This window comes from Netta rufina, assembly GCF_964035555.1.
Source record: "Netta rufina genome assembly, chromosome: Z".
NCBI classification, from domain to species: Eukaryota; Metazoa; Chordata; class Aves; order Anseriformes; family Anatidae; genus Netta; species Netta rufina.
In genome coordinates, this window is record NC_140126.1 from 51,390,298 (window position 1) to 51,534,476 (window position 144,179).

General features: G+C 42.7%; 1 protein-coding gene across 1 annotated transcript; it reads right to left on the reverse strand.

The window, feature by feature from the left end:
* Positions 1-45,242: 45,242 nt before the first annotated feature.
* LOC311220969 (SH2 domain-containing adapter protein B-like) lies at positions 45,243-120,517 on the reverse strand. The gene is given in 8 exon segments (XM_084304670.1): positions 45,243-48,127; positions 65,010-65,129; positions 69,403-69,574; positions 79,152-79,367; positions 98,420-98,537; positions 119,803-120,171; positions 120,173-120,298; positions 120,301-120,517. Coding segments are annotated over 8 exon segments (1,398 nt in total). The 5' UTR covers positions 120,394-120,517; the 3' UTR covers positions 45,243-47,943.
* Between the last annotated feature and the right edge of the window lie 23,662 nt (positions 120,518-144,179).

Sequence of the window (144,179 nt, forward strand, 5' to 3'; positions counted from 1 at the left end):
CAGGTGTTTGCCAGGTGCATGCAGAGAGGGAAAGTGAGTTGCATATGCACTCAGTTGTTCTGCTGTGTCTCAAGCTGTTTCTAAAACAAAGAGCATAATGAGGGCCTCTGAAGGCTTAGGAAGTTATTTAAAGACATGCCAGCTGTTCTTGTAATGCTACAACCCAGTAGTATTACTTGGCTCCCTCTGAACTGCAGAGCTGCTGTTACTAGACAGAAACTCATGTTGGGGAGGTGCTTGTAGCAAGGAGATGGTTTCAGGCATGCTTACAGACCTCCCACTGATGCTGTAAAGCATAAGAGGTCATATCCTCAGCTGCTAATAGCCAAAGAAGCTCCACTGAAGCTACTGAGTTTGTGCACATTTGCACAGATTTTTATGTTTATAAATGTTTTGTTCCTTATTACACAGTAAGTGTGTAGGACATTAGGCAGAGAGACCCACCAGGACGCGCTCCTTGTCTTCAGCATCACCTACTCAAAATACAGAAACCTTTCACTTGAGTAGGAAACTAAATTCCGCTTAGGAAAGTGGACAAGCTTTCAACATGTTTGTCATAATTTGGCTTTATTTGCAAGCACCACATAAAGGTCTTTTTATGTTTTGTTTTAAGGCAGTGTATATATACATTTACAGTGAGTTTAAAAATTACGTAGCTTAGCTGAGTCATCTCTAAACCTTTAACTGTCATTCACACCTTTTCTCTAACGAATTACACTACATTTTTGTTCTTTTATCCTAAGCAAACTGTGCATGAAACTGCACCCCAACAAATTATCTTTGTATTTACAAGTTCACATTCAAGTTCTGCTCACTCAAATGAGGAGGTGAGGGGCAGAACAATGAAAATGAAAGATACTGGATTAAGTTCCACTATGAAAACTTGGATAAATCCAAGTTTTTATTTATTGGATAAATCTAATATATATACATATATATTTTTAAATGGATAAATCCAATAACCAGCACTGTCACATTCATCTACAGTGAATGTAGAAGCAATTATCTTTGAACATGCAGAATTAAGATGTAAACTGAAGACTCACTTCCCAACATAACATTTTCTGCCTTGCAGAAAATTCTGTAAAAATACGGTGACTGCATCTGGGCAAGCAGAACCAGGACGCTGAAGAAGGTTTGTCTGTGATGTTGAAATATTCCTTCCTTGCTAATAAATGAGAGGCAAATAAAATTGAAAACAGCCATTTCACTGGAACTGCCAGTTCATGACACATCCACTGTGTTGCTTCCTTCCACCATGACTGCTATCTGTGAACATTTCATTGTCATTTGCATATTCACTTCCTCTACCTATTTTTTTAACATGTTTTCATAATAGAATATGAATTAAGGCATTTTTGTTTAGCTTCTTTTATATTTATAGTTGCTAAACTACCATTCACAATGGTACTTGAGGACACATCACCTTGAGATGCAATCAAACAGCTGTTTTTAAGTGCTTGTGGTAGTTACACATGCTTTTGACTGGTGTCAGGTTTCTCACAAATGTATTTTCCTAATTTTAATTGTTTTTTCTGTTGATGGATGTGGAAAAGATTTATACCAGTAAGAGGGAAACAGAAAAGTATTTTGAATAGGTGGCGAGATCAGTGGAATTAATCCTCATTAATGAGGGATGCCAGAAATACTTACCTAAGAAAACAAAAGAGATTCACATTCTTTAATATTTTCTAATCCTGCTTTACTTTCTTTACTAAGGTACCATTTAAGTTCACATCAGGAGAAAGATTAGGGAATTAAAAAAGAAAAAGAAAGAGGAAGAGAAAGAGAAAGAGAAAGAGAAAGAGAAAGAGAAAGAGAAAGAGAAAGAGAAAGAGAAAGAGAAAGAGAAAGAGAAAGAGAAAAAAGTAAGAGAAAAAGAAAAAGAAAAAAATAAAAGAAAAAGAAAAAGAAAAAGAAAAAGAAAAAGAAAAAAGGAAAATCAGTGTTATACAGAGTCATTTTTAAACTGAAGTTTCTTTTAAGTCATTTAAATACCATCTTTTCAGTATTTAGAGAATGTTTGGATGAAAAATCTGGAGATTACTCTGTCAGAATTACAGAATCACAGAATCACAGAATTTTCTAGGTTGGAAGAGACCTCAAGATCATCGAATCCAACCTCTGACGATTTAATAATTAATTCATGGAAACATTTCTTGCTTCTGCACCTTTATTTTTTATTTTACTTTATTTTCTTTATTTTCTTTATTTTACTTATTTCTGATGAAGTAACCTAAACCACCATTGTAATTTGTCAACTGACTGTTCTGCACAGTCTGGATGATGCACAAATACTGGGATTTCTGTGTGTTGCTCAGACCATATTCAAATAACCTACCATATTATCCCAGTATTAGCAATGTGCTATGATGTCTTGTTATGATGATGATGTTCCCACCTTTCTTACATTGTTTTACATTTTGCAGTAGAGGATGTCATTTATTTATTCATTTATTTAAACTTTAACTGTGCTAACTAACAATGATATTTTTCTAATAAACGTCTTCAAAAATTCTTCAGCTCATCATCTCAATGACTTTTGCAGTAATACTCTCCCCACAGTAATTAGACATAATTGATGGAAGCATTTATTTTTATCCATTTATTGTATTTCTTTCAATTTCATCATTTATGCTGAACATCACCAAAATGGTGACCAAAAGACTTAAGAAAAGTTATCTCTCTGCATTTCTTTTAAACGAAGGAGCCCATAATTCTTAATAAGTAAACAAACTAATGATCATTTGCTTTTTTTTTTTTTTTTTTTTTTTTTTTAGTGGGAAAGTAATTCTAGGACTGAAATCCTTGTCCTGCATTAATTGAATATTTTTCAACTAATGAGGTTAAATTTTTAAAATTAGTTTTATTTTTTCCTATTTATTCATATATTTTCCTCTTGAAAGGTCACTTGAGAAGGGGCAATCATTTTTCTTCAGTTCACTGTTTATTTGCCTGTCTCTGTGAGTTGCAGCAAGGGGCATAACGTTCTATACTCTTCATCATTTTATGGGTTTTTGTGATACATCTCGTACACTGTTCCTCTGGATTAAACATTCTTGTGCTTTTTTGATCTCTCCTAAAGAAATATTTTCCTAGATTCTAGGTCACTTTCACCTCCCTTCCCCTGATTTGTTCCCATTCTGCAGAATTTATTGAACTGGAGTGACTAAAATGGAAGATGATAGGTAAAGCTTTATCTGAGTGAGTGTATTCTTGCTCCTAATCTCATATTTGCTCCCTTAACAGCGTCTGCCGTGTGAGAAGCTCTGTCTGCTTGTCTGCCTGCCGTAACACCCACAACCTTTTCTCTATTCAGCTTTTCCTCCCAGGTCATATTACTTTTTCATTGACAACATTTAGCTGCCTTTGGCATCTTGTTGCCCAGGCTGGCTGAGTTATTATAATTCCTTGCAGCCTCCTCTGGGACCAAGTGGGATTGATGGCTCCTCACAGCCTATTCCTCCATGACAGAGGGTAGGGAAGACACTTCTCTGATTGCACCCAATTCTTATATAGAGTAGATGTTGACTCAAAAGGTAGTTCCTTTAAGGTCTCATTATGCCCCAGGGAGAAACACTCATCTCTGCAGTGCAATCCAATTGACTGCCTTTTACATCTGTCTCAGAATATGCTGATTCATGTCCATGGCTATTTTCCCTCACAGACAGGTCACAGAAGTGCAGGTGATAGGTGACTGGACAAATAATTCTGGCAATGAACTCTGTGAGGGCAAGCTGTTTGCTGTTCTAGCAGTGACATGGTCCCTGCTGAAAACGATTTTGTGAGGCCACACATGAAGACACAACTGATCCTTTGAAGTACATGATACACTAAGTTTGTGAGCTTGACCTCACGCTTATTATTCAGGTCATAGTGCAGAACAGAAGTGACAAGAGAACTTGTGCAACTGTAATTCTTCTGCTTTGGTTGAGTATCTTAGTGGCATCAGAAGGTAAGAGGGAGATGGATTCAATTTCTGTATTAGTTGTTTACTGAAATCCCTAGGGAGATGTCAGCAAAATTTTGAGAAACATTTCCTTGAAATATCAGCAATGCTCACCAAGATGCCATTAGATTTCTCCAGAAAATCTCCAGAAATTTCTCCAGAAGACTGACTATCAGAGACTGATAAACCAGTCTCTGTTTCTTCTTTATGACAGTATTCCTAGTGCAATGTCCTTTCAATCTTTCTGTCCCAGTCTTGCTGCAACATTCCCTAGCAGCTGGTTGCTGCCAGTAAATTAGGTAGAGATACCAGTAAATACGGTGGTTTATAGAAAAGTGTTACAGTGGTGTTGCTCACCAAAATTCTGTCCCTGACAGAGCATTGACATATATGGCTAGCTCGTTTCCCAGTATCTATGGGAAATATCATGGTTTTGGTTTTGGTTTGTTTTCGGTATGTGGAGGCTGACAGGATGCATTTTGATATAAAGTGTTCCCAAACATAAGAAGAAACTTCAGTTGCAAACTTTCATGTCATGCCAACATAACTGCGCACAAGCTGCAAGCTGCGGACAAAAAATGCTTTCCAGATCCTGTGTCAGGTTTCTTGCCTTGTGCAATCACTCACACTTTTGCAGAGAGGGTGTGGAAGCACAGCCAGTTAGAGGTGGTGGTGTTCAACCCCTGGCAAGCAAATGGCTCCCCAGCTGGGAGGCAGTGAGAAACTGGGCTCACCAATGAGTAGGTAAATTGGGTTCATGTGGATAAACTGCTTAAAAGAACCAGTATTGAATAACTACAGGGAAAATAAAAAAGAATGTACATTAGAGTGCTGTGGGAATTTAACAGGGAGATTGCTTTTTGTCCTTAGTAGAGGATGACTTTTTGCACCAGAGCATAAATAGGGTGTATAAATGCTACAACTGCTGCTGGCCTCCTCTCCCACAGACTGCACTGTTTATGCGAGGTTCGTAATTGGCAGTCTCTCTCTTCTGGAGGAAAACTACACAGTATCCTTGGGGTGTCCAGTGCACTTCATGTAAACGTGATCAGGCCAGCCCTCACCTTTGTAAGAGACAATTCTCCCTGCTCCCTCAGGCAGGAAAGATGTGACAGAGGTGCATTGCCTGGGAGAAGGGGAGAGAAGAATTGGTTAAGGACAAGGAGAAGAGGTGAATAGTGCCTAAATGGGGTAATATGAAGAGTTTCTTGTGAGAGCAGTTTAAATAGTGTTGAAAGAGGAAAAGAGCATCCGGACGTCTGTGTTAAAAGAAACACATGAGAAAACGTTTATTTCAGAAAGCCTATTAATTCTGAATGTGTTACACTTACTGGTAGATGTTATTTGATAGGAAGTGGAGACCTCTACAGACTCCTCATGAAAATGAGCTGCTGCTGAGATGTGCTGACATACTACTAATGCTTCACCTCACCAAGGGCACCCAAACATTCATTTTGTTCTGAACAGTCTGTTCCATGAGGTTAGGAGAATGTTCTGTGCTGAACCCAAATCTTCCTTTTAATTCAAGTCAGCAAGTAAAGGGAAGATTTTATTTTGTAAAGATGGGATGCACCATGCATTTATAAAGGGACGGGGAAGGGAAAAGGAAAAAATGTAATGGATTTGCTATCAATATTATATAGACCACTTATTAGTTTTTTGTTTATTTGTTTGTTTTTTGTTTTGTTTTTTAAATGCAGTGCATGTGGGGGTACTGGAATAGAGTCATCAGCATTTTTGTTGCTCCTACCCTTACTACTGTACTTATCTATAGGGCCAGTGCTGTAACATTGATCACACAGGTGTAGACTGGAGACATAGAGGAGGAACTCTGTTAAAAAGATCAATAACAAGAAAGTCACTTTGCATCACTTCCTATCACTGCAATTTCCTTATGGTCCACTTTCCCAATGTCCACGTGCAGATGTAAACTGCAGCCCACTTCATCACCAGGTTTTGATGCTCAATACACTTGTATCACAGAACTTAACTGGCTCAAGCACTGAAATAGTATTTTAAGAGGCTTGTGGTGATAGGTATTCAGCTACCTAATGATGTAGACAGAGTGACCCCATGTCAAGAATGAGTGACACCAAAATCCTTTAATTTCCAAAGAGTCAGGTCCTGATTATCTCCTTTACATATAGATAAATTCTAATCTCAAAATTGCTATCTATCCCCTTCTTTTTATATTCCTTTTCCCATTTTTGTGGTTAAAGAGTGTCTTAGACTTATTTTAACACATTTTTTTCAGGTTTTAGCTGAGCCCGACTTTGGTAGTACTTCCTTTATTCCTGTGTTTGGCTTCTAAGAAGTAGCTACATTGCTGTTATGTCCTAGTCCCATTTCAAATAACATTCCCGGCTTAGGCCTTCTATTTTTGTGAACACTTTAACTCACTCAGTTGATTATGAAGTCCTGTCTTGCAATTAGGATAAGCTTGCTTTTTGTTGTAAAGAAATTCTGGAGTTTTTAATTTTCAAGTCCCTGACTCCCCTGCAGTCTGGGTTACCTGATAAAACTGTAGCAGCACAAAAATTTTGGAACTAAAAACTTTGTTTTTCCATCATAGCTCTTCAAACAGCTCCTTTGATGACTTATTTTCTATGGCTTGCTGTTCCATAAGAAGCTTCTTGTTCACACTACTCTCTCAGAAAACATTTGGTGACTATGCAGGGGAGACATTTGCTATCTCAGACTCAGAACTCTCCCAGCCTCCTTTATTAATTCTTTGCTTTCCAGTTTCCTCCCTGCTTATTCTTACTGGTTACAGTGTATTAGCCTGTCTCTTTCTGTGCAGACTTTACAAGCTCCTGTCATCCTGCTTATCTAATAAGATAGCTGAAGCCTGCTTTGTCATTTTCACTCATACTATTACCAAAATAAGATTAATGGTAGATGGTTGTACGTGAGAGGCATGGAGTCATTCTTTTGCTTATCATCAACTCCCTCCTGTATTGAAGTCTCATCTCATTTGTTCAAAGTTACAAGGGTAAATAAGAGAGGATCAGTTCAGAAGTGTTTCTCTCACTGTTCTTGAAAAATTGCAGATGCTCTGAGTCTCTGAGTAACTCATACTACCTACACTTGGTGAATGATGTCATGCTCTGCTTGAGTCTGTACTCCAACCCGCCATATGCTTCTTCTGTTGAAATCAGTTTTGGTGCACTGCCATACTCCACAATTTGTCATTCATTATAGAAAACTGAGACAGCTGTGTACTCCTCACACACTGCTTAACTTCCCCTTTCCTGCTTCATGGTTGTTGTTGTTGTTTTTCCAGTTCAATGAACATTAATGTTGCTCATATCCTCCTGATTTCTACCCAGATGCTGTAGAGATGAGGAATACCATTAGGTATCTTACCATTCTTCTGGTACTGTGACATGTGGGAAGTCTTCCAGTTGTCTTGCTGAGGCACTGGATGTGGATGAGAAGGCTGCTGTGCTGGGGTACTGGGCATTGTATAAGCACAGAATGAAGCCAAGGAGTTGTGCTTTGGACCAAAGGGTAAGCAGCATTAAAGATATGACAAGATAGAGAGGTAAGACACTCTGACAATGTTGTCTCTAATACATTTGTGCTGCTTAGGCAGTAAAAGGCTAAATGTTGACGGTGGCAATGTTGGGAGGTGGATTTCAGGCTGTGCAGTGAGAGATGAGCAAATGTCAACAGACATTTCTGCTTGCCCATGCAGAAAAAAAATAATGTAGAAAACAAGGACAAAGATGAACATACAGTTATTTGAACTTGACGCTTGTGGGCTCTGTCATTCACACACTAAAAACCCACCCTCTTGCAGCAAAGGAACTGCTCTGGGTTGATAGTCTTTTTACGGTCTAACAGAGGACCCGTAGACAGGAAAAACACTCTAGAAATCAAAGACTGTCAAGGGTCGCTGACATGCTAGTGATGTCAAATTAGACTAGAGCATGGTCTGTAGGATGATAATCTAGTAAGAAGCATGGGCAGAATGGAGAAACAGCATGCCTCAAGCCCTGGCCACGGCAAGGAGTTGGGCAGATACTCATATGCTCTCAAGAGGGAGCAGCATCCTTATGCTAGTGAAGAAAAAAACATCTTTTTGCATTCCCTTGTTGTCACCCTTCCTTTTCCCAAGAAGGGAAACAATCTGTGGGAATATTTCTTCTAAACTCAGATCTGTCATTAGTCAGTCCTGGGCAAAGTTAACCATCTGAACAGATAGGATTCTATTTTTGCTATCGTGAAACCTCCGCTTCAAAACATATACTACCAAATGTGTAGCTTTGCTTCTGGAACCAAGGCATCTGTAGCACATAAATAGGTGTGGTGAGTAGCTGAACTCCACTACAACTGCTCTCTCACTCCCCCTCCTCCTCACAAGAGGGGGAGAAGAAAGTATGCTGGAAAGAAAAACAAACAAACAAACAAAAAACAAAAAACAAAAAACAAAACCAAAACCAGCTCACAGGTTGAGAGAAGGGTAATTTAATTAAAAAGAAAAGGAAGAGAGAAAAAACAAGCAAAGGCTGCATGGAAGCATGGAGAGAAAAAAAATTATTCTCTACTTCCCATCAGCAAGTGATGTTTGGCCACATCCTGGGAAGCAGGCCCTCAATACACACATTGCAGCATTTAGGAGGACAGACATCTTCATAAGGTGAGCCCCCCCTCTCCTTCCCCTTCCCCACCTCTTATTGCTGAATGTGACACCACACTGTATGGAATATCCCTTTGGTCGGTTTAGGTCAGCTGCCCTGGTGATGTCCCCTCCCCACCTCTTGCCCATCCCCAGCCTGTTGGCTCTGGGGGTGTTGGAGGGAGTCCTGGTGCTGTGCCAGCACTGCTCAGTGATAGACAGCACACTGGTGTGATACCACTGCTGTTCTAGCTACAGGTGCAGAGCACAGCTCTGTATGGGCTGCTGCAGGGAAAGGTAACTCCATCCCAGCCAGACCCCCTACAATAAGTTACAACAAGCTGTCCCTACTTGCATAATTTTCAGCCATGTGAAGTGAGCAAAATGAATGCAATCATTTTTGTTATACATCTACTCAGAACATGCCATAAATATGTGGTCATAAAAAGAAACAGAAATGCAGCTTTTTTGACTATAGCATGGTGTCTTCTCTCAAAAGGTACGCAAACCTTCAAAATAATACAGGAAGCTAGGAGGAAAATCGAGTGGTCAGTGCTGAGATTACAATAAGACAGAAGAATTGTAGGAGTTTGATAGGTGGATGGACAGAACAGCAGAACATTTTAGATAGGTGGCCATCTGCTAAATCACAGTTGCTACTGACAACCAGCCTCAGCATGCTCTCCTACACAAGTACAACTATCTTCACAAGGAATTCACAATTCTTGGATGTGCCATAGAGATCAGGTAACTTTCAGGGACACCATGGTCCTCTGCAGAGAGTTTTGGTCTCTTCAGCCCTGCAGCAGGCATATATACTGTTCACTAGCTTGCACGTCATCCTTTTGGACTAGACAGAAGGTGAGACAGAACGGGTTTGACTGAATTCTTCATTCACCAAATGTTTTCCAATTTTTCTCCCTTTATCTATCATTCTGCAGCCTTCTGTCACATTTGGAAGGATTTCCATAGGATTCCAAGGATCAATAGGATAATAAGAAGAACAGGATTCTAGAGATTGGGCTTGCCACTTCCTTTCAGGAAATGATTTCCTGCCTGTCAGTTAGACAAGGAAGAAATATAGACCATACATTCGCTTCTGTCTTTAATAGGACTTGGAGTACCACCTATAAGATTAGTAGTTACATCCTTGCTTCAGACAAGGTATCAGAGAAAGAGGTTATAAAGTAGGCAAATATCTAAATACCTATGTATATGTGATACAGGTAAAGAAGGCAAATGCCATACATGTATATAGGTTACTGGATGTATACTGGAATGTTCCTAAACCCAGTGTAAAGAGGACAACACTAAATCACCGAGTCATTGGAGATAAAACAAAGAGCAATATGTTCCCTCTAAAAGGATGAATACACCAGAGCTTTCATGAGACGCCAGTGCTGAATTCAGTCTGCCAGGGAGACTGTGTGTCTAATGAAGTAGCTACAAAAGAGCCATCAGGTATCTCTAACCTAGAGGAGCAGGCTTGAAGCAGACATCCCAGAAATGTTCTTTTTCATTTCTGTAAGGTCCGGTTCTCTGAACTGTTAGAAGCCAGCTGTAAAGTTTGCTCTCTCTCTAGGGAAAAAAAAATAAAATAAAATAAAAAAATCACCTCTTTAACCCAATAGGTTTTCCATAATGAAGACTTCTGGCTTAGATTTGAAAAAATAGCACATTTCTTGGAACTAGACCTTGCTTCCACTCAGTTTGCACACTCCATCCCCACTGTTTAAAAGCAAGTCCTTATACCACAGCAGTAGTGAAAACAGACTGGGTCTGTTTAGTAGGGAAAAGATTGGGTCCCAGCACTCACTTTTTTCCTGCTGCCCAGCTGATGCAACTCAACGTCTTCCATTCTGTAACCAGTGTCCCTTGTGCTTTTCTAAAATTTAATCCTGCATGGTTTTGGTAAAACGCAGGAGCTAGACTCTTTCAAAGCGGTATGTTTATTCCCATTGTGATGCAATATCATTTGAAATGGAATTTGTCATCATAGTGTATCTGTGCCTCTGGGGACAAGCATTTCTTGGAGATCACACATGTATAGAGGATCAGGGAGAGAAGGAATGTGTTCAGGAATAAATGAGAAAGAGGGCTGACAGTGAATTATACAGGAGCTAAATTTTGTCTTGCAGGAAATGAATGTTTGTAAACTAAAATCAAAATTCAGTTAAAACAAATTTTTGCTATTATCTTCATAGATGTTGAGGATAATTCATCCTTGTCTGATGGGCTTCCTTCAAGAGAATAGGAAAAAAACAATTCAACTGGTTGAACAGAGGCTCTAAGCAGGGCTAAGTCACTAGTCACACTGAACCGAACAACATTCAACACAACACAAAACAGCTCTGAAATGTCGGCTAGTGTCTCAGGTACATACAGCCAACCTTGGAGAATGAAAACAACGCACAGTTTATGGCTATCTGTTTCATCAGAAAATTATCTACAAAACACAGGCTTCTAAAAATATTTTAAGCTACACTGGTCTGATGTGAAAAACCCTGATAAAGGAGGAGGCTCTTGAGGTTTGTTTGTTAGGAGAACTTTTCTGTTGCCTCTCATGTTTCTTCTCTTCATGTTTATCAGCACAAAGTATCCCAGAAGAGTATCTAAGATGCATTTTCATCTCAGTTCACTGATAATCATATCATTACCATATATATACTTATCTCTTCATTCTGGTGTTTTGCTGCTTATCCTGTGAATAAGTTTTCTTAGCAAACCTTCCAAATTCCAGTGAATTGGACTTTGTGAATCATGCTTTTAAAATAAACATTAATGAATCCCTTACTCGTGACTAAGATTAATGACTTTCAGCCTCTAATAAATAGCGGCAACTGCAGATTCGTCCAAACCAAAGGAAAACAAGTGAAGCATGCATTAGTATGGTATCCCTTGTTTAGTCCAGGTTTTAAAAGCACATGGAGCACTTTGTGAACCAGTTCTCCAAAATGTCTAGTCTGCTTGATTTGATGAAGATCCTGCACTATTTGGGGGTCCATTGAAAACCGGACATTTGCTCTTTATCTTGGATTCCATTTACTGTGGTTGCTGAAACATACGGTGCCAGTGGTTGCTGGAATGCAAAAACAAGCCTCTTTGATTTTCCACACACCACATTTCTGTAAATTGTTTGGACTTTATCCATTTAATCTTATTGTTATTATCTGTAATTTACTTATGAGACTGTAAGAGCAATTAATGACCCAAAGATCTGATCTTATTTCTCGGTACTAGCCTGTATCTTAGTCAAATAAATATCCATGTTTTCATCCCAGAACTTACTTGGTTTTGAATCAAACAGTTCAATCATAGGTCAATGTTGTTACATCTGGAATCACACAACCTAACTTGACATACATAATTCAAATGCTCAAATTAAAATCCTATTTTAAAACTACAATGCAGTTTCTCTATGTACTTAGTGGAGACAGTCATGTCAAGGGAAGTATTTAACAGGATAAGTAATTCTCCTGATGGTGCCTGGTCCTCCATATAGAAATACAGACAGGTTTCTATGTACAAAGTTTAGAATAAGGTCCCTAGGTTCTTTTGCTGAATGCCTAAAGCTGGATAAGGGTTCCCCATGTCTTTGACTTTCTATGGTACAAAGCTCTGTCTATAACACACAAGTGTCAGTACTGCCTCCTCCTGTATGTATCTAAAAGTTCATTTTTCTAGGGTAAGGACTGTGTCATGCTACGAATTATACACAGCACATGATACAAGAAACTTCCAACTCTTACTGAATTTTCTAGTTACTACTGCAAGTAAATAAGAGCAAGTTAGGAAAATATACAGATCCTTTGACAAAAAGAAGTCTTGCATGTGAGTATGTGATTGTGTTAATAAGAATTTGGGCTCATCTGTGTGGAACAGAACTGGAAAATTAAATGCTGATAATAAAGATTAACTAGGAGGAGGGTTTCCGGATGACCTTGGGGAAGAAATGGAAGCTTGAATTCTAATGTTCCCCTTCTTGTTCTTACACTCCCCCCTAAAGTGCTTGGAGTTACACAAATGCTGAACATGGTCAATAAGATTTTGCCTCAAGGAATGGCCTTGACACAAAGTGCCTGGAATCTATGGTAATCTTTCTGCCAAGCTCAATCTGCTCTGATTTGCGCAGATAGTTTCAATTTTCCTTCCCTGATGGGAATTTACCCTCTTCTAAGATGAACATATGCTTAAAGGGCATGGCAGGAGAATTATGTGGGTTCTGAGCTGGCAACAGTTGGCACCATCTTTTCATTGGTAACAGGAAGGAATCACAATGCACAGGCATTTTGCACTGTACTTAGGTTACTTAAAAGGTGAGTGACAAGTAAACTGTCCTTATGTCCATATGCTTTCTTCCAGAGTTTTCACCTATCAATAACAGGTACACCCACAGTGATTCAAAAATGTAAATATCATTAACTGATGGGGACATTTTTGGGAAGAATGTCTTTAGCTTCCTCTCAAGTGTTCCAGACTCAAGTGAGTTTTTGTGAGCCAGAGAAATGAAACAGTTTTTAAAGAAAAGAAATGAAACCTGTTATCTCCTCTGGCATGCACACAGATGCATCTGTTATAAGTGCCTACCTGAGTGCTGGAAGCAGACTATAAGCAATACGCTTTAGTCCTGCACTGAATTATTCACACACCCCCAATATTCCCCCAAGTCCTAAGTAAATCCTATCTACACTGAACTGGAATGGATTGGATTCTGCCATTGTGTATTTCATTACACAGAGAAACCTGGCATTCTTCTTCTGAACTTTTTTTTTTTTCTTTTTTTTTTTTCTGCAATGTCCTTTCTATTGTTATTTCTATTTTCTATTGTTATTACATGTAATAACAACCTGACTAAAAGTTTTGAAACTGTTATGCTTATAATGCATATCTTGAGTTACATAGCTCTGTACTCAGCATCTGATTCAGCAACTAAAAAGTGGTAGAAAATACCAGTCTCAATAGCAATAAAAATGCAAAGACTGGAACAAGAGAACCTGTGATATCCTTGTCAGACCTGCAGTGTACAGGTTTGTTATTCCTGTGTAAAACACAAAACTCTAACTGTGCCAGAATAGATATTTTCACATGAGACGTCCAATTCTGATTTGAAAGCTTAAATGACAGAAAATCTCAAATATATCCTAATAAGGTCATCAGCTGCTATTTAGCTACTGTGTAATTTGTTATAAACTTACATTTTTTCTCCAGCCTGATTTTGTCTGCATCTTTGGTGTAATCATCTTCTAGATTAATGAGTCATTTAATCTCTGAAACCCCTTCCTATAATGGTTTTAGTAAGCCACAACCATGCCATTACCTCTTACCATCTCTTAAATAAGAGGTTTTGCATCTGTTTTTTGCTCTCTTCCTGCCAGGGAAGATTTCCAAAACAAAAATTATTTCTCCAGTTCTCATAAACTTTTCCAATATTCACCATACCTTGAGTACATATGCAAGAACCAAATATGCTCCCTAATGTGGTATAGAGTGCTGCTGGAATACTTGAATGAGTAGTTCCCTGGTCCACACTTTGAATTGTATTAGTTCTCTGTGTCAGCGCATTGCTCTGCTCTCTATCCAAAGCACAGTTGCACACTTTGTAAGAGGAACTGATTCTGAGATATGATACTTATATTCACCTGAATTAATATTTATGCCATTCACAAGAACATATTTTTCTATGGAGGACAGGTCTGACTGACACATTTATCATCAGTGCTTATGAGTTGATGGTAGCAAATAAGTTTAATAATAAACTTAATGAAGGTGGGGCAAGCTTGGAAGTTTCTTCAAGATTATGCTGAAAGACAAAAACAATGTCAGTTATCTTGCCTACCTTTGAGAAAACCGAATTTATTTCAATTTTATTTATTTAATCAAATACCTTTTATAAATTTATTTTTTAAAATAAATTCAATTTATTTCCCCTCGGTGTTTGGATACCTCTTCAGTACTTCATGACTCTTTAAAAATAAATTGAATTGGCAGCTTCAGTTCAGCATGCCAGACAGCAAATTCCTATCAAACACTTGGATGCAAGTTATTCATAACCACAAATTTACAAATGCATAGCTTCAGGAGTTGCACTCCAACTGTTTATTTACAGCTGGTGTAGAAATTCCTTTATTGTCCTCATAGTAGAATACTACTGCATCATCTAGCTAATTTCCATACACGAAAAATAATTTTTTATGGGAAGTTTCTGCCATTTTAACCTTGATGTATTCCTGATAGCTTTAATATGTCTACTTAGAAAAAAGTCTTCACAATTCATATTTTTTATTATTTTTTTTTAAATTTATGGCAAATCTGGTTATATTTTCTTAGACTTTATAGTAATGTTATTTCATAATACTTGTATCTGTTATTAGTTGTCTGAACATAGAAACAAATGATTTATAGTCATTTCTATTAATTCTCCCCCCCCCTTCCCCCCCCCCCCCCCCCCCCCCTTTTTTTTAATTGAATGTTCCAGGATTTGTTTTTTTAAAAAGAATGTAAATATCACATCTCATTCCCCGCCCCCTCTCAATTCTGCTTTCAAGCAGTTTTTCTTTTACTTGGTATGAGATCATTAGACTGACTTGCCAGGGCTGTATATGTTACTGATTAGGTTTGCAGTCTCTATGTACATAACAAAAGTAACGTGTTAGAATCACTTGTACAGATCAGGGATTTACTCATCAATAGTTGTCAAAATAATGTCTAACATAGAAATACTACACACTGAGGAAACTATTATCCAATTTATAGAATCACCGGGGAGGTATTACAGTAATATGGTACTTCCAGCTTAGCCCAGAGTGGCTGAAATTCCCTATGACTTCACGTTTTTCCCCTAAGCCATGCCTAATCCAGGCTAAAAGAGCCATTTTATCACATTGCAACTTGTGTCAGCGTCCATATTAGATCACAGCTGAACTAGAGCAGTGAACTGACAGGAGCTCTGACACAGGTCACGCATGACATTTCCAAAGTAAACAGCCACACAGTCTCATACCTTCCCTCCTGCTCTAGCCTTCCTAAAGAGGAAGAAAGGCCAACCTGCAAGACATTTGAATCCTGCTGACAGAATCATTAATTGGCTGGAGAAACAGAATCTACCTAGCTGTAGCTAAATATGTGCTTGCTGATTTTCAAATATTACCTGCCAAAAGTTCCTATGTATTCTTCAGTGATTCATTACAGAAGCAATCCTCAGCATCATTTATATAAGTATTTGTTAATAGTATTAGTCCACAGGCAGACATAACCAACCCTCCCTCCTCACATGGTCCACTGCCACTAACAAGACCAAGACACACAGCTGAATCCAGCAATGTGCCATGAATATTAGCATCATGGATGATTTCTGCCATAAGGTGTACAACCAATTACAGATGTTCCTTGAACAGAAGTGGCCTGCCACCCTTCACATAGTAGTAAGGGATTTCTGCAATAAACTACAGCTAAGATGGGGAGGCTCAAGTTCTCCTTGTGGACTGGTAGAGTAAAATCATGCAGGATTTTTATCCATTCGCATCCTATGAGGAAGTGAACAAAATACAAAACTCACTGGGCTTAAAATAAGTGGTTTCTTTGCACTGTGGTAGGAAATCACAGTCCTTGGAACAAATCATTGAAAATCACTGGTGTGTTGCTCTTTTTCTTTCACAGCATGATGACAAATAATCCCTACATTAACCACTGCTATCTACAGCACTTTGGAAAAAGAGGTAGTATTTTGCCTGCACAATATTTTTTTTTGTTATAGTCACATACTTTGAAAAGTTTATTTTCTAAATTATACTCCATCTTTTCTCCATTGTCCCATTACAGGTTTTTTTTTTTTTTTTTTTTTTTTTTTTACTGAAAAAGAAGTAATTTTTCAAACTAAATGGCATTCCAAAACTTGCAAGAAATGAATATAGTCAGCAATTTCATCTATGGATAGAGATCTTATCCATGAGAAAAAATATTTTAAAGATTTAATTACCTGTGAATGCAAGTTTGTCATTTCAAGTGCAGACACTGACCTGGAAGATTTTGAAAACTCTTGTATTGTACTTACATATACATATGCTTATTATATAACTATAATAAATATGTAATTATTATAGAATGATAATTATAGTGTATAATATACATGCCATATGTCATGCAATATACTAATGCATCATATAACACAAGCTATATAGTATATTCTATATAATATACTATATTCTATATATTCTATATACTATATATTCTATAGTATATAGAATATACTATATATATTCTATAGTATATTCTATATACTATATAGCACATACATCTATCTATCTATATCTATCATCTATATATAAACTGATAATACTGTTATAAAATAATATACGATGCATTATATATAATATTCAATTATCTGATTATATATTTTTCTGTTAGTTATGTTATAATAAATTATAAGATATAGTATAAATGTCACTGAAACACCGTTTCTGCAAATGCTTATCAAATATATTACTACATATAGAATGCATACAGGTATAATTAATAGAAAGTTAATGGTCAGTAGCTGTTGTTTTGGAATATGAGAAATATGTTAAATATGTTCAATATATTTGGTGTTGCTGCCTAAGGTAGGGCAGTTGAACTAGATCTTTAAGGGTCCCTTCCAACCCAAACCATTCTTTGATTCTTTGAATATATTATTTGATTAAATAATGAATTTCAGAAAGAAAACTGGAACAAATACAGAGATCAGCTCCATGGCTCCTAGTACAGAGGACAGTGTCTCTTCACCTAATCTTTCTCTACTGATCTGAACCAGCATAAAGCCAGAATATTGTCCAACGTATTTATTAATTACTGAATTACTGTATCATAGCTTACAAAAAACAAACAAACAAAAACACTGAAAGAAAACAAACAAAAACAAAACAATAACAACTACAACAATAAAAAAAACACAACACAGTTCTCATGTACTAGGATGGAGGGTGCAGCCAAACTTTTACATATCTAGATATGCAGTGATACTGGCTGAGCCATTTGGAAGAAATCTATCCCACATCTACTTTGCTGTGTCCAACACTTGGACATTATTGGTATGAAAATAAAACTGAACCTTAGTTGCATGCGTATCTAAATTATTATTTAGGATTTTGCTTTTAATCCATAATAAAACAGTCAACAAACAGATTTTCTATCAGTTTAAGTATGCTAGGGGGTTATGCTTTGCACCTTATTAAACCATTGTAGCTATTGCATTTGTATTTATATCAATCAAAGTGCACTATAGTTCTACTCTTAGTTAGATACAGGAATGACAGATTGCAAATAATTTGTAAATCTTTCATCTGTAGCAAGTGTTTGAACCTTTTGACCTGTAGTAGTTAGGGCTATCACTAAGACATTTAGTCTTCATGTTGAAGAGGTTAAATGTTACTGAAGCTTATGTTTGATTTCTCCCATGACTGGAAGTTCAGGTTCAGATTTTCTGTTTAGCTTGTGATAGCTTCTGCAGTGCTTTTAGTAGATATTAATTCCTCAAGTTCCTACTGTTAAGTAAAATCTTTGATGAGGTTTTAAAGATGATAGCAGTGCAGATTAAGTTTGAATATAAAATTTTATAACACATTTCTATATTTCAATTTCCCATGCCTCCTGAAATACAGCATGAGTTTCCTTTGCTCTGCGACCTTCCTGATTAATTTTCTCTCTTGATGTTTTTCTTTTTAAAGAAAAAGGATGTTCAACTACTTCTTTTTCTCTGAGATCAGATTCATCTTCCAAGAAGAAAGCACAAAATGTTCCTGGATAACTCTTCCTTAATATCTGGGCTATGGAGAATCATCACTTGATCATGATAAGGTATAAAGATGTCACTGTGCTTTTACCTCCACAGTATGAAAAAGAGCAGAAAAGGATAAAAGAAAATGCTTTTCAAAAATGAAATAAAATATATTGTAGTTTTAAACTATGCTGTGACAAATAAATTTTACTGCAACTAAAAAAAAGCAATGGGTTGTAGCCTTGTTTGTTTAAATAAGACATTCATAACTTCTACTTCCTTTTTTAATAATTTGTAAATTGACCCTGTACCCATCTGAAATGACAGAGATGTGTCTGAAAACTGCTGCCTTTCCAAGTAAATTGGACTTCTAGGTAGAATTTTTTTAGCACTGGTCTTTAGGCATTTGTGATGGAGAATTGCTCATGGAGGTACAACCAAGTCTACATGATTCCAGCAGTTGATTGCTGCAGAGGATAGGACTGAGGCTCTTTAATTAAATTGGTTAGTTTTGTTATGGTCCAGGGGATCTACACAACAACTTGGCTCAGATATAGAAGCATACAGATCTGGCAAAAACAGACATGTACATACGTGTAAAGACAGGTCACTGTATTTGCATGAAAATCAAATTAATCCCTAATTGTATGGATGCCTAGACTATTCGTTAGGTCTCTGCCTTGAAAGTATAATACAACTCAGTCAACAGCCAGATTTTATACCAGTTTAACTAGTGCTTTCTACCTTAATGTTTTACACAATTGCAGCTATTGCGTTTGTGTTTACAGTGAGAAAAATACATTATAGTGTTATGTCTTACATATGGGGATATATATTTAACTAATGTTGATTTCCATTGCCCCTAATTTTATACCTTGGCTGAAGTATACTTGTATATATTTATTGAGAGCAATAAGTCTGGGACTACATTTCCACTTCTACTGAACACTGAGGAGAGCACTGCTGTGTCTTGTGCTACTTTTCTCCTTCTGATCTTACACTGTGAATGCCTACACTTTTTTTTTTTTTTTTAATTAGCCTGTAACAGTTATTATATTGTGTAGTGAGTTATAAATGTGAAGGAACTGTTCATCGTGACACATAAATATAACACACCAGAACATCATGATACATAAATATAACACACCAGCACACCAACCCATCTGAATTTATACATATAAAGTAGACTAACCTTAATTAATGCAAAATGTAACATAATTAGTCTGAAATTATCCCTTGCTAAGTAGATGGTGTATTTGTAACCTGTAATATGGATTTCAATCAGCTAAATCAAGTTTTAAAACTCCCAATTATTATATATTTGCTATAAATGTCACTATGAATAGGTAGCTGCATCTTTTCATTACATGAAAGGGACTCTTCTATTTCTGACTTACTGTCTACTGCAAATTTTCCAAGCATGCTTCAATGTTAATCAATAAAAAAAAAATTCTTAACTTTTATTGGAATGTTCAATCAATTCCCAGAACAACTTCATGTGAATAGCAAAGAAAACATTTTTAAGAGGCTTAATGTTCTTCTAGAACATATAGTGATACCTCTTAAAGGTAGAGACAACTCTCATACATATTAATAGTGATATGAACAATTTTTATTTTTTTTTTTCCCCCAGTTTTGTGTTATTTGGCATGTCACTTTTGAAGAAATTTATGTATTTTATTAAGGTGCATCTGAACGTGAGAGAGACAAGGTACAAAAAATGAACAACAGATGATACTTCCATTAAGAATGGATTCTGGGATTTAAGAGCTTTCACCTTATCAGAAGTCTGCCACAGTCAGATTGTGTAATACCAGGAGAAGACCTTTACACTTATGATGTCACATTTCCCTCCACATATATCATGGTTGTGAATGGGGTTCTGACCTGAAAAAGAAACTGGAAGTCCCTAAAATAATGATTCCAAACTGTTGAGATACTATGCTGGTGGTATACACAAAAGATCTGGAAATACAAAATCGTGTGTTCCCTCTAATCACGGCAACGAGTAGCACCGACTGATTAGAACTAGAGTAAGCTTGAGATTTATTTTTTCCCCAAAACAACAACAACAACAAATAATTTAATATAAGCCTTGGTGATGTCATGAACACTGGATTTCATCTAACTTCAAGCTGGATTGAAACTGACTGATCTGGAGCAACACATATAATCTTCATTTTATCAGGAAGGAAGAATAACAACAAAAATTTCTGTCTTCTGAAGAATAGCTTCTTGAGTACATCATTTATAAAGAACAGAACCTCCAATTTCTCTTGAAAATAAGACATAAAAATGTAGATACTACTTAAGCATATTTTTCCATTTATAAAGAAAGGCAGGTTTCATCACCTAAGATAAATTACAGTCCTTCAATTTGGAATATTTTCTTCTTCATCCTATGTTCTTCAAGTCAACTTACAACAGCATAAAAAGTCCATAATATTGTGATGACAATCTCTCATTTATTTTCTTGTATCTTATTACATTTGTATATAAAAATATACTGCATATCATGAAAAGTGTTTTATGAAGAACTTCTTTACCGAAAGGGTTGTTAGACATTGGAACAGGCTGCCCAGGGAAGTGGTGGAGTCACCATCCCTGGAAGTCTTTAAAAGACGTTTAGATGTAGAGCTTAGGGAAATGGTTTAGTGGGGACTGTTAGTGTTAGGTCAGAGGTTGGGCTCGATGATCTTGAGGTCTCTTCCAACCTAGAAATTCTGTGATTCTGTGATTCTGTGATAATGACAAATAATATATGTTCTGTTTTACCTGCAACAGATGTCAAAAATTAAAATATCACTATAACCCTTTCAGAGATTAAAAACCTGTCACTAACTGAGGTATATCCATTACTCAGGTTTCTGGACATGCTTCTCCTATGCTTCAAAGAACAATATGAGATTTTTAAAACTTGGATTTTTCAAAGGAAGCTAGAGAACTGAATTTCAATGAAATTAATAGGAATTCCAAACCCACCAAATAAAGTAGGATTTTTTTCCTACTACATATGATTACACTATCATTCAAGTCAATAAAATATAAAATTTTGGAAAGGATTTGATATTTTTTATGGGAAATAAGAAAAACCAGGGTCAACATAGTTCATGAAAATAAACATTGTTCTCAGTGTTCATCTGCTTTTCAAGTTCTAAGTCCAGAAGAAGGTTCCTGTAGGATGCTAACATGTTGGTCTTGATATAGCTGGTACCAACCGCTACTGCAGTTCTGCAGGGGAACGGGGAATGGCGGCTGCAGTCAGTCCCTGACACTTTGTCTCTGAAGCTTCAAGCACCGCTCCCACACGGCTCTGTCCCACGGGGTCCATCCATCCATCCATCCATCCATCCATCCCCCAGGAGCAAACTGCTCCAGCACAGGTCCCCCACGGGTGGGCGGCAGCTCCCCCCAGACCCCCTGCTCCTGCGTGGGCTCCTCTCCACGGGCTGCAGCTCAAGTGATTGATCAGCTAATTTGATGAGATAATTAAGACTGATTAGCTATAGCTACTGGGTCCTTGTGGAGAAGTTGGGTCCTTGTGGAGAATATCATGGAGATGAAGGAGTGTTCAAATGATGATGTACAGGTTTTGAAGTCTACAAGGATATTCTACCAAACTTGTTAAGAACAAATTCCATGCTAGGCCAATTGCAATGAAGTTTTTCTATTATTTCTACAAAGCTGTCTCAGTTTGAACACATGAGACAGTTCAGTGTTGGGTAGTCATCCGTCTTAAAATGCTGAGAAGATGGGGCTGCATTCATTTCCAAACTGGCTGTCATAAAGGCCTTCACCTTTGCATTGCATTGAGGCAGTGGTGATCTCAGCCTTATTGTATTTCTCTGCGTAATGTAGCTCCCAAAAGAGATCCCAAGGTCCAGAACAGACATGGAAATAACTGGTGGGTTGTAAGGAAAAAAATCGTATTCCATCCTACAGCAACACCAGAGCTGTCTGGAGAGTTTAGGAGTCATCTGAGGTTATTTATGTTTGACCTGAAAAGACCAGTTAATATAAAAGAATGCATGCCTGACAATCATGCAACCAGACGGGAGGCTGTTTTATCTGGGTCTGTGGGTTTTGTATCTGTATGCTGTTGAGGAGATTGTTGGAATTCTGATTACAGAATAAAGAACCTCCAGAAACTGCAGTACGCCAGTGCTGGAGAGCACGGGTCACAGTTTTACGCTTCCTGGGACTGCCTAGCACATTAACAGGTCTCGGCCAAAAATGGCTGTGGTTCAAAAAGGTTTCCCTCTCTCAAGCATTTGCTGCTCTGCACTTCCTTTTCTTTCACTGGAGAGTCAGATAAATTGGTTGCTTTGCACTCATACATGTTCCTTGGAAAGCCGATTAAACTCTCTTCAGACCCTGGACTACCTGGGAATCGACTGCTTCCTCTAACTGGCACTGATGCTGTAGCTGGATCCTCTAAATCCCATTTTACTGCTTCTGCTTACTGAGCAGGCGACAGAAACTTTCATAACCAGAGAGCAGAGAAGAGGGAGTTGTAGTTCTGCATAGGGGAAATATTTGGAAGTTTTGAAGATGTTTCCCCTGCTCAGCTGCCAACCCTACGTTAATCAATCACCTGATGTTTTGCATTCCAGTGTGAGGAATGTTTTAGCAATTCATGTCAATAGAGAGCTTGAAGGGAAATGTATTCCTTTAATACATTGTAAACTTTGATTCTAGTCCTATTTTGAAGACTGGGCCATTTATAACACCAGCAAAAGTCTCGAATCAGTTATGAAGGAAAGTTATTTCTGAAAATACTCAGTCACCTCTGTGCATGCCAAACCCTTAATGGCACTGTGTAATACGCAGACTGCAGTGATAAATCGCGTTGTGGAATGAATGGCAACATACATATCTGGCTCCAGATCCAAAATGTCATTTATTTGGCCATTTTACTTAGGGTAGCACTCCCCTCCCCTCCCATTCCCTCCCTGGCCCATTCCTTACTTCCCACCAATACCCACCCCCTCCCTCTTCTCCACTCCCCTTCCCTCCACTCCCCTAAACTCCCCTACACTCCACTCCACTCCCCTATGCTCCCCTACACTTCCCTCCTCTACACTCCCCTACACTCCCCTCCTCTATGCTCACCTCCCCTGCACTCCCCTCCCCTGCACTCCCCTCCCTACACTATCCTCCGCTACACTCCACTCCCCTACACTCCCCTCCTCTATGCTCCCCTCCCCTATACTCCCCTCCCCTGCACTCCCCTCCCTACACTTCCCTCCTCTACACTCCCCTACACTCCCCTCCTCTATGCTCACCTCCCCTATACTCCCCTCCCCTGCACTCCCCTCCCTACGCTATCCTCCGCTACACTCCACTCCCCTACGCTCCCCTACACTCCCCTCCCCAACACTATCCTACACTAGCCTACTCTCCCCTACAATGCCCTACATGCCCCTGCCCTGCCCTCCCCTGCCCTGCCCTGCCCTCCCCTCCCCTCCCCTCCCCTGCCTTCCCCTCCCCTCCCCTCCCCTCCCCTCCCCTCCCCTCCCCTCCCCTCCCCTCCCCTCCCCTCCCCTCCCCTCCCCTCCCCTCCCCTCCCCTCCCCTCCCCTCCCCTCCCCTCCCCTTCCACTCCCCTCCCCTCCCCTGCCCTTCTCTTCCCTCCCCTCCCCTCCCCTCCCCTTCCCTCCCCTGCCCTCCCGTCCCCTCTTGTCCTCTTCTCTCCCCCTCTCTTCTCCTCTTCTTTCTTCTTCTCCCCTCTTCTCCTTCCTTTCACGGATCTGAACGTAGAAGGGGGAGAAGCGTAACTCCAGATCGCTTCAGTCGCTCTCGCAGCTTGTGTCACTGGCTGATCCATGGGAACCCATCAGCAGCAATCGGAAGCGTTCCAGCTGCTGTGGTACCAGCCAGGGAACAGTCTCAAACTGGGAGGCGCTGACTTCCTTCTGTGGCTCAGACAGGTGACTTCCAATTTCGCCCTGGCTGGGATGTGTCCCCTTGCTATGTCCCCACCTACACTGCAGTTTGGCACGGTTTTGAAGTAGTTCCACTACTTCCATTTTCAGTGATTTGGCTTGGCTCGCCAAGTGGTTTCTGTCAACAGAACACAATAAGGAGATTTTGGTTAGAAACAACTAAATGAGGAGCTCCTTTCCACACGGGCAATGAATATTTATCCTTTCCTAATGGAGACTACAGTGTAAGAGATAATGACAGATCATTCAGAGAGCTTTGAATTGTCCCTTGGGGGTGCTTAGTCCAGAGGAGCAGAGTAAATCTGTCGAAAGTACACCATGGAATCACTCTGAATTACTTCTAAACAGAAGCATGGCCTTACCATGTCTGATACAGCTTCAGCTGGTTTCAGTGTTCTTCTTCACTTAATAAATACCTAAATTAAGTACGGTCCTATCAAGAAAATACCTTATTCTCTTGATATCTCTGGGTTGATTGAAGACCCAAGACACTTGGCTCTTCACATCATTGGAAGAACCAAGTGTACTTCCAATATTCACAGCTTCTGAGTAAGTGGAGATGAGGTTGAGAGTGGATGAAAAACACCAAGTGTACTTCCCATCTTCACAGCTTCTAAGCACGTGGAGATGAGGCTGTGGAAGAACCAAACAAACTGCTGATCTAGAAGCAGCCTAAAGACTGTCTTTAACCAGGGCCTTGCATTCTTCATCTTTATACCATTACTTGCCTTCAAGGGCATGATCATCATCTTATTGACTTCCTACCACTACAGAAATGCACCTGATTCTCTCACAAAACTTACGGGTGGGAATTGGAAATATTCACCAGCATTCTGTATTTCACTCCTCATCTCAATTCTCTTTTGGCCTGCAAAGCTTTTCAGATCAGAGATGAAGATCAGCTGTAATATGGAGTTGCTTTGCTTTGTTCAGAATCTGAGTCTTGGGTCACAATCAGGGAGCAGCATTGTGCAGAAATGCCAAAGCTCCCCAAACTTGTTATATCTTCATCAACAAGGACTTTGATACTGCTGCCTCCTCAGCAACATCGGCAATTTACTAGGAAAGTTGGTGTCCACTAGGTCAAATTAGGACTAGGAAATCCCTCTTGCCACAACTGCACACTAGCACCAGAGTTGACAGGACAGACTGATGGACAGAGAAGTATCTAGAAGAGTGTTAGAAAACAGACTTTAGAACAGATTTCCATCAACCCAGGAACAATTACTTGCTCATCCCTAGGTGATCCCAAGCTGCATTCCTGACATCTATGCTGCAAAGTCGTCAAATGTGACATGTTACTATACCAGCCTGCTATGAACCTAAACAAGAGTTTGAGTTTAGGATGTTGGTTTAGAATTAAGCTCAAAGTGTTAGTCCTTTGATATGTTTTTGTCTGCAAGTGTTTTCACTGTCTCCCAGACAATGTCTCCAGCAAGCGAGCTGCTTGTTTCATTTGTTCTGTTCTGTTCTGTTTTGTTCTGTTCTGTTTTGTTTTCTCAGTAAGGTTTCTTAGAGAAATAAGATTTAAGTGATTATATTGTATGCCCATCCATCCCTCCCCTTTGCTTGTCCAGAGCTTTTACCTTGTCCACCAGGATGCATGAACTTGGTCATAGGCACAGTTGTTTCAAAGACATTCTGCTGCTAGACCTGTTGTGAAAACAGAGAGCTAAGTATTTGGACGAGAACATGCTTCCACCTGCAGTATGACCTCCACAACTAGATATGGAGCCACATCAGCCAGAAGGAAGTTTCCTTCACAGTTGCTGCTTCTTACAGTATCTGGACTCTTACTTTTACTCTTACTTGCCTTTCCTGCATTAGCACAAAAAAAAAAATAAAATTTGGAGATTACCTTTGCCATCTGATGTCTTCGTTTCCAGAAACTACCCTGAATGACCTTTATGAGAACTGTCCCACACTGCGAGCATGTGTGTTGCAGTCAGGCCAGATATGTCCCTTCTACGTCAATAACCAAATCTGTCAAGTTAAGAACATGGAATTAATGAAAAGGAAATCCTTCTATTTTGATCTGAGTTCACCTTTTTTTTTTTTTTTTTTTTTTTTTTTTTTTCCTAGACCGAGAAGAACCAGCAAAAGTCAGGTGAAAAATGAAATGAAAATGTTAAGGCCAGGCAGCTTGCTCACTGGAAGTGCTAATCTGAAAGCAGATGGAGTGCATCTTCATACACTACATCCTGAGACACTCTACTCAACAGGCCAGCCCAGCTGATGAAGTGCATTGCTGTCCTGAAGTTTAATGTGATGGGGTACTTTTAAGTCTCTTGTTTATGCTGTAGTACTTGAGGTCTATGGCAGGACCACAGCACACTCTTATTTGTCTGCCCTTCTTTCTTGATCGTGTGTGGGAAAGAGAGAACGTGCAGAGGCCCTCACCCACATGTTGCATCTGTTACTCTGTGCAGCTACATCACTGAGCCAAAGTACCAAACTTAATGCTTGTGAAAGGACTTTACACAAACTGCAGAATACTAAAATGAAGCATCAAAACACTTACAGAAGGGCTGGGCCCTCTCGATGCACCTCAATGTGGGATCCACAAATCCTCACGTGGTTTCATCACATCCAGCACACTTCTCTGTCCCTCCTCCCTAAACTTGCTCAGAGGCAGCTGTTACCAAAGTGTCACTGTGACATAGTTCAATTCTGTTTCTGAAGTCATCACCGTAGGCCCCTGGCAGTGGCCACGCAACACTCTCTGTTGCTAATGCGAATGTCTCAGAAACAATCAGAGAAGTACCACTCTCCCCAAACTGAGTTTAATTAGTACTATAAAATTCAAAAATTATTCTCTGCCACCCTACATCTGTGGAAGGTGTGTGATAAATCTTTTCCTTAAGAAAGGATTAAAAGCAAAAAAAAGCTTGATTCTGATACATTCCCCTTACTTTTAGAGCTGTTCACCTTTTATTTCCAAGTAAGAAAAAAGAAGGTGTAATCAACAATTCTCCTCCTCCAAGTTGGGAATAAGAAATAACCCCAATTATTCAGGAAGCCTGAAAAAGGAAACTATATATTTCCTTGTTAAACACCTTGTTGCTTCTGAAAAATTTTCCAGTACGTTGCAGCTGCAATGCTTTTAGGTGGGTGGGCAGCTGAGCTCCACCACGGCCACTCTCTCACTCCCCCTCCTCAAAGAGAAAGGGAGAGAAAATACGATGCAAAGGGCTCGAGGGTTGAGACAAGGACAGGGAGATTGCTCAACAAGGATCGTGATGGGCAAAGCAGACTCAGCATAGGGAGACAGTAAGATTTACTGCCTATTGCTAACAGGCTAGACAAGTGAGAACCAAAGGAAAGAAACCAAAAACGCCTTCCCCCCATCTGACCTCTTCCACCTCCTCCCCCCATGCAGCGCAGGGGAACAGGGGAATGGGGGCTGTGGTCAGTCTGTAGCACTTCGTCTCCACCACTCGTTCTCGGTCCCTCTCTGCCCCTGCTCCACGTGGGCTCCTCTCCACGGGCTGCAGCTCCGGCCCGGGGCCTGCTCCTGCAGGGGCTCTCCATGGGCCGCAGCCTCCTCCAGGCCACATCCACCTGCTCCACCGGGGGCTCCTCCACCCATGGGGGGGCTGCAGCGTGGAGATCTGCTCCATGTGGGACCCATGGGCTGCAGGGGGACAGCCTGCTCCACCAGGGGCCTCTCCCTGCAGAGGCCACAGGGGAACTGCTGCTGCCTGCCTGCAGCACCTCCTGCCCTCCTGCGGCACTCACCCAGGGGCTGCAGGGCTGCTTCTCTCACGCTTTCACAATCCTCTCTCCCAGTTGCTGTAGCACAGCAGTATTTCCCCCCCTTCCTTAAATCTGCTCCCCAGAGGCCCAACCAGCATCACTCCCTGGCTCAGCTCTGGCCAGCAGCAAGTCCTTTTTGGAGCCGTCTGGAGCTGGCTCTGCTCTGACACGGGGCAGCTGCTGGGCTCTGCTCACAGAGGCCACCCCTGCAGCCCTGGGCTAGCAAAACCATGCAATGTAAACCCAGAGCACTACTTGAGGTAAGATATATTTCCTTACTTGAGTGATTCATTTATTTTAACTTCACAGTGCACATAGAAAAGTAGTCTCATTCACATAATTTGGTAATTTTACATTGTTTTGTTGACTCTGTGATGTTGAGAACTCTCATTTTCCTTGCCTCACTAAGGGTGTGTGTAGGATTTTCTACATTCCTCATGCAAATACATTGCAAAAAAATACTAAAGGCTGTACTACCGTGAGTATGGAGGTATGTGAAACCACCAAGTCTCTATTTTTAATCTCAGAGGAAATAATTGCTTCATAATACTTTCTTCATTTTCAACACTGTATGCAGTGTACTTTTCAATGTACAAAATCTTTTGTGTAAGCACTTGGTATCTGTGTCCTGCGTAATATTTCTGATTCTGATTCTGTACCTTAAAACTGACACAAATATTCTACATCTGTTTTGATGGTTAAGGACTACACCTAATTGAGTGAACATCGTTTTCCTAAACTGTTTCCTAAACAGTGTCTCCAGCAGGGCTAGGGAAGTGATTGTCCTCCTGTACTCGGCTCTGGTGAGGCCGCACCTCGAGTACTGTGTTCAGCTTTGGGCCCCTCGCTACAAGAAGGACATCGAGGTGCTGAGCGGGTGCAGAGAAGGGCGACGAAGCTGGTGAGGGGCCTGGAGAACAAGTCCTACGAGGAGTGGCTGAGGGAGCTGGGCTTGTTCAGCCTGGAGAAGAGGAGGCTCAGGGGCGACCTTATTGCTTTCTACAGGTACCTCAAGGGAGGCTGTAGCGAGGTGGGGGTTGGCCTGTTCTCCCACATGCCTGGTGACAGGATGAGGGGGAATGGGCTTAAGTTGTGCCAGGGGTGTTTTAGGTTGGATATTAGGAAGAACTTCTTTTCCGAAAGAGTTGTGAGGCATTGGAATGGATTGCCCAGGGGAGCGGTGGAGTCACCATCCCTGGAGGTCTTTAAAAGATGTTTAGATGTAGAGCTTAGACATATGGTTTAGTGGAGGACTTGTTAGTGTTAGGTCAGAGGTTGGACTAGGTGGTCTTGGAGGTCTCTTCCAACCTGGATGATTCTGTGATAACATATTTCTAATACTATGTTACTTTTCGTATTGCTGAAGATGTTATTGCCAAGTGGTGAGCTGCTCTTACCTAAAAGTCCACAAGTCACTCACTCAGCCCTTGGAGGAAGCCAGTGATGGTGGAGACGTCCCAGACCAGTGAAGGATCAGAGGTTTTGCCACCCAGCAGCAGTTCTAGTCGAAGTCCCACCTGGGACCTGCAGCTGCTTGGTCTCACAGGCAGGGCTCCCTGTGCTGTCATGCTTCCCTGTGCCCCAGGTCACTGCGCCCCGGCTGGCTTGGCCCAAAGCCCGGGACCTCACAGTGCTGGCAGGGAAAGGGGTTGATACATGACCAGCTTGCTTACAGATCATGGCCACTTTCTTTTCAAATGGTGTTGATTACGACAACTGTAAAACCAGAGGTCAGGAGCAGGGGACACTAGTCACAATGACTCAACTGAAAAAGTCATCATCTTTATGCTGTGGCCATAGTGCAGAAACGCATATCAAACTTGCTGCTCCCAGAGATAAGCTGGAAGAAGAAGAAAATTCAGAAAATTCCTGGGAAGTGTATTTTGGAAGCAATCTTTTTGGACTGTCAGCGTGGAGGGAAGATCTTATCCAGTTGTTCTTAACCAGATTTTTTTTTTTCTACTGAACTATAGGTTGTTTTCAAACCAAAATCTGGGTTCACTTTGGGGCATAAACTATAAATCAGGCCCAATCCAAAAAACTGTGTTAAATATATGAATGTGATCATTCTTCAGAATGTTTGAAACCGTGCCAGAAAAATAGATTTTTTTTTAAGCTATTTTATTTTATTTTATTTTATTTTATTTTATTTTATTTTATTTTATTTTATTTTATTTTATTTTAATTTTTGTTGGAATGTGTACTTATATAGAAATGACTTAAATTCATACAACAAAAAACAAAAACAAAAACAAAAACAAAAAAAAAAACAAACAAACAAAAAAAAACAAGTATGGCAATTTTGTCAAGTTTTGATTGAACAAAGTCTAATCTGGCAGCAAAGAAAGTTTACATTCTCTGCAGAAAAAGAAAGCATTTCCCATTGCTAGCTGGGTCCTTAGATGGTTAATGGGGAAAGTAGAGCACAGAGAGGATGCAGGTCAAAAATCACCTCTGCAGTTCAAAGGAGCCCCTAAAGAGAACATTTTTTCTGGCTAGGTAGGCTGTCGCAGAACTTAAGTGTTTCTCCAAAATAAAAAATAACAAAAAATGTAGAATACAAAATGTAATAAATAACAAAAAGATGTATCAGCAAATATGAGCAAATCATACTGATCTAAAAAAAATAAATAAATCTTGCTTTGATAACTGCTTTGATAGCTGATTTTCTAAACAGAAAATATGAAAGCTCTTCCCTGGAATACAGAAAAAAAAAAAAAAAAAAAAGTGATAGAATACACAACAGTTGTTAAACTGGAGATTGCCACTGCAGTTCTTCAAATATTATGTTTGGGGTTATCTTTTTCCAAGATTTCCTTTACTGACAGCACAAGATACATGCATTCTCATCATCTTTGCTAAAGACATCAAGACAGAGAACATCTTCACTTAGGAGATGGGATAGAATATTTTATGGATTATACTGAATAGGTTTCACAGCTCACCTGGTGAGAAAGAAAATTTCAGATCATAAAGCATATAGCTACCCCATATTTTTGTTCCCAGGTGGAAGCTGTTTGGTTGAATTATTTGTTATTATTCCCCATGATACCCACTGCCAGTACAAAGAAACTGTGAATGAAACAGTGATTCTAGAATCCCTTGGGTAGGGTAATTCCATCAGAGATGAGGAATTAGTAAAGTCATTATGCAGGCACTGGTAGATTTAGTACTGCATCCAGCTTTGGAAATTTTTACAATTTTAAATAGAAATTCAAACAAAGGGAAAGCTGGATGATCAGATTCAAGAAACAGGAGAAGCATAAAAGTTTATTTTATTAAAAAGAGAAAATTGTAATATTGTGACATTCTTTAAATGATAACTGCAATCAATAGCGGTATGTGATCTTCAGTGCTACATGAAAACTTTCCTTATAAAGATATTTTCAGTGGATATCTGAGATTTAAAAAAAGTCTTTTTTTTTTTTTTTCTCTTTCTAACTGTTTCATATGACAACTATAATCTGAGAATTCTCAATAAAATGACAAAAACAAACAACAAAAAATGATTTTTTCCTCAAAACTTTAAAAACAACAACAACAAAAGCAAAAACTTGGAGGTTACGAGAAGAATTTGATATCCTCTCTGAATAAAAAGCAGATTTTTCCAGTCATCTGAAATGATTAGATAAGTCTAAATGGGAGGGAAGAACATTAAGATTGAATATGCTACCTTTAAGACTTCTCCCACTGGAAAGATAAAAAAAATGTATTTTGTGTATGTGAGATTGCTATACCACTTATATATGTACATTAGATAACATTCCACCAGAAGCTAAGTCAATGAAATTAGAAATTTAACACTAGGCCCGCAAGGGCAACAAATATCAAGTAAGTGAAAGGAAGGTTTAAGCTTAAGGGTTGAGCCTCAGATTTTGCTTTCAGAAGCAAGTGCTTTCATTACTTGAACATAAAAAGTTTAAAAGGGAAGAGCAGATTCTGAAACCTCACAAAAGACCAAACCATTATAGAAGGGAAAAGTTTATAATCTCTTCATTCACTGCAGACTGAAGAGCTAAATTAAAGAATGTAGAACTCTGTGAATTGGTGAATTATGCCTGAACATTGAAACTTGTGGAAATTTAAAGTTTAGACAATTCCTATGACAATTAATATTTTTACTTCGTCACACTCAGAAGAAAGTTCAACATCAAGTAGCCTAAAGTGTTCTATCCTGCCCTATTAGTCTACTCACCTCTGTTTTGGGTGAATTTTAGGTAAGATCTTTCATCAAATGACCTGAACAAGATTCAGTAGAGCCATGCAGAGACTTCACCATTTGTGAGCATTAACTTTTATTTTCTCTCCTTATAAAAGGCAGAAATACAGAACACAGGTAACAAAGTAAAGGCCCTAACAGAGAATGACAGATGGCTGTGGTAAGGGTCCTTCTTCAGACAGGCTCTGCAGTAATTGTCAAATGTACCTGTAAACTCAAGCACAGATAAATAGGGCTTAGACAAAACAAGGGCATGGATTCAGTATGGGCCTTAACCAGTGTTCAATTTTATATGTAACATTTTGCTCCTACATAGATCTTCAGTAAACAAGGTTGCTAAAGAGCCCCTGGAATGGCGTAAGGATTAAAAATATTAAGGGGAGTTGGAATTAGATGGTCTCTAAGGCCCCTTCCAACCCAACCCATTCTGTGAGTCTGTGTTTGCTTTTCATAGTGCAGTTGACTACCTTGAGTGCTTTCCAGCTGTAGAAAATCTATTAAATACCTTTGATAACCCACGTCATCCTCCTTTGTACCTCTTATGTCTGCATTATAACTTTCTTGAGAATGTTCAAGAATGAATAATCAGAATTGCACATAATATTAAGTATGTGGCCTTCCCACTAATGCATTTGCTTTATCTTACATTTTCTGCCATTGATTTTCATCTGCTGTTTTCTGCTGGCCCGTCAGCACTGTGAAATCCTTTCAATGGCTAGCTTTAGCCGTGACTGTACCGAATACTTCTGTGTTTTCAGCAGAGTTTTTTATCTCACTACTCTCCAGAGATTTATAGAAATATGAGCACCTCACATTTGCCCTTTGGTGAGCCCTCTCTGTTGTGATGCCTAGAGACAGCATGCTCAAGTTGTTCCCTGCAAGTGGTTCAGAGTGTCCAGCACCTGAGTGACACCATGAAAAAAGAACAGTGTGACTTGCTGCCCAAGTTGTTGTGAATATCTGGAGTGCATTAAAAGCTCAAGCATCAAAAGCTCTCAAGCTACTTCTCAGCCTCACACCAGGCCTGCTTATTCAAGTACCATTTCAGTTAAGGTATAGATTTCTGCATATGAGTGGAAATCATTAAGGTAAAACTTAGATATAATTTTACCTGACATGACAGTGAAAACAAGCAGCAGGTGAAGCTCTTGTCACTGGGAGAAGATGCATAGAACAGCTACTGGTATTTTGTATCACATCTTAAGAGCTTTATTTTTCCTTAGCTAGACTGCTTACAGGTAAACTATATAAAACTGATAATCCACTCTACTAGCCTTCACTTCTCTGCGAATAACATAGTAGTGTCTCTACACGTCCTACTCATATTCCAATCCTTCAAGAACTTTTCTATTCAATCCAGAGGCCTAAAAATTAGTTTGTTGGTTACTTTTTTCATGCCACAAGGGCTTCAAAATGCATCTCTAATCAATATGTATTTCTTTCAGCACCTTTCTATGCATCCCCAGGCATTTCAAGTGCCTTTCTGTGTCCTGTAGTCCTTGGAACACTCTTCTGTGTGGCTCAGGTGCCTCTAGGTTCCTAAGGTGGTAGGGCATCTACTTGCCTCCACTATTTGACCACAGGTGCCTTCAGGCTCTTTTCTGTTCAGTGCAGGGATCTCCAAGTGTTTTTCTGTGTTGCCCAGGGGCTTCTATTTTCTTTTTGGTTAGACTCAGGGTACTCTAAGTCCCTTTCTGTATAGGCAAGGGACCTTTGATTGCGTTTCTCTTTGACCCAGTAGCCTCATTTTACCTTCACCTGTGTGGCACAGGCACCTTTGTGCAAACATTAAGGCCCTGCAAGTGCCTCTCTGTGTTGTCCATTGATGGTTTGACCCAGGGTCCTCTGAAGGCCCTTCTCTGTGGCCCAGGGGCCTCCAAGTGCCTCTCCATGCATCACAGGGTCCTCTGAGTGCCCATCTGTGTGCAGCAGGGGCCCCAGTTGCTATTTTATACATGGCAGGGGCTTCCAGGAGCCATTTTGTTTGAACCAGGACTGTCTGAATTCCTTTCTGTTCAACCCGGGGCCTCTGAGTGCCTTCTGTTTGGCCTGGGGGCCTGCAAGTACCTTTCAGTGCTGGGCACAAGGGCAGTTCAAAGGCATGCTGAGGCACTCTGGCTGTGCAGAAAGTCACGTTGAGGCAGTAGGGCTGTGAGAAGGGCACACCCAGGCAGCTGAGTCCTCTACAAAGGCACACTGACAGAGATAGGCCATGTGGAATAGGCACACCCAGGGACATGAGCCATGCAGAAAGGCATGCAGAGGCAATGGAGCTGCACCACATGGGCTGCTGATGCCATACAGAGAACATCAGGGGTTGCTCTGTGTTTGCTGCTTCCCTCACCTCCTAGGTCGTGGGCAGCCTGTACTTGCTGGGGACACTGGCCAGACTGGGGCTGGGGGAATCTCCCTTCTGTCCTGCACACCCTGACCAGGGCTGTCATCTCTCCACAGCTCCCAGTTGTGCCCGTGGACATTTGGGCAGAGAACAGAAGGACACAAGGCTGGGTTTACAGCCTTTACAGTCACAGGGGACAGCAGACTGCCTGGGCAGGGACTCCACACCTGCAGCAGTATCTTCATGCCCTGCTCCAGGCAGGGGTCTACCATGGGCCAAGTTGGGAGAATTCAGTCCTCACCAGGATGGCAAAGACTGGATTCTCTCCAGCCCTTTCTCCTGCAGCCCAGTGCCCTGGCTTGTCCTAGCTTAGAAAGCATCAGCATTTCCAGGCAGAGCATGCAGCCTGGTCCTAAACTTCCAGAGAGCTAGGAGGGACCTTATTGAGGGGGATGCATGGTCAGGCTCACCCCACCAAGACCAGGTGAGCTGGGTGAGACCATGCCAGGATGGCCTGAAGAAGATGAAATAACTTAAAATCCAACATTCTCATTCTCCCATCAAAACATGTATATGTTTCATTTTCCAAAGCAGAAACCAAATGATTTGTTATTTATATTTGAGCTTTTCCAGTCATTGGCAAAAGGAGGAGGAATGGGAAATTAATATAAAGGAAGGAAAGGAGAAATGCAGCCAAGAAACAAATGACAAAAACTGGAATGACCACAAGCAGGCTAAACATGGTTTCTGTTTTCTTTGTTGCTGTTGTTGAAATAAGCAAAAAGCTAGGATTCAGTAATGAGAAAACGCAGCGTGAAGACATACTGGAACATGATAAATATTGTTAACATTAAGCTTAAATAAAAGAATAATAATAATAACAATAATAAATCCCAGTAGTCCCTGCTATAACTCCTCTGGGCTTGGTTACTGTGGTGTTTCTCTAAAAGCAGGAAAGCTTCGGTCTGCACATGCACCAGCCGCTGGGTGGCTGCATAGCTGTAAATTGAGGAATGCGAACTGCGTGCAGGAAGAATGCACACGGCAGCTCCACACAGCAGCTCTGCAGCTTCTGTGAGCCCTGAACAATGCCACAAAGTGCATTTTCAGGAAAGGGTTTGGACTTTGCAGAATCTTGAGGAAATGAAGGTGACAAGAGCTGTGTCCAGGAATGCCATGAACCAACTCGCAGCACAGCTGATGGTGTGGAAGTTCTCTGAATTGCAGCTGAGAAGGTGATTGATGCTGTGCTTGTTGTTCCTGTGTGTTTCTGCTCTCTGACAACACATTCAGTGCAACTTAGGTCTGGAAACAACAAACAAACAAACAAAAAAATACAGAAGAAACAAGTAAAACAAAAATAAAACAAAACAAAACAAAAAAAGGGAGTTGACCAATTTGTATGATTTCAATTCAGTCTGGCACTTTTCAAAATAACCAAAGGTATGTTTGCACTCTCATTTACACAGAGTTGAAACAGGAGAAATTGTAGCTAACACGGTGAAATTAAAAAGGACAAGCACAACTAGAGAGAGACTCAACTGACACAAAACGAGCCAAAGTTCATTTCAAGGTCAACAGTCCTGAGCTGATCTTCTTATGTACTGAATGGTTTCTTTGGCTTGTGGAACTTGACCTGAAACAATCTCCATGTAAAGATAAGCTCTGAATGTAAACAAAATATAGTTAGCCATTGTAATGATTGGACAGGGAAGTTCCCTCTAGAACAAATAAACAGAAAACTTTCATCACTGCAATTTTACTGTCTCTATCCCATAAAAATAAACTCAGGAATTATTATAATAGGAAACATGATGCTACATATAGTCACTCTCTAGCGGAACTTGTCCCTGCTCAGTTTCCTGCCTCCTCTAAGTCAGGGAAGTACAAAAAGGAGTATAACAGGTAAAAGATAACAGATTACTAGAATTGTTCTAGACAAACTGAGAACACACAAGAACACTGTTTCTGGTGCCATCAGTAAAACAGAAAAATTACAGTAATTTTTATAATGTTTTATCAAGTAAACAGGAAGGAAGAACAAGGAGAAGCTGGAAGGATGTTGTTTGAGCTTCCAGAATACCTTTAGCACACTGTTCTTCAGCATTTCACAGACATAACATTAAGATAGCTAAACTTTTAACCTGTCATAGAATTTCATAGACTATTTCTTCACCTCAGCTGTATCAAGAGTTGCAGGAACTTCAAAAAGGTAAAGCTCACACTCATCTTCAAGAAAGCGTGGAGTCTGGTCAGGGACCAACAGACCAGTCAGTTTCACCTCATTCCTCAAGAAGGTTTTGGGGGAAAGCTTCCTTGGAAGTCACTCTAAGATGAGATGGTTCAGGCTCACTGGGCAGGGGGAAAGAAATGAATGGTCATTGTACACTTTAGCAAGGCCTTTGGCATTGTCTCCCTCCTATCCTTATAGCCTAATTGGTGATGCAGGAATTGACAAGTTAGCTGTAAGATGGATGGAAAACTAGCTGGACCACTGGGTGCAAAAAGCTGCAATCTGTGGTACAAAGTCCTACTGGTATCTGGGCATGAGTGGCACGAGGAATAGACCAAGCCCTCAGGGATTAGTATTTAGGCCAGCACAATTTAGTGTCTGTATTAACTACGTGGATGGTAGGACACATTGCCTTTGCATACATTTCACTGAAAAAAATAATATTGTAAGGAGCAGTAAAAATGGAGGGCAGGGTTGCTGTTCAGGCAGAACCTAGACAGGTTGGAGGAATGGGCCAAGCATTAACCACTTGAAATTTGACAAAGGCAGTTTTGAAGTCATGCACATGCAAGGGATTGAGGCCACACACTGGTAGAGGGATGGCACTGAATGAAGATAAAGTAGTTTTGCAGAAAAGAACCTGGGAGTCCTGGTGGACAACCAATTGTACATGTCAGCAATGAACCCTGGGCATCAGTGAAAGCCAACCATGCAGTTGTTGATCTCTCTTGGCACGACTGTAGCCAGCAGATTAATTCCAGAATAAATTTCCAGAATTAAGTGGTTCCTCCTCTGTGTCTGGCCATTGTTACACCATATGTGAACACTGGTTTTGGGTTTTGGGCTCCTTACCACAAGAAAGACGTGACTATTTGCAGAGTAAGTCCAGTGGAGGCTGAGATGGGGGACAGGGTCCTGGAGCACTGGTTGGGATACTGTTGATTTTCTTCACAGTAGCTGATGTGGTGCTGTGGTTTGGATTTAGGATGCGAATCATGCTGATAACACAGGGTTGTTTCAGTTGCTGTAGAGCAGTGCTCGCACAGAGCCCAGGACTGTGCAGCTCCTGGTTCTGCCCTGCCAGAGGGCCGGCTGGGGGTGCACCAGGAGCTGGGAGGGGACATGGCCAGGACAGCTGGCCTGGGCAGGCCAAAGGGATGTCCCATGCCATGGGGTGTCATGGTCAGCAAACCAGCTGGAGGGAGTTGGCTGGGGGACTGCTGTTCCTTGGAGACCGGATGGGTATTGGTCAGCTGCTGGCGAACTATTGCATGGTGCATCACTTTTTATTTATTTTTATTATTTATTTATTTATTAGTAAACTACCCCTATCACATCCTGTGAGTTCTTGCACTTCTACCTTTTTTTCAGTGCTCTCCCCATCCCAGGTCAGGGTGGGGAGCACGCGAATGGCTGTGTGGTGCTTGGCTGCCTGCCAGGTTAAACAACACTAGGTGAAAAATGGAAATCAAGTTATTGCTAGCCCTGAAGGCCCACGGGTACCAGGGAAGCCCAACAGCCTTATAAGAAAGATCCCGAGCGTATGTCCTGCTGGGGTAAAGCCAGAGCCTCTGCCTGGGACATGAGATGGAGAATACTCAAAGCCAGAGCTTCTTACATGTTAGTTCTTACCTGTGACACTGTCACCCCACTCCAGGACAGCAGGGGCTTTCAGCAGGTGCCTCTGGGCTGTGCAGCTCTTCCCCAAGAAGCAGCCAAGCTCAGGCACAGGCTGCCTGAGCGCCAGATCCACTCCTCAATGCAAGCAGCTGCCAGGAGCGGGGCAAAGTGGACTCTGCCCTGCTTCTGTTGAATCACAGAATTGTCTAAGTTGGAAGAGACCTCAAGATCATGGAGTCCAACCTCTGACCTAACACTAACAAGTCCTCCACTAAACCATATCGCTAAGTTAAAGTTGAAGCAGCAGGAAGCGGTCCTGTCTGCCCGTGGGCATGCCACTCCTTCCAGCAGGGCCCAGGGCAGAGGTAACTTTGCCAATTACTCCCTGATATGGCAGGTGTCGAGACAGGCGCTGCTGAGATGGGGCCAACCCATGCTCTTGAACCCTTGCTCCAGCCTGGGGTAACCGATAGTCCTTTGCTTCTTCCCTCTCTCCTCAGGGGATTATTTTCTCTTTTTTTGGTGCCAAAGACATGGTGCCAAGCACACTGGGTAGTGCCAGAAACATGCTTTACAATGCAGCCATGAAGCGGTCACTGTGCCCAGAGTGACAAGCATGCTTAGGGCCACCTTTTACGTGAAGTACAGAAGACACCAGAGCAGTGGTGAGCAGCAGTGTCTAGTAGAAAGCAGCTCTGTTGTCCTCTCCCAGGGCATGAGAATGGCTTCCTGCGGCAGGGCCTGGCTGTTTTTTGGGAGGGCAACAGGGCTGGCTGGAGTCCCAGGAGGCCCAGGATCTGGGGAGAAGTTTGATGACCACGTGTGGGGGGAAGCTTGGCTCTAGCACAGCGAGGTGCAAATAGAAAGGTCTCTGCATGAAATCCTGTGGGTCAGCCATACTGTTCCTGGAGCTAACTGTGAAGAGCCCAGGTTGTTCAACCAGCTTGTCAAAAAGCTTAATGGCAAGTAGCTGGGTACCAGGAGGGGAAGGAGGTTTGTGAGGGAATGCAGAGTCAAGCCAGGCTTCTGGCCTCCTCTCTCTGCCTGCAGAGCTGGTTGTGTTGCAAAGCTCTGTAGTGCTGTCCCTGAAACTATTATGGACAGCCAGAGGAGTCTGCATGCTAGCCAGAGAGGTAGGCCACGTAGCTGAGGCCTGCTCTGCTGCCTCGATTCACAGGGCTACGTAGCAGTGAAGCAAACTATGCCTTCGCATTTGAGCTGATAGTTCAACTTCTCAGGAGCCTGAAAGGCAGTGTGACCAGTGACTGGTTTCTGCAGCATTGTCCTGGGTGGCAGACAGTGATAGCCAAATTCCTCTTAGGCCTGCTGCTGTCTGCAGGAGGTGAGAGAAGTGCTGAAGCTTGTGGTGGTTTTACTCAGGTGGGCAGCCGAGCTCCACCACAACCGCTCTCTCACTCCCCCTCTCCTCAAAGAGGAAGGGGGAGAAAATACAACACAGAGAACTCGAGGTTTGAGATGAGAAAGGTTTAATTAAAGGGAAAGGAAATGGGGAGGAAAAACAGAGACAAAAGAAACCATCAGTCCGTGCGGAAGCACAGAGAGAGAAAAAATTATTCTCTACTTCCCATCAGCAAGCGGTGTTCGGCCAAGTCCTGGGAAGCAGGGCCTCAAACGCATAGTGGTTGTTCAGGAGGAACAGCCCCCTCCCCCACGAGAGCCCCCCCTTTTATTGCTGAGTGTGACATCAGGTGTTATGGAATATCCCTTAGGTTGGTTTAGGTCAGCTGCCCCGGCAATGTCCCCTCCCCGTCACTTGCCCACCCCCAGCCTGCTGGCTCTTGGGGGCTTGGAGGGAGTCCTGATGCTGTGCCAGCACTACACAGCAATAGACACAACACTGGAGTGATAGCGGTGCTGTTCCAGCTACGAGTGCAGAGTACAGCACTGTGTGGGCTGCTGCAGGGAAAAGGTGACTCCAGCTCAGACAGACCCAACACAAGCCTCATGGTGCTGCTCGCCAGGAAGGGCAGGAGTAGAGCTCTGGTGTCATTTACTGGGGAAAGCTCCCATGTGATGGTGTGTGTTCTGCCTGCTAGGACTGCCTCTGCTTCTAGGAATGTCCTCACATCGGTGCTGCCTGCGTCCCCACAGTCATGCTGTAGCCTGTTTGCTGAGTTATGGGATTTTGATCTAGTTTACCAGAAAAGAAAGAGAAGCAAGAGCTGCCTGGGATGTTCCTCTTTCATGGTGGTGCTTGCAAAAGTAAAGGATCTCTTAGCTCCCATCCCTTCCCCAGCACATTGCATGGCATTGCTGGAGTGGGTGACAGCTTTCCTGAATGGGTGAGTGGGAAGGAAACTGTTCTCGCCCCTCCGGATAATTGTTTGCTGGAGGTGGGTGGCTCTGAAGTCCATGTTATGGGGAATTTGCAGGCTGTTTCATTCTGTTGGTGCTGAAGGTTTCTGGTATCCCAGCTATGTGAACTATGGAGATTACTGAGGAACTCGGTGTGTTTGTGTATGGGAGTGGTTCCTGGGTGACTTTTCAGTGAAATCCTTGACTTGGCCACACAAATAGCTGAGCCAGGTGTCAGGGAGCAGCAAGGGAAGGCAATACAAGAAAGTGAACTGGGAGCTGAGAGTGACAGCAAGACATGCTGCAAGGAGCAAGGATGCTGAGCCAGCAAGCAGGGTCTGTCTCAGTCCACTGCTAAAGCAGCAGGTCCATGGGGACACAGCAGGCCTGAGGTTAAGCCAGGAAGCCAAGGCAGCGGGTCAGGATCAGAATGACGGAGGTACAAGACTAGCCATTAATGTAGATGCTACCCAGCTGTGATGTGGCACAGGTGGAGCCAGCAGCTTAAAAGCAGTTTTGAAGGGAAGGTGCTCCTAGCTTTCCTCACAACAGATCCCATATGGGGAAGAGCTAACCCTGGGCTTTGCACCAGGGTCTCTTGCAGGCAAGTCAAATTCTTTAACTCAGCCTGTGCACAGTGGCCTGAGCCCAGAAGAATTCAGGCGGTGTGATGACTGCCCCAGGGACATGAAGTAAGAAAAGGGGCTGCCCAAGCTGTTGGTTTAGGAGGGTGAAAAATGGCCTTAACAGCAGCAGAACAAGGACATTCCCTATGTGTGGATGTAACAGGCAGATGGTAAAAGCTTACAGGCCATTCTTTCCATTAAAGCTGATTTCATAGGGAAGCTGACTTCTCTTGTGCTGAAAGAAGGCTATGAATGAACAGAAAATTCAAAGATGTTGTTTAAATGGATTTTAATCTCACAGAGCTGATCATATATGGATTGAACAGATGGAGGCAGCAGAATAGATAGCTTCTTCCAGGGCTTCAGCTGAGTCCATCCTGGACATTTGAAGTCACTGTTCAGAATTGTCCTTATTATACTGATGTGGTTATCAATTGCAATCATTTATTAAAATTATACCACATATATTTGTATCTGGAATTACTTAACCACAACTAATAGCAATAATTAATAGGGAACAGAGGACTCAAGGTTGGTTGTTGCAGTTTTAAGACCAAACTGACAGTGTGGGGACTAAATGGAGTCAGACACCAAAACCCTCATGTCATGGATATGTTTGATGTTAATGATGTGACTCCTCTGTTCTGCAGGGAAGTCTGTGTAATCCAGGAGAGAAGTTGGGTTGGTCACTGTAGCAGTTCCTGAGACAACTTTCTTTCCCTGTGTGGAAAACCACATGGGAGAGAAGTCAGGTGTCAGCAAAGCAGTTCCAGCCATGCTGTGGGTAGTCTGAGTGCAGGTCCCTATATGAGGTCCCCTTCGTTTCTCCCCAAGCATTCCTGAAATCTCCCCATTTTCTCCCCAGGGTTTTTCTTGAGGTCCCTTTGGGTCTCCCTGGAGTCTCCTGATGTTGCTCTAGTCTCTCCCCAAATCCTCTCTCTCTGGGCTCTCTGTTGGAAGTCTCTTCCAGGTCTCCCGAGTGACACTGGACAAAACCAGTTACAGATCTGTGTAGAGAGTGCCTGATTCCAGTTTGGTGCATCCACATTCTCTCAGCATCTAACACTTGGCTCCTACCTCACTGGCATTCAGTATGCCTTTTTTAAAGGTCCTCCACATCTTCCCCATGATACATTTCCAACTTTCATAGCGTTCAAATGTTGTTTACTCTTAAATTACTCCCTTTTTCTTTTCCATGCCTTTGTAGCTAAATTTCAGCCAGGCCCAACCCCTGCCACCTCCCACTGACTCTGTCTTTTATTCTGTACACAATCCTGCAACTCTTCATGCAGATTCATTCCATGTAATCACCAGGCCCAACACCAAATACCACGTTGGCCTTTATGGCCTGCCATCTCATGGGCCTGTTGGACCATTGATAATTCTTTGTGTTGCCAGTCCAGGTTCATAATTGCAACCAGGGTTATACTTTGTTTGGCTTTAGTGTTGTGGTGTTCTTCTGTGGCTCGGTTGTTTGGCATACATTCACTCACGTAATGTATGAATACATACCTTTCCTGGATCTGGCAGGCTATTTGTTGCCATACCCTGGTGGTCAGTGCATCCTGGTGTGGGACTGCCTTTGTTGAACTCCAGGAGGTTCACGCTGGCCCGTTCCTCATGCCCATCAAGCTCCCTGTGGGTTTCCTTTCAGTTTATCAACTGCTACAGTCCTTTCCAACATGTGGACTGGCAGAAGGAGGCAGTCCAGGATGCCTGAGACAGATCTAGGATAATCATTGGGTTTATTCTTCAATAAGAATACAGGCCCTGTGCACTTGGACCTTTAGCTGGCAGGTTAACAGCCCCTTTCTGGTGGCAAAACTGCTTGACCAACGAGAGGGAAGGTGCTGGTATCAGTCCTGCAAATTTGCTTCTCTGAGTGGTGTGGATAGCAGTAGGAGCCCTCAGATTTTTCTGAGGCTTGATAGCGTTGTACGTCTATGCTGTGGGAGTGTTTTGTGTTTGGACAGCCGCCTGAAATAGAAGTCATTGACAAAAACATCACATCAGTTTCATGTAATAGGTAGGCACCGTGAGCTGCTCTGGGCTGAGGAAGGCACCGACAGTATGGCACTGATGCAACATTTCATTTTCCTGTACTACTGCAGGTATCAGCACCTAACTGTTACCTGTGCCCCTCCAGTAATAACATTCTCTGTATTAAGCTTAGAAAGAAAACGGAGCTCTGCAAAGCTGCAGTTAAGCTACTGTGTTTGTATCCTGGAACCGGCAGCATCCATAAGTGAAACCCAGGGACTCTGAAAGACACGTGACAAAACCCAGGCAGTGCTTGGATTGATCCTCTCACTGAACTAACCGCAAGGTCCAGAGCACTGAGAGATCATTACAGCGACTTTGAATTGGGGGTACATGGTTCTCAGAGTTAACTCAATGCCTAAGACCAGCAATAACATACTGCAGAAAATGGGATTTCACATGGCTGTTTCATGCAACCTGCCAGCATCTTTTTCAGTAGGACTTCTACTTGCTTCATTTCAGACACCCAACTTTGTTCAGCTGCTGCAATTTCCTTCTTACAAGGGACTCCAGCTAGAAGAAATAAAAAAGAAGCAATTTGCAGTGTTTTATGTGTGATCAGTTCAGATGATTAAAAGGGAAAGACTGTACAAAAACCAGGAGACTCTCTACTGTTTGTTCCCTTCCCTCTTTGCTGAGACCAGGAGTGCAGAAAGGTCTGCTTCATTTCTGTTTTGTTTCACAGCCATGAAATAACCCCTCTCCAGGAGTTAGTGCAGCGGTGTGTTGAGTGTTTTTAGTTTGTGTTGTTTTTACACAAGCCCCAAGACGTTGCTTGTTCTGCTCCAGCACCGCAGCCAGGTACAACCCAAGGACAGCATGAATTACCAGCAGCAGCAGAGGAGGAGAAGGGCAGACCCCTGTCTCCCCAGCCACTGAGGACCAATTGATTACCCCAGAGCGTAGCTTAGCATTGCAGAGGGGTGAATATGGAATCTGAGCTTGGAGGAAAGACGGCTTTTGCAGCCACTACCAGCATGACCACATTTGTGTTGACACATTTGTGTTGACAGCCTGAGCCATGAGAGCAAGAGAACGGGCAAACCCTGAGCCTCACGGGGATAGGGAGGAACCGTACATAAATGTGTCATTCCAAAAATGTTTTTCCTCAGAGCGCAGACTCAGGCCAAGTCCTTTGAGAAGCTACAAGTGTGTGTTTTGTACTTCAGACAGTCCTGCCCCTCACAGTGCATCCTGGCTCCACAGACTTCATTTCACAGTCAGATGATAAGCTATTAGCAAGTACAGAACCCATGGTGATGGCTGTACCTCTACAAACCTTAAAGATTTTTCCAATTATGAAACAAGCTGTGAGGTGTAATCATGCCTACTGTAACAGCTCAGGACCTTTTACCATGCTGAAGATACTCACCAAAATAGAAGCCTAATTAGCATCTCTTTTAAAATCTGCAGAAGGTAATTCAGCTGCGTTATGCTGTAAACAGCAGTAATGTCATCCCTGAGCATCTCGAGCAACAGGACAGCGATGTCATTCATACATGCACCTGTGCTGCTTTGGCACAGCCCTTGCAGAGCTGCAATTATCCAGAGAATTACTCAGGGCAGAACTGAGCCACCTGATTTCCCAGACTCCAAAACAGACTATAGCCTAACAGCTACTTGCACTACGTAGTTAAGACACAAGCGTAAGTTGTTCTGAAAAGCCACTTCAACTGTTCCCTGTTCAAGACAATCTGAGAACACATTAATAATTAGAGGAAGAAAAGGGAGATGTTCATGTTTTTTTAAAATAAATTTTTAATGTGCTATATAGGCATGATCACTACGAGATCTTCCACCTATATGCAATACTACACACTGCAACACACCGCATTTTCAATGTACATTAAAAAGTCTAGGAAGAATATTCCTTCACTGGAAAAATATCATACAATCACTTAAATAAACAAAGACAACATTACAGTGCAAACAAAATCCTGGTTTTATTTATTCTGCAATTACTGAGTACTTTCTTTCTAAAAGTTTTTTTAAAAAATAATTAAAAAACCTACCCACAGACAACCAACATTTTCTGAGATGATTTCCATTTGCTGAATCATGGTCTGATCCTTGAAACCGTAGTAAACTGTATACATATTTGTATGATGCATATTGACCTGATTTGTGTCAGGTATGGGATCCCAACCCCAAACCTGCAGACGGCAATAAAGTGGCACTGCTGGCTTCAACTGACTTTTGATCAGCCTGTGTCAAGAAAGATTCGGTACAACAGTCCTCTCCACAAACTAAAAAAAGTGTACTTAAGGAAGCCGGGCAAGGTCTCGGTTTACAATGATTTTGGTTTCTGCTGCCAATTGCTGTTAGAGAGAGCAATTATGCCTACTTCTCCACCACAGAAGCCCAGTCTGTAGAACAGCAACAATGGCAGATTCTCAAAAACGCACTTCAACACGTGAGAAAGGCAAAGTGATATCCTTCTGTCCCAGGAGGCAGGAGGGGGTTGCCAGAGCCACACAGGTAGAGGAACAGACTGCAGCAGATACAATCTGACTCCTAACGTGCGTGAGCCCTGCCACCTTCATGAACTCCTGCTCCGACACATGAGCTTTAAAGTGCCTGTACGCTCTTGCCAATTGGGTGATGTTAATGGGAGAGTGAGAGTCTTGTGAAGACATGAGGGAAACACAAAGTGCATGTAGGTGAGTACATAAAAAAAAGAAAGGGGGGGATGTTTGGTTTCTCTTGGAGAGGAATGTTGTCTCTTTGTAAACTTCATTGTACCACCCTTCTCTCAAAAAAAACACAGTAAGAACCTCTGCCTTTAAGTTATGGGTGAGATAGGGGCAGCAAGACCCACTACCGTTGTGGCACAGAGTGACACTGGGCTCCTCAGGCATGTGTGATCCGCTCCTGTTCAAACTGTGTTGGATGCCATAAACAGAGCAAGGCAGGCTTAAAAGACAGGCAGCAGAACATTCACCACTGATGACATTACGTGTGACATCCTTCAGGTTCTTATCAGATTAGACAATACAGTGAAGCACTACTTTTACAGGCAGTAAGTGATTACTCCATTACATTTTTCAGATTTGCACTCCTATGCATACATAAAAGAAAAGAGTAGGAAAGAAAGCTGAATTAAATAACACACAATTTCACAGTCCTTTTGCAGTCCGTAGAATACCTAAACTGCATGAAACCAGTTTGCTACTATAACAGCCGATAGGTTAATGCACAACACTCTAGATATAGGTGGGAGATGGCACAAAAGTGATGACTAGCAGGCTATTGAATCCCCAGTTCCAATTTTTGCACAATTACAGTTTTTCACTTATCGCATTCAACGAGCACACAGAGCATGTACCAAACATCTCTCAAGTGGATGGGCACCGAGTTGGCAGGACTGAGGTAGAGAGCAGCTTCTGCAGCGCTTCTTGCTGGCAGTGAATAAAGTACAATGGGGGGGGGGGGGGGTGTCTGCCTGTGGGGAAAATGAACACTGGCCAGAAAGTGTGTGTCAAGAGACCTTGTTTTAGGAATGTCTCGTACACTAGAAAGCCAAATTTCTGCTCTGCTGAACACCACCATTCTGATTGGCACAGCTGTACAGGCCAGCTTGTGGAAGGGCAGTGTAACACACACTTGTGAGTCTGCTACCTCAGTGTGACAACTGTTTGCTCCAGATGAAATAAGCAAGTGAAGATTTTGCCTACAAAAGCCTTGTAAAAGCCTTTGACCACCCTCATGCATAAATACTAACCCACATATTAAAATGACTCATTCTCAACTACTTAAAACACCAGGGTGCAACTTCCCCAAACAGAATTAGCCACCTGCATCTATGAATGAAACTTGCAAATGAAGACAGTAACCCTTATAGATTTATTATTGTACCAAAAAAGGATAAAAATATATAGTAAGCTACTTTTTAATTATATTCCCTATTCATAAATAATTGATCATGACTTGCTGTCACAAAACTGTTAAGATTTTGTGCCTAATAGGATTTCTGTATTTGACTACCCCATGAAACTCTGGGGTTGGCATAAACTCTGGGCATTAAAAAACAAACCCCACCAAGCTGAGTGACCACAGAGCTGCAAGGACTTCCCTGCTAAGCTCCTTCTCCGGTCCACCAAGAACACCCCAGTGTCCCTCAAGGGCAGGTTACTCTTTCACATGGAGAAGTTTCTCAGGGTAGCAAGAGAACAAACGTTGCTGGTGCTTTACAGCTGAGAAGAACTTGTTGATTCGGTTTAAAACAAAGAGTAAGAACTTTCTGTTGGGAAGTATTTTCATTCACAGAGAAGCTCTGGGAAGGCTATCTGTTCCCTTTGCACCAAAGTAAGGTTTCTCTCTCTTACACAGAAGCACAGTTCTAGGGGCATGCTGCAGCATAAGGTTACCATACACACAGTCCCATACACAATTCCGTAGATAGCCCACATGCCCGAGTCTAAAGGCAGCCATTCTCCATCAAAGACTCAAGCACTGAATTCTGGCTATGGATTTAGTGCAACCCAGCTTACCTCTCACCTCCCATCCACAGGAAGGGGTGAGACTAGGGTATTATAGGGTCCGCACAGCCACCGGGTAGAGCAGTGACAAGTGTTCTGCTCCCTTGATAGGCAGCTTTTTTGTGGTGTAGTAGTGGATGACCTCAGGAACGCTGTCGAAGGGAGGGCTGTTCTGACCCAGGATGTATTTTTCTTTGGTTTTCGTCAGTTTCATGTGCATAAAACCTTGACTGCTCCTGCAAGAAAAGCGAAGTGTTAGTTCATGATTGTGTATGGGGAGTAAGGCAGCACCACAACACGCTCATTCATGATGCAGGAGAACAAAACAGTTACCAGGTGACAGGCCAGGACTACTCCAAAAGACAGTGACTGTTACCTGCAAACCCCCAAGGGCAGTCCAACACTCAGGCAACCTAATCCAGTATTTTGTTTTCAGCACCTTCACTCTCTGGACCTGAGGACAATGCTGTCTTACCCTGGAACCGGCCCAGAGGCACGCGACAGGACAGCCTGTAATCCTGTTACCCCTCCCTTTTGCTATGAACATATAATTTTCCTAACAACCAGACATCAGTTATGGACCAAAGGGTGCTATTGGTTTTGGCATATCAGAAGCCTAAGGCTTCTTCACAGAGGCACGTGAAGGGCATGTTGGCACAGGACACCTTTGCCTGGTGCTGGGTTTGTGCCCCAGCACCACCTCCAATCCCCACAGGTGTCCTCCAGCACCTGCACCACACAATCACTACAGGAGAAAGCTGCAGCGTGTCTTATCAGCAAGGGGAACTTCACTCCCTGCACGGAGTTGCTCTGTCCCTGGCGTTCCTGCTTCCCCTCGGCTTTAGCCCATCCTGCAGCCAGCCCTTCTTGCCCTCCGTGCCACAAGGTACCACTGCCAAGTGGTCACCGTTTGATTTTCCCCTTCATTACCAAAAGGAAAGCAGAAGCTTCAGGTTCTGTGTTGCACTGGGCAAGTCAGCAGGACTTTTCTAACATCTCTCTCTTAGAGACCTTCTCGGGCTACTTTTGCTAAAAACACAACTGAGAAGAAATAGAGTTGATGCTGGGGCACCTGTCACCTGTACAGAGACACTTAATGAAATACACTCCTCTTCAAGACACCTGCTGACTGTGTATTTTGGCACACTGGTTGAAGTCCTGAACACAGTGCCTGGAGCACTTCATTTTGCCCATTTCCCACATTGTTCATGAAAGTGAGTGGAAAAGAACATGACCTAGTAGTTATGGAAAGAAGCCCTGTGGAATTCGACCAAGACACATAAAAAGTTTCTGCCTTTGGACACAATAAACCCAGGCTGCAGCTCGATGTGCCAGAAGAGGAACCATGTCACGGTGGACAAGACACAGAACGTGGACCAGCAGTCTGCCTCTGGAGCCAAGACAGCCCGCTGCAACCCGGGCTGCGTGGCAAAAGTGCAGCCACCTGGTGGAAGAAAGCAACTCCTTGGGGTCCTGCAGTGAGGACACCACAACAGGCTCAGAGAGGTCAGATTTCCATCCTTACAGGTTTTCTACCTTTGCCTGTACAAAGCACTCATCAACCTGAAGGGCAAGTCCTGCTAGGATTAGGGGGTATGACTACACACCTCCACATGTCCACTTCCTTCTAGAGTCCTCTAGAAGTCTATGGTTTAATCTTTACCATTTTTTATATTTCCAGAAATCACTAAGCTGAGCTTCTAGTTTAACAACATTTTTATTTGAAACATTTAGACGTATTGGATATTAAAGCAAAAAGATGAAAGAATCAGAAGTAACCTTCAAGTAAACTTCATGACTCTCAACTAAAATTTTCTTGAAACTGAAAATATGCTTTGTGCAATCATTTCATAAGAAAGCACAATAAAATCTACCCCTGTCTCAAGCAAGGCACAAAACACTTATGAAAGAGACCTGAAAGGGTGCAGGTTTTGACATCTGAGAAGTTCAAAGGTGGTGAGATGTCAAACCAGGGTGACAGCAGATACTACAAGACGCAGACTGTATGCAAGTTGCTCACCTCCTACTTTTCGTACTCGATCTTTGCCAAGCAGCGATGACAACACCTTGCAACCGTATGCAGAGAAATTTTGCAGTTAATTAGGACAGGGCTGTAGACACGCTGTTGCCCTGTGTTCAGGTCCACCCTAGTCTGACAAAAATGCCTGGAGACAAGCTATCCTGTCCTGGGCAGAAGAACAGTACTGACTCCTGGCAGCAGGGAAGACAGTTTCTTCTGATAAACTTGTGTTTTAGAATGATAAAGGGATTAGACTTTTGTTTTCTTCTTCCTTTGGTCTTGCCAGACACAGTGGAGATCATCTCCATCATCCAACTAAAGCCCTGGCCAGCTGGGAGCTATTTCTCTTGGGCTAAGCATCTCTTTACTGCTTCACTCCTTTTAGAGCACTGTTCTGGTTCAGTGGTTAGAGCTTCAGACCATTTGCTTACAAACAAGGGAGTGTTTGTGCTGCTGGTTTTCCCCTTCACTGCAAAGCAGCTGAAGTATGGCAAGCACTAATGGTTCTGTGATTATATTACTCCTCCAAAGCATGTTTATGGTTCACACTGATGCCGCACAAGGCAGCTTGACTAGCGCCATTTCTTATCAAAAGAAGAACCTTCTTGCCCGTTTTTCTCCCTTTAGTAAAACATGTTTGAGGAGTGAACTGCAATCACAGAGAACTCCCCAGCAGGTAACGCATCTCGTTAACCTCTGTGATCTTGAAAAGGAAACGCAATGCAACACACACCGCTGCTGGATGTCGCTCTTTATCATAACAAAAAGCAATTTTTGATCAAAAGGGCTATGAAATACTGCTAATGAAATTGACCTTAGTAACAAAACCAATCCACTCCTAAAAAGCGAGATATTTAATAATACATCATGTAATTCTGCAGCTGCTGGTGCCTATCGCCTGCAGCTAATAGGTACCTCTTACACCTCTTACTTTTCCTGGTAATTGCTCAATGAATTTTTCATGAAGAATACAAGCAACACTTACACTAAATCAATTCCTTTCATGGTAGAATGACTTAAAAACCCTTGCATACAAAACTGATATGACTGGAGGTAGAGGGGCCACTCTTTTCTTACATAAACAATAGCCCTCTTAATGTAATCCACATGAAACTTGTATTCACAGGACCAAAAGCTCCATCCCTAATTTCTGAGATTTCTACCCAATCTCAAGGGTATCTCACCCCATATCCGTCCTTTTCAAGCAGTCTGTTACAGATTTTTGAGAGGCAGACTTGCAGTTGTTAAAATCAATACTGAAGCAAACTGACTTGTGGGGCAAGAGGATTAAGCTGATGACCAAATGACCTCTTCTTGCCATCACTGAATCATCATTTATATCACCACTTCATCACCGCAGCCCTCTCTGACATTCAGCTCATTTAGCCATTGAAAGCTGAATTCCATGACACTGACGCACCAGGGGATTTTGTTTCCCCAAAGCTCCTCTGTTAAAATTACTGCTAACAGGGATCTTTGTGGAACTTCCCAAATGATTCATCTTTCAGCTGGTCACATGAAGATGAGAAACTGCGCAGGTTACTTCCATTCAGTTACCTTCAGTTATCTTCATTTTTAACTATCTTCTATAATTATTCGGTAAGATCTCTGACATCCCTCCATCTGGCACTGGTTTTCTCTTCAAGGCAGTAAGTTGGAAAATGGGTAGGAAATAGTTGGCCAGCGAGCCTAATGCTTTCATTGTTGAAAAGCTGGTATTCCCCACCTGCATGCTTATCTCATGTCCCACCTCCTTTGTGTCTTCCCCCCATCAGCACATACGCTCCTTCTTCAGCTTTTTGAGTTAGAAGACGTCAGAAACTGGATTTTCCTTTTGCAGATCTTCCCCTTGGTAGTGTTTTGTAGGTGGATTGAAATACAGGTAGAATTTACTTTATTTTATTTATTTTTGTGGAATAGTTGCACGAGAAGTCCCACATCCCAGTCTGTTTCTACCTTTGTATTTATATGGGTTTGGGTTCTCCTCCTGAAAAAGCAGAATGTTTCTCACTGAGTAAAACCCAGTCCGAAGAGGTTTTCACAAAGCAAAACCCAGACAGAAGTATATTTCTGAGTTTTTCTGTATGGATGCTGAGGAGGAGTAGAGGAGGCAAGCAGCAGCTATCTGAAATTGACTTCAAAGCTTTGCAATGTCGTGCATGCGTGTTCACAAAGGAAAAGGACTGACGGCATTCAGACAATGGACTGATTTGCTGACTGCTAGGGTTTGCAGCCAACATTCATCCACATATTGTCAATGATGGGCTGAGTTTTAGTTTCTGTCCCAACTACTTTCCTGCATGTTCAGAACTCTTCAAACTGAGCATTATTCCAGGCTTACTGCTGGATGAAAGCAAAAGTCATTAAGGAGCTGGAGATTATGTTTTCAAATATTTTCCTCCCTCCCTTCCTGACTCTTCTTAAGTTTCCAAAAGTTACCTTGTGAACCTGTTACCTGCTTTCCTTATTCCAAGTAAGCCAACGGAGCCATCACTAGTTGCAGCTAGTCATACAAAACAAGCTACTTCTCATCTTCCAGAGTGAAGAACAGATTAAGTTGGCAGGAGCTGGTCAGGCAGCTGGACTGGCTATTTGTAGGTCCTTCCCAAATGAGCTATTCTATTCGAAAGCCAGCTTAGCACCTTGAAACTATGCCCTCCAATTAAGCACTTCCAAGTGTAAAGTAGTTGAAGCTGTTCACATCTCCAGTAAGGATCCTGCTGTGCTGTACCTCCAATCCTTCCCCATTTGTTCCTGGTATGCCCTGGCTTGAAGAAAATCAGTGCCCAGTAACTGGCATGGGTAGAATGTGTCTACACTTGTCTTACCACGCTATTTCTGCTAGCGCAGTGATGAAGGTTATAGGAACACTGCTCAGAAAGGAACCTGGAAGTCATACTCCTCCATCTCCTCCTCTAAGCCCTTTGAATTCAAGCCCTGAACTTAGTAAGCAGAGAGATTAGCAAAATTCAAAGCAGAGATAGATGAGGAAAAAGAGCCATGATTTAACTGGCTGTAAATCAGTTTCTGCTTAGTTTTCTAAGTGTTGTTTGAATCCACTTAAATTTTACACGTACAAGCAAAATATGTCCCTGATAGTAAATCATTCTGGTTTTGGAATCTGGATTTCTCAATTTTTTCAAAAGCAATAACTATTAGAGCCTGCCAGGCCTGCCACACAATGAGCAGAACCTAAATGACAATCCCAAATTCACACATTCATGAAAGCCAGGACCTTAAATAGATCTCGCACAAGACTTCTGCAACAAAAGATGCTGGAACCTTACTTGCTTAACTCATTTAACACATTTAACACTGGGGCTTCCAAATCGTGCTAGGATTTCTGAAATGTTGCAATGGCTCTGTCCCAAGTTTTTGTTCAACTGAGGCTGACAGAACAGCGACAGTGACGTGACAGCAACACTACCAACCATATTCACTCCTTCCTTATTTCCACCATTCCCGTGAGTTTCAATTGTAGAACAGGAAAACTCTTAGACACTGACCCCTGCACCAAACTGCTTTGGAAGTCTCAAGGACAGGTGTTTATACAGACACAATCCTTGATATATGACTAATAGTCACACCTTGTTTAAAATGTTTTGTAACACAACCATAAAACCAAGCGACTTTGAATTAGAGCTTTCCCACACGTTTTCCTTCAGTTTTCAAAACCCAGTGAGGATGGGAACAGAGATTGTGCAGACAGCTCGTCAGACTGTGCTTTGTTTGATCTTATGCCTGAATTGTGTTAAAAGAGCATTCACGAAATATTAATTGGATACTAAACCTAGTATTTTTTTTTCAAAAAAATGTGAATAGCTATGAAACATTATTCATGCTCACAATCAGGAAAACTGGCCAAGCCTTCCAAACATTGGTTTTGCTGGTGAAAGTGCTGTTTTGTCAGAACAGATTTTCTGCATCAAGGCATCCATTTTAATAAATGTCAGTTGGGCAGGGAAAAAAGCAGCATTCCAATAACATCAGAAAAAGCATTGTAGCAGTGCTGGAAATGTTTTGGTTTACCATCCTGAAACAGTTTTCTGTTTCAAAATTTTATTCTATGTTGTCACTTTGAACAAAACTGACATTTCATGGAAACCTACAGCAACAAAGAAATAAATTAAAATTTCTAAGATACAAAATCCAGCTTTTTTTTTTTCTCTACATGAGTGATCACTTCAAAAAAAAAAAAAATTCCTTTACTGGAGACAGCCAAGAGGCTTACCTGGGTATATTTTTTTCTGGCTTATTTCTATTTTTCAAGCACAGAACACATGACACTGTCATTCTGCATCTGGCAACCACTGTTACTGTCTAGTAGTAGTGCCAGGCAGTGCTAGGTTAAAGGTTGGACTAGATGATCTTAAGAGGTCTTTTCCTACACAACTTATTCTACGACTCTGTGACTTCTGTAGAAGTGGCAAAATTCTTGCCTGCAAACAGCCTGCTCCCTATCAGTTGTTTACACTGACAGCAGTCTAGAAATAAATATTAAAATACTTTTATTAAATTTCTTATTTAGAGAGTTATGAAAAATCTCTAATCTCTAAAATCTCCCTAACTCTTTTAAATTGACAGGAGAGAACTAGGATTTTATTTATGTCACAACAGTTATTTTCTAATAATATTTTATGCGTTTTAAATTAGGTAAAAGGTATGAAGCGTGGCACTGATCTGAAGACTATTACCTGTCCAGAGTTCTCAATTTTTGAAAACAGAATCTCTTCTACAGATCAATCCTGAAATTTCATAGGTGACGACAGCTTTTATTGTGTTTCTTCTGCCATTCAGGGAAAACCACGCACCTGTTTATAAGCCCCCGGGATCAGTGTTTCAATACACACCACCCTCCACAAACGAAACAAAAGGCTCTGAGGTCAGCTCTGTTCTCCCCCCACTGGTAATGACCATGCAGAACTTATCTGACAGAACAGAAAGCAAAGACCATTCTTGCTTGTACTCACAGTTTGCCCATTTAGCTGACTCGCAAAATGATCTTAAACTAAAATTTAAAAGTAGCCACATTTCCCCAAACTGAAAAGTAAGTCAGGAAACGGAGAGCAGGCGTGGTGTACAGCATTGCAAAGGGCCTTGGAAAAAGCAGATCCTTACTGAAACTGTTAAATGTCAGCACTGGGAACCTTAGAAAATTGTCATAAGCCAACCACTTGAACGGTGGCAGAGCCTCTCGAGTTCCTGATAAAACTTTGTAAAGGGTTGAATACCACATATCCCCTGTGGCCAGAACAGCCTCAAAACCAGCAAATAAACAGGGCTACAGGCAATTGCATTCAGGGTTTTGAGACAAATTTAAATATTGGAGCAGATTTCAGGAGGATCAAAAACATATGGTATTACTCTTCAGGACCCCAGGCTGGAGACTTTTATTACAGTAAATAAACATTCAGCAGTACTACTAATTCTGAAATTACCCACCATTCATTCCAGAGAAAAGGAGCCATTACCACCCATCAAGCAGGCATACTTCATTCACTGTCAAATCACTGGATTTCCTCTTCCAACACACTTACCAGTATTTGGATAGAAATCAGCCATCTAAATCCGCCAGCTGTTTTCATGCAGTCTAAATGAGCTCTAGCCAAATGAACCCATACAGGCTCTTGCCCCTTACATTTTTAGAGAAAGCAGTCAACTTTTATCCCTGCCAGGCAGCACAACTGAGTATCAAGTTTGTAACCTTCCAATTACAAGGCAGAATACTACCAAATGCCAGCAAATTATTATTATTATTATTATTATTTAAACTCCTACGACATCATTATGTGCTTGTGGCTCTGCCTCTGGACTTGCTTCCATGTTGACTTCTCTCTTTTATGTGGGGTTCTTACACCAGCTGCGGTGTCCAGATACAGCCTTGCTGGTGCCCTGTACGCCAAGGAGTCACTTTTTTGATCTACTGCTTCTGCTTTAGCTGTTAGAGCCCAGCAGGTGGCTGAATTTCATTGAGCAAGGCTGAAACATAGCACAGCTTACAAAGGGAGATGTTCCAGTGCTGCAGTTCATGATGTATCTCTAAGAGTTGTGCCTGAACACCTGCAATACTTGTGAGATGGCTCTCCTCTTGCCTCTATATATCTACCTCCACCTCTTCTACCACCCTACATGCTAATAAAAAATAGACCTAATACTAAGGAGTTGCAACAGGGCGTTTCAATGGCAACAGTGACACAGCCACCATGAGTAGGGGTCTCAAGTTTTTTTACCTAGACTTATGTAATTAAAAACAGGTTTACAGAAAGAGTGGGAGAGTATCAGTGGGCCAAACACCTCCTGCCCTGAAGGCACACGCTATTCGTGTGTCTGGCCCTCTTCAAAGACCACAGAACATGAAGCTTTCCTAATGCTGGAGGAGACGGTATTCAAAGACTTCTCCATTGTGCAGTATTTGGATACATTAAATGAAATTGAGCAAGTGCTACCACTTTCTAACTTTTCAGATGTAGGTAATACTTGTACAGATTTCCGTTGCCAGACATTGCTGTAATTTGGAAAACCCATTATTCTGTTTTTGCCAGACAGGAAAAAACAAAAACCAACAAACAAACAACAAAAAAAAATAGAGCAGAGCTGCCTCTCTGTTTCAAAACTGGCAACATGACGCTACACAATAGACTCTATATCACTGTCACCATCTAAATACAAAAATCAGTGTTTTTTTTTCTTCCTTTTGCTCCATATCAGAAATGTGCAATGTTGAATTGAAAAAATGCTGACTCACACATACATGCTGGTGAAGGTTGCTGAGGGGCACAACCACACCTAAAATACAATAGTGAATATGAATGCCTAGGGAATGTGAGCAACAGCTAAATGGGGATAGATGCTGCATCTTCTGCCCAAGAATGATCTGAAAGATACAGACCTACATGGTTACTAGAGCTTATCTCATCCCACAAAGCAATTCCACATCCCACTAACCTGATTAACTACTTCTCTATTTTTTATGACTAAGTAGAATCATTTTTGCCTACACAATAAGGAAAACACAGGGTCATCAATCAAGCAATGCAACCACAGAAGACAGAAGTAACTCACTGGATTTCAGTATCAACCCAGTCTGATATTGTAACCCTTGCTTTAATGAACCAGAATGGAAGCAGCAGTGCTCCTGGATATTGAAACAAGAAGTACCTTTGGCTCCTGTACCAATAGGTTTGGAACTGCGTTTTACAAAGGTCAGTTTCAGTTCTCCATTTGAGAACCATTTGTAGCTAGCAGTTTAGTAAACCCTTGAGAAGCTTTTTCCATGGGGTTATTTTTTTTTTTTTAAACTAAATTAAATCTTCATCTTTCTATTCTCTAATGTGATTGATTTATGCATTATTACACAAAGAGGTCCATTTTATTATTTGTCCCTGAATATGCCATTTTTCTTTTTTTTTTAAAAAAAAACAAACAAAAAAAACCAAACACATTTTGCAGCAAGAGCACTAGTAGCACAGTTCCAGAAGCTTAACACTGGAATTCACAGTCTTCTTCCAGTCAATCACCATATATATAATCTTACAAATCAGCCACATTCATGGAAGAGCTTGCTGTCAACACAAATCAGAGAATTTTCCAGGAGTTGAAATTTGAATATTAAACGCTTTGCACAAAACATGGACATACTGTGAGTTTACTCATATGTACATATGTGGGTTTATATAAATTCAAATTTTCCACAGTGTTTTCCCTATAGATGTTATCTCTCCTTCAAAAATGTGTACTACTTTATTGCATGGAGTCACTCCCGTGGGTCAACAGATCTTCTGCCTGCCTCTCAGCTCTCCCTATCACGAGCTGAGATGTATGTCAACTTTCCCATCTGCTGTAAGAACCAGCTGGAGACTCTTCATATTGCAGTGGATCGTGGATGGTCCATAAAACATCATGTTGCTTCTGCTCCTGTTGCTGATTTACTGCTTGATCCTGGAGAGATCATCACCTCTGTGCCCTCATCCTCCAGCTCACATAACATACCTGTCCAATACTGGGGCTTCTGGAGCTCTCCTGATGTGCCTGCCTGCCTGTTAGGATGGTTAATGGTCTGAGGAATAGAAACTGTGTGCTTTATCAGTTACAGGCACACCAGGAAAGGGGTGTAAAGGAAGAACAAACCCCCCACCCCCCACAACAACAATAAAAAATAAAGGGAGCCCACAGTCACTAGATTTGTCCCACCAGAGGGTTTACTGTATCCCCTGCACACAAATTGTTGTGAAAAGCTTATATTCCACATGGAAAAAAAGAAAAAAAAAAAGAAGTAGTAAAAGCAACATAGAAGCTTCTCAGGCCTGCCACCATACTTGTACCAGCCAAACCCGTGTTAGCAAGTGTGAAGAACCACAGCCAGGATGCTCAGTGTATTGGGAGGACACCGACCATAGGCAGCCACGTACACTTCAGAACATTAAGCATAATAAATTTGAGGAAAGAGTTAAAGAAAGTAACTGCAAGATGTACCACAATTAGATGACAAAGAACAAATTTAATAATTAGATTTTGCAAATCTACTCCAATGCACTGACAGAGCAAGACTGGAGGGCCCACCTCCACAGCCTTCAGCTTCAGCACTGCTTTCCCACATTCCACACATAGTCACACCAGTCACAGCATACCCATTTCTTTAGGTCTCTGCTGCTGCCACCTGAACTTCCATTTCAATACGGCTGAACTGAGGATATAGGCCTAAGGCAGTACCCAGAGGCAGCCCGAGCATCCCCACAGAAAATACCCAATCAAGCTGGACTCTGAGATGCAACTCTAGTATGCATCCCAGTTCTCCTGTTGCAACACGAACCCCTTCATTTTGGCTGGAGACCAATGACTGCACACCAACAGGTTTTACTTGGGTCTGTGCCCAGCCGTGGGGCAGTACTCCCTTCTCTCCCATACCTCAGACAGTCGTCCATAATTTTATGAGTCTTTCTTTGTTACACTTAAATACCTTGTTTGTTTTTCCAGCACCGTTTTACAGTCCTGGAGACCTAGCCAAGCCTCAGAGGATTCAATCTTGGTCCAGGACAGACAAAATAGACACTCCTGGAGTTACTGACTGTAGTCTACCCAGTAACTGGTTGTCTTCTGTTTATAGGATGGGGACATCCTATAAATCTTTCCCCTCTTTCTGGGGGAAAGAGGTAGGTACCACAGGAGATGAGTGAGTCCAGAACCAGCTTCTCTGAGGTGCAAGCTCAGGGAGTCTGAGTCATATAAAATATGCAAGGATAATAGGATAAAGCACGAACACACAGATGGAAATAAGTTCTTGGGTCCCCTACCCTGTATGCCTAGTGATAGACTGCCCCACTAAGCATGTTTTTTTGTTACTCGAGATTATATCTTCACCCAGACCTGTAATTTAGCTACTTGTCACTGAGTTAATAATAATAATAATAATAATATATATTAAAAAAAAAACACAACACAAATTCCTTCTCACCACATAAAATCAGTTTTATCAACTGCTATCCATTTTCCTGCCTGCAGGCATTCTGCAAGAGACTCACGGATAAATGTAGATGTTGCAAGAGTCATCCATGAAGCCATTCACAACTTAGATATAACTCAAGTATGAAACATGCTATTCTTCCTTCCCTGCTGGCCTGAAAAAGATACTGATGCTCCATGCCAGCCTCACTGTCATTTTGTGACAATATTGTGTTGCAGCTCCTTATTATTGACAGAAATCCTCTTAGGAAAGAAAGGTTGCAGATGTTTTTGAAAGGGGAAGACAATACTTGTTTTCTAAAATGTGTTGCTCTGGTACGTGGTTCTAGTTGGACAGCTGCAACTTCATCCAATGTACATTTGAATTATTAGAGATTTGTTTAGCTGGCAATAGCAATAAAATACTGAGCCTTCACTCTGTTCATAGTTTTATTTAACAGTGTCCTATTCTGGCACTGATGTATATGTGAAAAGGAAACTTTACTGATAAATTAACGTGCTGCTTCACTGCAACCATGACAAGACCCTACAAATTAGAAATGTTTCATTTATTTATTAACCCACCGGATTATTCTCTCATTTTCTATTTGTTCTAGCAGAACATGGTTGTACTACATAACAGCAATGGCTGGGCAAATGTGAATGTAACTTGCATTTTGTTCCCTCTCCCTCACAGGACCAAGGTAATACTGAAACAAAAAGAACAAAGATCAAGCTATAGTCAAACTTTATGGAGTATTCCCAAAGTCTTGTAAAGCGTTTGGGAAGAGACATGTCTCCAGTGACACTTTCAAGTAAATTCTGGTGCAGGTAATAACACACTGCAAGCAGAAGGAACCTCCTTTCTTCACATGTCAGGGAAAATGACACCTACTCTCTGGTCAGCAATAAAGGCCCCAGCCTTTCCTGCAAAACATACCACCATGGCACATGGCTGTCAATCAGGACACCCCTTAATTTTCAAGGTAAAGAAAATGCTCTCACAGGTAGAGAGAATTAATAGCACAGTGTGGAGAGTAACACATTATCCAGCAAGCAGCTTACATGGGAAAAAATAAATAAATCAAACAGAAGTTACTGTAATGGTACGAGAAGCAGCGGCACAGTTTTGGGGAAACAGGGCTAGTAGACTTGTGGTCCAAAAGCCTCCGAGAAACAGACATCAAATACCTGGCTGCTGCTCCCATGGGACATGATGACTATGAACATAATCACAGAACTGTAGGTCTTGAGGACAGTCTATATCCCGACACAACCTCCTATAATCATTTTCAATTTACTTGACAATGAATTTACTGAAATCATGGCAAGAAATAGTTAACAACTGCAGTCACCTTCAAAGCCAGTAGTCCCACATTAGCGTAGGCCTGTGCTCTAACCCTAGCATCTCAGACTGCTTCCTGGGAGGTCAATCCATGGAAAAAGTGGCCTTACACTGTATGCTAAACAGGGACACTGCACAGACCATACCAGAGCAGGACCTGGGGCAAGTATGTATGGCAAGCTTAAGCACAAGCCGAGGGATGCTCACAAGCATGGATGCTCACAAATTATTTACAGAAAACTGCTCATTTTTTCCACTGTCACATTCACTATCTCCAGAGCTATGATTCAAGAACCTTATCCCAACAAAATTATTATAGGCAAATGTAACAAATGACAAGGTTGCAAGTTGATAACAAGAAAGCAAGAAAACAAAACAAAAAAAATTACATATGCCTGGTGACAATTAATTTTGTGCTACTGCTTTATTAACATGCTTACCTGATAACTATCATGTATCTTTATAGTGTGCTATCAGATGCAGTGCAGTCAGGACTTGCCATTTCATCATAAATATACCAATAAAATGAAACAGCAGTTTAATGTTGAAATTGTTCTGAACTTCATTTGACTTTGCACATCCAGCAACATCCAAAAGCTTCCATATTTACAAGTCTCTTACACCTGCAGAAGACCTCAAGCACCCCTAAACCTGCCTGCCAAAGGAAAAGTGAGCAAAGCCTGTTTTTACCATGCTCTTTTGCAAGTCCTGATGCAGCCCCATGCAGTAAGAGGATGGTACACTGGATTGGTACAGCAACACATATCATGTTCTGCATAGCAGTAGAAGGACAAGCACATTGTTACAAAGCCTTGGCATTACTGAGGACACTGCTATAAAGCATCCACACACAACCTCAGGCATGCTCACACCAGCAGCACGATGCCTGCAGCTCCTTTATTTTTACTTCAATTTTAGTTTTTGTGATGTGAGATCCAGTCTCATGTTCTATTGGTGATGATGGAAATCTGCCTGCCACTAATAACTTAACCTTGCATTTGAATGTTCCAGGGGCTCTTTTCTGCAAGAAGAAGTTAATTGTACTTGTGGCAGCATAAACAAGGTTGTATGTTTCCTCAGTATAGTTTGAGGAAGGGATAGCTGATTACCATTGTGTCTGTGGTTAATTCTGCCCATTACCCCATGAACACCTTGTACTGAGCACTTTATGAGCTACACATTTGTTCTGGTGAAAATGGGAAGTGAAACAGATCGTCTCAAATCTGACTAAAAGACGGGGCACTGGGACAAGCACAAAGACATCTGAGCACTGTCAGCCCCACTGATATACTTCTTAGTCCATTCACTTGAGTCAACAGAACTGTGAAAAAAACACATGGGCTTGAAATCTCTCATCATTACAGAGGGGAAGACTTAAACTAGACACCCAATGTAACAGAATGCACATCACCAACACATGACAGTCACTTCTATTCATGCTCATGAATTCTACCACTTGGAAGGATATCAAGAAAAATAATTATTTGCCGTAATGCCCAGAGACGGGATGGGTAGGGAAATATACAGCAAACAACAACAAAAAAACGTCACCAGAACACAAAATGAGTTTGAAATTAAAGCTCACAATGGGGAGAACAACAAATATTAAAAAGGAAACATAGCTAGTGCCAAATTCAGAGGAAGTTCAATGGAAATAGGTGAAAATTGCATATTATAGAAACGATATATTTGCCGATAAACGATAAACGATAAACATTGCATTTCAAATTTCAACAAAGGATGTAGGGATTAAGAGGTCCTGCAAGACAAATGCTAATAAGGATGTAAGATCACATGGCAATGAAATGAAGAGATTTGTCTGACCTCAAGTTAAGGATAGAGGGGTGCAAAATAACCTCATCAGAGACTGATCAGTTGCCTCTGGGTAAAAGAATCATAACCCCAAATAGCAGCATATGTTTGGCACTTTGAAGGGGTAGTTTCCTACAGCGAAAACTAGTGATAAACCAGGCTGAAACATTTCCTCAAAAGGATTGTGAGTGAAACCTGAAAACTGTCTAATAACTCAGCTTTTTGAGCTTAATGAACATTCTTCCATTACCAAAACTATCTAAAGCCTTACTTTTTTTTTTTTTTTTAAATAACCATCTTCCTTGAGAGGGGATGCAAAAAGAACAATGAATTATACATTTAGTGTCCTGGATGGGGGAAGAAAGGGAAGAGAACCTTATGGCAATGAGAAGCAATCAGGTGCCAGTGAACAGCAACACTGAACATGAACTTTGTGAGTGGTCTACAGATGGTAATGGTCAGCGAGATGGCAAGTAAAACTTATGCACATTGCTAGCAGAGCAAGCAAGTTTTCATGGTAACTGGCATATATGGTTAAATTATGTTATTTTTTATTTAACTAGATACTTTGAGAGAAAACATTGTTTGCATTTGCCGGATATCAAAAGAGCTCATTAAAAAAGAAAAAAAAAGAAAAAAAAGGAAAAATGGCTAATGGACAAGACATGAACTCTAAGTACAATACCATGGGCTTAAGAGGATTTTGCGGGTTCTGGAGGAGCCATGGAAGAATGATCAACATCACAGGGAGCCGATACACAGTTAGTAGACAGCATCAGGAGGCCAGGGCAGGCACTGGTTTTGACAAATGTATGGAAGGGGAGCTGGAAAGTACCAAAACCACTTTTCTTACACTACAGAAAATGCAGATTGGAGTTAAGTTATTTAGCTATCTTATTATTGAGCTGTCTTATTTAATTATTAAATTATTATTTATTGTCTTATTATGGGGAGATTTAAGATAAGTGCCATCAGGAAATCTGGTTTAGAAAATCATGAAATACAACACACTACAGGGACATGAAGGGCCAGCATCCAGATGTCTAAACTAGCAAAACAGAGAAAATAAAGAGAAAGGTGATGTAAAGAAAAGATAATTAAGAATTGCTGCAGATTCAAAAGAATATGCTCTCATCTTTTTCTCTTAAATCTGTGCACTGGTTACATAATGGGAGTCACCATGCTAATGCAAGAATTAAGTGATATACTGTGGCATGCTTCAAGAACAAAAGCCGTATTTCAAGACTTTCAGAATACGAAGAGGAAAATTTAAGCCTATATATATCTGAAGCATGTGCCATCAAGCCTCCAGTGCTTGCAAGTAACTAGAGAAATATTACATTAGAGAACACACAGATCAAATGACAAAGGGGTCAACTGCAGCTGAACCACATTTCTAAAGCAGGTGTGTTCCAGTTCAAGGCAGGACTCTTCAGCACAGAGAGACCACAACAACATAACACAGGAATTGAGATTTAAAGAAGTTCTACAAAATATATATTTAAACAGAATTTAAAACTACATTAACAGATGCACTTCTACTAAGCCCAAAATGGGGATATAAAACCAATCTGAAATCTACTGTTTAGATCATCTGCATAAAACAGGGTAGGGCAGACATGGCCCCTTATTTCTAATGAACCTAAGAACGTACATAGGTTGGCACCACCTCTGAAAGCGTTACCATCAAGTATTACTTTATCCAAGCAGTAAAATGTGCTTCCAGAACAGCTCTGTGAAGAAACTGTTTAAAAGTCAAACTATCAGGAGCAGTGCTTGTAAAATGTGATAGGTCTGTTTATTTCCTACTTGGAAGACAGGTTCCACATCAGACCCTATCTTGGAAGAAGGAAAGCAAGGGAACAGTCCTCTTTGCGCTTGTACAGCCAGTATGGTGGTGAAAGCCCTTCTCGTTCTGCACTGAAAACCTGGGAGCCTGAGAACTTCCTCTGCTGGAAATGCAGATGAGCATACACTGAAGCAAGTATCTGTAATATATTCTGATCAGCCAAGGTAGGTGAGGCAAATAACAGCACTGAGACCGGAACAATGAGCACTTCCCAGTTGTGCAGATCTTCCAGCATTGGTTCTAGGTTTTTTACTTTCAAGAATTGTACCAATACCATCCAGCTCTACCACACAAAGTCTTCCTTCCATATGTGAAGCTTCTTTTATAAAAGGAATAAAATCCCTAAACAATGCAATTGCTAATTCAGCCTGAAGCAGAAGCAGCAGAGCATTTCAAATCGGACCCAGAAAAAAGATCAAGTTTATTTAGTTAAGCAGACACCACAGGAAGACTAAAAGTCCCTTAACACACCCAAATTTAAGGTCCTAATTCAGTGACTGTCACTATACATCACGGGGGCTGACAGTCTCAAACCTTCTGGGTGCCCTTCTGAGTTGAATTAGCACAGCAACAGAATGAATAATTTTTCTTTTTTGCACCAAAGAAATTATGGCTTGTAAATTACAAATATTATGTATACTGGCAAGTACTTACTTCAGTGAAAGAGAATAGTCATGCTTGCTTGTTTGACTGTTTCGTACAAGGTAGCTACACTCTTTACATAGACGTAACAGGTTTTCTGCATCTGTCCGACTGATTGCTCCATGATACCATCTAGGAAAAAAGAAGATATTAATACACATTTTCCAACTCATACTGCTTTCACTACTTTGTTTTTAAGGTATGAATAATGGTTAATACCACACGGACATCTTTAAGATCTAATACATTAGATAAAAAGCATGTTGTTTGCCTTATCTGAGGTTAACATTTCCACTTGGCCTCTCAGATGAAAGAAAAAAATCAGATTAGGACAGCATGTGACAGAACTGGTGTACATACTTTTGTAAGAAATTTGCACCCAGAGCAGCAAGTTATGACCTTTATCTTGCAAGCAGGAGATCCACAATACACATTTACTTGATTTTAGTCCTTCGACATATCAGTATTTCAATTTATATAGAAAAGAATAAAGAACACAAAAAAAAAGCAAACAAAACCATATCAGAAGAATACAGTTTACAGTGAAAAATATCACTTAAAAAAACATTGAGAAAGGAGGAAATTGATAAGAATGTCTGTTTAATCAACATGAAGATTAACAAAGACTTGTTCTAAACCTGGTTATGACAACTTTGAGTGCTTTCAGTAAATCCTTGCAGAATCTGCATAGTAGATGTGGTCCTTGTATGCAGGGAAGAAAGGGAATGGGGAAAGGAGAGATGTGTCCTCTACTAAACTGACCAATGCAAATAAACTTCTCAGTATGTGCTTTTTTGTATTGGCATTCAAAATGCTTTGACCCTTTCCCCAGCCATGTAATGTGCCTGGCCCTGCACAGGGTCAATCACATCTCTGAGGGAGATCTCCCCCTTCCTGCAACTGGAAAATGCACTTTGAAGCACGATATGACACTGTCTAAGCAGGATAATGCATGCCACAGAAATGCTCTTTGCCTGTCATTACCAGGAACTGACTCGCCATGTGCAAAACAGTTTCCTTCCATTTGTTCTAAATTCATTCATCTGCTTAACGTACTTTAAGAGAAACATTCCAACTAGGAGCAAAGTGAATAAAGAGAGAGGCTCTTTTGACAGAAGTCATGCTTTTGACTATCTTGACCCAATGTCAGCTCCGCTGTCAAAGCTAGTGAATGGGCAAAATGAAAGTTGGTGTTCAGAAGAAAAATTCATCCTGTGCCTGGCTACAGCTGAAGTCTGCATTAGAGAAAGCTACAAGGAGGGTTTTACTATTGTATATTCAAGACAGACTTGAAAGGGAGACCCTGACAGCTCTATCACATTACAAGTAACACTGACACACAGATGTAGATGTTTTCAGGCAACATTGCCTCTGTACCTCATCAGTTACTTACTGCTGAAGAGTATTTCTCGACAAGCAATTTAAAGACTAGGTTAAGGACTAGGCAGTCTTCTGAATGTGAAGAAGAATATGAATACTAAGAGTCAATCAGAAAATGTATTTGAGAGACCCTAAAATCTATTCCTATTGTTTATAAATCATTCTTATTTGTTTTCTTCCTAAATGGCCAAGTAAAACCAAAAGAAAATACGACCTAGCCCAAATCAGGGAGATAAATGGAGTCTGATATTCAGAGAGAAGTACTTCATACATTCTTTGGGCCTGGTGATCCCCGGTTGGCACAGAGGTTCATGGAAAAAGAATGCAGAGTTGGTTCCAGGAAACAAAGCCAGCTTTCAAAACAGTCAGAAGAAAAACAGCAAAGTATGAAGACAACTGATGGGAGAACATCTGATTCAGAAACAATGCCTGGAAGCTGTTCTGGCTACAGCTGAGAGTAAACAGCAGTATCGAGAAGTGTAATTGCTTGTGAATCATATGCTCATGTAAATGGGACATTCGGCTTGCTCCTGTTCCAGCTAACTGAGATAAGCATGGTGCTACAATCAGTTTAAAGTTCCTGGCTAATTTGCAGTTTCAACTGTACTGGGGCTGTTTGCCTTGGGTGTGTCTATTTTTTAAATGTCAACATATAGGTATTTGTTCAGAAAGTTCAAAGATTCAAATGTGAATTATGTGATCGCAGAACTGTGAAATAACAACTTGTAAAACACACCAGTGCAAAAGCATGGGACATGACAGCCTGAAGACAAACATATCTTTTAAGATATCCCAGAAAGCACAGGCACACAATACAAAACTAGAAGCAAAATTGAAACGTAATCACACACTTTCCAAGACTAATTGAAAGCATCCTGATGGTGTTTTACTGATGTTCTTCCTGACATCTCTTGCTTTGCTTATGATCAGATTTCAGATGCTATGGGGTCATAGCTCCACTGCAAACAGGACAGCTGTATCAGTTATGCAGTAGGTGTGATCAGTTATTACAGCTCACAGGATGCACAGCACTACTCCATTTCTGAATTGGTCAGAGCAAAACAGGAAGTCACCAGACCTTGCATACAAAGCAGGGAGGGATTCACTTTCAATAGAACATACAAAACGGCAGAGCACACTTTCCTTTTTTTCACTGTTACGTGGAGGAAGCAGAACAAATTCATTCAATTCCCCTGTGTCCATGAGTTACTCAGTTTATGGTTACAGACTCCTTAATCACAAGCAACTAGGAGTAATTTGACATATTACACATTGGAATTTCTGCCTGTTTGGGAAGCTTCCGACGTATTAGAAATTCACCTGTTAATTTGCACGCTACTTTTCATGTAGATCCTCTCTACAAAAAAAGAGATTCCATTCTTATACAGAAAAGATGGCACGGAGCCATGAAGAAATCTCATACTATTAAAAAAATCAAGCATTTTGAACTATTACGAATAATCAAAGGTACAATAAATCCACTCATTAATTTTCTGATCAGTTACTGTTAACTGGACATTCATTTCAGTTTTGATCCTACAAAATGAAGAATTAAAAATAATATTGTGACTACCACTTGAATAATTAGAGGAAACAAAACCAACTCTGCAGTCTCCACTTCTAAGTTGCAGTTACCCTATAACAGATCTACACAACAATCCATTTATGAGTCAAAAGTTAATTAACAGATGCTTAACTTTCCATAGTGGCTTAAATGTATTTTTGGGGGGTTATGGTGGTCTGGAACTATTCAAGTCTGAGGGCCAAATTTTGCAGTCTAGTGTATAGCCTTTAGTTATTTATCTGTAGTATCAGCAAGTGATTTCACAATATTGGTCACTATTTCCTGTGTTGCACACAAGTCTGCCCTTTGTCAATGAGCAGGTGCCTCAAAGGCTGAGGTTGAGTAGGTGTAACATGATACCACGTGGAAGATAATCTCTTTTTCAAGCTTAAGGTTCCAAATACTGCATGTAAAAATAGTACATCAAAGGAAAAAGAACTTCAGGAAACACCTTCTCTCAGACTCAACTGACAGGGGATTCTCTCCGACCAAGGATTTGAAGTGCAAAAGGATTCAGCACTGATCTTACCAATACCAGTACCATTCAGAGATGAAGTATTCTGACGGAGAACACCCTAACACCCATGTTAAATTACGTCCTCTCTCTCCTTTGAGTATAAATTCTCCACCAAACTTAGAATGACAGTGTCTAGAGTGGGACTGTCTTGAGGATTAAAGACAAGTCCCTGACTTCACTGTGTGAATCTGCTGGATGACTCAGTGCTCACAAGTATCAATGTACCCTCTGTAAATTGTTCCACACAAAGATTTTTCTTTGTTTTTGGCCCCCTTTCTGAGGCTGCACATCCAGTATGATACAGGACAGTGGGTCACTCCACCACACAAGCCAGTCTGTCCAAACACCTCATAGAAGGGTAAAAATGAAGCAGGACAGAAGCCACCCTTGTGGATAAGAGATATGGAATATTCCACAGAATTTCTCCAGAACTCGAGTTTGGAGCTGACAAAGCTGATTCTAAATACCATCCTCAGCTTTGACAACACAGGATAGAAATAACACTCTTTTTGTAAAGTTTTGTAACTGGTCTCATCAGGCTCTCACTAGAGCAGTATTACAGCGAAATACAAGGCATGTCTGAGATACTAGAAAGATGATATGCAGCCATAAAGACACAGAATTCATGCAGCTTTAAAGTACATTTTGGATGTATGTGATACATACCGCCTTTCCCTAACGCAAGGTAATCAACATGGTTATAAGTGAAATAACTGCATGTGATTTAGCAGACAAAATTCACTGTTCCTGAGATGAGAGGTTCCTATTTATATTGTCCCCCAAAAAAGTTATTTACAGTTTGTAGAATTAATGAGGATAGTTTTAAGTGTGCAGTAATGCAGGGGATGCAGAGGAAAAGGAGTGGGACAGCAGGATCTAGGACATCTGCTGCTCTTGTAAGTGGGGAGGCAAAGAGCTAGAAAGCAATTGCTGTGCTTACTTACATCTGCTTTTCCAGTGGAACAGTTGGATCTATTCTCTCTCCCAGGATCCCACAAAATTCTGGGCTGCCATGTCTGATGGGTTTAAAGCCTCTTCCAGGTGCTCTTAAATGCCTGCGCTGGTCATTTGAGGGAGAAGGAGATGCTTGTCGTTTCTCACTTCCATTAAATTGGGCTGCAAGATACACAATAATTACCTCTCTAGGCAAGGTTAATAAGGACCAACATAGCTGTAGCATTTAGAGAAGCTTCATACTTCCCAGGGAGAATAAACATGCATCCACCAACATTAAGATACAGTGGTTTACCTACCAAGTTAGATGCATCGTCTAAAGTGTTTCTAACTATGCAAAATACAGCCCTAAAACTCTTGCCTTTCCATCGACAAAATCCATACCCTTCCAAATCCTGTTAAAATAACCCATGCTTATATTAACAATTGGTGTTTTCTTCTGCAAGAGATGATGCTGTTGAACTACCCCTTGCAGTAATGAAGATAGGCTGTGGTGGTTTTAGTCAGGTAGGCAGCTGAGCTCCACCAAAACTGCTCTTTCATTCCCCTACCTCAAAGAAAAAGGGGGAGAAAATACGATACAAAGAGCTCAAGGGTTGAGATAATGACAGGTAAATCACTCAAGAATTACTGTGATGAGCAAAACAGAGTCAGAGAAGGGAAATTAGTAACATTATTTCCTTTTACTAGCAAGCTAAAGAAGTGAGAAACAGGAAAGAAATTTAAAACACCTTCCCCCCATCCACACTCTTCTGCCTTCTCTCTCTGAGCGGTGCAGGGGAACGGGAGAATGGGGGCTGTGGTCAGTCTGTAGCACTTCATCTCCACCACTCCTTCTCGGTCCCTCTCTGCCCCTGCTCCACGTGGGCTGCTCTCCACGGGCTGCAGCTCCAGCCCGGGGCCTGCCCCTGTGGGGGCTCTCCATGGGCCGCAGCCTCCTCCAGGCCACATCCACCTGCTCCACCGGGGGCTCCTCCACCCATGGGGGGGCTGCAGCGTGGAGATCTGCTCCATGTGGGACCCATGGGCTGCAGGGGGACAGCCTGCTCCACCAGGGGCCTCTCCCTGCACAGCCCGCAGGGGAACTGCTGCTGCCTGCCTGCAGCACCTCCTGCCCTCCTCCTGAACTCCCCTGGGGGCTTCAGGGCTGCTTCTCTCACGCTTTCACAATTCTATCTCCCAGCTGCTCTAGCACAGCAGTCTTTTCCCTTCCATAACTCCGCTCTCCCAGAGGCCCACCCAGCATCACTCCCTGGCTCAGCTCTGGCCATCAGCAAGTCCCTTTTGGAGCTATCTGGAACTGGCTCTGCTCTGACACGGGGCAGCTGCTGGGCTCTGCTCACAGAGGCCACCCCTACAGCCTGCTGCCACCAAAGCCTTGCCACATAAACCCACAACACAAGCTTTCAGTCACCTTCTACAATGAAGCCAACAAGCAAGTGAGAACATTGCAAACCCAGCTTGCCTCAGCTTACATGGATCATCTGAACAGCAATCTCAGTGTACTTCCAGACAGGTAACACCCATCTACCCACATCAGAAATGCTGGCAAACAGTGATCAATTAAAAATGTTTCTACTTATATAACGCAACCACAAGGCTTTTGTCTTGAAAGGCTAGAGTACAAAGTGATGAAAAGGGCAAAGCACACTTTTAAAGTTTTCTCTCACAAACTCTGTGATGCCAAGGAAAGCGATATGGCTTGTTAACAAAGCCATATACTAACGAGGTCTGCATCCTCATTCCTATAAAAACCACACTTACAGACTCTACGTATCTATAACTTCAAAGAATTAAAGAATTGAATCCTGACAGAAGCAGTGAAAGGAGCTATCCACATCATCTTCCATATTCACTCACTGCCCTCTGAGGTTTGCTTCTTCATCATGGAGCAACAAACACTCCCAGCTGTGGATGGATTATTGCTGCTAAGGTCATCTAGTGGGGAACAGGCTGAACAAACCTCCCTGTATCAGGAAGCTCAGTAAGCAAATATCACAGTGCACACACATAGCAGTCAGCTCCTGCATGAATTTGAACAGCAGCGTTACAGAAAAATGTTGCAAAAACAATTACAGGGAATCCCTACTAAAGCAGGTAGATCACACGCATTCAAACCTCGACTTGTAACAACACAGCCAGTTAGGCATGTGACTGGCAGTGCTTACTGCTTTAAAGCAACTGTACAACAGGAAGGAGCTGTAATCTTCAAAAAGATTATGCATACAGAATAGAGATGTGTCGGACAAGGAAAATATTCTACAGCACTTTGTTTTGGCTGTTTTTACAAGCTCTCCTCATGACTTAGAACACTTCCAAATTGCTCCTCTTCTCAGAGGCAAAGTAGGCAGGCAGCAATTATTACCAAAATTGGGCAAATGTATTAAATCACATTCTGAAGTATACATGGCAGAAGTATGGTTACATTTTAAAATGCAAATTCATATTGAGCTTTCATTATCCAGTAATGAGGCTGATTAGCATAACAAGGAGAAACATTGCATGTGTGTACTTGCAAGTGACACATATGAACAGCATAGTGGTTTCAACTGTAAGAAAAACACCTGGATACTGTAATTTGGGAACTCTGAATACTTGTGAAGTTAATGTTGTCTGCTACTGACTGAGCAACATCTTTCAGACACCAAAAAAAAACATTTCACAAAACAAATGTGAAACTCAGTTCTTACAGTAAACAGTGATATCTTTATGACATGGTGAGGGTTGGAAATAGGATCTGTTCTACAAAAATAGCACAAAGTTACATTTCAAATGCTTTTGAATGTTTTGTTTGTCTGAAAAGCTGAGACACGTCTCTTGGCTCCTGCTCTATTTCTTTTTTTGTGAACTAAATTGGCAGGAAGAAGCAGCCTGAAAGGGATATCCAGGCAGACAAAACTGGCAAGTATGCTATCTAGTCAGGCACTGGCCCATGTGATGCTGTTATAAGGATGGATTTTTAGGGTACTATAAATCCGCTCTTGACCAAAGATGTAGTACATACAGTGAAGGTTCAGAAGTTCAACTCCATGCAGTTGAGAGTGGAAAGTTTCTTATTGCCATGGTATTTCTGTTTATGCTGCTGTTTCTGTTTTGGAACCGACTGCATCCCTGACTCTTCCTCGTTCTCCTCTCCTGCCCTGTAGCTGGTGGCTTTCCCCACTGGGGTGGCATGCCAGAACGACCCTGCTTCCCTAGTCCCTAGTCCCTAGTGCCCTGGGCACCATCCTTCTGTGCATCAGCAGCTGCACACAGCATAGGTGGCCAAGTCCAGAACCTGGAGATCCTCCCTCAAGGGCTCTGTGAGCAACACTGAGTAGTAAAAGCTACTAGCGGATGGCCCTCTTTGTACTAGAGGAGCACTGATTTTCTTAAGTGATAACTGAAATTGGTTGTGCAGATTTCACATGCATTTCCTTTACCCAAAGGTTTGCTATGCCCACCAGGAAATGCCTGCTCTCTCTCACACCCCAAGCAGGAGCCAGGGTCAGCTTGAAGTTCCCAAACGGACTCTCTTTTTTGCTATCTCCTTTTCCAGACAGACTTATGTACCAGAAAGTTACCTTGTTCCTGTTATTTTGCCAAATTCAGCTCCTCTGGGCAAACTGGTTTGCCCAGCTCAGCAGGAGGTCTAACAAGACCTGCCCACATCTCATAAAAACCTTCAAAAATGCATTTCAGCTTCAGCCATTATTTCCTTCCTGCTTTCTTCTTTGTACAGCCTCCAACGAAACAAAGCCAAACCTGTTTGTGAAACAACTCAAAACTTCAGACAGGCAAGATGCTGCACTCCAATACAAAGAAACACATCTTTCAGCACTGCAATGAACAGCTGAAGTCCCCGAGGAAGGCTATACATAGCCTGCTCCGCAAGCATCTGCACGACACCAGAACCAGCCAGCGCTTGGGAGCTGCAGCAAACACATGCTCTCCCTCAGACCGAGCAGACTTCAGTTTGTGCACCCTTTTGGTCTGGCACATCTCGGACTCCAGGCTGGAGACAGACAGCTTCTATGCATACTTCACCAATAAATCTTGAAACCATGGCAGAGGTACAAAAGTTTTCCTTAAAAGACTTGCATGAGTATTGACTCCATGATAATTCTACAGTTTCTTGCCATTTTGGCTTGTTTCCTAAGTCTATCACCTAACAAATCAAAAACGTTTGCTGCATAAAGCTGATTGTGTCTGCACTTCACATCACAGATGCATACTGTTCCCTGTGGATGAACCTCTAAAATAGGAAAGTTTTAGCAGGAGGTGGCTTCAGTTGTGAACCTGTAATTTCTAATAACACTTAGACAATGTTGTGATCTTCAGAGAAATCCACCTCACTCAAGAAGCGAGCAAAACCCACACAGCTTAACTAGCTACATTACAGAACCACAGTACACATGAAAGTCAGGAAAGCACTTCAAATATCTCAGCAGAGGGTCAGTACTTCTCCACTGCAAACATGTCATTGTTTCCAACTTCGGAGTTGAATCTCTTCTTCCCTTATTTTAAATATTTATAATTCCAAGCAAGTAAAAGTATAGGAGAGAACCGGTTAGACAGCAGCTTGAATCTATGCTTGCAGCCAGTCCTGATGCGTTGCTTTGTAGCAAATAACCAGGTACCTAAGACATACTCAGTTATAATGAATGACACACCCCATCGCAGAAATCTAATTCATCTAAAAATGTTTACTCTCTCAGCACTGTAAAACAGAACTTTGCATGCTGATGTGAGCCCATAAGGAATTCAACCATATCATAATGCTTTTTAATTAAATTTCCTTTTAGTCTGTTAATTTTGTAAAGCAATGTGTGCTTTCATAAAAGTTAACTACGTAATGCCTTAGAAGAATATTTACACACAGGCCAATCATAAAATCTAATATTGGGTAGATGGTGTCTCGTTAATCTACACTCAAATATATCCTAATTAAAGACTACCTGATGAAGAAAAAAATTGACAAAGCTAAGATTATTTTTTTTAATCAACACTCTAGACTATTTCAGCATTTACCCACTAAAGATCAAAAAGTTGAGCGTGAAGATGATTAGAGCACTCAAAGACTTCACAACCGCCAAGTGGTGCACAAGAAGGAATGCGGTAGGAACCAATACATTTATTCTCTGGATTTAATTTAAACTCAGCCTTTCCATTTGATATGCACAATGCATGAAGAGTAAGATCTGAGATTTCCATATGCACACACATGACTCTTGGGACAATAACTTTTGAAGCCAGTAACCTCACCTCCGTGGCTGCTGTATTACTACTAATTGAGAAATCTGCAAAGTATGATCTCACCGCAGACAGATGTGCCCTGGTTCCACAGAGTTGTACTGTAAATATTTAGCTTGTATCTCAGCATTGCTAAACAATGAAGTTTCTGTTTTAGGTATTTTGCATACTTTGAAAGAAAAATGACCTCTGGGTAGCACACAGTTACCATCCTTGTGTGGGAAGCTCACAGCAACTCTGACATTATTCTTAGCCTTTGGAATATTATCAAAACTAGTACGTAAAGAAAAACTCAACAAGGTAAAAACTCTGTGCTAGGCTACAACACAGAAAGGAGATGCAGAGAAATAAATAGCCCTAAAGCATTCCTCCTCTAAAGATTTCAGGGTCACATTCAAACATGCGTTCCTTCCCAATATTTTATGCAGTCCAAGGGCTTTATTTACCCTTGTCTTCAAATAAAATATTCTTTGCTCAAAAATAGCTCTCTTCCCAAATTGTCCAAGAACACAGGCAGGAAGGGCAGACCATGCATCCAGCCAAACAGTGAAGAGAATGGAGAAAAATATCTGGAGGGCTCTCAGGTAATGCAGCCAGCCAGAATTAACTGTGTTGTTGCTGTTGAAGAGCTTCTACAAGGAAATCTGTAGTCACTACAGGCATCCCCATGGCACTAACCAAGAGGGCTAAGAAGGATGGGGATAAAGAAAATGAATCACAGCAATTTCCTTCCCTGTGGGCAGAAATGTACACACAGGCACTAGGAAAGGGTGATAGGGAGCTGGTGTCTGAAGGTAGGAGCTGAGAAATCCCAAGGAGATTTAAGAAGGTGACACGATAGGACAAGGTGTTAGATAGGAAAAGGACAAATGAGAGACTAGGCATAGATGCAGATTGGTGGGAGAAAAGGAAGGAAAAGCAGATAAAGATGATACCAGAAGCAAAATAAGAAAGAAAGGCAAGGTGCAAACATGGCAGCAAATGGCAGAGGGCCAGAAACCCTCTGGAATGGAGAACAGAGAAACTCACTGGAAGACAACGCAGAGCAGCTGAAGACCTACTGCAAACTCACTGCTGGTGTCACTCTGCAGCCCCTACTGTGGGCAGCTTGTGGATCCTTCCAGGCAGCAGACACCCTACCTCTAACAGGCTTACTAGGGACCGTGCTGCAGTGTAGCAAGGCTCATCAGCTGTGAGACTGAGGTTGCACATTTGCTTTAGGCACAGACAACGTTACTGCCATCACAGGGACACACAAAAAGACTCAACTGAGCTGTGACAGTGGTACCTGGAACAGAAAAGGAGTCCCAGAGCCTAAACCCAAAGCAGAAGGTTTTAAACACAGGCGACAGGCTGACTTTCAGCATCTGCAAAAGCATCACAGTGGCACTGGACATTTAGTGATACGTGCCTCCTTTGAGTATGGCCCAATTGATGAGCCTATCTTGACACACAGTCGATATCCCAAGCCGTGGCCAGGATCTCCCAGCCAGACAGTCTCCCAGCACAATTCTTGCCAGCATTTTAACTGGCTCAGCAAAGGGGATGAGTCAGCTCAGGCAAGCCCGAACTGAAGCCTGCTTCCAACGTGGCAGGGCTCAGCAGCAGAGCTGTATATCCTACTGGAAGCCACATAAACAGGTTAGGCTTTTGTGCTGGAGTTCGTGCTCTTTGGGGAGAGACATTATATCTGCACAGCGTGCAACAGAACTGGATGGTGGCTTAGATCCAGGCTCCAAAGAACCATTAGCATATACTTAATGGCAATTGACTGAGTCTGGAATCCTATAAAGATTATTAACATCTAACATGCCAAAGCAAACCATGCTGCTACAAAGCAGAAACCAAATTTCCCTAGTCTCTTCTCTTCTATAGGAGCCCAAAAAGAAGACAGGGGATGTTGAGCAGAAGGTTTCTTTTTAAGGCAGCTGCTTCAGGTTCATCCAGGTCCCTTGCTCCCAGCCACATTCTCAGGATGGATAATGCAGACACCAGCTTAGGTTGGAAGCAAACATAAAATGAATTGCAAAACAAAGACAAATGAACGAATGAAGCTGAGGGGTAGAAATCTCTCTTACAACAAGTCCACACTGCTGTACTACACTGTGCTACAAGAGAAACACATTCGTGTCACCCACATCCACCTACCTATTAGGTGATCAAGCCAGGAACACCCAAGAAGGGCAGTGTCACAACAGACTGTTTACAAAACAGTATCCCTGTCGAACTGTGGAGAGAACGCACTCCCAATTTTCCAGTGTGGCAATATCATGGCACGCAGAACTGCCAAATCGCAGAATAATTCAAGTAGAAAGGGATCTTAGGAAGTGTCTAGTCCAACCTTGCCAAGGCAGGGTCTGCTACATGATCAGATAAGATTGCTCAGAGATGTATCCAGTCATCCCTTTTCTCGGGATGAAAACATCTAAAAAGATGAAGACTGCAAAATATCCCTTGGCTGTCCTCACAGAAGGGGAAAAAAACTTCCCTGTATCACATCAGAACTTGGCCTGATACAACTTATGCCTGTTGTCTCTCACCTTCTGATCACACACCAGCTCATCTGTGAAAAGCCTAGCTCTATCATCTGGAAGACCTCCTCAGAGGCGCTGAAAAGCTGCTATTAGATCCCTCCAAAGCTTTCTCTTCTGCAGGCCAAGCAAGCTCAGTCAGGTCTGTCAGCATCTCCTCATGTGCTGGATTTTCCTGTCAATTTGGTGCCTGTCTGCTGAAATCAACATTTATTAGCATCCTTCTGGCATCAGAATACTGGACACAACACTGGACACAACATTCCATGTTTTTTCCCAAAAATATAAAGGAAAACTTTGCTTGGCTATTCTCCTTTTTACAAAGGCCAGGATGCTGCTGTCCTTCATCACTACCAGGGAGCACTGCCAGCCACGTTTACTCCGCTTTCCCTCAGGACTCCTAGGCCCTTTCCACTGAAGCTGTAACCTGCCAGCCTCGGTCTATCTCATCACAAGGAGTTAGTCTGCTCCAGGTGCAGGTCTTTGAATTTGTCCTGGATGGATTTCACAAGCTCGTTGCCAGCCCTTTTCTCCAGCCTGTCCCATACGCTCTGCACGGCAGCTCTTCACCCCTCCACTTGACATCATTCCAAACCTGATGACGTGCATTCCCTCTCCTCCTCCAGATTATACTGATAAAGATGTTGAACAGGAAGGGTTCCAGAACTGGTCCCATGTGGAATCACACCTGTAAACTGATTCCAGGAAGAGCATGAATCACTAAGCACTACCCTTTGAGTTCAGTGATCCTGGCATTTTTTCCACTCATCTAGCAGTCCGCCCATCTAAGCTACAGCATTTCAAACCACAAAACAAGGATGCCACAGCACAACACGTTGAAGGCTGAACTCAATGCAGATGACACCTACCGCTCTCTTTCCATCAAGGGATCAAGTAGTTTCAATACAGAAATCAAACAGGCTTGTCAAGCAGGATTTACCCACGGTAAATCCACACTGACCGCTCCTACACATTGCTCTCAGTACTCTTCCATGATTCCTGAGCCACATATCTTGTCTTTTCTCACACCCACAGTCCTCACCACATACAGCTCTTCCTCCCAAGCCTTCTTGGGAAGCCAAGCTGACCCCTAAAAAGGCAGGGAAACAACCCTGCTCCTAGACAGCTTTTAACAGGAACATATAATTGAGGGGGAAATCATAAAGCATGTATGACTAGCATCCCATAGGAGCTTCCTGGAACACGGTCAAACCATGACTTGGCCAGGCTTTGCTGTAAACACTGAAGCTCTACCAATAAAAGAAGCCCTTGGCCTCTAGAATCACCTCATCAGTGAACGAAGCCCCCTAGCCATTTCTGAGAAGCAGCATCAGGGACTAAGAAGAAGAAAATAACCAACACCAAGCACAGATATTTGCAGGGAGAGCTAGTAGTTTTGTGTGAGGTCTCCCTGACTGACAAGTTCTTATGTGGGAGAAACTCAGCCATACAAAAGTATCGATCTGAAAACAAGTTCTACACATCCACAGGAATGCTCACGATTGGAATGAAAATGACAAGTGACAAACACCAAGAAACATCACTGAGGAGAAGCGTGTTACCACATGCTGCTTTTCATCCTGCCCCTTTAAGAAGTGGCCCATAAGTTAAGGACCTTGCAAAGCATCACTCTCATCATAGATCCACTCAACAATAAACACTATCTGCATCATACTCATTAAAATAGGGGTGAGATTAAGGGGTGATAGAAACAGGGGGTTTAGTAACATGAACCAAGCACTGAGATGGTTGACAACAGCTCACCTGAAGCAGCAAATCAGTAAGTGCAACGTTCCACAATTCTGCAGCAGGTAAGGACTTGAGACTACCCACAAACGTTTTTGACAGATTTCTCCCCAGCCCCCATTGTCCCCACCCCTCACCCTTCAGAAGTGCAGAAACACTTGACTTCTCCGAAAGGCAGACATATACACTGTGAAAGAGAGAATTTTCTGGTCAGAATCTAGGATTCCTACCTGCCAGAGCTGGGATGGTGACTTTATTCCACTCCCATGGCTGATCATACTCATCTGCAGGCCTGTCATCATCCTGTGGCAATTTGCTTTCTCGTAAACGCTGACTCACCACACTTTCAGAATCAGATTCCACACCACTGCCTTCTGGTTCATAGGGCGTGTCATAGAGCTGCATGTTTTTCTGATGGGACTTCGTGCCTTCCTGCTTCTGAAACTCTGTTATCAAGAAAGAAAATTGCATCAGTATCACTACCAAATATGCCTTATCACAGTTAATAATTTTAGAGCATTCAAGTTCCATGCACTACTTAATTTCTGCGTAACTGCACAGATGGCAAGCTGCTACAAGACTTCTAAATTCTACTTCTGCATTTGGTTAACTGTCTGCAAGCAGAAGTTTGCTCTAGCTAACAACCATGGCAGAGTCTCATGCCTCCATCAGTACACCCTGGGCAAAGAAAGAGCCAGATTAGAGAAAACACACAATAATTATCAGCCTTGTAAAGCACTCTTACAGTCAACTGTGCAAAAATCCCCAAGAATGCTGAAATTTGTGTATGCAGTTAGGTCTTCTAGAGATCATTCAGAAATACAACTCAGATTCAAATACCAACAAAAATGAATTTCAGAGTGTAATTACAAAAGCTGATTAAAAGTTACCTGAGTTACCTCTAGAGAATGCACAACACCAGCAGAAAATGAGCTGGGACAACAGTGAGAACACTAAATGGAAGCAGTGCTGAATGGACCTTATCTCACCTTGTATTAAGGAACACATATTCCTTTAAATTAACACAGACTTTGTCAAAAAGTAATCAGGTTGAAGCTCAACAGAAGGGAACAGAGCATTGCCATTCTGGTTTCTCTGTTCCCTGGATTTTACAAAGCCTTGACTAGATAAAGCTATGGTCACTCCATCTACGTCTGGGGGCATAGCAGAAGACCTCCAGAAGGCCTTCTCCTTGGCCAGAAGGCCATGGGATTCTGTGAGCTGAAGAGGTGGAAGCAGGGTTGGATGACCCAGGATGAATACAGAGACAGCATCTGATTGCACAAGATCCCAAGTGGCCTTTGGCTTTCCTGTCTGGTGAGGTCAGGAAGAAACTACATCAGTGGCAAAGGGAAGGCTAGGAATAATATGGGTCCATGGCTAAGTGTGTCAGGGTCCCTGCCCTGCTGACACAAGATAAAGAAACAGCAGAGATACTCAATGGCTTCTTCTCCTCAGTCTTCAGTAATAAGATCAGCTCCAGGAACCCCAGACCCTGAGAACAGATAGAAAGTCTGGACCAAGGGAGACTTAGCCTTGGTGGAAGAGGATCAGAATTGGGGCCTAAGGGAAGATTTAAACAAACTGGACATACACAGTAGAGATACGGTGCATCTCTACTCAGCACTGGTGAGGCCACACCTGTGTCCAGTTCTGGGCTCCCCAGTGAATGAGAGACATGGACACACTGCAGAGAGTCCAACGTGAGGCCACAACGATGATGAAGGAGCTGGAGCACCTCTCCAATGAGAAAAAGCTAAGAGAGTTGGGACTGTTCAGCCTGGAGAAGAGGAATCATAGAAGGGGTCTTATCAGTGTAAAGGAATACCTGTTGGCTGAGAGTGAAGATGGAGCCAAACTCTTCTTGGTAGTGCTCAGTGACAGGACAAGAGGCAGCAGGTAGAAATAAAAATACATTAAATTTCATATCAATGCAACCTTTTTCTTTCCTTTTTTTTTTTTTTTTTAAACTCTGATAGCAGTCAAACACTGAAACAGGTGGCCTAGAGAGGCTGTGGAGTTTCCATTAATGGTGATATTAGACACCCGACTAGACATATTCACAGGCAACCTGTTCTAGCTGACTCTGCTTGAACAGAAAAAAAAGAACCTGAGCAAAAAAAAACCCCAACCAACAAACAAGCATACAACAAAACACCTACAAATGATGCAAAGACTTAGAACAGCTCTCCCCATCAGTGTATTAATCAAAAGGTCATTCACCAATTCCTTTATCAGCAAGAACAGCGTATCAGGGCAATTGTTCCAAACTATCTCAAAAGTACAGTGAAAGATCTACACGAAGTCAATGGCCTTCTTGCTTGGAAAAAAAAAATAAATTAATGCATTACAAGTAAATCTGATGAAACCTACACTAAAGCCAATGATCTAAATACAAGAAGGCAGGTCAGGATGATTCCTAGTTACAAATGATAACCACATCACCACCTTCAAATACAAGGAAAACCTGGGAAAGAGTACCTTAAAGGGTAAGTTATTTGAAAAGACGTGTGCTTTTGACCTGCCAGAAATAAAACAGTCCTTGTTTCAACTACCTTTCTAAGATAATTTTGCTCAATGACATCATGCTGCACTAAGAAAAACTTTCACATTAAGAAAAACACACTGCTGATACTCTCTTGAAATCTCCTGGACATAAGCACTGCATTGCTTCTAAGCCACAAATGTGGCCTGCGCCTGTCTCTCTTTCTGTACTGTGAAGCCAGACAGTGCTATACCAAGAAGAGCATGCTACTGAGGAACAAAGGCATGATTCCACCAAATCAGAGATTTTATATTGATTTTGGAGTGCTAAACACAGTTTATCCACTGGCTTCTGGTGTGTAAGATTATTTTAATACAGGAGCCTATGCTCAACATTTTTCTTTTACCCACAGAAGTAGAACATCAGTCTGCACAGAAAAGATGACCTCCTAATAGAAGGTTGTAACCTACTATTTCATGCCTTGTGGTCAGGGACTACAATTAAAAAACGTCAAATGTTTGATTCTAAAGAAGAAAACTTTCTCTAGAAAAGACCGTAACTTCAGGAAATTGAAGAAGTGGAAGAGAGAGCATACATACACACAGATACACAGGCTGACTGACATACATGGTCTTTTTACAGCTTCCTGTAAATTTGCTTGCAAGTCCATCTTTTATGTTATACATTGGAAGCACATTCGCGCAGAACAGTAAAATTTCTGAAGTTAAATATAAAACAGCTGCTTTCAATAGCAGGCAGCAAAGTTGATACTGTACCACAAACAATATTAGACACTGATAGCTCAGTGCAGACTTGAATATTTAAGAATAAAGTTTCCATGCAACCTCTAACAATGACAGCTCTGAGTACTAAAACAGTCACTGGACTGACCAGGGAGTCCAAAACTGTATTATTTGTACTTTATTTGAAGGCTGACTTTGGGCACGTAAAAGGTCAAGCATATTTTTCCACTGTGAAAACAGCAATGGCAATGAAAAGTACATGAAGAACACAGTGTGGAAGACTTGTATCTGTTAGATATAACAGTTCTCAGTTATATATGTGTTCTCAGTTATATATGTTATATGTAACTGTTCTCAGTTCACATTTTAGTACTTTGAAATCCTGATTTATTAATTTTATCTTTTTATCCTCTTACTGCTGATATTTGGAGTGCTTTTTATGGAATTATGCTCATTGGTTAATTAGGTTGTAGAAAAAGAAGCAACTGAAATTTTGAAAGAGCCAATTTCGCTAGCGGGCTGGAAGACACTCACAAGTAATTCTTATTCTCTCGGATTAGCATTATATAACAGAATCAGGCCCCAGGAGCCTGGACACCTTTATAAAACATAGAACCTGACCAGCAAGGCCCAGAAATTGAGACATCTGGAGGACAAGTTCCTGTGATGGATGATGGCTGAACTTCACGTTTTTCTTCCCAGATGGTGAGCAATTCTGACAAAAATGCACGTACAGAAACCTCGAGCACCACTTGACACACAGATAACCTCACGGCAATCTTTCCAGCTGTAAACTTTTTAATAGTCTTAAGTAACCCACCAGCATTACTCACTGGTGCACTGTATTCCTGAGGCGAGCTTGGAGAGAATTGGGGGATATGTTATCAAGAAAACAGCTATGCAGAAAAGCAAAATAAATTCTGAAGGCAGTGCTACTTGCTTACAGAAACTGTAAAACAAAACGCAGGAGTTCTCCTGCAACAGCTGTGTAAGAAGAAGGTTCCCTGACATTAAGCAGTTGTGAGAAAATTGTTGTTTTCTTGTCTGGTGAGAGGCAGCGAGCTAAAGACTCCGTTGGGCAGGTCTGTAAGTGACGGCAGTAGAACCAGAGGTTCCTGCATCACGGCAGAAACACATCTTGCCTGCCTGCAGCCGATATGCCAAAAGGGAGCCTCCTGTTCAGGCAGATGTGGTAATTGCCCTGCAGCCCTTTATAGACATGTTATGAGGACAGAAGAAGCACTGGCAACCAGAACTCTGGGCTTTGGATACGTCCTCATGTTGGCTAATCCTGGTTCTAGCCTGCAAGAGACAAAGCAGGAAATCGGATGAATCCCCTGATTTTTCCAACCCTGCTCTTCTACAGGAAAAGCTTTTCAACATTTTACACACAAGGATTTCGCAGCATCTGTGACAACATAAGGCACACGAGCTTCTTTAACACTCTGACAGCAAACAGTAATGCCTTCATGCCCCACTGAGAGACTTATAGTGTAATTAGACTGTCCTAACAGACCCGCAGCTGTTTTCTCTGCCACCAAAATCTTATTCTAGTGAGCCAGATCAGACTATGAATGTAACACACTGGAAATGGTATTGCAATCATGCCATACCAGCTTCTGAAAAGCTAGCACTGACACTTTGCAAACCAAATGCAAGGGCTCTGAACAATCTTTGTCCTTGACAGGACTGGGAGCAGGACAGGTGACAGAAAGCTGTTGCTGGGACCCTGCAGAGCACTTGTGGTTACACTCACATCCAGTCACCAGTACAGAGATCACCGCAGAATTTAAGCTCATACTGGTGGATAGAGCTTCGCCCTCTGTCCTAGAGCAGGAGACAAAACACTCTGCAATGCTCCATGCCCCGATCAATAGCTGTCAGCTGAGTGAACGTGCAATGATTTTTCAGCCCTTTACGCACGCACTTGACTTTGATCAGATGCACAGCCATCTGAATTAAACACAGCAGATCGTTCATTCATTTAGAGCACAGAAACATCTAAACACTGTGCTGGGGGAGGACTGTGCAGGACAGAGCTGTTTACAGAACACACATGTAAGACTTTCTGTCCTCAGACTGTGGGTCTCTTGTACATGGTGACACCTCTCCTCCCAAAAGTCAGCATTTGAACAGCTTCAGTCTTAGCAACCTGGATGTAGCTTTCTGCTTACACACAGCAAGAAGGCAGCCTGGCACAACAAACTAAAACCAGCCTGGAGGAATGCCACTGTGATGTTGGTACATTTGTACCACTCAAACCTCCTGGATAACTCCAGCTACAAAAGGTCTTATTAGTACTGAAGCAATTATTTCGGGAAATTACAGATCTTCCTGGAATCGAGTTTCCAAGGCACACAGAAAAATGACACAATTACCAGTGGAAAGGTCTGAATATTTAATTAGAAGCAAGCAAACAACAATACTTTGCTTTGGTCCGCTGTTTGCATCTCAGTCTCCTGCTGTACAAACACAAGGACCTAAATAGTGAGAGCACTCAGCAGCCGGGGAACAGACTAACCTGTATTCATCTGGGATAGTCACAGCACAACTTTCAAAACGTGGATCTGAACATTTCATGCTCAAAAGCTCCAGAGGGCAGCCTGCAAGGTGTTTGGGGGGCTTGCTGTAGCACTCTGGTTTCTATCAACAGCCCTGGGATAACTAGAAGAGCACCACAATTCATAAAAAAAAAAAAGAAAGAGTACCTGAGAACATAACTCAGGAACAAAGCCTACTTGGGGACAATACGTTGTCATATGTTGTTCTTCACCAGGGAACAGCCTTGTTGAGTTGTTTTTGAACCTCTGCCCTCTGCACACACTGCTCTTGCAGCTTGCAGGGGCGAGTAACCTCTGAGCAGGTCAGCGAGCTCTTTGCACCAGCCAGTGACTAGCCGCAGGCGTCAGACAGATGCTAATGCAAAGATCACCTTGACAGAAGAACATTTATTTACTCCCACTGAATCTGTTTCCTTTCCCCCTCCATAAACAGGCCAGCCAACTGCTTGCTTTTTTCCCAAGCCTCCCCGTAAACATTTCTTTTCATGCCTATCTCAGTAAGATCATCTGGAAACACTTCAGAACCGAGGCTGCAGAGTTCCCACCGTGTCAGCGCAACGTCTATTCAAAACAGAAGCTGAGTTTCACCTCTGCTCAAATTTCACCCCAGACCACCAGAACTCAGGTTGCTTTCTGCTCTGCTCCCAGGTCCAGACTGATGTCTGCAGCTGCTGGGCAGCAGGGAGCACCAACGACCCCCCGTTAACTGTGAGGGCTGTTTTGCTTTCGGACTGAAGCAACTGCTTCCCAGTGCTTAAAAATCCCATTTACCCTGCAGGAAAGGCTAGATAGGGAAAGATCTTCCCTCAGTTTTCCTTCTAAACAGAAGCCAAATGACTCAGAAGTGAGCTGTTTTCCAGGGATGAACAAGAGGTGTTTGCTCTCCTGCTGTGGTTTGAAAGCTTGGCGTAATCCCTCGATGTGAAAAGCAATGGCTTGACACAGCTTGCGCCACGACAGAAATCCTCCTGGACTGCAGGTGTGACTCCTTCCCCCAGGGAAAGGCACGTGGAGCTCCTTCACATCCCAGCAGCCCTGACGAAGTATTCTGCGGGTCAGAGCAAGGGCAAGAGGGGAGAAGTCCCAAGTATCAATAAACCAGCAGCAATAAGCATCCATATCCTTCACAGATACTGTGCTCCAAAATAAAACAAGCAAACATACTCTGCTGAAGACAACAGGAGGTATGTGTTCTTCTTTGGGGGATACCCAGGGGAGTGGAGGGACACTGATTTAAAACAAGGCACAGAGGAAGAAAGCCTAAATCCTGGTGGATTGGAAGAGCAGCAGTATCGTTACCTAAGCACATGAAAACTGCCCTTGGATATACAATTATTTTATGGCAGATGCAATGAAATTAAAAATTAAATTTCATCAGTTCCCTGAAGGCAGAAGTTTATTCTACAAACTCTACCGCCACCCCCAAACATCCCATTTTCTGTTAAATGAGCCGTGGTTAAAAATTACATCTGACATCTTAAAATTCAAAATTTCTGCAGACTGCATATTTCAGAGGTGCGTTGCTGCTGCTCAGCCAGCTACTCACTACACATTTATCAGAAAGACCTAAAAGAGGAGAAAGGATGCTCTCTTTATTCGGGGTGGAAGCCCTCTTGGGCACAGAGCATGCAGGCAGAGCACAGCACTGGTATTTCCATGTACAGCTGTGAGCACCGTGGTTATCACTGCCCCGTGACACAAACCACAGTGTCCCCCCCACAGAATGCTCTAAGGCTAGCACAACCAGAATCAATTCTCATTGAAGGACATTTTAATTCCAACGCGGTGGGTATTTTAAACAGGTTAACACTCCCCGGTGTCAGGGCAGAGAGTTGTGCAGCAAACGTGACTGCTGCTTCCTGCAGTTTGATCAGCCTTGCAGCTCACGGCTGCTGCCAGTGCTCACAAGCCCCTTGCCAGCTCTCTTCAGCCACACCGTCCTATCCCTTGACAGGAATCACCTTGAGAGGTGCGGGGAGTGGAAGGAGAACCCATTCATAACGCAGCTGCAGCTCAGTGCCTTCACACAAGAGAGATATTGTCTTGAATCTCATCAATAAGCAGACTTGGACAGGCAAATAGCTTACTCAAAAGCATGGAACAAGGCAAGCACTGAGCAACATGCGTTTTAGTGGGCATAAATATGTATCTACGCTCAAGGAGATATTGCAACATATATATATTATAGATATAGATATATCCAAATGTGAGCAAAAGTGAGCTGTTTTTTTTTTTTAATCAAGAAAAAAATATGTAAATTGTTCCCAATATTTGGAGGTTTAAGAAAACTCCTTTGTCCAGATGTCACTAACTTTTAAACTTGGCTTTACCTGGGAAAAAGCGCGAAGTGGATGGAGGCCTCCCTGCAGACCTAACTGACCAGTGATAGAGGGGGGACGACGCTGCTCACAGGAACAAAATAAAGTATGTGGCAGACAGAGGCAGTAGATTCTCGTAGCCAGAACCATTCAGATTTAACGAAAGCCAGACAAGGTGTGTTCTCAGCCAGATGAGATGCGCTCTCATCTTGTTTTAGCCACCTGACAGCATTCTCCATACGGAGTGCAGCACTGAGAGAAAGGCTGCTGCTCAAAAACTCCTGGAGAAGATTTCTTCCAAGGACACAGAGGCTGCACGGTCAGATTCACAGAAATGTGCATTGCACATTGTTTCAAATGAAATATCTAGCCTGTGCATGATTGTGTCAACTGTGATTTACAAAAAAAAAAAAACACACAACAGAAACGCGAGCTCAAACATATAGCCTGAAGCTCCCCTGATGACTAACTTCCATTTGAATTTATTTTCTCCCTGTTAGTCATTATTCATAAAAACACCCTGAAAACAAAGAGGAGCCAAAGCTTTGGAAGTGATATCTACTGCAGGAGATCTTTCCCTCTGACCAGGATTCCAGCAAGAGCAGGCACTATCAGTACTTCGTCACACGTTTCCTCCTTTGGCAGGACTTAAAAGCCACACAGCATCTGCATACCAAACAGTCTGTTTTTTTCCTATGTGCTGCAAGAACAGCCACAGTGATTAAGTGCAGTTTTGAAAACTAAAAAAAAAAATAAAAAACTAGTGATCAGCTACAAACATCATTTACAGTTTTGCCCACTTTGGCTTGCTTTCCCAAGGATAGTGCTGTTCTAGCTGCAGCCTCTCTGCCCCGTCACCCAAACTGAGCTATTGGCACAGTCCAGGAGCTCTGATCAGTACCTGAGGACTTGTAATGAATCTTGCTGAAAGCAAAAGGCTTCAGACGTAACTACAAATGTTAGAATGTTCAGTGAGCTCCATGCCCAGCACAGACCTGCACAAGCATACAGGAGTCATTAACGTACACAATGAAGAAGGGGCTAGATTTGCTGTTCAGCTGTGAAGACAGAAGTGGTTTTGCTTAGACTTCTACCTCCTCGTGAGCTGAGCTGACCAGGAACGCTTCTCTGGTGTCATCACAACCCATCATGGATTTCTGCTTCTCCTAATCCAAGGCCTTGCATGAAGTAAAAGACAGCTAACTTGCTAGCACTGAGAAAGCCGCAGGGATATGGACACTGAAAATACTGGGAAAATGTTTCCACTCACCCCCTTGGCAGGTGATTCCTCCACCCACTGAATCAGCCTAGCAAGCGACTGATGGAAAGAGAAACCAGTCCCCAGCATTTCCAAACATCAAGAGCTCGGTACTGCGCTGTCCAGCTGCTCCTACCCACTACCTCGTGCTTTTTTGCAGACTTATCTGTAGTTGTCACGCTGCTCAGACAACCCCTCATTAGATACTGATTTTTAGTTGAAAGACCAGTCACAAAGAAATCTGTTACTATTGTGGTACTGTTTTTTTTTTCCCCTTGGCACAATACATTCATACAACAATACAGAATCTGAAGAGGTGTTTGAATGCATGCAGCTATTGACAAAATGCTATAAAGCATACAGTCTATCACATCATCATTCAACAGCGTTTGTGCTTGCACAGATATCTAACAGCAGCAAATAAATCTGACTAGCATTCAGCAGAGCATCATTAAGAACAGACCCCAGTTTTAGGGAAACCAAACCACAGTCATGCAAACACCATTAATCAGCTCTCTTCTTCCCTCTTTGTAACAAAAGCATCACAAATCACGAAGGGTAACATCTGGTATTTTCCACTGAGGTCAGGTCAGAAAGTGCCATGTCATAGAAATCCATTCCAGCCATGATCTTGCTGCGTATGACTGAGTCAACACTTTCTGATAATTTTTCCAGTTGCTCTTATTTTCCAGTACATGCTTCTGCACCAGTAACGAGCGTGCATGCAAGCATTCTTAAAGCACAAAACCTCATCCACTGCAGAAGCTGTGTTGGTTGCAGTAAGTCCTATTCAGGACACACAAAAGCAATGGTAGATCTGAAAGACATTTTGTCCCTTCTCTCCATCTTCTTTTTACTTCAATTGATGCAGCAGAACAAACACCTTCTTGCTCACCTGGCGCTGCATGATGGCCTTAACAACTGCTCCAGCACCTAGGAAAAGCTCACGAGGGCTCAGGTCTGTCATCATATTTTACTGCTTTGCAGTCCATCCCAGACAGATGCAACAATTTGACAGACCTTCACTTTTTCCACTCCACAGAAAATGTATGCAGAATTGAAAACAAGTCCTGATTTTCTCGAGGCAAGACTTATTTCCCCAGAGTTTGCCTCGTTTGTTCTTAATTGCTAGTCTGACCTATAATGGCACCAGTTTTGCATACCTACATCCTGCTTCATAATGCCAAGTTGTATGCCAACTCTTCCACTCCATGCCACCGACAGGTGACAACACTGAGCAAGGCAAGACCAAGAGCAAGTTCACACCAAGCTCGAGTATCCCCATCTTCTTTTCACACAGGTTGATAGTGCTCAAGAAATCCAGTCATGGTAACACAACACACCGCCAGGTACCAGAGCTTTGTTTGGAAGGGATGACAGAAACAAGTGCACATAGCAGCATATCAGCACAGACCAAAAACCTAAGAGGGTTGTCTGCCCCCAGCTAGAAAGGGCAGGCTGCTCCTGCAAAGAATAGCCTCTAATCATTTTAGCAACCACAGTGTCAGTGAACAGCTGAGCCTGCATAGGTACGTTAGCACCTCCAAAAGAGCCCTGTCAAGCAGAACTCTTCATAGACAGAAACCAGACAGGGCAAGAAGCTGTATGTTGTGTTGCAAGCCCACATAAAATGCACAGAGCACAAAGGCTGGGTTTCTGAACAGTTCCTGCTGAAGTTATAAGCCCATTTTATGACACTACTGTGAAGCCGTATTAAAAAGCTGGTACACTGATGCAGCAAGACGTTCAGCCTCTGTTGCAAGCAGGAAGAACTGTCTGAATCTTCAACCCTCGTTTACTTTTAAGGATAAGAAAATCTCCTTTGGTTTGGGTTGCAAAACCAAAAAAGATGCAAATTAACAGCTGATGTCAGAACAGACTCCATTTACCTAAATATGCCATTCTTGTTTTGCCACTACAGAACTTGAGAGTTTGGACAAAAAGCCAGCAGGCAAAAAAAAAAGAAACAACTATCCATTTACCAGTAAGCTAGGCATGTAAATGACAAAATATTACAATTTGAAGAGATATCATCTTCCAAGAAGTATTATGTTATCTTCACCACATGCTTAACTAGTACATAGCGTACCAACTTGTTTTGCTCTAAGCTGGCTTAACATTTCTGTACAATATAGTGAAAAAACATAGTTACTGGAATGACAAAGAATATAATATGAAGGGATAGTAGAGAATACTTCTGAGAAAGAAAAACTTCAACAGTTCAAAAAAAAGCTACTCCCAAGAAAGACCTTTGTCTTCAGCACAGCGAGCTGAGATAGAGGTACAAATTTCTTTTCACCTCATAGCACAGGTAATGTCCACCACTTTTTTTGTTTGTTTTTAAAGAAAGTCAAAGCTAGAGTAGAGATATTTGTTACCAGAGTTGTAATCCTGGTACTAAGGTACTTATGAAAATGCTGCTCTCAAACATTTTCACATGGGCTTCGAGTCTAGTAACCACGCTTCCTTTTGCTAAAAGCCACTTCTCAAACGAACAAGTAGAAAGATAATAGTAAAACTAAACAATGAAGAACTGAAGGATCATTTCAGTGAGTCAAGGGACTGTTGGAAGGAGATGTAGAAGTGCTGCCAGTCTCCTATTTTGCTTGAGCATTACTGTTCCAGCTCCAGTTATCAAATCCTTGTAATGCTCAACCACAACAGCTCGCTTCTCTCTCAAGCTGCTGACCCTTCACGTAACAAGCCCTTTGTTTTTCTCTTGAGAACTGTTCCAGAAGAACAACAGGATCTCGCTAGGAAGATCACGGGCTGACCTTAGAAGTCAGCAAGATATACCACTGATGTCCTCCAGCCAGTACAGGGTAACATCCTTCCCAGCCAGAGCCTACAGGGAGAGCTTACAGTGCTCCCTTCATTTCTCTGCCGACCAGAATGGCACCAGTCAGCTGCATTTCCTTCATATTTCCAGCTGGAGAGCTGCCAGAGTTCCCACCAACATCGTGAAGGCATGCATGTGCTGGCCCAGTGCAGCCTCTCCTCAAGCTGTATCTCAGCAGGTTGCTTCTTTACGCCTTGCAAACACCAGTCTTGCAAACACCAGTCTTGTCTTTTCAGGGATTACGTTCAAAAAGATCAGTGCTAGGAGCACAGCAGTGCAGTAGCAAAGCTGAATATGTACTCAATCCAAACAAAGATGTATATCCCATAAGCTGGAATACCCTGGTTCCCAAAGCTGTTTCTCAGTGTCACAGAATAGCTGACAGGCCAGTCGCAGGGTGTGGGACAAGTGAGAACCTCAAGAACAGCGATGTGGCCAGGAGAGGTTACACAGGCTCTGTTCCTGCCATCCAGTCATGAAAGCTCTCTCATCTTTGCAGCCAGAAGATTTCCAAGATTTCCAGTAAATTCAGGCCTCGTCAATTCTTCTCACTGTAGGGTCACAGTTCTCTTGTGTATTTTTCAAATACCAGCTGCTAGAGTTGTAAAATGACCAGTGCTCTTGGGCTGCGTGGAACCTCAGTGGTTCTCGCACTGCTGCCAGGAGCATCCCTGCAGCTCACATCCAATGTAAAAGAATCACCGCTCTGAAGTAAAGCTGACTGAAAATCTGCAACTTGCCAGAAGGTGAGGTGGAAGGGGAAGACGGAGTGGGGAGACCCGTGTTCAAGTCACACAGGTACCAAGCAAGAAGCACCATCGTATGTTACAGCCATTGCTCACATCAGGAAAACAAATAGGTTGTGTCTAAGTAGCCCTTTTGATCAAAGTGGCTTAAAACTAGTGCTTTGTATAAACAGAACATGATGCAGGGAGTCTTTCAAACTGAGGGCATGGGTTTAGTAGCATTTTGAGCTTGATGGCTTGTCTTCCCCAGCCACCCAAGCACTCACTCTCTCACTTTGCTTTTCTGCAGAAGAACACAAGCCAGATTCATCAGACACTAAACAAGTAAATGTCAAGGATTAAGTTTCTTCCACATGTACTCTCAGTCTGTAATGATGCTGACATACCTTTCCAAAGTTCGGGATACCTTGTTCCTCTTACTTTGTGCAAATGGTTGTGTATTAATGGGAAGTGACAGAAACCCCAAAGAAGTTAATTTACATTTCTGAAGTAAGGCTTGTGATTCGCGTCTTACCATTAGTCCGTTTCCAGACTGCATCTACTCATAAGGAGAAGATTAAAGCGTAGAAACAGAAGAAAAAAAAAGTTATTTCAATCTTGATTTAAACCTATTTTGGGCAGTATATTTTTGAACTGAAACTAAGGCAACAAAACCCTGTGCATCAGAGCTTAACATTCATTCCCTACTATAAATTAGGAGCAACAAATTACCACAGGCTTGGTACCTTTGCAATTCTGACTCCAGTGTTGAGTCCTGGCCCATAAATCTGATGCATGGAATAGCAAAACACTTGATCCCCTCCTAATTCCAGTTCCAGACCAAGACTGGAAGGGAAGCATGGGGAGGCAAAAGAGGATGCTCTTTTAGGATAAGGATATATTTACATTTACTCAGCTGCACAGAGTAGAGAAATTTAGTGTTTTGTTGTTGTTGTCATTGTTATTGTTTATTTTTTTTTTTTTCCTCCATACATTTGTAAGATTGTATGCACTAACCAGAGCAGCAAGCAGCACTATAATTTTAAACATTAGGAAGAATGCTTTAAATCATTTCAGGCGGGGGAGACAGAGTTAAATATAGAGAAATGCTATTCATTTTATGTACAGCTGGTCTCCACCCCCAGTTATGCATCCAGTTTTAGCAACCACAACACATCACAGTCCCTCCCAGCACAAGAAATGAGACCCCACACATTCCGCCCTTATCTCCCTGCAGTCACCAACAGGGTGCGAAGTATCCCCAGTGGCCACTGGAAACGAACCTGAAGTGATGCAGTTTCACAGCATATGCCAGATCTGTCGCTCTGCTCTGAGAGGAGGTGAGGGCTCACGCTGAAGCAGCTCCAGCGTTATTTCAGTCGTACCTCAATGTATGCACATCAGAACTAGTGGAAAGGAAGAAGTCCTCCTCTGTATTGCTTCCCATTACACAATAGATGGGGGATACTTGGGGCATGCCTCCTCCCTGTCATCTGCTTTCCTCTAAGTAACTGCTGAATGAAATCTCTGTCCAAATTTCCAACAAAGCAAGAAACAACTTCAAATAGATTCTGGAGCCCAGGAGGTTTCTCATTAACTTTAGCTCTAGCAAGCTTTAAAGAAGGAGCAGAGCTGCTGAGAACATACGGTCTCCTTTCTGCTGCTGGGCTGCAGGGAGTCCCGCACCACCTCCAGGCCAGCAGCACGTGAGGGCCACGCTCTATAAACACACTAGCATCATGCTCCAAAACCTTGGTATGCTCAAGACATGTCAGATATCCCTTTCTTAGCTCGAGGAAGAGCTCTCCAAGATGTTCAGTGCAGTCTTTTACAGAACTGACAAGTAAATAAAGCTATCCTGTTATTAGCCACAAGCTCACCTCGATCTGCTGTTGAACTTCTTCAAATCCCTGCAAACTAAGAGAAAACACATCAAGTTTCAAGAATGAAGTTACCTTACACTTCTTCCCACCTCACATGTGAAGAAAAATCTTGCTGTGCTAGAACGACCAACATGTGGTCACACCAATTTGCCAAGAGACAATAAATACGTGAGTTTTAGTGAGGAATCCAACATATCGTACGAAGTGGGCTGATGATGGATAAGTTCTCATTTCGGGCCAACATCTAGCCACGACTAGCCAAATGTTAGATCTTCAAACAGAATCTATAAATGGAGCACACACAAATATAGGCACAAGGGAACAAGCTTAAAGTCTTTTCAAAACTATGCCAACTGTCAAGCTTGGTGGCCAAACGCAATGACTCTTAGGTGCTGGCTACAGCTGTTCCGTGTGTTCCAGTACAAGCAGACAGCAAATCTTAAACTGCAGAGCCACTACAGTGCCCAGAGACCACGGGCTGGTTTGCTAGGCTCAGTGACCTTCATTAGGCCAGAAATTTTTGTTCTGAACTTCTCTTGCTCTACATGCTAATGTATCTGGCCGAATATTTATCAAGATAATTATCATTACTCCTTTTGCATTATTTGCAACTGTATACTTGGCGCCAGCAAACAACATGCCAGAGGCAACCTGGTAAAGGAAGAATGATTTTACAAGAACTGACTCACCACCAATGTGCCATAGTGACTATTCAGATGAAGTTACATGTCTGTACAAAAAAACAGCCTCTCCAGTTACAAGGGAAACTGACACCCAAGGTCTTCTAAAGTAGGTGCAGGTTCATGGGAATACTGTTTTCCTCACACTCCCAGCATTTCTGCGATAGCCTGCAGCAAGACAGACCTACTGCTCCCAGCCTGCCCATGGGGAGCTCCCAGTTAAGACAGATGCACTTGCTCTGGCTAGGCTGCCTGTCATGCGCTTGAGATTCAGCCACAATTCAGGCACAGACTCTTACTGCAGTATCTAGAAAAAAAAAAAAAAAAAAAAAAGCAGCAACATGCACAAAGGCATTTGTGCTTCTAGCACTGGCTGCACCCTTTCTGCATCCAAAGCACAAAATCTCCAGGAGTCAGCCACTTAAATTTGCTCACTGCTCTTCTGCTGCATAGCCAGGATGATGTATACAGAGACAGGATAATAAATACATAGAAAAAAAAAAAAGGAGAGGCAAGAAATTTTCATTTGGAATCCTCTCCAATATCCTTTGCTCTTGTTTAACCTCAAAAAAAGCTCCTGTTGGTGCAGCCTCATATTTATTAAGGTCCCTCTGGATGGAGGCACTTGCTTAGTTTATGTTCACCTGCACAGCTTTGCTGATGGTGAAGATATATCATCAGCTAGGCTGATGCACATGTTGAACACAGGAAAGACCACGAGACAACAGCAATCTCTGTGCCATGAACCAAATGCTCTAAAGCATCTCTGGAAATCTCTTTCAGCTCTTCAAATCAAGGACACACCTTTCTCCTGCTGCAGTCACCCACTCCTGGAGCACGTACACAAGCTGGTCTGATCGATTTGTTTTACACACACCAGGCTTGCATGGGGAAGGACACGTTCCTTTCAGATTTGACAACATCCTGGAGACTTCAGCTTTTCATTTACATCTAGAAGCCCTTGTGGGACCTACTTAGATGTTCTGGTCTTCAAGGGACATTGGCAGCACGCTGCTGTGCTGATTCAGGACTGACTCGAAGGGACACACATTGATACTTCCACTAATCTCAAGGGTTGATACATCCCACCTACAAGACCTAACGCACCCTGTTCCAGGACAGCCATGCAACTAACTTCATGTAGGAAATGCATCAAGGACAGAATGGCACTCCTGCCTCCACAGACTCAAACATCTGCCTCTGATTGTCCTGAGAGAGCCTTAAGTAGCCTCTGAAGTTATCCCAAACAGAAGAGAGGCACAGCATGTACATTATCCATAGTGTTACGACTGTCTTCTGACGTCTGCTCCCAGCACAGTGCTTGCTACATGAGGGGTATCACACGACATGTTACTTCTCAGGGAAGGTGACTATTTTCAGAAATGCCACCCACCAAAACCTGTAGCAGTGTGACATAAGAGGATGGATTTCTCCCTTCCTACCTGAAGCAGATGCATGAAATGGGGACCAGAGCCCTAAGCAATGGCAGAGGTCCCTGGCCCAGTGCTAGGTGATGCCTAAGAAAGCTGAAGGAAAACAAGGTGTACCTTCAAACTTCCAGGCAGGACACAGAGCTGAGGTATTTCTATGAGCTCGGCCTCTAAGAAATCAAAGCACCGATGTACTGTCTGCTTATGTCAGCTTCCAAACCAATGACAATGCTGCTTCTTCGCTCGGAAAAATAAATAAAATCTACACACACTTTGGGTAAGGTCGCTCCAAATTAGTTTGAGACTTGAACCAACCTCACAATTTAAATAAGCTAATTTTTGTATGAAGGCATATGCCATGTCAGGCACCTGGTACTCAAAAATCATGAGTTGGAGGTAAGAGGCTGCCTTCAAAGCCAAATGACAAATTAAAAAGGGCAACAGATGCAGTCTTATCTCTGTAGCTATCGTTCCTTACCAGACCTTGAAAGGCTGACATCTCCATCTGAGTGATGATCTAAAATTGGATCCTCCTTCAAAGGTAAGTTTTATGAGGTCTGTGGTCCAACACAGAGCTCTGTGTTGCCTTGATTTGGCATTTGACTGCAAATATTGCATGTGGTCTGAAGCATCGATTAATTCCTTCTGAGAAGCAGAGATACTTGGAAGAGAAGACTTGACACATGCAGTTGTCAGGAGACAGTGGAAAGGCACCATCCCTTCCAGCTCACATGGCTGTGATACAGTCTTAAAGGACTTTAATGGGGGGAAGAAAATCACCCAGATTTTCTCCAATATACCCATATCTATGAATTTGGGGAACATTTCCTCCTCTCAGGTACAGGATTACCACAGAAAATAAACAGAGCCTTCTGCATCATTTGACACCTGGCGCAGGCTGATGGGAGTACACTCTCAGATTAGGCCTTTTTTTTATTATTATTATTTTTATTTTTTACCTCCACTAGCACTGCCTGGGAACAATGGATGACATCCAGAGCAGCCTGGATGTCACGGGCACCACCACCCTGGCTTGGCAGGGTCTCATCCTTTCACTTCTGGAATGTAGTGGCTCAAGCTACCGCTCCTCTGGGGAACTCTCTTAAGCACGAAACATCTCCCAGGCCAGACACAAGCAATGACACTTGACATGTCAACACAGCTTGCTTCGCCTGTTCTTGTGACGTGTCCCAAAATCACAGCAGAAGGTGGCTCTAGACTGAGACTAATGGAAAAATAAGAATTGAAAGCATGCTTAGGAAAGCAATGGAAATATCATACAACACACTTGGAGAGACAGCCCAGTCATTGCAAGGGAAAAAAAAGATTTTATACTGCTGTTCCAGAGAGAAAAGCCTTTTGAGCTGTTAGCCCAGTGAGTCAAAACCTGGAGTAGCAGCTTTACAAGGAACCCCAGTCACACTGATGTTATCTTGGGTTGTTTCTTCCTTCATTCCTTTGACTGCAATCTTTCTTCACCTGTTTCTTGCTAGGATATGGTATACAGGTATTATTGGCAATGCCAGTATCTTCTTAACAGGTAACTTCTTTCTCTCTACTCCATCTTCTTTTCAGCATCCTTAGAAATCAGCATCTTCTCAGCTATCTGTACTTGTTTTCAGACACGCATGGTAGCAGCCAGGCCAGGATCTCACTCCATCCAGGATACACAGCATGTCAGACAGTTAGATCACGGACCTCCCTCATACATGGTATTTATACTGGGACATCCAATCCCCACACAGAACAGGCACATGGCAAATATGCAACCACACTTTAAGCACACCACACACCAGCAACTGGATTCTGAGGGATTTTGTCTGAATGTCTGGCATAGAGGGGACAGACACTTAAAAGTATCAGCCCAGGCCAGCAGATGTGGACGGCTGCCAGGAGATAACAACTTGTTATAAACACGCATTCGTTCTCAGCGTGCTTCTGCCTTTGCCTCAAGTCAAGCCTTTCCTCAAAAAGCCTTTCCAAACCCTTACATAAAGATTGCTTTCGTCCAATCAATGTAACTGCAAATCTGGGAAGACAGTATTTTTCGTGACACTACGTAAAAGACACTTCAAGCCTGACTAAACCAAATTCTACCACAGAGTGCATGGCATCAGATTGACCATTTATTAAAATCATTCACTTCCAGGCTTTTTCATTTTTTAAAAATTACAATCATTTGAGAACTAATTGCCCAGAGCCAAACAATTCTAAGATGAAAACACCAATGCTGGTAAGCAAACAAGATTTAAGTAGCATTCACAGATTGTTCCTCCACACATTAACTATTCTCTCCTGGAAAAAGGATCTTTGCATCCAACAGCCTCATCTCTCCCTACTGATTAATCTTTCATAAGGGCCCAAAGCCAGAGCTGCCAACTGAAAAGGAAAGCACACAATCAGCAAGGCACTAGAGCGATTTTTACCTCATAATGAGGATAAAAGGAACTGCTGAAGAAATCTGATAAATGCAAAACAGATCTGCACAAATGTATGTACTATTTCTGTTTCACAGCAGTTAATATCCACGTGACCTGCAATGCAATTAAATATCATGTGTAATTTTATTTTCTTACCAGTCATTATTCTCTGGGCTTCATACGGTTCCATATAGCCAGTATTCTCCCCTTTTACCATTTTGTTCAGCTCACTTTTGGCATCAAACGGATCTGAGTAGTCGTCTGCTATCAAGACCTGAAAGACAGGAAAATAACTGGTACTAGAATCTCAAGTCAGACATCTAAACCAGAAGACAGTAATACCCTAGCAGCTAAAATACATTTCACACAGCTGCACCCTATGTCATCTTTGAAGTACAATCTGAGTTCAGAGTACAAAATTGCTAAAGTTCATTGACTATAGGGTGCGGAAATAGAAACGTGCTTGACCCTGCTCATCTCAAGGATCTCACAAAGGCAGGCGCTATGTCAAATGCTTTACCATTAGCTGAAGACATGGAATAATTGGGAAGGACAAATTAGAAAGGTCTCATCACTTAGCACATTCAATCCAGTGCAACTCTCATCATGGAAATTTGCTAATGCTTGGCAAAAAAAAAAAGCACACTTTCACTTGCACAAACTCCATCCCCTGTTTTTAGCTTTATGAGACACAACCCGAAGTATTGCTAACAATTTTACCTGCTGATAGGAACCAACCCTTCCTATTACTGATGGGTAGGAGATAATCTTGGTTTCTAAAAGCTAACAAAGGTGCCATAGCAAAGAAAAGATTCCTCATGTGAGAGTTACTGGACAGCACTGATGTAAGACAGGACAGGCAAAGGAGTCTGAAACAAAGAGAGCAGAGGCAGGCTTCTGTCCCTCAGTACCAGAACCACCTCAGAACCATAAAACAATTCTGTTGGGATGGACCCTGCCTGGTCCTGCACTCAACACAGGGAAAGCCTGAAGGATCCTGCCCTGAATGTCAGCTCTCCTTCTGAGGGATTTTTAAATCACGTCTCTTTCTGTCCCATCATTCACTTTACGCCTTTAAAACCAGCACCAGTGGGACTGACAGCAGACTGCTATTTCAACAGCTCCAATTTTGTTAACAAAGAAGTAGGAGTACGTTGCCAGCTGTAAGACTGAAGCTGCATCTGCTCTGTCTCCCCCTGCCAGAATAGCCCCACCAGACAGAGACAAAAAACACCAATCTCAAGCACATCCCAAAGGGACATTTTAGAAGACGTATTCGTTATCACTGACCACAAAGGCATAAATATCAGAGCAAGGCTTAGCTATCCTACAGTTACAGGTTAACAGCTGGGATACCGAACTGTCTTGGATCGATATTTTAATTAAAAATCGAGGGTGCTTTCCTCCACTCAAAGTTGAAAACGCTTGGAAATTTCGTTTGACGAAACCACCAGACTGACAAGGATAATAGAGGGAGGAAAAAATAGTTCTTTCTCTCTCACAGGGACCAAAATGCTTGTCTCACTGTTGTGAAAAAGAGCTAACCCAAAAGAGAGAAGCCCCCTCCCCCAGCCCCGGCGACATATGCCCAAGCAGCAAATCAACTGCAATGTCAGAGACGTGTCAGCGGCTGCACACACTTAAGACAAAGACAACAATGTGCATCACGCAGCACTAATTTCTCCTCGTCAAAAGGAGAGGTTTATCTCTAAAAGCCCTGCAGCTGAAATGCCCATCCATTTAGGCTTCTGATGCAATGCTGTCAAGAGCTGACGGATGGTAGCACGGGCTCCCTGCTGCTCTCCTATTACAAATGTCAACATGTAATTCTTGACGGTCCTTAGTATAACTATGCTAAAACATGAAACAAAAAACAGTCTTGCATAGACAACTATTTGATATTTCTTCTTCCCCGTTTGCCAAAAATCTAATGGGAGGAAAATTACACAGACAAAATGCTGTCAAACAAGATAAAAATCAAGACTGATTTGCTTTAAGCATAATGGCAACGTAGTCAAGAGCTCAGAATATCTAACATGAACACAAAGACTACAGAAACTAACTTGGTATTCAGAAGAGGTTTAACAAAACAAAGCCCGCTTTCTAACAATTCAAAAATTTGTAAGAGGGTTCATATACCCACATTAATTCATTATTATATATATTAAGTTATCCGTGGATTTGTATCAGATCTGACTGCAGCTGGAAATAAACCCTGCTACTATATCCCCTGGTACGCAAACCTCCCTAGTTTGTGCAGGAGTGCAAGTTCCTCTCATTCTGAGGAATAAGAGCGTCAGAAGCACTAAGGAACTGCGTACAGGTCACCATAATTATGTTTTCAGTCAGGTCACCTATCAGCTTTGTCAGATTGAGAAAACCTGCTCCCCAGTATGGCCCCAAAAAACTCCCCTCAAAACCCACAAATGTATCCCCAACCCACTTTTCAGAAGTAAGGCAGGCAGAAATAGCAGTCTGCTTCTCTCTCCTTGAGTTGTCCTTATGCATGTCCGTAGTATGATTAGCTCTACAGCTATCAGCTGTAAGAAAACTTCTCAGGTGACTGTTACAGTTTCCATTTATACTAAAATTTATAAATTCCCAGCCTACGTACAGCAGTCGGCCAATACGAGCATTTGATTTCTTCTATACTCGTTGACAGCTACCAATTCTCTACTTCTTTCCAAAAGAAGCCTTCATTCAAAATGCCATTAAACCTCAAATTAATATGCTTGTCAGTTCTATTATGACACACCCCATGTAAATCTCTAAACTCCTTTCCACAATCCCATTATGGAATATCACCTCTACTATGCAAGTCTTTGTGCCATCTCTACAGAAATGACTTTTACCTTACTAAGTTCATATGCCAAGCCTCTGTGCATTATGCTTGTGAAAGCCCATGGTTAAGCAGCAGCCTGGTGTGCTGGGCTGACAACAAGCCCCAGAAGAGAAAACTTCCACTCTGAAACTCACTGACTGTGAATCTCAGTGGCTGAGATCTGAAGGGACTTCTGGAGGTCACCTCTTCCAACCCCTGCTCTAGCAGGGACACCTAGAGCAGGTTGCTCAGCACCACATCCAGATGGCTTTTAGGTTCTCCAAGTAGAGAACTAGAACCTCTATGCTGCACACAGACCACTGAGACAGTACATATTCAGGCAAGTTTCGCTTCACTATGAGAGACACAGACCAGCTGTCCAAGCAGAGGTCAGGTAACCAGTGTGATCCTTATCAAGGCAATGGACAATATCTTTTGATGAAAGGCAAGGTTCTGACTAGAAGAGTTTTCTATGGTACACAGAGCAAACCAGACATTGCTTCACGCCAGTAAATATAAATAAATACTCTCTCCTTGTGACCATTCCTGCCAATCTTATCAAGCACCTGCTTACCAGTTTTACAAGCAAGTTCTGTTCACTAGATGATATTCACTAAGCATACCCCTTGCTGTTCAGTGGGGCTCTGCAGATTGTGGTCTGAATCACCTCCACGCCGTAAGAAGATCCCAGAGCACCATGCTGTCTGTCACCTCTCCCTCCATACACATATAGGAGTAGGCCTTTCCATATGCCAAAGTGCCTCCATATTCACCGGGGTTCATTAGCATTTCAGACAAGGATTATAGTGTCAGGAGTTTTTCTACCAACAACCTTACAGGAGCTTCAACCTGCTGGGCAGCTGAACTCAATCACGTTACTCTCTTACTCCCCTTCCTCAAAGGAAGAAGGTGAGAATATGTGATGGAAAGTGCTTGAGGGTTGGGATTAGGACAGGGAGATCACTCACCAATTACCATCACAGGCAAAACAGACTCAGCATAGGGAGATTATGCTGTTAGTAATAAGCAATAAATTAGACAAGTGAGAAACTAAAAGCAAACCAGACCCACCTTTCCCTGTATTGCTCCAGCACGGCTCCCCCATGGGTGGGGGCAGCTCCCCCCAGACCCCCTGCTCCTGCGTGGGCTCCTCTCCACGGGCTGCAGCTCCGGCCCGGGGCCTGCTCCTCCGGGGGCTCCTCCACCCATGGGGGGGCTGCAGCGTGGAGATCTGCTCCATGTGGGACCCATGGGCTGCAGGGGGACAGCCTGCTCCACCAGGGGCCTCTCCCTGCACAGCCCGCAGGGGAACTGCTGCTGCCTGCCTGCAGCACCTCCTGCCCTCCTGCGGCACTCACCCAGGGGCTGCAGGGCTGCTTCTCTCACGCTTTCACAATCCTCTCTCCCAGTTGCTGTAGCACAGCAGTATTTATTCCCTTTCTTAACTCTGCTCTCCCAGAGGCCCACCCAGCATCACTCCCTGGCTCAGCTCTGGCCAGCAGCAGGTCCTTTTTGGAGGCAGCTGGAACTGGCTCTGCTCTGACATGGGGCAGCTGCTGGGCTCTGCTCACAGAGGCCACCCCTGCAGCTCCATGACACCAGAACACTTAAGCTCAATACAAACCCATCACCCACTGCCCAGCAAACTGGTCAGCCATTTGTTTTCTGTAGTTCAGAAGCCAATGCCAGCACAGGAGACCCTGGCCTGTGACCCGCATGCACACATCCACATCTCAAGCTAAGCACACTTCCAAGGCAAATGGATCAACTTGTTTGACTGGCTTCTAGAATGGTCCTTCATGTTAGCGACTGACAAATGGAGGACAGGAGAGGGAAAAGAATGGCAGGCATCCATCATCCACCAATAACATGTCTCAGAAGTCTCAGAAGTCAGAGCCAGGACACTCAGGAGCTAATGCTATACCTAGACACAGCACAGTGGAAACACTGAGGAAAGCAGCAGGCTGCACAGCATTCACACACAGCGTCTGACCTGACTGGGACATAGTTAACTTTGCTCTCCCCTTTGCTAAATCCAGACACATTTCACATGGGTCCCAACTGCCAAAAGGAATCACAGCTATCAGGAAACCCCCAGATGGCTGCAGGCAGCCATTCAGATTACAAATGTCTCAATTTGCTGCATTTGCCAGTACTTAAGTTGCATGCTGTTCAGTGGTGAAACTATAAACTACCAAAAAGTTTTGATAGTTCTGCTCTAGATACACAATTAAAAAGCAAGAAAAAGATTGGGAAGTGAAAAGCTCTCCTTATTTTGAGTAGCAATCTAGTTCACTTCAGTCCCACCATTACAGCTTAGTCTACCACCATGCAACAGAAGATGGACATTCCACCTCCTGAAAGCAAACATGCTATGACAGTCAACAAAAAAAATATATGCCAAGCTGCATCTCCTGTTGTTTGTGTTATCTGACTCTTTTTGTCAGAAAAGCAGGTGATAAAAGCTTAAAGTGAGTCACCCTACTGGCAATATACAGCTGGCCACATCACTGTCAAATTTCCAGCTTTCCTGAAACACAGCAAGTCTTCAATCCTGTGTAGCTTCTGACATATGGGATACTATTTCCAAGCAAACAAAAAAAAAACAAACAACAAAAACACAACAACCAAACCACCACAACTAAACAAGAAAACATCCCACCAAACCAAAAGAACACCTTAAGCACAGGTTTAAATTGTTTTCAAAAGTGGTTCTGTGCTACTTAATGTCAAATGGTATTTTATTAAAAATAATTTTGATACAGCAAATATCATGCAAATTAGTTACCCATATTTACAAATAGCTTTTTTTTTTTTTTTTACAAATATCTTTAGAGGATTCAGTGGCATTACCATTCCTACCATACAGCAGGCCATCACAAAAACATGTAGAAGTAATCTTTCCAGACTTCACCTGCGAGATCTGCAAGTACAAGAACCACCTGCAGCCAAGGACAGAGCCTAGGACAGAGCTAAGAGTCAGGTCATTCTAACTTCTCTTCAGAGTCTGTGTTTCCTAACACAATAAGATCTATTGTGGAGATCAAAGCACACCTGTTGCGCTGTGCCACACAACGCTGCTGCTAACATCCGTTACACTTCACCTCAAGTGCCCAAGCCATTCTGCCATTACTCACTACTTCCCATTAGTAAAGATAAGACACTTTAAGCCAGAGTTATAAAAAATTGGTTTTGGTCATGAACATGATGAGACTCTTCTGAGCAATGTCTGGTGGTTGTAGTTTCACACTGATGGCCAAATAAACCACCACACTGCTCTCACACAACGCCCTCCTCAAAGTAAGCCACGGGGGAAAGCAGAGAAAACATGCTGGGGTTAAAAAAAAAAAAATAAGGAAAAAAAAAAGCTTATAGGTTGAGATAAGGATAATTTAGTTAAAGGAAAAGAAAGAAAAAATGAGCAAGGCCATGAGGAAGCAAAGTGAGAAAGAACAATTATTGTCTATTCCCCATCAGCAAGTGATACTCGAACAAGTGCCAGGAAGCAATATGCATCAGTGGTTGTTCAGGGGGACAGATGTTCACAATGAGAGCCCCCCCTCTTCATCCTCTTCCCCACCTCTTATTGCTGAGTGTGACACCACACTGTATGGAATATCCCCTTGGTTAGTTTAGGTCAGCTGCCCTGGTGATGTCCCCTCCCAGCTTCTTGCCCACCCCCAGCCTGTTGGCTCTGGGTGGCTGGGGGGAGTCCTGGTGCTGTGCCAGCACTGCTCAGCAATAGACAGCACTGGAGTGATACCACTGCTGTTCTAGCTACAGGTGCAGAGCACAGCTCTGTATGGGCTGCTGCAAGGTAAGTTAACTCCATCCCAGCCAGGCCCAGTACACATCTGTTTTGCTACTCCACACCATTCTGCCCTGCAACACGCTCACACTGACCCTACTACTTCAGTGGGGCACCATTTGTCCCAAGGGTTTTAGCTGTGGAAACAAGACACAGGATGATCAAACACAGGGGTTATGAAGTGCTACTGGAGAGGTGAGCAAAACTGTAACTGTTGGGACTTTGAGCCCACCAGTTTGGGTGGCCAGCCTTCATACCCATACCCTCCATATCTGACCAGCCTCAGCTGGGTCCTCCATCCACACACTGTGCTCACAGCTCCATTTCAGCTCAGGCCGAGGCCTCGGTCTCATCCCGAGCAGTGTTACAGGTACTGCTACCTCCAGCTCTTCCCAACTGGACATCCTGGACATACCCAGGGCCTGATACAACCCTTTGCTGAGTCTGCTGGTCAGCAGACGGTGGAATCTGTTTCTGTCACCAGCCTGGCCCTGCATGAGAGGCTACCGCCTGGCCTGTGCCAGGGTTGCTAGAGCAAGAACTTTCTGCTCCACCTTTAAACCAGAGCACACAGCAAAAAACCTTTATAAACCTAAAACCCTCAATAAAAACAACCCCCCTCCACCCTACAGAACAGCATTTCTGTGCACATCTCACAGCAACTGATCCTGAAGCATGTGACTTATTCTGCAGGCATTCCTCTATTTCAACACTTGCTTATTTTCCAGAAACACCAATTTGAGCAGAACAGTTACTATCTCAGTGGCTGGGAAGTCTAACCGAGTTTTTCTGGTGCAAAAATGCTGCACTTTTGGTCTGAGCACTTGTATGTCCTCACCTTTCTGGAGACAGAAGTGGCTCCTTGTATCAGGAGGCACACGTTACTACTATACATTCTCTGCTGAAATTCAGATTTAATCTAGTAAAGCCACCTTTGCTTTTAAAATGGAAATACTGTTTGGAGCATAACAACTTGGACTCAGAGACACTGGGGACTGGCCCCTCTGTCACTGAAAAGAAAGACCACGCATCTTAACAGTGCAAGCACAATGGAGGAAAATTGGGCTGAGTCACATGAACACATGAACCCTGTCATTACAAGGTCTGTGAAGCCTGTGTTCCAGATACCAAGCAGAAGACAGGCTTCAACATTAAAGCCACCTGGACTGCTGTTTCAGAAACCGCACCAGGATTTGGCTTGGCACAACCCTATCAGTTACTGAGCAATGGGCAGACTGCAAGGTATGTAACTGACACATACTTCACTCTCCTACAGGCTTTTTCCAAACATATGCACACAAACAACAACAACATACAAAAAAAAAAAGTTTTGCTTTCAATCATTCAAATGGAGCAAGCTACGTTTCCACTATTCCACAAAACGCTCTTGCATAGTAATCCATCTACATGCAGTTAATCTGATGTCATTCAGCTTTCTTTCCAAGGAAAATGAATCAGTCTTGCCTTTGGAAGAATGGCATATAGGGAAAGAAAACCACAGACAATTTAAAGACAAAATGCAGAAACATAGCCAATGACATCTTAGAAAGAAATTATAAATTTGAATAGGCAAATATCAATCATATGAATCACCTTCCAGAGCCTAACAGAAAGAGATGAAAAACATAAACATGTTTTCAATCATGTAGACCTAGTAATACCTATTGTATGATTAATTTCAAGCAAAAGAAACTCTAAAACATGAATAGAAGTGCACTGATATAAAATTAAATGAAACTTGTATTTGGCCTTCCTAGATCAGAGACATCAACAGGGAACACTCTGAGGAGTTCTCCCACACAGGCACTCTGGTAAAACTCAAAGGCGAAAGAAAATGAGCATGGCTCAATTACCAGGAAAGCTGACAAATTCGTAACAATAGCACCAGCTAAGATGCCAATTAGCAAATACAGAATTGTTTAAGAGGAAAAACTCAAAAGTTAAATACAAGATGAAATCCAGTTTTATCCCTCTACTAGGGTATTAACTAAGATGCAAGCATCACTATCTTTGTTCCTCTAGAGTCTTAAAAACACCATGTAAGACCTACATACATGCATATTGTTATGCTACACACAAAGGAGTTTTTGCATATGCAAAAACATGAATTGCATATAAAGCCACAGGAAGAAAACAAAGAACAAGCACAAATGCATAATTTTACAGGTATCTATCTAAATAAAATCACATTTCTAAAAGGAACAAGAAAAAAACAACAACAAAAACGAGAACTTGGCATACTGAAGCACAACCCTTCTTTGAACTGAAAGAAGATACAAAAAGCTATCCTGGAAATGGCAAACGTCAGCACAGAGCTGTCTGTTAATTGACTTGCCACTAATAGTGGCTATCCCAGTTATGCACACAGTATTCTGGACAAATCCAAAAGGAACTATGACAAATAGCAATGCTCAGAAAACAAAAGACCTCTCCTGCTAGCTGAACCTTTGGGAGAATTATTATGAAAGACCCTTTTGGGTAGAGATTCATTATTATTTTGTAAGTAAATCTCCCCACAGAAAAAAGACAGGTTGCGTAGCCTTCCTTTCCCAGCTTTTGTGAGTGGCAATTAAATCCACCAATATCACAGACAAGAATGTGCAGCTGCCAGCAAAGATAGGGCAGGAGCTCTCACTTCAAGACGAGCCCTCTGAAGTTGTGTCAGGGAACACCACGGTTTAACACAACTTAACACAGCGCAATGAAAATTCTTCATCCTCTCTGGAAACCTGGTCACAAAAGACCAGTCACTTTGCATTACATGCCATTTTGGTTTTTTTGTTTGTTTCTTCTTACAACCCTGAGAAATTTCTGACAAAGCCAAATTTCTCTCCCTGTCCCCAAGGGATCTCCAGGTCTCTCACATCACAAACACACCCGAGGCAGATATTTCTGTAAACATAGTACTTTCATGTAATGCTTAGGCGCTACACATCAGAAAGGTCTCTGATGACGAAACCCAGATGAAGTTCAGCCTGCATACAGAGGAACTGCCAAGTTTCATCCAGATTTGTTTTCCAAACCAATGAAGACTTGCACTCCTGCTTTCTTCCATGAAACCCCAAATTCCCAAACATGTTCAGGTAATTCTCCCTGCAGTTTCAGTACTGCCTTCTTTCAAAATAAAGTTCAATGGATGTGCATGTTTCCCAAGTCTGTGACCTTTGCATGGCTGAATTCCCACAAGAGCCAGCAGAGGGATCTCCACCATCCTGGTGGCATTAGACCAGGAATAGTAAAAACAGGATTTTGCATATCTCACTAAGGAATCAGAAATTTAGGTCATGATACTAGAGGACTGCTTCACAGATTGTGCTGTGTACAGAGCCTTCCCTTCTACTCCTCAACTTGCATGTTGGAAAGATGTCTCAGGTGTCATTCATAGCTTTGATTTCCAGAAGGGAATGTATTCTTCTCTAAAACATAACTAAAGCTCGAATTTGGAAAAGTAGCTCTGAATTTTCTGAGACAGGGTGGACTGCTGGTGGAAAAAAAGTACAAAAAAAGTACAAAAACCAGCATTTAATAACAACATTTCAAGGGCTACTCACTCATGCATAAGGCTTCGTTCTCTCAAAAGACTGCTGTTTGCAGTTTACAAAGCTCAGGTAAATGCATTAACCTACACCTCACACTGACAGAACCCGACTGCTGACAACCTGAGACAAACCTGAGAGCTCTTTTTGCCTCCCCGTCTCCCTCCCTGTGTGCCCTTGGCTGCCCAGGCAGTGACCGCAGTTCCCTGACACAGAATCAAGGAATGACTTGGGTTGGAAGGGACCTTAGAGACCACCTTGTTCCAACCCCTCTGCCACGGGTGTAGATGCCACCCGCTGGACCAGGCTGCCCATATCCCATGTGTGTCTGTAGTTCCTGTGTGTCCCTACTTCATACAGGGCAACACAGTCCCAAAAACTGCTGCTGAAAGGTTAAAAGGAGTTATACCTGCTTTCCCTTCAGCAGGGAAAGAGTCCCTCCTTCAGCCATCCACTCAGCTACTTTAGATTTGAAAATGTACCTTCCAGCACCTGCCAACAGATCCAAAAGTTACAGAAGGATGGATAGACACAGCAGTTAATCAGTATTGTTCCTTCTGCAAAATCAGGTTAAAAAAAGATTGTAGGATTTACCTCATGCACTGCTGTTAGCAGAAAGCTTTGTCCCAAAGTTTTCTACACTTCCTGCATGATGCACAACTGCTCCAAAAATCACATCTTGTATCTGTTTCCATAAGTGTCACAGTAAAGCAATCCATTAATATGGAAACAGTGACACAGCCAGGAAGGCCTGGATGGCAGCCCCTTTGCTATCTATCACCAAAATCCATCATACACTGTTTCAGTTGCCAGGTTTCCTATTACTTACGCTACTTGGACAGCAATGACTGGCATATGCTCAGTGATGGGATACAGTCACAGTGACACAGGGAAGCAAAGAGAAGAAAAGAAACCATATTCCTTGTCAGGGGGTAGTGCTGACCACAGCTCTGTGTGAATGTCTGGGAACCAGGCACCAAGACATTGCTAGGTAAGGGCACGTACAAAGATGTTTAGAGACACAAAGTCTCTCCTCCTAATACTGATCAGTGTCAGGGAACATGGGGGGCAAAGGAGCTTGTAAAGACGTATTTACTTGTACCACTGAAGAAATGCCTATTCTACAACAGCAAGCTGGCCACCACAAGAAGATCAGCTTGTAAAGCAGAAGTTTGCTAGAGAACTCAACAATTAAAAATAAACAGATTCGCCTTTCTCCTTTCTAGACCTTCCTTCTCATTAATCAGGCTAAAAGACATTTACCTAAGTTCCCACACATGTTCTTGCTGTGTCTGCCTTCTCATTCAAAGGTCCCTTAAATCACAAGAAATTGCCTAACCTTATTTTGCCTATAGGTTTCTCCTTCCACATATGCATTACATTAGAGCAGTCCCAATGCTGACACTGCTCACAAGTCTGCCTTAAGCTAGATGCCTAAGTAACTGTAATGCAGACCTCTTTCCTTATCTGAGCAGTTTAAGGGAAGAATGCAGATGATATCTGTGCTGTCACACAACAGTAAGGAAGCTGCATTTATGGTGGCCCAAATGTAGAAACAGTTGTGCAATGCTGCTGTCTCAGTACTTCGGTGTTAACAGGCAGACTTACCCAGCTCAGCTCCTGCACACACCCACGTGAAAACTCAGGGGGCAATCTACAGAAGAAAGCACAATTTTTTCGTTCTTGCTGATCAGCAAGTGTTCAACCCTGCTTTAGTGTCCTCACAATATCATTCTCTCCCACTGACTCACCCAGCCATGCCCAACTGTATACACATGCACTTGATCTGAACAAAGCCCTATTCACTCCTTCATGCTTTTGCAGAAGAAGGTATGCTTGTACACTTCAGAGACCACGTCAGACTAACTCCGCAATCACCTACCGCAAAGATTCAGCTGCGGAGTGGGAAAGACACTCCAGCTTGACAGAGCTGCACCTTAGATCCTGCACTGCTGTCCTTACAGGAATGCACTGTATTAACATTACAAAAGTCTGTTGGCAGCGCTCAGGCTCCAGGGCAGTTTTTGAACACCAGACTTAAAACAAAAACAAAGGCTTAGGTTCTGTGAGATCTCTGAAGACAATTAAAATCAGAGCCAAAGCTCACTGTCCTGCTCTGCTCAAAGCAGGGGTCATGTGAAAGCCAGACCACGCTATTCGCTATTCGTGGTCTTGCCCACACAGGTTCTGAAGTGCTCCAGAGCTGGAAGTCCTGCAGCCTCCTTCTCAGCAATATGTATGCATATAAAACAACAAGCAATAATTATGGCTATATAATACAAACACCATATACTTATGTACACCTATGTACATACATATTATGCAAATATCATAACATTGCGTTCAATATATGTAGCAGGAAAACCTACATTTGAGGCAAAACAAAGGAAGAAGATGAGTGTAATTGGTAGACTCCAGCAGCAGCCTGAGATCAGACAGGAGCTGTGTACACCAGAGGATGTCACTGAGCATGCATTTGGATTCCACTCAGTTATTACAGTCCCCATTAAGACGGAAGACATAAAAGTGCTATATTGATGGACTGCTCTGGACATTTGCCCCAATCCCCGCTTTGCACTCATTCAATTTAGAAGAAAGCCTCACTAAGCAATACGTAGTATCCACCACGTATCTTTTGGTTATGTGTGAAGCTGGAACTTGTAAGGCAATGAACCCGCTGCTGGCACTCTGCTCACCTGCCGCCTTTTGTTCTCCATGCAAACTCCAATACTGCACTATTTTTAGGCAATTTTTTTTTCTTTCACCATCTGATAGCTACATTTAGCTTTATGCAGACTGTGTTACTACCGTTTGAGGTTAACCTGCATACCTCTTCTTTGTCTCCCACATTTATTAGCTTTATCAGTCTGAAGACTAATTAGAGTTGCTGGCTCGACATAAAAACGCAATGTCAAAAGTGTAACCATAGGGACAGGCCTCACAACTGCTGTTAATATTATCCATTCCTCCAATACCCATGGTAAGCTAGTGCTTGGTCACAGAGGCAAGCTAAACTTTTGCAGGGAATGCTTCAGGGCCTCCCCTGTCTGACACAAAGACGTACAGAGACTGGGAGAGCACCAACTGCATCTGCAGCATGCGGCTTTTTCCTTCTGTCCCCATGCTCTGTCAGCTGCTGGAACCAGGTCAAAAGCATCACATCAGCAGAGCCATATAAAAGCAATGAGTTTCTTCCCTCTCTCCCCCAGCTGGCTTTCCAGCGTACATCCTCACAGCAATCCCCAGATAGGAAGATTAAGTGGTGAATTTACACAGAATCAGTAAGAGGCAAACCAACTGTGAAACACACAGAGGCAAGCTGCTAAAGGGCAGGCCTGTGCTAGGACCTGGAAGGCTGCTGCAAGGTGATACCCTTCCAGGGACAGCCCTGCAGCGCACCTCACCTCTCAGGGACAGGGCTCCGACCTGCTGAGTCACAGCAGCACCATCCAGCTCCTCTTTCTGCACCAGGGAGGAAGAGGTGTGCCCTCCTGCTTGCTCACAGAAGCCCAGGTGCGTAGCTCCAGGCTATCACCCTGCCAAGAGCATCACAGCCAGCATCCTGCTGCCCGCTGGTCTGCACTCAGCTAGCCCCTTCTGAACACAGCCTGTTCCAGCCTTGCCTCCAGCTGCCACCACAAACAGCTCCTGTCCCTTTCTTCCCTGCCTCCAGCATCAGGAGCACGTGGACTCCTCCAACACAGGAGGTGCTCTAGCTTCAGAGTGGCAGGAGACCCTGAACACAATTTCCCAGCTGCAAAAGAGCCACCCTACAGAGCTATTCCACATCTAGATGATCATACATCTAGATGATCAGCACAGCCTGGGTACATCAAGCCAGCTGCAGCTGCCTTTTACCACAAAGCTTCTCCATACTTTGTGCCAAAGAGCAAACAATCATTCTGTCCACAATTTTCCCAACATTGCAATGATGGTGGCAAACTCTGTATCATCACCTTGCTCCTGCACAGCTCAGGGCTCAATGAATTGCATTACACTGGATGGAAAATCACTCTCCAGTCTGTTTGGCTTTACTCAAGCCTGTTTCATGGAGCAGACATACCTCAGAGCTCAGTCCACAGAAAACCAGGGAAAAACAACCTTAACACAAACCTCACACCCTGCTGAGCCAGCGTCCCTACATGACAGCTGAAGGACTCAAACTCAAATCCCACCTGGATTTGACGTCTCCCTCCTCTTTGCTGCAGATCACAGTCTTGTTCCCCACGCCTCAGCAGCAGTCAGAATGACTTCAGCATCGAGCAGCTGCGTACACCACCAAGCATGCTCAGAGGTACATGCAGTGAGACCCTCTGCTGACCCACCCTGGTAAGGATAAGTGACTTACCCAACTCCAGACAGAAGCAGTGAGTACAGGTTTCCAGCTGTGCCCACTCACAGCGTAATGTGTGCCGTCCAGATGCTCTTTATGGAACGGGATCACCCTGTGTCATTCAAACAGGGTGCATCGACCCGAAACAAGACCTGCTCCAAAAGGCAACATGGCAAGTTCTCTGGGTCAGAATAATTAGGTGGCAGAATTTACTCATGAGCAAAGAGGTCTCACAGCCTCACTATGTGATAAATATTTGGGTTGAGAAACCACTAACTGTAGCTCTTTGGGAGCTGGACCAGAGGGGCTGCCCAGCGCAGGAGAAATCCTGATGTCGTGACACAGAAATGTGAGAACAAATCCAACTCAACAGCACCCATATACACTCCAATACTCTCCATCACCCTTAAAGGCCAGAAACCTTTCAGCTACACCCTTGCACTTCAGTGAACCCAAAATATAAGACTTATCTGTCCACCTTTCAGTACATCAGCACCATGGTGACAAAGAGGCCAATTCAGTCACCCACGGGTCTGCAGAGCACGGTGTTACACACAGCACCCGGGAGCTGCAGCACACAGCCAGAGAGCTCTCCCCAGCCTCCCCTGTCTGAGCTTCATGACAAGAGTGTGGGAGGGAAAAATGGAAAGCGTTTGTCTAATGCCTCGGAGACAACTCGTTCGTCCCAGCACCAAATGCAATAAGCACCCTGGGTCACTTTCCACCTTTCTCCCACAGCCTAGGAGCATTTGACAGTTTACAGTTGCTCTTACGTTGTAGCTTCTGATTCTCAACCATCTTGAAGTAATCTTCAAGTAATTTATCTCTTCCTCCCATTAGGAAAATTTCTTCCAGGATTTAGTGAATCACTCAGCTCATCTTCTTCACTGCTGCTGCGGTCTCAGTAACCTTGCGTTGCTTTTGCCAGAGATGCATGTCTGTCAGAGCTCTATAATAAACTTCAAGCTTTATATCAGCTGCAGAGGGTCTTCAATCTTCAGGATGTCCTACAGGTCTCTGGCTAGGCGATCATGCCAAGCACTGTGGCTGACCAGCTTATTCCTTTAATGCAGACACGTCAGGGGACGGGAGACAAGAGAGGAACTCTGGAGACTGAGGCAGAGGAATGTCTCTCTAACCTGAAATAGTGATCAGTTAGCCACAGATCACACTGGCCACAGCCAGTTGGAGCAGCGCTTGCTCCTTGAATGGCAGGACATCATCCCAGTCAGCTTAACACTAATCAAGCATTTACTCCTTTCTACGCTGTCCTCGTTTCAGCTAGGATAGAGATAACTTTTCTCCTAGTAGGTGGTATGGTGCTGCGTTTGGGATTTAGGAGGAGAATAATGCTGACGACATGCTGATGTTTTAGTTGTTGCAGAGCAGTGCTTACACTAACACAAGGACCTGTCAGCTCCTGGTGCTGCCCTGCCAGGAGGAGGCTGCAGGTGCAGCAGGAGCTGGGAGGGGACACGGCTGGGACAGCTGGCCCTGGCTGGCCAGAGGGATGTCCCATGCCATGGGGTGTCATGCTGAACAATTAATATGGGGGGTTACACAGAAGAATGGACAAAAATCTGTTTGCTGGAACAATACTGGTTGAAACTAAAGAAGAAAGGTTGTATCTGAGAGGATAAAACTTTATTTAAAGACAGACAGACAAAGATCCCTCAAAAAGAAAATAGAGAGACACCACTCTCAGACCACCTGAAGAGAACCCATTGCAATGCAACCTCTCCCTGACAAAGTTCCCGCAAGTCCCAGTTACTGAGCTACAACCTCACTATCTCTGCAAGGTTCAGATAGGGAACTACCCACACGGTGTGCAGCACAGCTCCGGGCCGTTCCTATCGCACTCGGTGCATGCCGATCTTTGAAACTACATTTGGCACACTGCTGTGACTCTTCTCTGAAGATTAGACAACGCTGTTGTTTAAAACATGCAAGATTAAAATAGATCTTGAAACGCTTCAGAAGAGCAGAGATCTGCATTCCAGGGGGGCGGTGATCTTTCACACGTGCTCCTCCTGCAGTTCCTCAGCAGCCTTTGGTCCGCAGTCCTAAACAACTGCTGTAGGTGGCTGAAGTCCATCAGTGGTCACTGTCACTCCCACATGTGAAGCCTACGAAACACTTTGGTACTTTGGGGATTGCAGTCACTGGTAATCCGACATCTAGTATTTTTGCAAAGTCACATGGAGAAAATATGAGAACGCAAGCATTACCATTTGACATCAAAGCACAGAATTCAGCTACAGAGAACAAAGCAGTTCTGCAGGTATTTTTCATCCATGCCAAACAGACCACAGCTATTTTTTAAAGAGTTAAAGATTAACAAGCTACTCGCTTTAAGCTGACCTCCATCCCTCCAATGGAAAACATCCCAACTACTTGCAGGCCACAACAGCTATGAGTAGTGAGGTTTTTTTGTTTGTCTGTTGTTTGTGGTTTTTTTTCTTTCTTTTACCCTCCTCTCTCCAGCTAGAACTGAAAACCGTGGTTAAGAAGTCAAAATGACTGGCCTGGTAGGTGAGGAAAGAACAGTGGATATTGCCTGCCTGGACTTCAGTAAGGCCTTTGGCACTGTCTCCCATAAGATTCTCCAGAAGAAGCTGTTGAAGTATGGACTTGGTGGGCAGTGAGGTGGACTGAAAACGGGATAAATGTCAGGCCCAGAGGATGGTGATCAGCAGCACAACAGCTGGTTGGAGTTCACTAACTAGCGAAGTTCCTCAGGAGTCAGTCCGGGGTCCAGTCCTGTTTCATGTCTTCATTAATGATGTGGATGATGGGGCAGAGTACCCTCTGCAAGTCTGCAGACAGAACAAAACTGGGAGAAGCAGCTGGCTGAACACCAACCAGCAAGGTGCCCTTGCCACAAAGAAAGCTGATGGTACCCTGGGGTGCAGGAGTCGAAGTGCTGCCAGCAGGTCAAGGGAGGTGGTCCTTGCCCTCCACTCAGCACTGGTGAGGCCACAGCTGGAGCTCTGTGTCCAGTTCTGGGCTCCCCAGACCGAGAGGGACATGGACACACTGGAGAGAGCACACTGAAGAGCCACCAAGATGATGGGCACACATGCTAATTCCTGATGTCCAGGAGTAGGACAGGGACACAACATCAAGGTCAAAGTGTCAATGACCAGGGATGTAATTAGAGAGCTTAGAGCTGGACAACGCAAGGGAAGACAAACACAAGCATTTTTAGAAAACCACTGTGTCTGTTCTGAGCTTTTGCCTAGAACTTTCAACCTCACACTTAATATTCTGCATCCCACTCTCAGTCCAAAGTGAATGAGAACTTTGTACCACACAACGAGCACAGAAATTGAGCATAGAACAGCTCAGAGTCTCTGTCGCTAGCAGCAGTGCCGATGTGCTGGATGAGGGGTGACATCCCAGCACAGACAGATACCAGTCTTCCATGTTCTCCTGTGGAAGGAAGACAGGGCACACATAAAAGATTGCTGCAGGCACGTATTCCTGCTTGCTGAGGGTCAGGAGGGGCCATGGTTTGTACACATTACACAGAGGTTGTAGAGAAGGGGATGGAAACTGAACAAAGGTCCACACTCCTGCCCAGCTCCCTTAGAGGCATTCGTACCACAGCAACAGCCTTTTCCAGCACGAGGCCATGCGGAACATGTTCAGCTGCAGTCTCCCAGTAAATGATTCAATACCTACATCTGCGTTCAGAAGGGGCAAGCCAGGCTTTTACTTGAAGCCAGTAACTGAGGCACTGTGCGTGTTCTGGACCCGTTTACTGCAAAGGTATACACAACACGCTCTCTCAGAAGACAACCACTCACTCCTTCCATCTGCATGTGTCCAACTGCTTCGAAATCCCTTCTGGTAGCCTTTTTCTGCTCCAATTTTCTTTGTCCAAAAGTCTGAAAGTCTGGATAGTTTCCAGGGCTGAGATGATTTGCAGCTGTTGCAGCACGCTGCAGAAGCCAGGCATGCTTATAACCAAACAACCCACCACATCACCTGGAACAGCCCTAAAATCCCAAGGACTCCACAGGTTTGGGTAACAACTGAGTACCTTACCTTTCTTAAGACAGATAGTTCCTGGATCGTCAGACTGATGTATGTGGAAGAATACATTTCTATCTGTCCGAGATGCATGAAAAAAAAACACAGCTTGCTGCCTTTATGCATGGTCATATCCACACCTTTCACGCAGGACCACAAAGCCAGAGGCCACCAGTATTATTTTCCAGACCTCTGGCTCAAAGACAGAACCATATGTCAATAGGAGCCACATGCAGAAAGAAAGATTGTTTCAGAGTGCAGCCTGTTGTAAAGAGCAGCAGCCTGACACCCTGCTGCAAGGGATTATACATGGGAATATGACACAGATGTCCATCTGTAATTTAGGATCTCCAGAAAATATACACTTGGGTATAGATAATTCTAACAGTGCTAAGACACCTTGCAAGTGTTTCTCAGTGCATCCCAAAATACCAGCTACAAGACTCTGCTAAATACATGTGACTTGTTCCCACCTGCAAGATCAAATGCAGACCTTCCTGATAAGAAAGTAAGACAAACATCTTCTCAATGCTTACTAAAATGTTTTAATAACATACAGATATTAATATTGCTCTATGGAGCATAAGCACTTTTGTGCTGGAGCTGAAAGGCTCAAACTGCATGTTCACAGCCAACTGCAACACAACAAAGGCCGTTGTTTCATGCATAATAGAGGGACAGCTTCCAAGGCAAATGGCCTTAGCCCTCACACTTAGCTAGCATCCAGATCTCAGTACCACAAACTTTGGAGGTAGATCCCATGGAAACTAAGTTTTTCCTTCCTATGCAAGTACAGAACTCACATAAAGCCCTTGCTTTCAGACTTTTGGAAATTAAACTGCCTTAAAGTTTCCTGCCTGCCTGCTACTGACACACTGGGACACTCTAAATTCTCCCTGGGAATTTAGACTAACCGGTCTGCAGTTATTTATACCTTGCCATTTGTCCTTTATGTGTAACCACACCAAACAAGCACCTTAAAAAGTCTCCTATCCATCCCAGTACCTCTTGCAAGTTTAACACACAATGACCAGGCACAAAGCTTAAAAAAAAATCTCACTGAATCTGTTGAAAAACATACTTCCCTGTAAAGGAAAACAGCACTTTATCCTTGCATGTTCAAAAAAGAAAAAAAGACCAGAGAAGTTGGAACAGACCGCAAGACTTTACCAAACACTCCTGGATTGTTAAACATTAACACTTTTCTGAGATGACAGACCTATTCTGCAACTATATTTTCTTTCACTTGTAATATACTTTCCAGCTTAAGCTATGCTAGTCATGGGCTTTTTCCCTCTCAGTGCTTTCAACATTTCTATCAAGTTGTCTGAATGTCTGACCTCTAAATGTTTTTTGTCTTTTTTCCCCCCCCCCATTTGTCACCTTCTTTACTGTCCCCCTTCTGTAGGAAGGCTATTTCCACCTGCTTTGTTTGCCATTGAACGCACCACACTCTTCACTGAATTCCTCATTTTTCCTCCCCTCAGCAAGTGACAGAGTTGTTCTGTCAGGGTTCGCTTTGCCGAAACGAAAGCATTTGTCTGCCTGCCCGTCAGGGCACTGCTTTCCAGGTTCACCTGTCAGTCCTTGCATATCAGGGCTGTGAAATGATAGCGATCTCATTTCCATTGCTGGGAGGAAACAAACAGTACAGGAGGCACGGTGCGCGGCTCCTCACAACCCGGCTCTGAGGGGAGAGGGCAGGGACAGGCACACCTGCCTTTTTCAGACGAGTAAAGATCTCCTGCATATCTCTCTCAAAGCCAGGAAGAACGTGGCTATGGCATGAGCACTCTGTATCTTTTGGGGAATCACCTTGTCTTAAAAAGGTGCGGGCTGCTCGCTCAAAACCAGTTTCAGAACACGCAGAAAGGCTTGGAGCAGCACACGCTCACAACCACACAAGGTAGCACGTTGGGTGAGGATGTCATTTCTGATTTGAAAATTGCTTCACTAGGTTCTGAAATAGAAAGATAAAAATAACCGCCCTTTTTTTTTTACATAAAAAGACCTTTGTATAAAAAGAACAGCAGCTGCACTTGGAAGCATTTTGCCCCAAGCAGTTATTTTCCCTGAAGTATGAAGTTGTTGAAAGTATTTGCCTCAGACTGGATGCGTAGCCCCAGCACAGGTAACTGCGAGAAGACTGAATGTACTGAAACCGTACCCTTAACGCTGATTCACTTCCCAGAAACAAGTCGCTTCCAGTCAGGAGGTAGGTGTAAAAAGACAGGCTACGTAATAGCTGTTTTAATCTTGTATCATCACCACGACAAGCTGATTTACTCAGAATTCCACCTGGGCAGGATACGAGTTATCGGGTTGTCATGGGGATGCGCTACCACTCAGCCCAGCCGCCTTAGTTATGAACTCCCAACCAACGTGTACACGCAGATCGCCCGAACCGATAACATTCAGCACATGCTTGGGATTCCTGTGATGGGGGGGGTTATTACTCTGCAGTTTCACAAGCTAGTTTACAGCGGGGATAAAATTTCATTTCATATATCTACATATATATATGAATAGATATATATATATATATATATGTGAAATGACGTGTATACGTGTGTACATATATATGTATATGAAATGACGTGTATACGCGTGTACATATATATACATGAAATGACGTGTATAAGTGTGTACATATATATGAAATGAAGTGTATATGTGTGTACATACATATGTATGAAATGAAGTATATATGTGTGTGTATATATGTATGAAATGAAGTATATATATATATAAGAAATGAACTATATATGTGTGTATATATATATGTGAAATGAAGTACATATATGTGTATATATATATGTGAAATGAAGTACATATATGTGTATATATATAAATATGAAATGAAGTATATATATGTGTGTGTGTGTATATACATATATATATATATATATGAAGTGAAGTTGTGCTGTGCACAGGTCCCAGCGGCCGTGCAGCTGTCTCGGGGCACCCGCCCGCGGCGCTCCCCATCCCCCGGCGCTCGGCACCCACCTTCTCCTTGCCGGCGGGGGGCTCGGGGCCCGTCCTCTTTCCCTCGCCGATGTCCACCCTGATGAGGCGGTGCCGGGGGGAGATGTACCTGCCGTCGGGCGGCGTGCCGGGCCGCCGCTCGCTCTGGCTGCGGAAGAGGTGCGGGGAGCCGGGCGCGGCGGGGCTGGCGGCGCCGCAGGAGGAGGAGGAGAAGAGGCGCGGGGCCGGCTCGCCGGGCTCCTCGGGCCGGCACAGGGCGCGCAGCTTGCGCAGGGACGAGCCGGGCCCGCTGTAGGGGTCCTCGAAGTCGCGCTCCTTCTGCGCGCGGTAGGCGCGGAGCAGGTCGCTGGTGTCGTCGCGCAGGTGGCGCTGCGGGAAGCCGGGCGAGGCGTGCGGGGGGTGCTGCTGCTGCTGCTGCTGCTGCGGGTGGTGCTGGTGGTGGTGCGGGTGGTGCTGGTGCTGGCGGTGGTGGTGGAGGTGCGGTGCCCCGTCGGGGCGGGGCGCGCCGCCCGCCCCGTTGCGCTTCTCCCGGTAGTCGGGCCGCGGGGGCTGCGGGGGGCTCTTGGTCTTGTTGTTGCCCAGGCTGAAGTACTTGTTCAGCCATTTGGCCATCGTCCCCGCCGCGCCGCCAGGGCCCTCAGCGCCGGCCGCTGCCGCCCCCGCCGCCCTGCGCCACCGCTCCGCTCGCCGCACGCATGGAGCAGCCGGCTGGCGGGGCGCCGAGGCACCGGCCGCCCCCTGCCCTGCCCTGCCCTGCCCTGCCCTGCCCTGCCCTCCGCCCCGCTCCACTCCGCTCCGCCCTGCTCCGGCTCCGGCTCCGCTCCGCGCACGCGGGTCCCCCCCCGACGGGCTGCGGGCCCCCGGCTCCCCGCGGCCGCAGCCCGGCTCTCGCGAGCGCCGCCGCCGCCGCGCCTGCACCGCGGCCCGGGCTGACCTCAGCGCGCCGCCGGGCGGGGACGCGGCTGCGCGGGGCCGCCCACCGGGACGGGGCCGGGCGGGGCGGGGCGGGGCGCGGGGCCGGCGGCACCCGGGGGGCGGGGATGGTGGAGCGGGGCTGGTGGTTCTGCACGGAAACACCCCAAAATCAGCCCACGTGTCTGCACAAACGGTGCTTGAGATCCCCCAAGTTCACTGCCCTGACCACTGCCCTGGGGAGGCTGTCCCAGTGCCCGACCACCTCTGGGTGCCGACCCTTTCCCTAACGCCCATCCTGACCCTCCCCTGTCCCAGCTCCATGCCGTCCCCTCGGGTCCTGTCGCTGTCCCCAGAGAGCAGAGCTCAGCGCCTGCCCCTCCGCTCCCCTCGTGAGGGAGCTGCAGGCCGCCATGAGGCCTCCCCTCAGCCTGCTCTGCCCTGGGCTGAGCACACCCAGTCACCTCAAGCACTCCTCATACATCTTCCCACTAAACCCTTCACCATCCTTGCAGCCCATCTTTGGACACTCTCTAATGGCTTTACGCCCTTCTAATACTGTGGCACCCAAAACCACACACAGGTGGTGAGGCCACACCAGCACAGGGCAGGGCAGAACAATCCCTCCCCTCAACCAGCCAGCAATGCCGTGCCTGATGTGCCCCAGGGTACGTTGGGCCCTGGTGGCCTCCCGTCATCTCTGCACCACCTCTGACCTCTCCAGTCCCACTGCCCGGGTGTGCTCCTTCCCTTCAGCGGGATGGGGTCTTGGGCCGCGCCCCCAGCAAGGGGCACCAAGCCCTGCTGGTGGCCAGGGCAGGTGCTGCTAAGCAAACAGGATGTAGTCTTGTCAGTAGATGCCTTTCCCAAGTGTGCTGCTAGATAAGGGCTACAGTAAGTCGGAGATGAAACCTGTATGAATCACCCTGCTGAGCAGGTTTATTGCCAGGAGGGCTTGTCACCTTCTGGGCCACCATGGTTCTGACCGGTTAATATTGCTGTTACTAACTTGCTGCGTTTGCCCAAACTGTAGGAGCTTCTCCCAAGGTTTTTTTCTGCCTAGCTGTGTTGCTATTACCTTCATCTTTAGTACTCATCTCTGTAATGATTTGGTCTGTCCTTGGAGAAAGCTGGAAGCACTGAGTGGATATGCAAATGGAGATAGGAATATCCTTAGGCTGATCACTCTAGGCTCATCTATGGCCTCTGCAACAAGAAATAAATAAATCAGACCAAAGAACTACCGAGGTGAGAACTTGGTTCTTCAGTTGTGGGTACTAATCCGGGACAGGAGGTTCTTGTTGTTCTTCTGTTCTGTCTGCACTGCATGAGTGGGATTCAGCTTCAAAAAGAGTAAAGTCCTCACCAATTACATGTCTGGGAGGCTTCCATCAGCCAGAATTGAGACCCATCGACACAAGCACTAAGAAGCTGGTTAATCCTTTCCTCCCTTTGGGATCACCCTTTTCATCCCTTCAGTTCAAACCATTCAAAATGATGACAGGGTTTTTCAGACCCATGCTTTCACATAAAGGAGTGCCTCCCTGTTGCTTTCTCAAGTCTGTGAATGCAGAGGTGAACAAGCTGGGGATCTGCAGCTCAAGATCTCCGTTCTCTTGATACAGGGCAAAGCTCTGCAGAAAACCATCCAGTTTGATTAGGAGCCATGGACAAGTGCTTACCTCAGGCAGAGGTCCGAACTTGCTCTCTGCACAGAGGGGTGGCCTGAAACTGGAGTTGAAACATATGCCTCTTTTACAGATGGGAAAGGCAATGTTTTACAGTGTTCAGAGACGGAAGCAAAGTTGTAAGGAGCAAGTCATGTTTGGCACTATTGCTTGTAATCATTTGGGCCTTCTTATCTTGTATTTTATATTCTGAATGAGGGAGAGGAGAGGAAGCCCTTATCAACACGTCATTACAAGTTGACTGTGCAGTGCCCTGCTTGCATTTTTGCATTGTTAAAGTCCAACATCAGAGCCATGCCTATAATACACCTGACACGCCCACCTCCAGTCATGATTTCTGAAGGCAGAACAAAGTCAATTTTCTGCACGCGTTAATTAAAGATGGATTGGATTTTCACATTAAGTTTTTCCCTGGTCTTGTGGGCCATTTTAACCCTGCTCTTGGAACATTTGCACACTACAGGAAGCATCATTTTCTTTGGAATGCAAAGAAATTCCTTGCTTTTGGTCATCACATTGAGCAGCTTGCTCAAGATAAGCCTGCCTGTGTGTTACAGTGTCCTCCCATGAAAACAGCTTCCCCCATTATGAACACAGAGGCTCAATTATAACTCCTTCCTGGCAGGACTTCCTGCAGCTTGTGTGGAAAGCTGCATAGCGTGCTCCCTTACTAGTCTGGGCAACTGGAAGCATTTCCCTTTTAACATTCCTACTGCTGTTTGCCCATCTCTGCACTGTCAGCATATGCACCTTGTCTGACTGCTGCTCTTCTCAGGGCAGCCTTTCATCCTGAGATCCACCCTGAGAAGTGCCCAGTTTCTCACCTGGCTACTAGCAGGGTCTTTCTGAGGGCTGAAAGACTCCCAGCAGTTGCTGTTTCTAGGAATGGACCTTGTGCAAGTGTGAGTTTCTGTCCTGAAGCAAGACGGGTTTCAATTTCTTTAAAACTCCAAGGACCTCATTACTCAGAAGCCTAGCTCTCTAAATACTCCCTAATTCCTGTTCTGCCAGTCTTTCCACCAAGAATTTGGCTCCAGAGTGGAAGCATGGGAAAGACATGAAGGCCCCAGGAGTACCCTGGACTCAGTCCCACAGCTGTCCCTTATGGCTAAATGAGGAACTACATTTTCTACGCTGCCTGTACAGGCAGCTTGAAGTGAGACAAATGCTGCTAATGCCAGGCAGTTTATCTAATGCTCCAGAGATTCTTTTAATCTATCTACCATCAGATCTCATCAGCATGTGCAAATAGGAAAGATAAGGAGACTGGACAACCTCAGGAAAAGCCAAACCTGGATGACACTTTGTGTGAATGAAAACAGAAGAATCTGCCAGACAGCATAGCAGAGAAATGAGATTAATATTTCTTTTGCCTGCTGAGCATACCAGTCTCAGAGATTGAACCAAGCTGAGCTGGCAAGGACCACAGCCCCCCGGGTGCTTTCCAGCACCAGTCTGCTTATGCAGGGTGTACACGTACACCTGCAGCACTCCTGGTCTCAGCTGTGTGTCTCATGGTTCTCTGGAGGAACCAGGCTTCATCTTTTCAGAGCTCTTTCAATGGGGTTATGAGTCCTGGTTGGTTAGCTTCTGTATTTATTTCTTTATTTATTTATGATTCATTTTTACAGCTATGAGAATGGAAGATTAGAAGTGAGACAACTTTCTGCTTCTGCTTGTCTCTTCGTCTCTCAAAGCAGAAACACCAGGAGAGGGTTTGCAGTTTGTTCCAACTTTGAGAATGAGTAATACCAAGATTCTTACTGCCACTGAGACCAAAAGAAGAGCTGGCATTTGATTCACGTATATTACTACATGCTAGCGTATATTATTTTACATTTGTGCTAAGTGTGCACACTGCTAATTATATTAATTTAGTTAAATAATGAAGTTAAGGAGCAACTTCTTGGGAATTTACAAGACATTTATTTCCTCACATGCTTCTGGTTTCCATGTGTAATAAATATGCTGTACATTTTAATTGCATTTCTAATTAACATAAAGAGGAAAAAAGAGCAAGGGACATGCGGAGCAAGTAACTTTCTGGATTAATAAACATGCAAGCAGTGTTGCTATACATAATTCCTCTGTTTTTATACAAGAAAGCAAGTCCATTATTTTTCTAAGTTGACCGGGTCTTCTCACTGGAATACCCACAAGAGGGTTGGAAAGTAGGAATGATTCTGGCTTTTGTGGCTTTGGGCTAGGCAAAGAGTTACAAGCATTCAACATGTTAAGAACTGCCATCACAAAACACAGAAATGTTCTCGTTCTTGATATGCTTCTTTCTTGGTGACTAATGTTGGCTATTTCAGAAAGGGTGTGTAGCATCCATAATGCACTTGGATTTCTCCTAGTTGTGCATACTGCAGCACATTCAGGTAATGATTCTGGATCAGTTTGGACCCACATCCCATCAAAATTCTGCACATTTTCTTTTTTGTGTATGTGTATGGCTAAATGTGGAATTACTTGGAAGATCTGATATTTCTGCCTTCCAGAAAGACCTCCTGTGAAAACTGATTTACTCCTGAGTAGGTGGGAGTGCTCATGCTGTCATCACGTTATAGTTATTTAAGTAAACCAATTCTTCCCACATTGTCATGCTGCAGGAAAAGAAAGGCAGTTGTTATTCCTTTTGTATTTTATTTTTTTTTTATGATCTCTTCCTCCAAGAGCCAGTGTGGTTCATACCCATTTATCCTTACTTTTCTTGTATCTTATGGGCAAGGTCAGATTTTGAAGCCTTTTTTTTTTTTTTTTTTTTTTTTTTTTTTTTTTTTTGTCACCTATAGATGCTCTGTAGAACTTGCAAAAGCAGCTCATAAAGCCATCTATCATTAAGATACAGTGTGTTTGCAAGCATTCTGAAAATCTCTGGCCCAGGTGACCAGTATGGGCTGCATCATAGAAGTACTTTGGGCATGGGCACTCTGGAATAAGAGGAACTGAGATTTCCAGTCCCAGCAACCCTTCAGAAAACAACCAGGTCTAACAGAGATGTAGCTGCAGCAGCAGAGGATTCTTCATGGGCTGTAAAATTTGGCTGAGGCCTTGTTCAGCCTGTGAGGCTGAGTGTTAAATGGCTCAAGTGTGAACTGTACTCGGCTGGGTAAACAGGAGCTCTGCCACTATGGTGCAAGGATATTTCCCTGCTTTATGTTGTAATGTGCAGTGATCTCAAAATTTCTGGCTTCTGCTCTGAGCTCCAGTGCTGCACACAACTTCGTGGAAGGTATGGGACCTCTGCCCAGTGAAGGAAAGCTGGGCACTGCTACAGGGGCCCAAAGAGGCATGATGATCTCCATTGCCAAAAATTGAGACCTCAGCTGGAGAAGACCCTAAATATGCAGATTTTTACTGGCCCAGATTTGAGCAGGAGGGTGGACCAGCAGGGTCTAGAGGTTCCATCTGACCTAAATTATTCTGTGCTCCCATAAAGCTCCTCTCCTTTGCATGTACTCCCCAGCTCTTGTGCTCCTTTGCTGCATAAGACAGAACATGTTCTGACCTGGAAACCTCTGTTGGCACAACAGGCAGATCTTCCAGGTGGATATACCTGATGGCTGCCCTGCTGAGTTGTCATTATTCTTACTGAACTCAAAGCTGTTGTGCTACATTGAGTCTTCCCATTATTTCTGCCTTACAGTTGACTGTAGTTTTTTTTGTCCATGCTTCTCACTTACCTAGTCTTCTTGTATCCTTCTGAGAGGCCTTCAAACTAGTCACTAGCTGTGAGTATCCTACATAAATTTAAGTCATCCATGTATTTTGCCATCTCAGTATTCAGACTCTTTTCCAGGTAATTATTAGTGAGCATCAGCAGTCCTAACATAGACTCCACAGGCATGCTGTTATTAACCTCCTTCAGAGGTGAGAATTGGCCATTTATTTCTTCTCCTCATTTCCAACCTCTTAACCAGTGGTTAATCCCTCACAGAACTTTAACTACTATTATTTTGTTACTTCTTTTCCTTTATACGCTGCTGTGGGAAACAGCATCAGAAGCCTTTCAAAAGTCTAACTAAATCCTATCCTTAGGTTGTGCTTAATCAGTTACCTTATCTTTTCCATTGAATTCTAACACTAATGAGGCATGGCTTCACCTCCCAAACCTTATCTTCACACTGATCCATGGGCTCTGCACGTGTAAAGTGATGCACTTCAGGCTTTGAAGGTACTTAGCTGTTCCTGACCACACTGTTTTCAAAGGAACTTACCAGAATTCTCTGCAGCCTGGTGAGTTACAAAAGCCAAAAAACACATCACCTCTACTGGAGCACCTTTGTGGTTACAATATGAATGAGACCATGTATTGCCTAGCAGAGTACTGGGTTTTCTGTGCAGTATTCAGTCCATGTAAAAAAGCTACCGTTTGCACCATACTGGAGATGACAGTGAAGGCCACTCTTTGCTATATCTGAGAGTGTGCCCCCTCAATGACAGACAGAGAAACAAGAACTAATTAACCGTATCTCAAAATTCCAGCTACAGTTTTATCCTGGTTTTAGTTCTAGGATAACACAGCTACCACAGCTATGACTGCACACCACTTGTAACATATACCAGTCTAGCCTAAGGCAAGAAAAATGTGTCTCTATTCTTCCACGCTACTCTTCCCTAAGCTTTGCCCACCCACTTACAACTGTTGGGGGGAGGGGGAAGAGGAAAAAAAAAAAAGGAGGCAAAGGAAGCCAGATTTGTTGACATCTCTCCCCTTTAAATCCATATATATGTGGCTGCTGCAAAGATCGAATGCTGGAACTGACAATCCCCGACGTCAGCTGCACCCCTAAGCACTAGAGATGTGTTGGACACCAAATTCTGACAACAATACCTCATGTAGTGCACTATTGCTCAGTCAGGGAGATATGCAGAGTAAGCAGTAACACCATAATACAGTTTGTCATTGTAGTGGCATAGGAATTGTTTGCACCGAAATATGTTATTGGTAAAAATAGATTATCCTGTTTATCTGCATTAAGTATTCATTATTATTCTAGCTAAATCTCCATTTCATCAGAAAATGTGTGCAATACTATGAAATTGTTTAATTTTCTTGGCCATATATGTGGTTTAGTGAATGCATTGTAGACATTAGCCTCTAGTGTTGGTGAAGGTGAATACAGAGGGTAGGAACTATTCCCTCACCATTCAAAAGGAGGAGTGGAGCCATGTTATTCTAGTGCAATGGCACAAATGAGAAGCCATGGGGAGAAAAAAAGGGCTGAGAGATGGAATTCAGAAATCAAAATGTGCTCTTAAGATTAAAGGAGAGGATAGAAATTTAGCTTACTAAGTAGTCAACACACTGCAATAGCACCATAGGAGGAGGGAAAGCATGACAGGAAGCCCAAGTAAATCGGACAAAATATGTTGCAGCAGTGTGTTCACCAGGTTAATCAGTGTTGTTCTTTTAACAAAGGTCCACTGTACAAGGACAGACAGGCCAGCTGATAGAGCAGAGGCCTTCCAATGACTGCATTCAGAAGCAGGGCCTGACCACGCAGATCAGAAGCTTGCTTATGTGCAGTCTACAGTGAACTAAGCTGGAGGAGGATTTGTGAAGGGGGAGGAAATCCAATATCTTGCATGCAAGGAACATCATTCACATGATATTGGCATGTAAAAGGTTTTAGGTTTTAGAAAAGAGAGTAGTAAACCAGTGTCAGACCATTCAACTTATGGAAAAAACAATGTTAATGAACACAGATTCAGGATGCAATCAACTCAGTAGGGTTTTCTTGTGGTCTGAAACAGCACCAACCAGTTATTAACCACAATATTTACCTTAAAAGACCAGTTGCAGAATGCAAGAAGAAATGTGACTCTGGCATTAATTCCCAGGAAGTTCTGGTTCTTCAGGAAGATCCTTGAGTAAAGCCTGGAGACCTTTGTCTATGCTTAGCCATACCTACTCTAGTCAGATGTCAAGGGAGGGATATGAAACAACCGGAGAAAGCAGAGGTGCACAGATGCAACTACTCCCTCGGCAACAGAGCAATGTGTCACCTATCTTTGGAGGGAGACAGACTAGCTGTCCCAAATCACTGGTGTGCGAGTTTTGCTAATGAATGGTTACAAAACGGGAAAGTCTGCTTGCTTCCAGCCAGGCTTAAGGCAGTTTCACTGGAGGATCTTTGCTGTTGAAATGTGGAACTTAGGCTAACAGAAGGATCAGGTGGTAACAGAGCATCACCACTTACAAGTAGCTGGAGGGTAATTTCAGATCTTTTTTTTAACTGCACCAAAATACACAGGAGGAGAGCTGTTGCCCCAGTTTCTCTTCTCATTCATTTGTCAGGTATGATATAAGAGTTACAGAGTATGGACCTACCTATTGAGTCCATCGTAAGAAGGTCTGTTCAGTCACAACTGCTAACATTACCTTGCATGAAGGTACACACTGCTTTTGGTTGATATTTCTGAGCGTTTCAAAACACTGGACATGAAATTCTACTCTCCTCTTCTCTCCTTCACTGTGCATCTCTTCAGCAAGCTGTGGATTTAACACTCCTCACAGCCCAAGTTTCTGCAGTGTTCTTGACAGACTTATATAAGAGTCAATCTAATTTTATAAACTTGCATGTACTGTCATCGTGGAAGAAATTGAAGGTTTCTTCCAATAGATAGGGAAATTCTTAATAAAGCATAGGGAAGGATGCAATGGCCCAGGCATTCTACAGTTAACAGCATCAGGAAAATCCTTACCAAGACTAGAGAAAGTGTTGGTCAGAAACACTGCTCAGTACCTCAGGAAAAATGAGAATTAATAGCAGAAAATACACTTAGCAGCCATTGCAAAGTCTGAGTTCTATGGAAACACAGAGCACAATTCTGTAATTAAAGGCTGGATTATAACACCTTCAAGTAAGTTGTTATGTTAAGTTTCTGCATGCAACTTTAATTCTAGCATTACCCAATTCTACAATACAAATGGCATATTCTGTTATTGCTCCCATTTTAACATTGCCTTCCTTCAAGTAGAAGAGTGGATTAATGATTCTTGAGATCTTGTGCCACCTTATTTTCAGTTGTCGTGGAAAGAGGAACTACAGTTTCTCCAGGCTGATTATATAGATTGGCTACACATCTGCCTTTATACCTCTGCTGGGAGATGGGCCTGCAGATTTTGCTGTTCATTTCCTGTGCATTGTGGATCTAAGAAAGAAGAATACTTCTCCTGTCAATCCTGATTAGGTGCTGCTACAAGAGGCAGCAAAAGCCATTTGCCATTAATTTGTCTGGCCTGGTGGACTTCAATGGATTGAGCAAGTTCAGACTGGCAGTGGCATGACATATGACAGGACATTGCCCTGTGGTTTTAGTCACATATAGAAAGATATGCTGATGTCAAAGTCCATACAAACCCTTCTCCCGTTAGTGCATTCACTGATTCACAGCTTTTCAGTCATGTCCACAAACCCAGCTGGAACAGAAAACATCTCTGTGGCTCCTGTTTGCACCACGTTGGTGTTGCTTCTCAATACCAACATTTTCCTGCAGTTCTATTTAGCAGAGGACCTTTCTGCTTCAGCTTGTACATGAGAGGAGGGTAATCCATAAGCAAGTAGCACCAAGGTGCTTTGCTATATTCAAGCTCCTACCAGGAAAGCATGTGCACAGCAACTGCAGAGGCCTGAAATTCTGATTCCAGAAAAGTAGAAAATGGTTTGGTGGCTTGTACATAGGCATATGCTCTAGGAAAACTAAAGCACTTCTCTTCCTTTAATATGCCTCCTCATATGCCTTTAATATGCCTTCTCTTCCTTTAGTATGCCTTTAATATGACTCCTATGCCTTGAATCAACGCCCTCCTATCAGAGGTTTTATTCCTTCGGACTCTGTACAAGGTTAACTGCTTACTTTTATCTAGCGTCTGATGGCTTATGGATGCCCAATCCTGGCCATGTTATACAATGTAAGACTATTGGCCTGACTATTAATCCAGACACGGATTTGCATTTTTCATACTTGTAAACCATAAAAAGAGCTTTAACACAGCCAGATTGTTCAAATGCAGTTAAATGGTAGACTTCTCAGTTAAAACAATGTTACTCACCCAAAAACTGTAACTCACTGAAATGAGGTTATCCTTTTGCACACTATTATTGCAGGCTTAGCAGAGACCCTTGAAGCCCTCAGAGTTCACCAAAGTTTTAAGAGTATTTATGGCCTGTCCTTGGAGAGAACAGTGTCTACTGATTGTCTGCTGAAGACCTCATAACAGTCTGCTGTGTTCAGTGCATGTGCATATGCATCCGTCTTGGGAAAAGAGTTATTTGGAGAAAAAGTGTTGATGACTCTCAGCATCTCTCTTTAAAATACTCACTACAAGTTCAAATGGAAGATGTCTAGGCATGTCAGGTAGTGTCTGTGGTCTCTTTTAATAGGGAACAGTGAAAAACAGTGGCTGTGTAAAAATAATAATAATAATAAAAGGCTTTTAAGGAACTTGTGTACTTTTCCTTTAACAAGGGCAAATTATACTCTGCAGGAATTCAGATCAGACTTTCTTGTTCAACAACTCGACATAAAGGACAGCTTCTGAAATTAACTGAGGCAACAAAACTACTGATTGCAAAAGATTTCCGGAGGATCATACTTCATTAAATAGCCTAATCACTTAGAAAAGATTACGCAATGAAACAATAGACAATCGGTATTATGTTGGTTATTATGTCACAGTGTTGGCAAAACTCCAGCTGTCGGTATTAACAGCCATTTGCTTTTAAGGCACAGACCTGCCAGAAGCAGGGTTATTCCTACCTGTCATTACCCATGAGACTTAAGGTTCTGTGGAGAGAAACTAGCAGGAGATGAGCCTACATGCACTCTGTAGTTTTTAAGCAGGAAATAACTTGCCTACCTTTGCTTTCTCCAATGATCAACCACTTGTATTCTCAGAGTGGGGAGCACTGTGGAACAGAAATTCCCAAAGTCAACTGGAAGGGAAGCATTCTCTGTAGACTGCAAGTCTTGGGGAGGATAATCTCTGTTCCACACTACTCCAGACATTTATTCTCACATTGCTAAATGTTTGCTGGAAGAATGGCAAGCAGCAATAAAGGAAAATATAATTTGCTGCTGTTCCCCACATGAACAAACACACAAAATGTGCCATTTGTTGCCCAAGGGAGAAAATGTGACAACTCCATGTGTAACATAAGGGCCTGAAAAAGGGGATGTTCAATATATAGATGCTTCCTGACTTCTGAACTCCCTGCTGTCTGACTCCCTGCTCCCCTTTATTTTTAAAGCAGGAAAAACTGTATATGCATTTCCCATCAGAACTGGTAGAGCTAATAGATTTTATCAGCTGACACTCTTTGCTGGATGGTAATGCCATTCTACACTTCTGAAATCCAAGCACAGGCAGCCTCTATCCTTTTTTTTTGTCACCATGTTGCCAAAGATATTCAAAGATATAGTTTCCCAAGGAGAGTGGGAAAGACAGAAAGTAACATGTTCAGAGCCAAGGCTGAGGCTGTGAAAAAGGTTGTGCATTTAAGAACTCCAAAAATAGATTGCTCAAGACCCAGGAACTCCCACAGTGAAAGTGCTCCCACATGCATATGCCTATTCTTCTTCTCGTCTCTTCTCTTTATACTTTGACCTCTCCTGACATGATTCTGATTGATATAGTGCTCTGACTAGGGACAAGAATGTTTTCAGTTATTGAGGCATTAGTTTTCTGTGTGTGTGGCAATTATCCACCACTGCAAAGAAGACAGCAGAAGCTTAAAAAAATGAAGAAAGCAGACAATTTTGGATCAGTAACAGCTTTGAGACCTATCCGCTTGGCATTAATATCACATCCATACATCAGTAATAAGTCCAAAAAAAGGCCTGTTCTTGTTCATGAAGGAAGTTAAAGATTTCTTAGACACAATGAGAAAGACTATGTCTGAGACAGTGGGAAGGGGGAATGCTTCTTTCTCATCCATTCTGATCTCCTCCAGAAGCCAAATGCTGCACAAATCCCAGAAAACAAATTGTGTTGTCAGTCATTCTTCATTGCTGGTTGGCAGAATTTGCTTTTGTGTTACAACATAAGTAAAGCTTTTCCCTTTTCTATCAGTTATATAGACAGTTCCTGAGAAATAACTGTGAGCAAGTACTCAGGCTTATTTCTAGTGAAGCAGATAAGGAGGTAACATGAACGGACCAGAGGCCTATGGTAATTTACATTAGCTGATGATCTGGCTTACAGCACTCTAACTTATGCTTTGGCTACCTGGGCAGTTTTCAATTCAGTCAATTTGCAGGCAGGTCATTTACCTTGTATATACCTTAACATTAAACTTCAATAACCCGACATACCTGACCAGAAGATTTCTTAGTGGCAGATAATTAAGTGCTTAATACAGGTTTGCCATCCAATGTTATTTATTTATTTATTTTAAAGAAAATACATCTGCAGTATATCCTTAGAGCACTATGCCTAACCCAACATATGGGTTGGGTGACGCTTGGCATGATGTGCATCACACTGCACCTCTTTTCATCCCAGCAAAAGGCTTCGCCTCAAAGGCCACCGAAAAGCTGACTGACTACATGCCCAAAAGCTTTAACAGCACAGCAGTAGTGGCTGGGCTTGTGACTTTGCTTGCTGTCAGTAACAGAGGAGATCTTGAGAGGATTATAAAGCAGGGCTGGATTCTGGTCCCCCCCAGAGGTTTCTGACACAGACCTCTTCACAATGACACACAGAAAAAGCATTATATTATGTGTGAGCCTTCAGTGACAGAATCCTGCTGCGAAGGACAAGTCTTGCCACCAAAATGAACAGGAATGAATACAAGTATGTCTATCTTTCAGGATAGTGACTTGGGAGGACCTTTAACATGGTAACCAGTTTGTGTATCACCCTTTTAGAACTCCTTTCCTTGTGAAATGCCACTTGGTCTTTTACACTAACTCGATAAAGGATCGTTAATGGGAGTGCCAGAGCTTAATATTCTTTGAACTCCTGATTGTTAGCCCAGATGGTTATTGTGTAAGAGGTACAGGGATCTGTGTTCCATTAACCTGCTAGAGACAAAGCATGGAATAGCCATTATGGTCCTTAATTGCCATTAATTTTCTGCTAATGATAATGTAGCCCGCCTGTTTATGTTTTCATTGAATGCAAGAAATTTCTGTCTCATTGTAATCTTGTGTATTCATCTGCTGCTTTTCCAAATTGTCCTATGATGTCAAGAAGAGAGGAACGATTCTTACATAGTTACAAAATGACAATAGCATAACTGTTCCTGTAATCAGAATACTATAATTGATGTTTTTCTAGCAATAGAAGAGCCGGTGAGGGAAAAAAATGCATTTTCCTTTCAAAGGAAACAGTGCGATTTCCCCATTGCATTGTGGCATGAATCACAGAGAAAAGTCAAAGCATACCCTAAATACCGGAGATAGAGTAAATCACTTATTTTGCAGTAGAATCATAGAATACTCTGAGTTGGAAGGGACCCACAAGGATAATTGAGTATATGTAAATACATGTATAATACAATACACGTACAGTGCAGTACATATGTAAATAAATAGTAAATGAAGTAAGCAAATAAATTCCATCTCCTGATGTTGTCATAAAAATGAGTTTAAAAAAAAAAAAAGTGATAATAATCACTGCAAGAAAAACAGAGAGAAAAAGAACAGTCTTAATCCATACTTCCCTGTTGAAAATTTGCAAATAAACCACTCCTTTAAGTAAACAGTGCTGATTGACAAGACCACAAGTTACAAATATTTTTTAACAGTTGAAGCCTGCATAGGCCTGAGACTTTTTAAGATGTAGAGTTTCAAAACACCTTTCTGCAAAAGATCTAGAGTATGGCAGAAAGACTACAGACATCCTTCTCATGACTCCTGGAAATCCAGGATCAAACACCACATGGGCTGGCTGACCCACCCCCTGTTCTTGACACTGGATTTTTTAATCATTTATAGTCATGAGTCCAAGCACTTCTTCCTTTTCTTCCTTATCCTTTAATATATTCAGCATCACTGTTCTGGTCTCTGCTTGCACTGTGTCTCATTCAATAATCTTCCATACCACTGCTGCAATGTAAGATCAACTGAACCAATATATGACCACCAAAGTTAATAATCTCAACAAAATATGCTTTAATGCTATCCTATATAGTTTTTCCTAACCATCTTTCCATGTCTGGGAGCCTTCCCCAACAGACAAATAGTTTTTCCCCAGGTGTTTCATACATTGTCTGAAGTTTACTTTGAATATTATATACGTCCATTTCAATTGTCTGATCTTGGTCAGCATTTGTACAGCAAATGGTGTTAACTAATACATGGATACCTTATTGAGTGAAAAACACATAATCTAATGTCATTCTCTCTTGCAGGGCTTCTTGAGATGCTTGTTTTACTACTAATTCAAGGCTGAAATTGTGTTACGCAAAACATTACCCATCTCTTTTAATTCTGGTGCTACTAGTCAGGAGATGAATGCTTGAGAGATCTGGTGGAAGCCTGTTCATCAAATAACAAGTAGATTTTTCACAGAGCATTTTGTACTTTATTGCATTGGGTAAGTTTTCCCTGTTATTCCAGAAGAGGTCTGAATGTGCTAACATGCCAGGAAAAAAAACAAACAAACAAAAAAAAAAAACAACAAAACACAACATCCTAATGTACAAAGTGCCAGTCAAATTAACAGGCTGTATGTTATGGCCTTTGAGCCATATACCCTTGTAATTCTTCATTCCCTTAGGCCTGATCATACAACAATTCTGACAGGTTGGTGCATGACCAGTAATAATAAAAACACAATGCAAAATCCCAGGGCAAACAAAGCTACAATTTCTAAAAACAATCAAGAGGTTGTAGATATCAGTAGGGTCATCAAAGTCTGTTTACAGAGTTGTAAATTGTACTGTCGTCAAGGTTTGATCAAAAGATGTTCCTATGGATCACTCAGCTCTGCTGTGACAGGTGATACACCCTGCATTGTGTCTGAAGGTGGCATGATCCCTTTGCACTGGGAAGTGCAGATCCAGCTGAACAGGCCCCTGCACTTTGACACAGTATTAGCCATCACAAGAACTTGATAAGGTCCCTTCCAGCACAGAAGAAGTGTGTGTTTTTGCTGGCACATCTTAATGTAGATCCAGTCTCCTGTTTTCAAGGAGTGACACACTTCAGTGATGGTTTCTGGAAAATGTTCTTTTGGGCCTGTGGAGAGTCTTAACACATTTCAGTAACACCCAGCAATATTATAGAAGACTGATATCTGCCAGTTTTAGGTTTGACTGTATGGGAGTTGAGGGTGCTGTTTGAGACAGTCACATGGATCTGCCCATTAAAATGTCATTGAGGTGACAACCCATAATTTCTATTCATGTTGCTTCTTATATATTTAATTAATGGGAGAGATAACATAGCTGGACATTTCAGATGTGTCTCCAAAAATCCTTGACAATTTAGTTTTCAAACCAAAGCTTTTCCACTCTATAACCCCAGTGGATTGGCGGTGATAGACACAACAACACTTTGGGTCTGTTTGTAGGGCTGCGTGAATTTTCTGCATTAGTTAAAATGTGCCAAGGGAATGATATCTGGTGTAAGAGGAATACCACATCCAGAAATATGTTCTCCCAGAAACCTCTTTTTTTTTTTTTTTTCTTTTTTTTCCCTCCCAACAGTTTTTATGTCTGCATATTTACAGGAAAAAACATCTATCCATCCTGAAAACATGTCTAAAATGAGAAGGAGGTGAAATACTAAGCTTTAGTATGGAGATGTAAGTGCCGTGTGAAGTTTTAGATGTGAAGTTTTAAAGTGATCTTTATTTTTCTTTTTAACTTATTTTCATCTTTTTCAGTGGTTCTTCATTGTTTGCATTTTGTCCTGTAAGCTAGCTATGATAGGTTTCTGCTGGTGATTTTTTTTTTTGTTCTTTGTACCACAAAACCCAAGAATCCCTTTGTATCTATTTATTTTCTTTCAAGTAATAGTGAAACTAAGTTTATTTATCCATGTCAAAGGTTCCTATGTCTGGAAATTACAGTTGTTTAGGATAAATATAACAATTCCACTGCTGGGCAAATTGATCACAGTTTTTCCCAATCACGTGCTATAATCATGGCACATGAAATGTAATGACTTTTAGGATCCAGACAAGAGGAATTTTTGTTTATTTTCCTAATTTGTCTTTGATTTTTCTCAGTCAGGGAGTACAAAGCTAAGGCAAGGGAGTATTATTTCTCAGTGAGGGAGTACTGAGCAAAAAGTTCTGAGTTCACAGCAAAAAGATAGAAAGAGAAGTTTGAGCATCCTCAGGAAGATTGAGATTTGACTTTATTCCCTTGAAATCAAAAGCTCTCAAAACCTGTTACCTTGGGCTTCTGGGGCCTTGCAAAGCTGAGCAAACACGAAGCTGAGGCTTGTACATGGAAGAAGTATAGGAGAGGTTTGGATGCCTCTGAGAAGACAAAGCTTTAACTTTATCACCTCAAAACCTGGGCTTATGAATTAGACAGCTCATTGTCACTCTTGAAAATGACTCTGGAGCTTGGTTTGAGCTTTCAGAAGTCTCAAACTTAGCCTACTATCATTCAGTTAAATAAACAAACGACTTTTAATTCAGTTTCCCCTTAATGTTCCCCTACTCTTTATGTCATAAAAACAACCTAAAATAACAAGGAGTTTGCTTACTGCTGATGTGATGCCCAGCTAGGAGACATGGTAGGGGATAAAACTACATGCAAAAGAGAATTTGAAATGAGAATTTCTCACCTCTATGTGGTGGCATCATATTGTGTCTCCCCTCCAGTTCCAGTCTGGTTGATACCACCAGTGTGCAGGAATTACTGAACACTTAGTGATAAGAACTTGATTTGGCTGTGCAGGGAAAAGTCAAAGTCATCTGTAGTGGGCAGGACACAAGACTTCTGACTGGAGGCAGGGTCTTGCAGGTTGCATTCCTATCTCTCACAGGCATACCCACAGAACTGAAGATTACTGGATTTTGGAAATGGAGTCTGTGCCCCTTCTCTAGAAAAGCTTTCGTGATAGTGAGCTGCTGTACTGCATTACGGCATGGGTCACACAGCCACCCAACCACAGTCCTGAAGTGACTGTAATGATCACAGAAGCACTGAATCACAGAATGGCCAAGGTTGAAAAACCTCTTAAGACCATCTAGTACCATTACCATTAAGTAATCCTGCCAAGCAGAATTACCTGGAGCACATTGCACGGGATGGCATCCAGGCACGTTTTGAATATCTCCAGAGAAGGAGACTCCACAACCTCTCTGGGCAACCTGCTCCAGTGCTCTGTCACCCTCCCAGCACAGAAGTGCCCCCTCATATTCATCCAGAACCTCCTGTATTTCAGTTTGTGCCCATGGCCTCTCGTCCTGTAGCTAGGCACAACTGAAAAGAGATCGGTTCCACACTCCCAATACCTTCCCCTCAGATATTTATATACATTGATGAGGTCTCCTCTCAGGCTTCTCTTGTCCAGGCTAAATAGGCCCGGCTCTCTCAGCCTGTCCTCGTACAACAGGTACTCCAGGCCTCTAATTACATGTATCTTTGTAGCCCTCCTCTGGACTCGCTCCAGTAGCTTCATGTCTCTCTTGTACTGGGGAGCCCAGAACTGGACACAATACTCCAGGGGTGGCCTCACCAGGGCTGAGCAGAGGGAGAGGATCCCCTCCCTTGACCTGCTGGCAACACTTTTCTGAATTCAGCCCAGATACTGCTGGCATTCTTGGCCACAAGGATGTGGGAAAAGGACCATGGCTCCCTGGTTCTCCAGCTTGACTGGAAAGACTTCTCAGCCTTCATTTTCCACAGCTGTCCCTTCTGGTCTGTTATCACAGTAGGGTCAGTGGAGAGTTCCCAGATACGTGATTAATACAGGTAATGCTATGATGGATCAGGAAAAAAACATACTTCCTTAAGTAAGAGCTGTAATAATATGCAGGCTGACTATAGATAATTGTCATTATGCATAAAGTAGGGATGAATCATTTTCCTCAAAGGAAACTGAATGTGTTCTGTGTTCTGCACACGTGAAGTTGCCTTAACACCCAGTATTTTCATTGTAATTTCTGCACGGGAGGGAAGCCTTAACAGGAGCTCGGATGTCAAAGCATTACACAGAGAACTTGCTAGCTGGAAGGTATCTACACAGAGGGCAGAGGTGTTATAGGTTTGCGATCTACTCCATCTCTCAGAGATGTGTCTGAAGACTGTTTTGTCACTTACTGTTGGGTAAACATCAAAGCCAAATGCCACACCTTAATCTCCCTATGGTCCAGAGATCACTGTGTGAACCCTTTTACATGCACTGGTATGACTTCTGTCTTCCCTCAGGGGCTGTCACAACTGACCCCTGTGGCCCGGAATCTTGGTTATCCTACGCATTTAAATTACTATCTGAGTGCAGCGTATACTTGCTTGTTGTTTTTTATCTATTTCTTATTTTCTGTTGTTTATTTATTTTAGTTATACTGGCTGGAAATTTATAAAGCTGCTAAAGAATGAAGTCCTAGAGTGGTTCTGTGTGCTGGAAAGACCAGAGTAAGAGGAACAAAATACAGTAGTGAGGATAAAAAGCCGTAATCATCTAACTTCAGCATCTGTAAAAATAGTTAATACTGTTCAAATAGAGCACTTTAACATTCTGTAGAGTATTGAAAGGTCAGAGAAAGCAATGAATATGACTCACGTCTGTTGAGATTTTCCCTGGCACACTGTTATTGATGAACAGGGAAATTTCATTTTCAGACTAAAAGAGGCAAACAACATCAAATGAAAGTCTCTGCACTTCTAAGCCTTTTTCTCATTAGCTGTTTAATCCTTTGTATTGGAGCAATACCACACTTGATTTTCCCCCTCTCTAATCCAAAATAAAATCTTTTTAACTTATTCTTAATCTTTTGATCTGTCAGTCAGCAAAGCTGAAGTTCAAGTGTATGCAACTGCAAGCTGACTGCATATACGTGGACTTAGGTACCACAGGTGTAGATCCTCTTTGGGTACACAGATGAGTATGTGAAAGAGATTCAGAAAGAAGAGGTACACTTATCTAAGGCTTTCCTCCATTTGGTTTTCAAAAAATGTTTTAATAATCTTGTAGGCAAACAATACATGACATGTAGGTAGATTTGTTCTCTATCCTCTCTGCTGTTAGAGATCAATAAGTTTCAAATATAATAATAATAATAATAAAATTAAATATATTGACCAATGTTGAATGTTCTTTATTATCCCTGATGAAAGACTGTGCTCACTGAATGTCCTGAGGCCAACAGGTTTGCCCATGTGGGTGAATTGACTCACCACAGCACCAAGAAGAGAAGCCAAGCAGGGACTGGTGGTATCTTACTTGTCACTAGAACATGGACTTCTGCAACTCTGCAATCATACTTTCTACAGGAATGTGCCTCTGCTGGAGGACAGCATTGTGCTTCAACACTAGGTACCATTATTGAGTTAGAGGCTGTTGGGTTGGTGGCTTGTTTTCTTGCAATTTGGGTCCCTAGGGGTTCTCAGCATTGCAACACACTGGGCATTTGCACCTGGGTAGGGGCAGTCCCCAGTAACAGTACAGATTATTTGATGAATTTATTGAGAGCAACTCAGCAGAGCAGGACTTAGGGATACTGGTGAATGAAAAATTAGATATGAGCTGGCAATGTGCACTTGCACCCCAGAAAGTCAAACATATTCTGGGTTGCATCAAAAGAAGTGAGGCCAGCACACTGCTCACTCCCTTTATTCTGTTCTCATCAGACCCCACCTGGAGAACTGTGTCCAGTTCTAGGTCCCTAGTACAAGAGAGACAGAGACCTCTTGCAGTGAGTCCAGAGGAGTGCCACTCAAATGGTTAGATGTTTGGAACACTTCTCCTATCATACTGGAGATGTTCAGCCTGAAGAAGAGAAGGCTCAGGGGAGACCTTACAGCGGCCTCCCAAAATTGAAAGAAAACTTATAAGAAAGATGGAGAGACAATTTTTAGTTGGGCCTGTAGTGACAGAAAAATGGTGATGGCTTTAAACTGAAAGAGGGTAGCTTTACACTGGAGATAAGGAATACATTTTTTCCACTGATGATAATGAGGCACTGGAACAGGTTGTACAGAGAAGTTGTGGATGCCCTTTCTCTGGAATTGTTCAAGACTCAGTTGAGAAGGGACTCTGAGCAACTTAATCTAGTGAAAGTTGTCCCTGCCTACAGCAGGAGGGTTGGACGGGCTGATCTTCAAAGGTCACTTCCAACCCAAACCATTCTCTGATTGTACAGTTCTATTTGGCTACAAACAATAAAGAAAACAGATTTATGGATCTTGCAGAAGTTCCATAGCATTTGAAATGAATTATGTTTTTTGTGCTATATAGAGAAAAGGGATTCTGTGAACAAGATTTGTCCTTCTCTTTAAATCACCAAGTTGTTTTATTATTTCAAATGTTTCAGTTAGGGTCTAAGTTTAGCACATAAATGATCAAAATCCAAGTACCACTAAGGCAGAGCAGAAGTTCTTTTTGTTTTTGTTTGGAGGTCCTTTGGGCCCAATGACTGTTTGGTAGAACAGTGAATTCCCGATGTCTGTGCCTGGATATCTCTGTTGTCATGAGTCACCTTGGGAGTCAACCAATTATCTTTTACTGTTCTTTGTTCTTTTCCTTGATATCCACTGTGGTAATTTGGGCAGAAAAGTTTGGGAGTGTCCCAGGATTCAGAAGAGTCTGGCAGAGCCCTTTTGAATCTCCTTTTCCTTAATCCAGGGAAGTTTCTGCATGGCAAACCAAAGTTTTGTTTTGATTGAAAGCATTGATTCATTCCTGAGCAGGTATTTCCTGTGGCTAGTGACATGAGTGTCTCAGCTGGTGGCTTCCCTCTTTCATGTCTCACCTTCATTAGAGCTACACTAATTACTTTTGTTCAGAACTGCGCAGGCAGCAGATAACTATTCCATGTTGATCACCTTCCCATTTGCAGCTGTAGCCGTGACCCTGATTTCTATTTTATGAGCAATCCCAAACCCAAAGAACTGTGTAATCTGTGTAAATGAGAAATGACATAGTCAGAAAAAAAGGGATATAAAGATCCTACATCCACTCACTGCACCACTCCAATTAACGTGAGATACCCATGTGAATCTTTGAGTCCAATGTCATTATAACCCTGCAACTGCACATAAACTTCTCATTCCTCTGTTTATTTCTTCTAACTCTTATGAATACTTATTTCTCATACTGCATGGATGACAGAAACTTCATACAGAAACTTCAGAGAGGCACATATTGATGCTGGTTTCACAGACAAGGTATGAGAGTTTTTTCCAAAGTACTGCTCTGTAGCCACTTCCTTATTTATGCACATATACTTGGAGTGTGTCCTCTCAAACCTTGTTTTATTTATTAGAAGGGCCTAGCTGCTCACATTGCTCCACACACTTTGCTTGGTTATCTGGTTCACCACTTCCTCACTTGATTGCTGGTCCTTCCCACGTCTCCCTATTTTGAAATTAGCTTTTAGATACTCTGTTTAATCCTAGTATTTATTTATTTATTTATTTACCTATGTATACTGATACTGGAACCAGGAAAACATCCTACAGAGTAGAAACTAAAATGTGTTTGCTCATGCACTAGCTGCAGAATTTTTTGGGATGGGTTTCAGGCCCTTAGGAAGAGCTTTCCTGGCATTAAATTGCCCCTTTTGGCCATCTCTGAGGAACAAATTCTACATGGACCAAAGTCACCATCCCAACTGAAACAGCAGAATTCATATTATCTCTCAGATCTCATCCCAGATATTACATGGGAACTGAAAATAGTTATTTAAATCTTAATGAATTACCCTAAGATGAATGTGTGAGAACCTAACTCAATGACCAGGTTCCTTTAAGTGATCACGGTGCTTATTATTTTGAATTGTGGTGATAATGTTGTTTCTCTTCATGAGAATTGTCAGAAATCCACAAAAAGGTATCCAAGACATTTATTCCCCCTCAGAAAGACAACTGCCTTGTCTTTCACTAATCAGGGATAACCCTTCAGACAGGGGGTTCAGATGCCCTCAGCTGTTTATCAGCTCCACAGGTATGGTCCTGGCCTTTCTCTCATTCACACAAACATCTCTAGGAAAACTGTAAACAGATGAAAATGGACATGGAATGAAATTCCCCAGGTTTATCTTTTTTTGAGATAATTTGAAGTTTATCTTTACTGACAGAAAAATCTGGGCTACTGCTGCCAAAAGGAAAATGGATCAAATCTCTACACTTGTGCCTTCATTTAACTTGGATGCATGCTGCATTGTTCATTATTAAGAACTTTTTTTTTTTCCCTGTCCCATCAGAGCTAAGCATTAGCTTTCACTGTCATTGTCATGCATTGCAGGGGTCTGGAGCATTGGTTAGCAATGGAGCATCGGTTAGCAACAGCTCCACCAAGGACTCGTACTATCAATGCAGAATAGGAAATTACTGTCCTGGATGAAGTCCATCTGCCACCCTCACTGGGGACTGTAGGAATTCTGAAATAATTCTTTTGCACGCCAAGGCTGGAAGCATGGGAAAGTGCCAACAGTTCCTCCCCCACAGGAAATCTTTTTGCATGGATTAAGCAATAATATTTTTTGATTGCATGGGGATGGGTGAGCAGAGCTGCCAGGTTTGGGTGTTCTCATTCCTCAATCTTTGTTCATCCTGTGAGTCATGTAGTACTAAACATGCTGGTAAATTAAACTAGATCCAGGTAGATGGAGAAAGCAAATATTCTGCTATTGCCAATTTCTCTATATAGGACTGGAAATTAATCAGGAATTTCGTGAGTATATTGTCTGATGACCTCAGCTAGTAGAATTTCTTTCCTTTTTCCCACAATTCCTTATGCCCTCAGATTAACATTTTCCAGCAAAGGCTATCATTGGTAAAAAGTACTTTTTCCCTTCTCCAACAGGATTCTGTTATACGGTGCAATGGGAATAGGAATTTTTGGTTTTAACTTAGTCGTGTCAAAGAGTTATGTTGTGTTCCAGTTTTCCTGAATCCATAAGCCAGTGAGAAGATTACTGCTGGACTGAAGCAGGAGTCTCTGGAGTTCAGAAACTGAGCCACTGCTGAATTAGCAAGGTCCTTCCTTTTTTTTTTTTTTTTTTTTTTTTTTTGAGTGCTGAAACTTTCCCAGTCTCCTTGAGCAGAGTAGGAGGTTGAGATGGAGAAGACAGTGCTTGTCCTGGCTTAAGACACTCACCACAGAGCCAAGTGGCTGCTCAGGATGTGAAATGGTTTTAACTGTGCATGAGATGCACAATGTGAGAGAACCCTCTTGTAATTCACAACAGTTTGTTATTGTGTTTCTTTCAAGTGTGTTCTGGATTGGCCACCTTTTCCCAAGCATTTTCATTATTACCATGTCTAAAATCAACGACTCTGCTGAAAAATTAGTCTGAGACCTGCACAGCTCCTTCAGGCTTCTTCAGCACTGGACTTGACAGGAAACAACACAGAAGTAAGGCATCTTTTCCCTGCCAACTATCAGAGAATAAATAACATGCCTGAGAAGCCTCTCAAGTGTCTTCCTCAGGGAACACAACTCAGAGATGTGCTACAATCTCTTGCCAAAATATATGTGTCAAGGTCCAGTGCCTCATATGTTAAATATATACGCAGAGGGTCTCCGAGTGTACAATAAAAGCACATTTTAAGTTTGAATGGGACTGGACTCAACCTTATTTATTAGAGAGGATCTGACTGATTAAGTTAACTTGGAATCACCAGAAAAAGCCTACATAAGCCAATTATCTGGGTTCAG